General features: G+C 45.5%; 1 protein-coding gene across 1 annotated transcript; it reads right to left on the reverse strand.

The window, feature by feature from the left end:
- Window positions 1-48,992: 48,992 nt before the first annotated feature.
- On the reverse strand, window positions 48,993-110,890 carry LOC101073206 (homeobox protein Meis1). Its single transcript, XM_011603091.2, has 13 exons — window positions 110,173-110,890; window positions 108,483-108,703; window positions 107,342-107,483; window positions 107,068-107,118; window positions 106,592-106,642; window positions 105,430-105,576; window positions 97,583-97,694; window positions 81,578-81,723; window positions 68,502-68,578; window positions 57,930-57,988; window positions 56,005-56,094; window positions 55,229-55,326; window positions 48,993-50,761 (listed from the first exon to the last, which is right to left on the reverse strand). Exons 1-12 carry the CDS (start codon window positions 110,182-110,184, stop codon window positions 55,268-55,270), a joined length of 1,167 nt encoding a protein of 388 aa, XP_011601393.1. The 5' UTR covers window positions 110,185-110,890; the 3' UTR covers window positions 48,993-50,761; window positions 55,229-55,267.
- Between the last annotated feature and the right edge of the window lie 33,289 nt (window positions 110,891-144,179).

The raw sequence follows: 144,179 nt of genomic DNA on the forward strand, positions 1-144,179 counted from the left end.
GCGCCGCTCTCCAAGTTAAATCCTTCAGGCAAACATGCTCACCCCCAGTGATCTCACCTTAGACTGGGGAGGGGAAAGGGAGGGGGGGTTAAAGTCTTTTGATTGTGTTAGGAGCTTCACTGAGCCGGTGCCCGTCAGCCCCTCCATGTTCAGAGGGCTAATCCCAGGGGGAGCGCGGGCGTCCATGGAGGATACGTTGTCTCGTTGGCGTTAATGGGGGATTACACATGTTAACATCTATCTGTCAGTGTGCTTGGCCAAAGGGGCTCTGCTACAGGGGTTTAGCATATGAATAAGGAATAAGGGGATGATTGAATAGAGGCCGGGCTGAGATTGAGAGCTGCCATTCGAGACCGAGTGGTGGGGGTAGAGACATTACGAGATGGGCTGAAACGAAAAGAAAAGCTTAATCATTTTCTCTGACTTGGTTTGAGAATGTCAGTCTGGATGTGTATTATATTTCTAATCTCACTTATAAAACATATTTAAAGATCTTCAAACATTTTAAAAATGATGAATTTATTCGGATTACTTGATTAACTGGGGCCTATAATGACTTTGGGAATCCAAGATTTTCCTCACAAGCAGGGACTTAAAACTATCAAATCGATTCATCCGAACACATTTTGAACGTTTGTCTGAAAACCCTGCGCCCACATTAACATGCAGCACACACATCTGCGGAGCTCTGTGGGAGGCAGAGGTGTTTATTTCTTGAAGGTCAGGCCTTTTGTGTGGAGAAACTTCTTGCCAGATGAGATAGAGGAGTAAATTGCAGATCTATCATCCCCTCCCTCTCTCGCTCTCCCTCGTCTCCCTTTTCTCTTCTCGTTCACGCCATCTCTCATTCTTGGCACTCTCTTTTACCCTAATGTTCTCTTTCATCCATATGCTCACATTTTTATCCTCATCTCTGACCATCTACTGCTCATATTCTAAACTGCCGTTCCCTTGCTCTGCCTCTTTCTCTCTCTCTCTCTCACACACACACACAAACACACACACACACTCTGTGTCTCCTTCGGTGTGTGAAATCAGCAGAGTAACCGTTGGCACCATCTGTGATTTATGGCTCACTCCGTGCGCGCCCTTATCAGGTGCAGGCACGGCTCTGCCTGCGCCTGAATGACAATAGAGGACCAGTCGCATTATGCTTTGCAGCCGCGCTCCTTGCATTCTGGACACTGCAGATTACATCTCGCTTCTTGATTTATGGGCGCCATTTTGGCTCCTGAGAGGGACACGGAAGGGAGTGTGGGGCTGAGGGGGTAGAGGCTGTGGTTTCTAGGGCCAGTGTTGACACTCGTCCTGCAGTTTATAGTGTGTGTTAGAGTAAAAGCTTATATGTTTATTCAGGCACATATGTTGACTTGTTGATGAGACAGATTATCACTATTTATTGTCTCAATGACAAATAATGATATTTCATGAGAATACAAAACAGATACAAAGCCAGAGAGCAGAAATTCAACGTTGGTGCTTTATTTTCCTTTATATACGTCCCCTAATTAGAACATGTGTCTTTCCAGATCAATTGAGAATTTCTGGATGATAAAAATGTCTTGGGTAGCCTTGTGAAGGGGGGATGAACACAACAGCTTAGATATTGAATGCTGTGTCTGGGCGTGAATCCTAGTTAGCGTTAAAGCTAAGCTAAAAACTCCAGCCACATGTACCAGATCGGCCTATTGCATTCAGTGCAATACACAATCAGTAATTACACTATATGCACATGCGCACACACTCAAACATGCAAAGAGGCACAGGCAGGACTTGGAAATGTTGTGGGCCTACCCGTCAAATGAGCCAGGCAGCCAAACAACAACAAGAGGAATCAGAGCATGTGGGGCTCTGTACTAGCTGAGAAGGGCCACTGAGGTGTGTGTTTGGGGGGGTGGGGGGGTGGTGGTGGAGGATAAGCTTGGTGGAGAGATAAGAACAGTTTAACATGTGGTTGAGAAAGGGGTGACCAAACTAACTGTAAGATTCCCCCCCTCCAGATGTCCACAGTTGCAGTAGTTGTGTTGCATAACTCTTCCAATCTAAGATCTAAAGTCAGCCCAACCCATCCAATCACCAAACATCTGCTCGTGTTCCTCTAAGGATCTATCTGTCTCCTGACACATTTCAGTAAAGCTGTGTTTCATCCCGTTTTGATGGAATTGCTGCGTCAGCCTGGCTGTTTGCCTTTAATTTTATTTTGGTGATGCTTGATGCTCGGTTAGATTTGCAGCGGTTTGTTAAAATCTCTTCACTGTCCAGAAACAACATCAGGCAAAGGAGCGGGAGTTCTAAACCCTTGAGCGTAGACGGAGCAGAACTCAACTCTCCATGGCAGCAGATTAAGGAGGTGAAGAGCAGAGATTACCCGCTGTGAATAAAACAGCGCCCACTGAGTTAGCTTGTCTGCTTGTCTGCTCTGCACACCTCACAAAAGCCAGTCACTCTCAGTTGAACGCACAGAAACACTCATTCTGGGTTTGCTATCTTTGTGGGAGAAGCACAACAATTCTCATCAGAGCCGCCAGAACGATTTGCTCGAGACGACCTTTGACTGACATGTGCCAATCGCCAGCTGTGCTGCACGAGGTTTCAGTGATCGCACTAGCACGTTTGGCTGCAAATCTGGAAAGAAAATGATCAAGTCTGTCTGTGTCTAATGACGTGTTTCAATGGCTAAAAACCTCTGCAGATCTTTGGGACAAGCTAAACTTGAAAATAAGTTGTGCCAAAGGTCAGATCTAATAATAAGCTCAGCCCCAGTATCCACACATGTGCTGGTTGTGTGGTTTAACCTGATTAGAACACATTTGTGATAGCAGCAGGGGTGAAATCAGGGTTGCAGAAAGGTTAATAAGCTAAGGAGGCCTTTTATTTAAGCCGTATTATGTTGGAGTTGATTTTTACTGACTCTGGCCAACAAGAAAATGCACCTAAATGATTGGAGGAGATGAAATTGTCAATGAGAGACGGTAAATGCTGAATGGAACTTGACAACGTTCATCATTTGATCAATGATGATCAAATGCTGCTTTTGCTAAGCTGGTTCTCTCCGTTACAGAGAACAAAGAGAGATGGAAGTCTGACCTGGACACGAGCTGAGGTACAAGTCATAAAGTCACCGGTTTATTGTAGGCGGTTTTAATTTGCTCCTTTTTTTCAAACCTCACTCCCACTGCGTTGGGTTTCAGTGATAACTTGGGTCAAACATGTGCTGAAAGAACACGCACCCTTATGTCATCTGAACGACCCACTTGTAATGCTCTCACTCTCAAAGTCCATTTTTGCAGTTTTGCTGCTATAATCCCAATTACAGAGCTCATTCTAAATGATGGATAATACCTCTCGCGGTGCCTCACGAAAACAATTTGGCCACCGTACTTATGGAAACCTAAGAGGAGAGCAGCACTGCACACATTATTTTTCAGCTTGCGTTTACAGCTTCTAAGAGCTCCGGCTGTAAAATGACTCCTGGGTGAGTTGATTTTGGCCAAAATAGGCCCTCGTGTTCCCCACGAGTATGCGCCAATGCACGTACTCACACTGGCGGTGACGGACCTGAAAACAGAGTGGTGAGAGCAAATAAAATGATAAGAAATGAAGTGAACGGAAAATGAGCGCGAGCACTTCGGACGGGAATGTGGAAGAAAGAGAGCAACGGGAGGAACGTCCAGCAAACCCAGAGACAAAGTGGAACCACAACTGCGGAGTCCAGCCGTCATCAGCTTGACGGAAGCTATCAGCGCGTGGCTGCTGTGGTTGGGTCTCAAACCGGACCTGTTCGACCCGCTTCCTGATGACACCACTACACACTGTGTGTGTGTGCAGGAATTCCTACAGCCCACGGTGGACTATGGGTTTGGCAAACGCTGATGGTTCACATCACATATGTGTTATAAACGTACATCTGCTCATTGTTCACGTCATCGGTGACCTTGGAAATATGCCATTAATACCATTAATACATCCACAAAACAAGCTGTTCACATTCCTGTATAAAAGGGCGGCGATTTAGAACTAATAACCACGGTGATGCTTAATAAACACGCGTCAGTGCAAGAAGAGAGCTGGTGGATTTAGATAAAAACATAAGTAAATCCCCAACATTTAAACTGGCATGTATCTCAGACCCTTTAAAGTTACAGTAAGCTTTAGCGATCTGAACTAGAACGAGATTGTGATGTCGTTTTTTTTTAAGTGGGTCTTTAAAAATGTGGGATCGTAATGTGAAAAATGTCTTTCAGAGTTACTGTTGTTGCCTGGTTACAGGGTTGCAGAAATAAACAAACTCGGTCCGATGATGTGGTGGTGAAGGGACTCGCCTGGCGGCAGAGTAAACTCTGCGTTCACACACACCCTCCCGACATTTTCCCGCCCTTCGTTTCTTCCGTCCCTCGTCGCGTTTCGCTTCTTTCGTCATTAAATTCCTGAGTCAGGGCCTCGCTTCCCCATCCCGACCTTTCTTTTGAAACATTTTCATTCCGTTTCTCTTCTTTCTTCAATCAGGGAACGCCTCTTGCTGACCTCGTACCTTTTCTTCCGCCGCCCTCATTAGCCTGTCATTACCTGATCTTTCCCCATTTATCTTCCCCTTTCACCCGTATCCACGTCTCTCCTCCAGGCCGCCATCTTTCCATCTCCCCCCTGTCCATCTGTGCTTGGTTCCTCACCCTCTCCTTTTCCCTTCACCTCTACCACCCCTCTCCGTCCCCCTATACCCACAGATTTTACCCGGGCTCGTTCCCCATCCCCCCTGTCCCCGTGGCCATTCCCCAGGCTGTTGGGTGCGGAGGGCGCTGGCTGGCGGGGTGATGGATGACCATTAAGGCAGCTTATTGGAAACAGTCTGATTTATGGGCAAGCGCTGCCTCGGCCTAATGGCTTCATTTCTTTCTGCCGCCACATGATGTCACAGCCAAGGTCACCGCGGCAACGGCCCCCCTTTGTTGTGGTTTCAGTCGCTGATGACCTGAGAGAGATGGAGGGATAGAGAGAGAGATGAAGAAGGGAATGGAGAGGGGGCGGCGGGGTTTGTTTGTGAAATGGTAGAAGTGATGTATGAGGCTCTGTTCATGAAATGGTTTGCGTTTGCAGAAAAGCTTCAGTACAAATTTTGTTAGATATGGAAAACATGTTTTTGCTGCTTATCCTCCAGCCACTCAGAAAGTCCCCTTTTATTGGGCTCCATCTCAGGGACTCGCTCTCCTCTTTCCCCTTGCCCTCCTGTGCTCCGTAAATTAAGAACTCCATCCCTTCCCCTCTGTTTCTTCTCTTTCTCCTTCATCTCGGCCAATGACCAAGATAAAGATAAAGGGGGAAAAAAGCCGGTCGCTGCTTTACTGCCTTCCTTCAGACAGCTATTACTCACTACTACTTTTAATGAGTGCCGTCAAATATATGGGGCCTGCCATTAGGAAGCCGATCAATAAAAATGCCATTAGGGATGGAGTAAGAAACGCTGATATTAGTCAAGATCCAAACAAAATATTCGATTTTCCTTCCAATAGTTAGCGAGAGGTGTTGCTGGATCCGGGTTTGAAGGCGCAAGAGTTGCTCCCGACCCAGAGACGCTTGTTTAAAGCTCTGCCTAATAATCCCATCATCATCAGGAAGCCTGTGTGGCGTGACAGCGCGCGGTTTCTGGACGGGTCCCGTCGTTGGTTGTTTTCTTTCCGGAACCTCGATAAACTTCAGCACACCCTTTGTCAGAACACAAGACCCATTTACCTTTTCATCACCCCGTCACACGTGTTTGAGTTTCGCAGAAAACAGCACGAGATTAGAAGAAGACAGCTGGAATCACTCTTACGCTTTCCCCCATATTAAAGCTGAATTTACTGATTTAGCAAAACTTTGCTCCGCTTGTTGCATCAGCAGTTTTGCGTCTCAGCCTAGACAATGCTAAATGTGTAGCAAACCTACATCATGGTTCCAGTCTTCATTCATGTGGCTCAGGTCTCCTCCCTGTACGTGTGCATGTGTGTGGATAATCCGTGCAATCATTTATTTTGCTTGGGTTAGTTTAAGATCACTGTGTAAATACAGAACTCTGACTCGGTCTGACTTGGTTTATTCACTGATTGATGGACAGACCTGTGTGTGTTTGTGTTTGTGTGTGTGTGTGTGTGTGTGTTTTGTCCTTGGTTTGACCTTAAATGCACATCAAAAACTGTGACGAAAGCTAAGACAACGCATACTTAAAAGCAGAAAACATTTATTTTTTCGACCAACAGCCCCCAAAAGTATGAAGCACGTAAACAAACATCCGAGAACAACGGCCTTTCACGTTTCCTGTCGGCTGATTTGTGTTGAGGCTTACATGAAGCGTTGAACACATGAGAAAAGCTTCAGGCTCCAGAATCAGCAGCAACAGACTCCTAAATCTCTGGCTCCTGCCGACCAAGCAGTTCTCTCTGCAGGCAGGTTTGCATACTTATGATTTATGACAAATCCCTCCCTCAATTTGTCACTAATGGCAGCGATGTATAATTCAGAGCTTTTTGTGTTGGTTTCTGCGTGCGTGCGCTCACACTCAGCAATGCCAACATCTCCCTGACTTTATTAATCTGCCACATGTACAGCGCTGTGTCTTAAAGCTAATATGGAAAATTAGACATGGGCCCTCTTGGCTGTAGATGTGTTGTTCTGGAATGTGTTGAACGATTTCTCCTCCCATGTGTTACAAAGATCGTTTGTCTTTATAACACACAGGATTCTCGCTCGCGCATCTGTCTTCGGGATTTGTGCGTCCAAACAGAAGGTCACATCTCTGCTAATGCCTCTATAATGTTGGTATCAAAATGTTGGAGACAAAACTGTGAAAGAAATTTTGTTTTCTAACAAACTGCAATATATATTTTGAAAAAAAAGACTAAATTTACCAGCAGAACATCAACTATAAGCCTATGTACATGAGTATATGTGTGCTAGCTAGCCAGAGCTGCAGTAACCCCCCCTCCCTCCCCATTACGTTTCAAGGTGAGGGCTGATCTCATGCTGCTCTGCCCCTTCATTAACGCCGCACCCCCCCAAACGTACAACCTGGAACATTATCTGCTGGTGTTAAGTGTTCCTCTGACATCAGGCTTACAACATTAACGCGTCCTAATCTTCTCTATTTATGCTGTTTGCTGTGGTGTTTTGATCATATATTTGAAAGGAAAGAACATTTGCTTATGTATTTAAAAGTCTGGACATGCTGCCTCTCTGGTAAAACACTATTTTCAAAGGGTGAAAAAAAATCCAAAATGATAAGAAACACTTGGCATCCTACTTCTAAACAGCATCAGCTCCGTGAGCTGCTCCATATTTATGTTAACACCCACCTCCCCATCACCATAGAGACCAACATTAATGTCCAAGAATATTATATTACTACTACTGGGATGATGAGCACCAAGTTTACCATGATGAGTGTGAGAGAGGAAGTAACAGTAATTGCATCAACAGTTGTAGCAAATTATATTTGGCTGCTGCGCTGTAGAGCACAGCGAGACTGTAAATGGTCAAGATGGTAATGTGGTCAATACGTCCACCATCCCCTCTGGTCGTATGGGTGTCCCCCGTGGCTGGCTCACGGTCTGGAGGAGAATTAACATTTCGCAGGGTAAATGATGGATAGGTTTAGTAAGAGAGACAATATCCAGCGGTCTGTGTTGCGATTGCATGCCCAGTCTGCTTATTTCCCCTGGTGCCCTTGGTAGGTCAGCCACCACCGGAGCTCCAAGCATGTTCTCGCTCACAGACTAATTTTGCATCCTTTAATATTGCATGAAGCTCATTTAGAGGATGTGAGCGGCTGGCACAAAGAACACACACACACACACACACACACACACACACACACACACACACACACACACACACACACACACACACACACACACACGGGCACACAGAAGTATTCAAAGACGCTTTCTCGATCCTAATTTTCCCCACCACCAGCTCTCAAGGGTGTATTTAAGATGTTGCAGATGCTTTTAGATTGATGTGCTTACACATGGAAAATTGTGTGTAAACTGGTGTGTGTGTGTGTGTGTGTGTGTGTGTGTGTGAGTGAGAATGCAGTGTGTGTCTGGGTACACGGGCATGCCTGTTCTTTGGAGGACTTGCATATTTCCCAGCGCAACAAAACGGCGACGCGAACGCCACTTCTGATGTTCGCGGCACCATCAATCATGCTGCCACTTTTATTTATGGGCCACTTCTGGTGCCGTTGTTGTTTTTGTTGTTTATATCGCCACAACTGTGCAGATACAGGGCTGCTATTCGATGAATATTGCCTTAAACCCCTTGAGCTGAGGCAGATTTACCTGATTTACCAAAAACCTGATGGACAAATGTGTTAAAGCCCATATCAAACAAATCTGCTCATCAACAAATAATAAAAATCTAAATAAGTTATACTCCAAGCGTTTACTTCCTTCACTTATTTTATCCAATCTGACAAAGTAGGTCAAGGGTCATAGGTTGAGGGGGTCGGATGAGGTCAATGCGAGGTGGTTTCCGTTTGGGGATTCCAGACGCGTCACGTCCATCACCCGAGGTAACCTCGAAGACATCTTTCACCCAGATTCCCAAATCTCTGCTGTCAGAGTGATGCACGGCAGAAGGCGGCGCACCCCCGACCCCCCCAAACACACAGGTTTGACCCGTTTCAGGAAAATTAATTATTGCAGCTTCTGTCATCAACTTTGACCAGTAAACGAGCTTCACTCCACAACTCCCCTCCGGACTTCAACCTGCTCATCAACTTCACCAATTGGAGGTTTAGCATCTTGCTCAAGGACACTTTGGTTGACTGCAACAGCTGGGGAGCAACACTCAGATTAATGGCTGTTGTACCGCCCGAGCCACAGTTCCCCCAGAATAAATGATGCAAAAAGAGGACATCGGTTACAAATGATATTCATGATGTACCATTTACTACAACTATTGGGGAGAGAATTAATGCAGCCCAGCTGTTCTGGTAGTACAAGTGTTTCGCCAAACGCTCCCATTTTTAAAAAAAAAATCTGAACTAAAATAGATTTATTCTTTTTATAATAATAATAATTTCATCGTAAAGTTGTATTGTGATGTTTGTTTCTATGTCTGCCTATGCTGCGGGTGTGTTATCACAGAAAAGTAGCAGCTGATGACTTTTCCCTCCGAAGCGCTAAAACCCCGGGGATGTGTCAGACGTTATCACACGGACACAGTAAGTCCGTCCGGCCTGGAAGGCACTCTTTATGAAAGCATGTGTGCTATGTTGTGACACTTTAACCTACATGAACAGCGTGATGTAATAAGCCAACCTGTTTTATTGACTATATGTGATTCTCAGTCGGCCTTGATTCAGTGTAGCTAGCAGCTAAACAACATGCTACGTGCTAATCTCCAGAGCGTAACTTGATACAGGCTTAGCAGATCTCTCCACCGTGCTCTGGGGATCTTCAGCTTAGCTATGCGATTGAGTTATTCCCTCTTGCTCAGGTGGAGGAATTGAGTTACAGTTACAATAATGCACAACAACAGACTGCCTCTGTCACAGGTCTGTCTAAAGGAAGCCACAGCAACCTGGTGGGATGCTAATTTAGCAACAGGTGAGAAGCTACAGTCTCCTCTCTGAGGAAAATCCTTAATAAAACAAGTCACGAACAAAATGTAAAATATTCATTTTGTTGCAACAACGACATTATCACAATCCTCTGAAGTTAAGAGGATTTCTTGCAGCCTTATTGATTTTTTTTTTTTTTTTTTAGCAGTGTCCGAGAGATGGCGCCGAGAAAATGAGGTCTGGCTCGAAGGTTTATGTTCTGCCACAGTTAGGAGGAAACGTGAGCCGTGGATTCAGCTGGTCATTTATTGTAAATGTGCTCCCTCTAGATGGACTTAAAGTGTCTGTTTTCCTGGCTGTTGGGGGGGAATTAAATATGAAGGGTATCAGTAAATGGGCAGGAAGACTCCAAACGAGTGCTTAGGGACAGTTTCCCATTATTGTCATCTATTATCCCGGACAGATAGTGATGCCGGACACCGAGTCGTCGATTGCGATGCGCTGTGCCTCTGCGACGGGCAGACAGGTTATTGGTTATGTGAAAACAAAGTAGCGCAGGAAAGCGTAAAGGAGATGATGCAGCCCCACTTTTCACTGCAGGGAGAGTATCTAATAATTAAAGCAAGATGTGGGAGGATCCGGGACCTCACAGCACCCACGCGGGCTGCTTAAGTCAACCTGATGTTATGGGTCGGAGCGTTTTCTTGGTTAAAAGAGATATATTACAACTGGCATCATTTGGTGTTATTGAAAGGAAGCAGAAAACAATGACGGATTGTGCGGACATAAATTCACGTCCAAGGCGAAGAGATTATGTTACCGAGAGACTGGCCGAAACTGCGAGCGTGTTTTCTCATCAAACGCCTGCCACTTCGGCAGCTCGTCACGTTTTGCTGCAGGACTTCTTTATTTTATTTTTTTTTTGACATTTTTTACGCGAAGCTACGCCTGCGTCGGACACAAGCTCCGTTCTGGGCTCACCTCTGTGTAGCCGCTGTAAAACGCTGGTCTGTACACAGACAGTCACTCTGAATAATAGGCCTGCGAGCCGTAAATGTCAGGCCTTTAAATCACACACAGAGCAGTGCTGTGTCCCAGAGAGAGAATGCTTCATCACCGCTTAAACTGCAGCCACATTTATTATGTGTATGTTTATAAATCACTAAGGAGACCTCACATTCCTGAAGCTTGTAAAGAAAGAGGGGGGAGAGAGCGACAGGAAGCTGGGAGAGACGATGTAACAGAGGCTGGGGACCGACGTGAAGATGTGTGAAGAGCGGTCAGGAGGTGGACACGTCAACCGGGAGTCTCCTGGCTCTTTTATACCTGCAACAGGTGCTAAACCAATTTACTATTGTTGTTTTGGGTTTTTTTTGTTGAGGGCGTGTGAAAACATGTGTCAACTTAATATAATAACGCGTGTCAGTGTGAAACATTCTGTCAGGTGCCTGCACGGCGTCAAACTACACTGGTCCTCACAGCGACGCTCGCTTGATATGGACAGTTAATATTTACAATTGTCTGCGAGTGAATCCCCCCCCTCCCCCCCACCAGCGTGCAGGCCTTTTGTTCCCACCTTTTACGGTCCCACAGATTTATGAGTTACATAAATGTTTGTCCAACATGGACATTTCTTTTTAAATTTCCTTCTGCTTTCTGCGTTTGCTCTTATAAAAGTCTATGATTCTCAGACGCTGCCCCCCCCAGGATCCCCTCATATCAGTGGGTGTCGATCAGCGTGCGTGTCCCCCCTCCTACACACACCATCCTACCTTTGCTTTTCCCAGGCTGCCCTGTTTTCCTTGAGGTTCTCTGGGCAGTTTGACAGCAGACACGTAGGAAAGCACCACTCATCAGCTGCTTGGACACACTCCTCCCAGCGCCCCCCCCCCCCCCCTGCAGAGTCCAACATCCAGGTTTAGCAAGTCTATTTCAGTCTGGAGACAGTGACACTGACCCTTGAGCTCTGCACCCCTGGCTGATTGTGAGCCTACCGATATAGGACATTCCTGAAGGAGAGTCTGTAATTGAGTCTCCGGAGAAACGTTATTACGCTGTTATAGCTGAGGTGAAATACAGCGCAGAGAGATGCAGCGTAACCCACGGCAGAACTCACTGCTGCTCTCAGCTGCCTCCGTCACGAGGCTCCTCACATCTTCAAGACAGAGTTGCTTCCACCGTTTTGTCCTCCCTTTAATTCCTCCATTTCACTGGATTCCAGGTGATGTTCCAGCGCCGTTGTTGCGTTTTTGTTTCCGTCCTCATCCTTTGTTTTCTGCGTTGTCTTAACAGGGATATTGATCAGCCGGGAGCTTGACCTCTCCCAAATGAGGTCAGTTACAATACAGGGTTTGGGGAGGGGGATGGGCACATTTTCTTTTGCTTTTATATCTTTTTTTATAGCCATTTGTCTCAAAAGTTGCATAAAACTACTCTCTGTTAAATGACCGACAGTCAGAAATCCCGAACCCCCAGACAAGATGTTTCTGTGGGAAACTTTCAATGAATGGTGATTTCCTCATTTCAAATCTTCTTTGCATGCTCCCGTTTGAACGTGGGCGACTTTTGAAACTGTTACTTGCTGATTGGCCGGGGCAAACATCAATACAGACCTTTGTCTGGACTTAATTGAGATGTATATTTATTGATCCGCCAATCTACAAGTCAATCATTGAATATGAAAAATTGAGCACGGGGGGAGTGGAGGGACCAAAATCAATGTAAAGATCTGCAAGTGGGCAGAGCAAGAGTGTGTGTGTGTGTTTGGGGGGGGGGGGGGGGGGGGGGGGGGGTATTGCAGCATTATTGAAGTCCTGAATGAGTAATGATATCGTTCCAGACTGGACAATTACCTTTAACACTCATTTACTGAGGAGCAGATGGAGGGATGGAGAGAGCTTGATGGGGTTTCTGGTGCTGATGGGGGACTGAACACTTATTTAAATACAGTACATCAAAAAAAGCACAATTTTCATCAAAGATCAGAGGTACAGCAAAAATTAAAGAGAAGGAGCACTTCGGTACCTGGTTGCTGGTTTTCAGTTCTTCCGTTACCACCTGATGCTCTCAGCGTTGTACAACCTTCTCCCTCCTCTGTTGCCATTTTTCACCTCCCGCCTCGTCTAAAATGCTGCACAAACATTGTGGTTATGTCAGATATGCTGAGCATCAGTCAGCAGCTGTCTGGTGGGAAAGAAAACAATCACAGCCCAGAAAATTTGCTCTTTGAACTTCGCACATGCACGGAAGTGGTGCAGGAACCCATCTACCGATGGGTGATAGAGCAGACGATGCTCTCAGTGTGTACGCGTTCACCCCGGTTAGGAAGGCTCTTTCAGATGTGCATTCACACACTAAGCTGTACTTTCTCTTCCAAAAGCAGACGTGAATGGTAGGAAACTGCTAAGAGAAGTGCTGCATCAGCTTCTCTTTCAGGATTTGATTGTTTTTTTCGAGGAAAAGCTAGACTTCTCCAACACCGCTTTCATCCTTAGCCTTTGTAAGCCTCATCACAAGAGATCAATTCTACCCTAAATGCTCTAAATGTAGCTAGGCATCATCAACGTGTCCTTAAACCACATGGCCTGGACACACATTTATCAATATTCATCAAACACACACTCTTGGACAGAAGCTCCTTTCCCCGTACAGGATAGTCCCCACTTGGCTTTTCTGCTTCTTTTTCCTGAGCTCAATCATCATATCTGTGTAACCACCAGCGATGGTCCATCCCATGGTGCAACCCCTCTGCTATGTATACACACATTCATAATTTGGCCAGACGTGCTTGACTCATGACTCAACCCCAGACACCCGCCACAGACGCTTGTGTAGTTCTGGCGGTGCCGTACCGCTCGCAGCGCTCCCGTTCTCTCCCCGCGGTGTCACGAACTTGCACAGAGGGCATATTGTTCACCGAGCTTGGGAAAGACCAGAGTTCAAGGACATTAATAGTCACAATGTATAATTTCCCTCCTCCCCCTCTCTGGTTCACATCCTACTCATTCAGCGTTTATGAAATTTGGGCTTTTTAAAATGGGGATAATTCATCTGGGAAAGTACCCTTCAGAAGAGGTGAACAAAAATTCACTGTCCGATGATTCTTAAATACACATGAATGTTGAGGTAAATGATAACCTAATGTATTTTTCTAAAATGTCATTAAATACAGTTTTGTGCAATTTAGTTTACCTCAATGTGTAATGCATGGAAATGTAATATGTATAATCAGTAAAACTACGATTTTCTGTGGCATTTTCCTTCTATTAAAACAAATTAACATCAATTTCTCATTCATTTGTGTGTGTTTACAGAAGTGTGTGAGTTCTGAGTCAACTGTTGATACTTTGAAGATCACCACGAAGTCGCTATAGCCTAGGTTGTACAATGCTAACTTTGTGCGATGCTAACTGAATTAGCAGTGGCCGTGGCTGGATTTAAAACCGCTGATTATGAATCTGGATCAAATACCAACAGTAATATCCCTCTGTAATACTCTGCTAGTATTGTGGCTATGCTAGCTGCAGGATACAATAAATAACAATGAGACAACATAACTACTGGTAGTGAAAGCATCTGTTATGCACACGGCCTACAAACATGCACATGTGCAGCAACTCTCCAAATTAATGCACATAAAGAGGTACTACATTAATATTTTCCCTCTTCTCTGTCCTTTATATTCACGTAGAACACACTGTGAAAGGTCAGTGAAGAAAAGCACACGGGAAGCAGCGAGAGCACAAGAGGACACGTACGCAGAGATGTGTGCGGGTGTGCCCGTGATTATGGTCGCATCACTCCTCCGTGTGTGTCTGTGTGTCTCCTCTGCATGCTGTGCTCATTCAGAAGTAGTGTCTTGTGCCTGGGGGGGAGTCGGGGTGGGGGCTACCGGCATGAGGGCAGGCGGGCGGCCAGGCGCCAAAGAAAGAGGTCACATCCATATTCATCGTGTTGGACATGCACATGTTAACCATTTTTAATGTGCCGTGACAGGGAAAAGTTTTGTTGAGGCGGAAAGAAGATTGAGAAAGAGAGAACGAAGAGGCAGAAATGGTGTTGAATGAGGAGGGAACCATGGTGAGAAATGTCCATATGGGCACCTCTCAGGGCTCCTCGCTGATTTCGATTAATGTTAGACTGGCCGCTCGTGTCATTGTGGGGAAACCAGAGAGTTCCGCAGGAGATGCGCTCAAATATTTCCAACCTTTACGGGAATAAGTGGGGCGAAATAGATGAATGCAGAGACAAGCCGGCGTTCATAGAAAGAAGGTAAGATGAGACGAAGTAGAGCACTCGTTACAGCGGGCGCTCTGAGGCCACGGCAGGCGTCACATCATACAGGGGGCCCAGGTAGCCGGTTCTGACAATATGGCGGCCTCCGCTAGGCGTACACCTTGGCTTTGAAGTCAGGGATGTAAAAAGGAGAGATCCAGAGGGTCCTAGAGTGTCAAAACACAGCCCTCGGTGCTCCTGTAATCCAGGATCAAATGAAAGAGAAGGTCCGGTTTGATCCGTCTGATAACCTGCTGGAGGGTCTCGCTCAAAGACGACACTTCCCACTCGGCTGTCTGGTGTCTGCGCAGGCTAACACTGAGCCGTCTGAGCTGGAATGGGGTCACAGTCGGGTTTAGACTCCAGGGGAGGGATTTTCTAGTAACTCAACGCCTGACTTTTCAGACAACACAGGCCTCCTCTGGGCATCTCCACCCTCTGTGGGCTTTAATTCCAACAAAGGCCTGCTGGCGATGGGAGCTTCCCTAAGCGGACAAATTATGCTATCAGATTTCCCTGCATGTCTGGCTTCAACCTGGAGAATTTTCTCATCTGGAATTGCGTCTGGAGTCCATCAAATCAAAGTTGATCTGAATTTGTAAGCGTGTTTTTTTTCACTCTCCCCAGTATTTAAATGAATCTCCGTCCGCTGTGTTTAATGGAATAGAGTCAATTTCAATCCCATCACATAATACTGGTATTGTTTTGAGGGGAAAGCGGATTTATCCTGTCCAGCAGAGCCGAATGCAGCCTGTCGAACCCGAGCTGGACCCAAACGGCGGGGAATCCTCCTCAATCACTATAAGGAGACTCGCTCATATTTTAAGCCGCAGCCACGCACCGCAGGGTGCCGTGTAACGGCCTGCCAGTTGCTGTAACCTAAGTGCCAAAATGGCTTTTTGACGACCTGCCTCGTGTTGTTTTAAGAGCCGCCGTCTGTTCCGACTGTAGCCACCTTCCACAGAAAACACCATTTAATCATTTGTCTCCCGCCTTCTCTTCTCCCTGTGACCAAAGAAAAATGGGAACTTCGGAGATCCTGGAGGAGCTGAGACATTCCAGAGTGGTGAAGAAGAGGAACCCGTCTTCCAGCTCCGAACGGGATCTGGTTGGGCAAGACTATTAGAAAATCCGAGCGGGCTTTAAATCAAACACCGGCGGCTGATTCTGACGTCACGGTGAGACGCTCGGGCCTGTTTCCTATTACCCATCGTGCTTTCAGTGTCCGCTGCAGATCATTTATCATTTGTAGCTTAAACACGGTTCATTGACCTAAATCTGATATGTAAAGGATTTGATTTGGTCCGACTCTTTATTCAATAGCTGCCAAAACACCAACAGCGTTCTTCCACCATCTCCTCCAACTTTCTAGGTTATATAATGGGCACATTCACCGTTGGTAAAGGGAACGCCGGAATGGAAACAGGTCACAGTGGAACCTGTCAGGCTTCATCCTCAACCTAATCACGCTGGATGTGGACACCTAACCGCTAATCCCTTTAAGATGGCAGCTCGCCTCTCATCCTGGCTCGCATCCTCGCTCGTGTCCGCATCTCTCATCGCTCCTCCTCAGGAACAGAGAATCCCTCCGCCCTGCTGGCATAGATCTGGCCACGCAACAGCTGCCGTGGGATCACCTTATCCTTGTTGGTTAGTCGTGTAGCCGACATGTGGGTTAAGGGGTAACACATTGCTTTCACCATTTTCCCTCAGTTTTGAGTTTCTTTTGATGGATGTGCTGCACAGAGAGCACATATGCTTATATTTGTCGTATAACATAATATAAATCAGACGTGGGGGTTCCCGAATCCATTTCTGGCTCTTTTGGAGCAGAAAATTAGTCACAAAACTGCGGAGGACACCCAACTGGAAAAGCCTCCGTGTATTTGTCAGAAGTCAGTTTGACGGAACGGCGCTGTGATCGGGGCCGCGGGGTCCGTCTCTGTGCCCTCTTCGGGGGGTTCGAATGACATGTTTGCTCAAACCCATCACGGCACAGCGGGGTGGCGTTTCTCTTCAAACCAAAGGTGCTGCTACGTTATGCTGAGGCTGAACTTTCTCCACATGTCTGTGCTTGTGAACACCTCTGTTTTGTCACTAGCGCAGCATGGAACGTCCCGATCCTGGGTCGATTCCCCCAAACCCCCTCCTTTTTTAAATAATCATCGCTTTTTTTGGATTTTGGACTTCCGGTCCTAAATCTGATCTAAATGAAATCCAGTTTGTATATTTAACTGTGGCAATGATGCGGGTGTTAAATGCATAAATCTACCTATGTAATGTTGAGGGCTTGAATGAGCAGTTTTACATTATGGGACTTCCGGTCCTAAATGACGTGTATCCCTGAGCTCTAGTGTAACAATGATGAATGAACAACAGGTAAAGGTCAACTTGTAATAAACTCTACTGTCTTTATATGAGGTTTGCTTGACATTATCAAGATTTGATTGGATTTTTTTTCCATTGATCGGAGGGAATATGTCAGAGGCTCTGTCAGAGGTGAACTGTTGGTGCTTCGTCATTCATGTCAATGTTGCTGGAGCACAAACACTGCAGATCTTCTGCACTTTTGTGGTTTCCACGTGTCCTAGCACCGTCACAATGCCCCTCTGGTGACTTCTAATGATGAACATTATTTATGCAAATGTAATTAGGCTGGGAAACACGATAGCGGAGCTCAGGGTGCCAACGGAAATTTATCACCGAACACGGAGCGACTCTAAACCTTCAATTAAAATATTGGATTTCAGCAGATTGAATCTACACGTAATAAATAAAGCAGTAGAAGAAAGAGAGGTTTGTCGTACAACAAGCTGATCTTTGGTGTCTTGTGTCACACCTGGAAAAGGTCATGGACAGATTCTCAGGTGGAGAAGATGATGTCTAGATCTTTGTCCCACAGGAAACTTAAGGAAGTGACAGGAAGTGTAGCTTTGAAGCAAAGTTTCTGCTGTGCAAAAGTCCTGCTGCTTTAATTCCCAGTCTGATCCCAAACCGTTCCTGATGGCCACAGACATGTTCGGCCACACTGTTCCAAACTGACAAACAGCACTTTTGCGCTTTTTAGCTCTTTTGCTCAAGTCCAGTTTGTGGTCCACCTTCTCCACCTGTCAGTCATTGATGCTTTCTCTTATCTCCTGTTTGAAGGTGTGATTTCAGCCTGTGTGAATATGACCCAGCTAACAGGCTGTGCAGAGCCCTATAAATAATCAGGATCTGAGTTTGCCTCTCATCATGTCTCCCACTCTGCGTATGTTTACGCACTCAGCTTTGAACGCTCCCATTGTCCCAGTTTTCCCAGTATCACATTAAGATTTCACCTCATGGGGGATTCACTGAATGTGGGAACTTTATATGTCTGATGAATACAACTGAAACACGTTTAGATGCCTTCATGTTCTCTTTTGCTCTCCAGCCCTCTAAACAGGCAGTGCATAAATTCAAACATGACCTGATTCTTCCATCATTTCCATAACAGCCCTATAGCCCCTCGTGGTATTTTGTCCCGTTTTGTGGTACATTTGAACGTCGAGGACATTTTTAAATGAGGTCTGAGAACACGCGGGGAGGAAAGTGTGAATATTTGGCTAAATTCCCCTTCAAACTCACTCTTTATATCACATTATGTTGCTTAATAAGCCAGCCAATAGAAGACTTTTTTACTTTTATCTCCATAAATTTAGTGAATTCACTTAAAAAGAAACATGCCAATCTGATCTAAATGAAATCAAGTTTGTATATTTAGCTGTGGCAATGAAGAGGTGTTAAATGCATAAATATATCACATGTAAATGCTTCCCAACCATATATCTATGTAATGTGGAGGGCTTGAATAAGCAGTTTTACATTATTAAAGTTATTCTGGACCAAGTTTCAGATCGACACCAAACACCGGCCCCACAGCCAGAGAGGCCACATGATTAATTCATCTCTAATTACCTTTTTTTTAAATTAATGAAACTACAGACTAGTGTAGAAAGCAGTCAGCCACCTTATTTACACGTCGGAAAAGTTATGTTAAATTCATTTAACCAGTCTAACAATTTTGGGCTATTTCTGTTATACCCTTGTTTGTCTCAACTTTGTAGGTGTCACTAAAATCTAAAATATTTTCCATATTTCCCTGAAAGGTTGGAATTGCTTGAAAGCAGCTCCGCAGATGTTTGACCTCTCAGTGCACTCCATCAGTTCAAACAGGAGTGTTACACTTCAGCGTCGTCTCAGGTATGATTTAAATGCTACAGCCTATAATGGAAACATTTTCTCTTTGCTGGATTCCACGTTCCCCCGGAAATCTGGCAGAACTGATTGTCTTGGACAAACCTTCCTCATGTGAGCTCCATCTATCATCTTCTCTTCACCACCTTTTTTTTCAGCTTGTTTTTCATCAGAAATGAGAGAAAACTATAAATATGACTACACCTAACCGAGACAAACTGAAGCTAATGGGACCCAAACATGTAGCAACAACCTTGACTTTATATCATAGAAGGATTAAATCACATTTAGTGCTTCATTTACTGGATTCTTGCAGTGAGTGTCTGACATCCCTGCAGCTGTTTTCCAGAACTTTATGACTCAGTGTATAAATATTTTATCTGCACTATAAATATAGTCCAAGTCTATGATGTTAGCTTTGGTCAAGTGCTTATTTTGGACCATCAGGAGAGTTACACAGCCTGAATTAGTTTTGGCACATCTATCTTTTTCACCGTTCACCTCGGAGTATCTGTTACATCTCGGCTGTACAAGGACGGTGATACAATCTGTTTTTATTGGCAGCGAAGGTCATTATAAAAAATAAGGGGAAGCTTTTTTTCTTCTTTGCTCTGAGGACAGTTTTCTGTTGTTGATACCCCCCCTCCACACACACACACACACATATGCACTTTTCTTTTTATGGAAACCGCTGCCGTTAATGCCGTTGTAGCCTTGCACGGTTGAAGCGGTGCATTCATTTGGTCGGTTCCGATTCCTTTTCACCCCATGACTTCCTCCGCTCGCTCATAACGCACCATTGAATGTTTTATTCATCTGAAAGGCTTTAATCAGCTCCCAGATTTCCTGCGCCTTCACGCGTCTCCCTCTGCAACACGGCCTCCATACACCCTCTCTGTGACATCACCCACTGCGCATGCCAGCCACATGCCAACAGGAGAGCTGGAGGTGGCAGACGGCGCTGGATGGGGACGCGTTTGTATTTGCACGCTGGAGATGGAAGTGTGGTGATGGCACAATACTCATTTAGATGGGCACATCTGTATGTTTGCATGGAGGAGTGTTAATGTCTGTGACAGGTGTCGGCTCCTGTGTCAGGGGTGAGGTTACACGTCTCTTCCTCAGCAAAGGTGTCTGCAGAGGTTTGTATCAACTCCAACAACTGATAGGGCGAAAACCTCTTCCTTCTCTGCGCACACCTGTGTCAACAGTCGTGCTCGCACCCAGCCCCCTAGATATCATTAGCTTTTATGCTAACAGCAGGCAGCAAGACAATGTGGGAAAACGGGGAGGTCACGTTCATTTCCAAGCACGTTTTTAGCGACGCACACAGAAGTAAGTGTTGCGCATTTGTTGCTGTGATGTCAGCAATGCGAGGTGCCAATAAAGATGACTCTTGTTGGCAGAGATGGTTTAAGTGATAGATTTACGGCGCGCGCATCAGCTGCTTCCCGAACGTGTTGCTACTTCAGTTAATTAGCATTCGTAAAACCCGATGCAGCACTCACACTTGGAAGGCTGAGCCTTAGGAAAGTTTGAAGTTAGTTTTCAGTAAACGACGCTTCAACTTCGGCGAATGAGCGGAGGACCTACTTGCATCCCACACGTCCAGATATTGTTTATATATTCAAGTATCATTATCAGTTCTGACCAAGGAGCCGTTTATGTGCTGCAGATACAAAAACTGAGATTGTCATCTTTCTGTTTCTTTCTTTGACCCTAGAACGTCCATGACCAGAGTCTCCTCGGTGGTGTTGTACAGAGTATTTATTTAAACTGTCTTTCTCTCACACATTCCTTCCCAGTGAATGAGACCTTGGGCTGCCAGTGGAGGATGTGAAGTCGAACCCAGAGCCAAGGCCACTGTCAGCCCTCAGCGGTTAGGTTAGAGGGACCTGGGAAAAATCTCCAGGGGTCCAGATTTGGACCACAGCAGTGTAAGTAGAGGTGTGATGAAAGAGGGATGGTGGTGGCGGCGTAGATGGATCGAACGTGATTGTTTTCAAAAGATTTTTAGATCGTTTTTTAGACAATATGCAGTAAATCCCATCGTCCATATGTGCTCAGCAGCCCAATGTGGGCTGAGAAGTTCAATTTCCCCGCAGTATTTGAACGCTACCCTGTAGAAGTCTAATAATTTAAGAATGTTACACGGTTTCTCAACCCTCCGGCTAACGATACGATCATTCTGTCAGCACCAGCACAGACTTCTCCCTCCACTCGCTGAGTCATTTTATTATTTAGTGCTGGGATCACCACAGCTGTTTGCAGTGAGTTATGGCACCAACAACTGGACCCCTCACATTTATATTTTCCCTAATCCAAACATGTTGACCCGTGTTTGGTTCACAGAGCCCACCCCCCCATTTTTGCTTTGAATTTTCATATTATCTGGAAATCTGGTCCCCTAATGTGCATAAATTTACCTTTTTTTTTAAAGTTATTACACAGAGGAAAGAAACAACTGGAAACCAGCTGTGCATCACTCGCTTAATATATATTTTTATACACTTGCTCATTCCCTTGTGGGTCTGTGTCTTTGACACAGGTGGGGGTGGTGGGGGGGCAGTTTTTCTAATTACTAATTGGTCATCATCAATTAGTGACATTTTAGGGAACCAGGGTAACCTTGTACAAATACACTGGTGGAGTTCAACAACCATCATGGCTGACAATTAAATTGGGCTGTCACTGCTGCGCCCTTCATTAATCTCAACTTGTCATTCCTGTTTATGCTGGTTATAACGGTGGCATGTGTGTGTGTGTGTGTGTGTGTGTGTGTGTGCGTGTGTGTGGGAGGGGATGTCTGATCAGCTCAGAGCGGTGGGAGTTGGGAGCTGTGAGCCTGTACGTGTCATGTCCACATGTGTGTTTATTTGCATGGATCTACGTGTGTACGTGTGCGGCAAATGTATATTTTCGGTGTGTGCGAGCGAACGTGTGCGCGAGGAAATCTTTTTGATCACAACTGTCAGCCTGAAGCCACTTGGCACCCTGAAGTGATTACCTCATGTGTCCTTGAGTATTTTCTAAATTGCTCTGAGATGTTTAGAGCTCCTCCTAATGACTTTCATAATCATGCAGTAACGTGGTCGTCGAGGCCACGTGAGAAAGTTCCCTCCCGCTTCAAACCACCTCCGTGTCAACGCCGTGACACTAAAGCTTTTGTCTGGGACGCCCTCAGACCCGATTCCATAATTCCTTCATTTTAGGTCTTTTTTCCCCTCGTGGCTGATCTTTTAATCACTCTCATTTTAGGTCATTTCACTCTTGTTGGCACCGAGGGACGTCCACACATGCGTGCTCACACATGCGCGCGCTCGCACATGCTGGTGGGAAATCAGTTTGAAGCACAAAAAAACACCCTCTTTGGCTGATGCCCTTTGACCCCCTTCCACTGTCTGCTGACCTGATGAGCCTGACCCACCCCCCTCCAGCCCTATTCCTGCTCCACAGACTCACTCACACACCCTGGCAGGAGGCTGGGTTGGCACTACCCCCCCCCCCACCCACCCCCGCTGCATTGTTCCCGCCTGAGTGTGTCTGACTGGAGACGAACAAAGAAGCGTGCTGGCGCCTGCGGACACAGCTCGGCCTGCTTCATATTTACATATGAATGTCAACACCTTCCCCGTACCCCCCCGTCATAGATAAGTTTCAACAGCGAAATGAAGAGTTTACGCTGGGCGTGAATGAGCGCACGTGACGATGGCCACAAAAGCAACTTTGCCTCATTAAATCCAGTGACTACAGGAAACATTCATTAGTTAAAGGCTTCACTTTTTATTAGGAAAAAGGGTTAAAAATGGAGTTCAAAGCCAAAATTAATCGAAACACTGAGATTTAAGCTTTTGTGCAGTTTATATAATCATAGTGTAGAAATATCACCTGCATAGGCAATAGATGTCAAATATATTCAAAAGGTAAAATAATGATAACCAAACCACTTACAAAGTGTTTAAATATTTTAATGAAAATGTAAATGTTTCATTGAAATTATTCCTGGAATGCCAAAATAAAGCTGACTAAATAGAACACATGCTCATTGCTGTCTTATCCTTCTGTCTTAAATGCAGCCACGCGGCAGACAGACATGCGGACGGATGGACAAACAGATTTTAATGAATTGAGAACATTTGCACATGGCAGCACTGTAGTTCTCAGTGTCAGCCATCACATCACGTACCTTTAATTAGCAGCATGTTCAAGCTTGAGCGGATGCGTGTTGAGCAGCCGAGTGGACAGTGAGGAGGAGGAGGAGGAGGACCTGGACGAGGAGGAGGGAGGGTCACGTTAATGCAGACAGACACACGGATGACTGACGTGGGGGGCCGGAGAGGAGCTGACCTCCTCACTAATTAGGAATCTCTCATATTAAACGTGTGCATCGATGTCACAGTCCCTCAGTACATCCACGGGTTTCTCCACTTCCTTCTGACTGACCTTTCATCACGTATTAGAAGTTCATCTGTTTTCACAGCGAGGTTGTTTATGGAAATATCAGACATGTTTAATGAGGAGCTGGACATCTTTGACATATTGGGGACTTCATTCGCAGATTCAGCAAGACCCCCCCCCCCCCCCCCCCCCCGGGTGCATCGAAACCCCAAAAACTCCTGCAATGGAGAACAAAAAGATGAAACCATCAGAACCCTAAAATTTACAGGTAAAGATTCCTCACGGTTGCTTAAAATTCGGGTTAGACTGGAAACCTGGACTCTCTGCATGTTGGAAATGATTCAGTAACACATTTATGTTTGTGGAAACCCTGAACAAAGGACAGAGTTATTGTCCTTCCTTCCTTCCTTCCTTCCTTCCTTCCTTCCTTCCTTCCTTCCTTCCTTCCTTCCTTCCTTCCTTCCTTCCTTCCTTCCTTCCTTCTTTCCAACCGTCTGTCTGTCTGTCTGTCTGGTCCTCGTCATTGTCTGGGGTGGCTGGTAATTGGAAGCGGGAAGCTGCTGTGATTAAATCTTCTATTTTCTGCCGCTGTCACATTAGCATAGCCACAGGACAGGCCTGCAGCTGCTGGTATGTCCCTTTTATTAAGAATGTATGAACACTCACACATCAGTACGTGCTGAATAAACATAAACACGTACGCACACAGTGGTCCGACTGACATCGTCGCCTTGCTCCCTCCTCTCTGGCGTTCCGGCTGAGTAAAACCAGGCCTGCGTTGTTTCACCTCCGGGTGCCTGCGGTGGTCAGAGGTCATGTGTAATGGCCCTGTGCATCTCCCAGAACAGTGAGCCTACTCCATGACCTGACACACTCCGCTACTCCCCAACAACCACCTCCCAAAACAGGGACGAGGAGCTCGAATGCAAATGTGTGGGTCGGTCAGAGACCACATGAAGTCATCAGGAGGTCAGAAACACCAAAAACAAAGAAGTCGATATTGAATTAGAGTGTATTGGTGTGGGTTTTCGCTTCAGTAGCAGTCACTCTTATTTTATTTTAACCTCATTTGTGGTCATGACTGGTGCAAACATACTCAAATAATAGGTTGCTTTGGCAGTTTCTGAGGCTTTTGCTCATGCTGAGACAAAATAGAGTACACAAGCGTGTTTCCACACAGAAAGGAACCCGTCACATTCGCATGGTATCTGCAAAATATCAACTGATAGATCCGTTTTCCCCAAGAAATCTTACAAGCTCTACGATTAATCATGATGTATTCTATTAATGAAAATCTAAACTGAGCAGATTTTCCACATTTCTCCTACCACAATCTTTTGTTGGCCCGTTGAGATCACAGTGTGTGATCGGAACACTTTTCCTCATGTCATGAAACATTTTAAAGCTCCTGATGCCATAATGTTGGAACGCTTTCAGGGTGGTGCCTTTACCATCCAGTCATGGAATTTGGCAGATATTTGGGCACTTAAACAGACTCACGCGCTTCAGGCAGGGTTTGAGTGTGTGTGTGTGTGTGTGCGAGCAAGCGTGTGTGAGGTAGCTAGCGAGCTAAGTGATGTCATAGCTGCCATCCCTGTGTTTTCACATGGGAACCTGATAGCTCTGAACAATCCAAGACAAGCAATTTCTGGCTCAAGCACACTTGACATAACAGACAGATAATTACAGCCTGCGTGTCCGCGGACCCTCCAGGGACTCCAGAGGATCAAACGCTCCAGGATTTGGGACACTTTAATGACGCGTTAATGCCTGCGAAAACATTTACCGCCACAGAGATCACAGATGGAAGCGTGTAAATGTGATGCGGTTGAAGTTAAACGACCCTGATATCAGGAGATGATGTAAAGTTCAGGTGCAGATGTTTTGTCCGACTGGACCAGCACGTTCCAGGGTGCTGAATTCTACATTTACACATTTGATGATTTGAAGCTCGACATAAAAAAACACTTGTATTTAGCATAATACAGTGAATGTTGCTGCAGAGGTCAGGCAGGTATCATTAGACGCCAAATGACGGCAGATTTGAGCTGATTTTGGGTCGTGGCGTACATGAACGCAGCACAAAGTGCATTTACCATTTATCACATTGGTTTCAGCTCAGTCGATTTGAAAGTTGACCAAGATTTACACCCAGATTTCAATTCAAATCTTCAGTCTTTGACATGGACATAAAAAACAGATTTCTCTCTATTTCTCCTCAAAGGTGATAAATAAAGCATATTTACACATTTTGCCTGCATGTAAGAAGCAAAAAGGGCTTCCAGGAGACCCTGTTTTCACTTAGTGTTGACATATTTTATGAATGTATTCAATAAAACTTCTGTGTAAAAGATTAGGCAGAAGGCATTCTTAACCTCCCCGTGGCTCCACATTTCACCCCAGGAGACACGCAGAAAGAGTATTTATAAAGAGGCAGCTGCCTCCGAGCGATTCAAGTGTACCTCCTGGATCATAAAACGGCTCTGAAAGATGTGAGAATAGGAGAAGCTGAGTTTGAAGGCTGTGTTTAAAACTTAACAGTTTTCTTTATGGCCCCACACCTGGCATCAGCGACGAGCTCTGGCAGGTAACATTGACTGTAGGACGTTCCATCAGCGCCATCGTCCCGCCTCAACTACAGGGCGCAGGGTCACCGCCGGAGCGCTCTGTGGAAGCGTCCCGTCTGTATATCTGATTTGTGTTTTCAATCTGAATTAAGACAGAGCGAGGTGATGAGGACGCAAACATAAAGCTGTGAGGACAACTTTACCGCAGTGCCGTCCCATAAATCAGTGTTTATTAAGCTGTGAATATCTCTCAGTTACATTAGTCAGATGTGCAGATGCGGTGCTGCAGTGCAGACGCACGCACGCACAGCTGCAGCCGTGCATCTGGGGAAAAGAACGTATCATCCAGTGAGACAGGCACCTACAGGAAGCAGCAAGACAACACCTACTGTTAGCATTGTTAGCCTTGTTAGTGTTGCCTGCCGAGTCATCAGCATATACGCCTGTTTGAGGCCATTTTCCTCACTCTTCCCCTGTATCATCACGGATGATAAATCGTCTCGTGGATGATCTGTTCTGATTTCTTTGACTTTCGTTTCATCCTCTCGCAGCCGTTTGCTCAAATGCGTTCTTGCTCCGCTGGAGCCGCGCCAGGTTTTCTTTTCAGTGTCTCAATCTGCACAGATTCTTTCGGCATTACTGCGGAACGTTCCACCCCCATCTGCTCTATTTAGCCAAACGACGGCTTTAAAACTTTGCAACCCATCAAATCTTTATCACAACTTTCCAGGTTATGGTTACTCTGGTATGTGCTCCGCAGGGGGGAACTCCTATAGGTGACCAGGGGTGGATGTTTGTGTTTGTCTATATGTGTAAGAGAAGTAGTGTCCTGTGCGTTAATATGGTCTTTGTTGCTATCTCACTGTAAACTGTGAATATGTGCTGTTGTTCTTTATCCCTGCAGACGTACCATGTCTGCCTCGTGTTATCTCGGCGTGTAGGAGTTCAGGCTGCTCTCTGATTTATGGTTCTGGGGTCTAACTGTGTATATTTACAGTCTCATGACCTGAGGATGACACCCGCTGGGCTGAGTGAGGAGGCGAGGGGGGAAGAGAGGGAGGGTCGCGGCCTTTAACGTGCACAACACACATACACATACACACACGCACAGACACACACACGCACACTCACACTAAAACAAGCTGAATGTTCTGTCCCTGTGGAGAATACAGGATTAAAAACATCCAATGGTGTATATTTCATCTTCGGTTGGCCTGATGAGCGTTTGAACGCAGGCTGGCATCGATCAGGGCACATTCACGTGAGTGTGTGTGTGTGTGTGTGTGTGTGTGTGTGTGTGTGTGTGTGTGTGTGTGTGTGTGTGTGTGTGTGTGTGTGTGTGTGTGCCACCTACCAGTAGGCCCACAGCCAATCCTGGGATCCAGTGACAAAATGGCCGACTGTTGAATACGACTGTTTACACCCGGCAGATGTGGGGACACCCAGATGGTCACTGGTCACTTCTTCTCCATATTTTTATTGTGCACCACCCACTGATGGACATTCTCCTATTTTATTGATTTGATATTTAGTGATTGATGCAATATCAGCTACAAAGCAGGAAAAAACCCAGCATGTTCTACTGCTCATTAACCAGTAAGCTGTGTTTTATTTCTTCCATCCATATCCTGATTTTCTAGCGTTGCCAATTTGCTGCTACTGAGACTGAGCAGACACAGATCTTAATTTGCAGTTGTTTCTTTTATTATTCTGATATACAGGTTAAACAAAGAAAGAACATGTCTGCCAAGTATTCCCGGCTCTGGTAAAGTTGAACGTCTACTTCAAGCGATTTTCCACAATTCTCCTCCAGATGTTCTAGAATTACTGCATCAAATGGATAATGTTCCCCAGCTCAGAGGGCTGCTGCGCACATTGCTGCTGCATATTTATATGGCAGCCACAGACGCATCTCTGCATCTGTTGAGATGAGCAGGCAGGAGGCTCACTGAAACAGGAAGTGCGGCATACATTAGTGTCTTTCTGCAGCGCAGCTGACATTTTTTAATACGTAAGCGAACGAATTCATTTATCTTATTTAAAACTGTGTTTTTTCCCTTCTGTGTTCCGTGTTTGGACATGTGAGCGACATGATTGGCCGGCCCCAGCAGGAATAAACGCTCTGAAGCTGGGCTTGGATAAAGGGTCGCTGTGTTTTATGAGCCATTAAAGTTTTATTCATCCCTGCACCGAGGCTGCCTTCGGCCACGGGGTCACCATGCTTTAAATAAACTCTCATCGTTCCTCCACCCCCCTCTAAAATCTGCCTTCCCACACCCCTACTCCCCCCAAAACCCTTCCACCCACAGACTTAATGGACTGTTTATTGTTTGATGTTCTAGTCTGACTTCATCATTTTTTCCCTCCCTGGCTCGCTCTCAGTGTTTCGCCCTCCACTTGTGTTCAGTGGCGTGGAGGCTTGACTGATGTGGTTGCTACGCATGTTTGTGCTGTGCATTGCTTCATTTTGCATGTAAGTGTGTGCATGTGCTTCCCTGCTGCGCTCGTGTTTCAGTTAACTTTTAGATAGATTTTAGAGCTCGGGCTGAAACTATGAACATTTGCTCTCTTCATTTAGGCTTATTAGCTAAGTTACTGTTTATTTATTTACAGTTTTGCTCAATGGGAGCAACACTCGAGGTATCTGTAATGAATTTGTCCCGGCGGAAGGTAATTGGACCGTATCTGCTGACCTCTGACAAGTTATCTGAGCTCTGGCTCCACCCCCTTTAGGACAATCTGCATCAGGCTGTCACAGAGATTTTGCAGAGATTTTTTTTTTTTTTTTAAAAAAGCTTGACGGGTAAACAAATCAGCCACACTTTGATTTGTTTGCTGATGACGTTGTGGTTTTCTAAATTGAAAATTCAATCAAACCCGATGGCGTTGTCACACTTTTTTTTTTCTAATTATCTCATTGTCATGACGTTGTGAGCTACGTTTAGATTTTTGAAAAATGAGATAATAAACTGCAACGTTTTAAATGTAGTTAATGCTCAGATCCAAAAACTGGAATCCTTGGACGTGGAACAGCGCCCGCACACTTCAGCCCTGGGTTTGTTTCTTTCAGCCATGTTGTCGGACGCCTCTTGTGGATTGTTGACGGTTAGCTCAATCTTTTGCGAGATGCAATCGCTCTTTGGCCTGGAGCTGGGGAATCACTTCTCCAGCCAGAGCTGGAGGGATGAGGGCAGAGACGGTCGGGACGGGGGGACAGTTTGCAGAATCTCATTGCGTGTCGTACAGCTGACCCCGTACTCAACTTTGACCCCCAACCCCAGCAGAGATCTGTCATGAGAGGGAGCTGCTTAACACAAAATGGAGCCTGGTTCAGGAGTCAGAAGGACGGAGGGAGATGCACAGAAGTGGAGGGAGGGAGGGAGAGAGAGAGAGCTGCACACAGAGGGCTCATTTATCCTCTCTCAGATTTTTCTTCCCCTCCTTTGCGTTCTCTTTTGTTTTCCCTTCGCAGAAACTATTGCCCTTTCTCCCAATACATCTCTCTGTCCTCCCTGTCGTCATCTGGTTTCTTTGGAATGGCGGCGCGCCGCCATCAGCGGCCACCATCAACACTGCAGGTAGGGCTTCATGGCAGCCGGGACCAGCAGGATTCTGGGAGGGGAAAAATGCGGGACGAGCCTTTAATGAGAGCGAGGCCTCGTCACCCAGGGAGAAATGTATGCAAATGATATGCACACTCCAAAAGGACCCTGGGTAGATGAGGCTGGCGCCGGCCAAGCTCCTGCTGAGCTCAGAGGAAGATGAGCGGCTCAGGTCAGAAGCATGACAACCAAACGTCTCCTCCACTTTTTTAAATTTATGTAGCTTGTTTTTATTTTCTTCCATCAGATCAAAGCTGTAAACTGATGAACACGGTAGAATTTAGTGTGTCCTCTATGGTGCAGGAGATGTTTTAACCCCCAGACTGCTGTTGCTAGGCAGAGGTTTTTTTTTAATTCTTTATCTTCAATCTGAAATTTAGAAGTTCATTTAAAACACTCTCAGGTTTCAGTATTTCCTGATATTTTAATTTAACATGTTTTTATGGTTATGCAATCATTAAAGAGATATCTTTTATTATGACCTGTAAAAATGATTTTGTATTTAAATGAATCTGATAACTTTTGACTACTGATAAATTTAGAGTTATTTAGTCAATCATGCATATGGAAGGATGTAAGTTTAAAATGTTTTAATGGATTTGCTCAAAAATAATAAAATGACAAAGGCAATATTTATAGATTTAATGTTGATTTTTTTTCTTTAAATGTACAGTATTTGGCAGAATTTTCTGTGTATATTTTTTAATTAAAAGACAATAACACAGATGTATACGTTTATTATTATTATTATTATTATTATTATTATTATTATTATTATTATTATTATCATCGTTGTTGTTATTACTATTATTACTATTATTATTATTATTATTATTATATTTTTCAATCTCCAGAAAAACAGTATTTTTAACGGATCATTTTAAAGTATAAATAGCATCGGTATTAATGTAGAAAATTCCCACATTGTTCTAATATTTCCTTCACGACGCTGTTTTTATTTAGTTTGACGCCGATTTACATGTTTAGTATTTTCTGTTTTAAAAGACAAAATTAATATTTCTGCCGCTGCTCATTTTTAAAAATGTTGAACATTTTAAAACAGGTCCTAAAACATTATTTCTATCCGTCGGGGTTTTACAGCAGATTACGCACCGTGAACTGACCTCTCGGAATCGTCCGGCCGCTGCGCGCACACACGCATAAAACCCGCACAGAGAGACACGCGAGATGCGGGAAGTCTGCGTGTCCCGATACTGAGAGAAACGGGAGGAGGAAGCAAGCGGCAGCATCTTGGGAGTGTTGGGAGGAGGATGAGAGCCGCACCTGATGATGGCGACTCTGACACGTGCTAATTGCTGCTCAGCTCTCCTCATTAAGGACTCTCAAATTATTTTAGCTCCGGGCCACAGCGCCGCGTTTTCCTGCTGAGGAAAAAAGGAGCAATCTGGCCCCAAAGTTCAGACTCGAGCCCACCTCGGGTTTTCCCTGCTCATCTATTTACCATCAATTCAAATGAATTAAAATAAATTCGTATTTCTTTGAACGAAAGCATCCATCGATTTTTCAGGTAAAAATAGAATCGTGAAAAATGTATTAGAGGATCGTTAAAAATATCTCAAAATGTTAAAACTCACAACTATTTTGACAAGAACGTCAGAATTTAGTAATAATAATAATGTTTTGTGAAGTTTCTCATTAAGATCTATGTTTTCTTTTCAACATTCACGAGCGGATGACAATAATCCGATTTATCTTTTTCCTCTTTGGACAGTCAGAGATTTACTCTGAAATATTAGCTTCATGGCTAAATCAATCACGAGGAACAAAATCAATAAGCCTCTTGGATAAAATGGCCTCATCAATATCCTGACAGAAGTGTTTGGGTGCACGTGGACGCAGTCCAACACGACTAAAGGTGACTCGCACCAAATCAGATAGATTTGCGCCCTAACGGGGCTTTTCCTCGTGTGATTTTACTTTATTGAAATTTAAATTTGAGTGAGCACCCTCCGCCTCACTGTGTTCCTGAAGGCAACACACACACGCACATTGGACGGAAGCGTCTGCCGTGTCCACAGGCCCTCACCCTCTCTGTTAGATTTCTTGTTACCTGTTGGCATGTATTTATCTGGCCTTGCATGCTGGATTAGAAAGCCTTTGTTCCCGCCCTGGCTTGGGGTCGCCCACTTGTTTATGACACCAGTAATGGCCGTAATTGTTACTGTTGAGATTACCTGTCAAGAGGACTCGTGCAGCAGGCTCGGGGAAGGCGTCCCTCTCTTGACGAGGGGTGACAGGGGGACAGCGGAGAGGACAAGAGGAGGCCATAGAGAGATTGAAGAGAAGTTGGAGAGGTGGGGGTGAGTGTGGGAGGCCCTGATGACTTCTCTGCTGATAATCAGCCGCCGCGGCCTGTGGGATAATTCAGCTGTCAATGCCACCTAGCAGGGCGCAGCATCAGGCAGGCGACCCCAGCTGGCGTCATTCATTTGGACCCAAGATGGGGAAGGAGGGCGAGAGGAGGGGCGAGGTGACAGAGGAGCAGGAGACTCCATCTCGTGTCTCGGCCGGCCTTCACATTCGGCGGCTCAACGCCTCCATCAAACCTTTTATGCTTTCACAGAGAAATGGTGAAAGTTTGGACTCTTAGGGTTCTCCCGCCTGAAGGAGTTTGATATATTTGTCAGAGCCGTTGACGCTCCAGCATTTTCGGTGTGCGTTTTAAACAAGTCTGGGGAGCTCTTTGTTTAAGGACAATATTTCCACCATATTTCAACAGCAGGTGTAGCAGAGAAGAGAAAATGGGGTCTGACAGAGACGCAGCGGCGGCGTCCAGGCCTGCGGAAATGTCAACACATTAAATCAATCCCCTGGAAATTATTCAGAGTTGGTTCATTTAAAGGTTCATCTCAGCTGGTATTTCAAAAATTAAGGTTGGACCTATAATTCCTGCCGTGTCGGCCGTCTCGTTGTCTTCCGAGACACGCGTGCATCATAAAGAGGGCAGCAGCAGCTAAAATGGCAGGCAAATCACTTTTCCAATGGTTTTGGAACAGCTATCAGTGTCATCCCTGAATGGCCGACTTTATCAATGATTCTGTGTGTGTGTCAGGGATGGGGGCGGGGGGATTCCCTATCTGTGCTGGGATTTTTCTCAGATCACCAGACTGAAACTTCTAAGAAACCCTCAAAGGTCTGCACAGACCGGTTCCCCAGGTGACCGGTTGTTTTCTGGCTGTTTCTGCCGCGATAACAGGCTGCAACGCTGCCATTCCGCTGGGATGTGCTGCCGAGGGAAAAGCACCCGGAGATCATCTGGGCTGTGTTTTTGTTGTTTTGTTTTTTGTCCCTCTGATGGTTCCGTCACGCTGGTTCAGGAGATTCTCTCGTTTTTGAGTTGAGGTCATCAGGAGGGCTGCTAAAATAAAGTCTTTAAAGTTAAAGTTAGCAAAGATTGATGTTAATTCGGAAAGAGTTGCCTTGCAACTGTGCAGGATTTCAACTCCAACAAGGAAGATTTATATGTTTATGTATAGAAGCAGCAGACACAAACTGACTTTTTATTTGCGTTTAATGAAGATAAAGATTCATGTGATAGATTTACTAAATGAGTCAGAATGGAAAATAATCCCCTAAAGACTTTCTTCATGTATTTTATCCAACCCAGGAATGCTTTTTAGTGGAAGCAGAGGAATCTGTTTTGCAGTTTGATTATTATTTATCACGATTCTTGTGCAGATTTGTGACTCAGTAAATACTTTCTGCTTGAACTCAAATCCTCATGTAATCATTCCTGTTTAGAAGTGATGGTCACAGGCCGTGAATCACGCACAATCACCACGGTTGGCTGAAATCCTCCCCGTCATCGCCGTCATCCCAACTTCACCAAGAAATTTATATTAAGGCCATCTCGCCTCCATATTAAAATGAATCACAATCTCATTTCTTATTCAAATGATAGCATTAGCGCCACGCGCATTTATCACCCGATACACGAGTGAGGTTATAAACAACGCCATCCATTATCTGGCCCAGATGCAGTGGTTGTTGATTAAAGGGCTTCCAATGGAACCACACACACACACACACACACTCACACACCCACACAGATGGGTGGACATTAGGAAAAGAGAGAGGCCATCTGAATAGGCTGGAGGGACATTAACGGCAACAATGATTGATATTTGCCGCGCAGGCTTTTTAATGGTATTGTTATTCCTCAGAGTTATACCCCGTCCTCCCTTCGTCTCATCTCACAGATAAATGGAGGTGTAATAATGAATAGAAATTATCCTGATTATTTTGGTGGAGGTGGTGGGAGACAGAGGGGGGGTGGTCGGGATTCATAATCTGACATGAAGTGGAGTCAACCGCATCTTGTGCATTTCCTGTCGTTGTTTATTGAGCTGGAGAAAACACAGAATAATATAGAAGAATATCTATTTAAAGGCAGAGAGCTGTTAATGCTGACGTTCTGGAGCAAATAAAGAGATTCGAGGTGCATTTTAACGTTGAACATCTTGAACTGGCTGAAACAGAAGCTGCATTTATGTTAGAAAGTGAAACATAACGAGTTCACGCATTTCTACTCGCAGGTATTTTGGGCGACGTATTGTAAACTTTTAAAGCTTTGTCTTTTAAATGTTCGTTGGTACTTCACGGAAAATCTTTCATACACATTTATTAGAATTGTGTCTGGCAGTCATGTTTATTACACACTCCTCTGGCACCTGCTGCTACCAGTTAGCCTGCCAGGATACAAATACACACACACACATACACACAAAGGGAGAGTTCCAAAAATCTCCTCATTTAGCCACTTTCCGCTGAAATAATGCCCATTATCACTTTTCTATTGGCTGTGATGTGCTCAGCGGCCGCTCCACGCGGTGCTGTGGAAACATAATGTAATCAAACACAGCATGACTTAGCACCAACCAGCCGGCAATAAAGCTTCAATCAAATGTATTTAATTATACCAGATAATAATTTCATATAACCTAGCTTTACTACTGTTTTTTGCTGCTCCAAATAAAAGTGATCAATGCATGAAATGCGACAAACGAGCCCTCCCGCCTGCACATTTATTCTCGTCTTCTATACGTTGAACTCGACTGTTGCTTCGCTGCCTGTGTTGCTGCATTTTCTTCCTGCTTTAATTTTCCTCCTCCTTTTCTGTCCTCCATGTCAACATGCTGTGCGTCCTCCCGTTCCTCCTTCCCTCTTCTAGGGTGTAATGGTGTGATCCCTTCCTCCAACATCTCCCCCACCCCACCACCCCTCCACTATCTCGGTAATCAGGGCCAGATGGAGGCAGCGATGGTGAGATGGAGGGAGGGAGGATTGGGTTTGGTCCTAGCCGTGTCTTAGAACGTGGGGAGCTGTCAGTCCTGCAGAGAGAGAGGAATTCTCCAGCAATAAAATAGGGATTTATCACCACTCGACCATGGAGAGATGGAGCGAGAGAGTGGAAAGCAGAGAAAAGGAGCCGAGTGCTGATGGAAATGCACAGACAGTGAAGCAGAAACCTGCACAGTGCAGGGAGGAAAGGGAAAAACGGGAATCTCCAGCATCTCCAAGCTTCAGAATGATGAATCTGGCAAACGGCCGTACGTGTGGTTGTTTGTTTTCTGTGAGAAATGCCTGGAAAGAGGTCGAAACCATACACAGAAAGAGCCAAAATCGTGAGAAGCATGTGTGTGTGTGTGTGTGTGAAGACACCCGTGGCTCATCTGCCTCGTGCTTTTTCACTCACCATCTGTAACACGAAGAAAGGCCAGCATCTGTCCTGACACTTAATGCCCAGTTGTGTTCATGGGTGTTGGGGAAAAAAAGAGAGGGGGGGGGTGGCGCTCAACCTCCCTACTGGGCCAAATGAACCTGCTAAAATAACCGCTTTCTACAATCGGCTGTGTAATTGAAACCAGAATGTGCAGGACTTGATAAATTGCTTGACCCTGCAGGAATGTTAAGGTCGTAAATTTTTAGTGCGTTTTGGCCGTGCTGAGGTGTGCAGGGGTGTACGTAAAGAGCATGTGCACTGGCGTGTATGTTTAAGATTCACAGAGAAATGCTGTGTGGTTTACAATCACCGCCGTATGATCCGCGTCCACAAAGGTGCAGCGAGCACACACATGCACGTCAACGCTCAGGGGCGGAACATTCTCTACATGTCTGATTCTTATGTTTGATAGCTTTAATCTGAGAGGTTATCCACACGCTAATGTCATAATCGACCACATGTAACCGGCTCAGAAGCGCTCAGAAGCACCTTTAAAAGGGTTTGTTGAAAGCGCATCTTTCCTGATGAAGCTTTCATGTGTGTCTTTCTGCCTCTCCTGACAGCTGTTGAAGTGCGTCTCGAACCCTTTCAGACGCTCTGTTGCTGGCAAACGCTTTTACAGCCTCGGTAATCCAGTGTTCGTAAAGCAATTTGAAATGTTTTCTCAAAAATGTGTGTCGCATTACGACTAACGAAATCCAGAAACCCTCGATTTGATGACCTTGCTCGGATGGATTCTTCCACATCTGGAGCGTTCAAGGAATAAAACCAAAATAGGCAAACTTTTCGGTTCATCTGTAGGATTCTGCTCACATCATTGTTCCTCTTTAAATTAAACACAGAGTGAGAAACCTTTTAAAATCAGCGCTTTCGGGGGCAATTATTTACCCAAGTAACAAAGTGTGGGTTATTACACTAGTGTTTAAGGCCTGTAATTGCAAATTTATTACAACAAATAATTAGATTTGGCTGAATAGTGTTTATCTTGACTCCAAAAGTCTTCTGAGGACCCCGCCTGCCTCTCTGTAATGCTGTATAGATGTTGAGTGAATTATTATCCTGGCCTAAACCATCCCTTTCTATTCAGAGCAGAAGTCTGGATGTGGCCAGACCCTCTTTAAATGCAGAGAAATGACGAGTTGTTGATGAATATGTGTGAACACACATTCGCTCAGCCTGAACACACCCTTCTGACGGTGTCAGACAACCTCCGACACACACAAACCAGGAAGGCTGCAGCAATACTGACAGAAACAGCAGCGTTATTGACAGCCAACCCTGACCCAGTGCCCATGAGCAGGAGGAGCGGCCCACCTCTCATCTTTGCCGAAAAAGTCTCATTTTTTAGCAGAAAGCTGCCGCGGAACAAAGTCAAATCTGAAGATAAACAGAATAAATCCTCCAGAATAAATGTGATCCGCACACACTGTTGATGTACATGTTCCATATGTACATCAACAGCGCGGAGGGCACAGAGGACCCAGCCAGGACCTGGAGGGCAAACTGAGGTCAACCCAATGTAAACAGAGACCGCCACAGGATTTATGATGTTTGCTGGCTGCTAAGACGAGGGGCCTGCACATTCTCACTATCATAATTGCTTTTTGCAGCTTTTCAATCAACTTGACTTGTTCAACATTGTTTTTGGTAGTTTTGGTAGTTTTTTTGGGGGGTTCACGTTTTCTCATCCCTGCCGTCAGCGAGGTCGGTAGCGACCCGACCAAACCTGTGACCCGGGTCCAAACAAGCACTGAGAGCCCCACCTCTTTTTTAAAAAATATTTTCGTGATAATCAGGAGCAGACATTTCTGCCTCTGCAGGCCCGACACTGGCCACTCTTCCAGGGGAACCCCAGTCACACATGTGGACATCTGGTTGGTTGAGAGCAGCCCCGGCCACCCCCGCCCCCCCCCGACACACACACACACACAGACACAGACACCCCACTCCCCCTGTTGACAGTCGTTACCTGTGCCCCCACAGGTCCCTGCTACCTCAAGATAAAACACCTTCTATCCAGAACCAGACGCATAAATATTTCTGTTTCTATTTTACAAAATAGCTTTTAATTTTACAAGTTTTACGGCTGGAATATTAAGTGCATATGTTTTACAAGCCGGCGTCCCCCGACTCACCCCCACACTCACGGTCTGTTTTCTTTCTTTTCCTAAAAGAAGAGAGTTAAGGTATAAATGGGAGAAGATAGCACAGAGGAGTTTCCCTCGCATGTCTGGCTTTGTAGTGTTCCAGCTGGTTAAAGGTCAAAGGTCATTAATCCCAAAAAACAGAAAGTCCTTTTGCTCCTATAGAAGGAACAGATGATTTTAAGTTAGTCAGACAGGAAAATAACGTCCTGGTATCATGACAATGGGATGAAACTGTTTGGAAAGCATGTGTTTACATTTATCTGTCTTCAAAAGGATCCTTCAGTGTTTGGAGGGTGGGAGGGGGGTGATGGGGGGGGCGATGGTCTCCGGCGGGTTCTACCTGCTCCGGCCACGTTCTCAGCTTCCCCGTGACCTCGCTCTGACCCAGCCCCGTCTCCCAAGAGCACGTGCGCGAGCTCCGGCGTGCATTCGCAGCCGGGACCTCTGATGTAACACAAGCGATGCAAAGATTTTTTTCTTGAAGTTCACCAGAAAAACGTCTGGGAAATTTATGGGATTTCATTTAGTCAGGACGGGCTCAGGTCACCCAGGTTCTGACGCTCTTCTGACCTTTTACTTTCTGCTCCTTCTGACTTTCATTTAGCACATTGCTGATGCTAATCTTGTAGTTTCAAAGCTACAATTTGCATCATCATCATCATCGTCATCATCATCATTAACTTGAGACAGTTTTTTGCCCAAATTATAGATTTAAATCCCTATAATACATTACATTCATAAAGTCTTTTGGTGTTTAAGGATTTTGATTTTAATTTTATTTTACCCATGTTAAATCCATGTATGTTTAATTAGACCGGCCCTTTAAGGGCTAACACAATGGTTTAGCTGATTCTGAAAACTAGCAAGTTTGCAAACGGTTTCTGACTTTAAAGCCATAAAATTGTGATTTTAGTGTTTGGATTTAATTATTTAGTCTATTTATACCCCTTTGATGAAACCAGAGGAGCCACTGTTCCAGACTTGTCTGCAGGACTTTTTGGTTCACGAGGGCAAAATAAACATCAGAAGCGACGCAGCGAAGCCTCGGATGAATTATGCTGCAGTAAAAGCGGCCCGTTCGTATATCTGCAGCGTGTTTGCATCAGGCTGTCGGCTTGTGCTCAGACTCAGCTCCGGCTGAAAACTCCTCTGGATTTATAACTGCAACTTACAGCCGAAGAGGACAGGAATGTTCGGATGGAGGGAGAGAAGCAGAAGAAATTGATCCATATTGCTTTGGACTGAGGCCGAAGATTGCGTTGAAGGACAGCGGTGGAGAGGGGAAAAATGGTTTTCTTGTAAAAGGGCGATAAATTATTTGATGTGAGGTTGACAAAGGGATAAAGTTTAACAGCGCTGATCCTCCATATTTCTGATATATCTATTATTTATTTACCCAAACAGATGTTTTTGTATGTGTGCACCAAATGACTCAGATGAGGAAAATCCATTAATATGAGTTGATCCCCTCAGATGTTGCAGATAGCAAATGATGAATGAAGAAAGAGTCCTTTCATTCCTTCAAAAATTATTTGTCTCTGATTTTCCATGACCGAATGATACAATAAAAATTTACTCCAGATGTTTGTTGCTTTCTTAGATTTATGCAATTGCAAAAAAAAGAAAGAAAGAAAGGAAAAAAACAGTTTTGAGTGAGATAAAGATGCAACAAGCAACGTCGACAGAAATTTCATCAGAAGATCTGAGAAAAGTTGCGAGTGATTTTCTTTGGTGCTACATGAGTTCCTCAGAAAGATTTTAATCCCTTTATGATCTGTGGGACTTTTGCTGCGTTCTGACATGTTGATGGGACCAACCAGGGTCGAGTTTGTTCTTGGGAGTCAACGTCCTGGTCCTGAAAACCCCCAGTGACTGTGACGGACGCTTGTCAGGGGAAATTACTGGGAAAAGAAAAGAAGGACGGCCCTCGGTGGACTCTAACAACCTTTAATTCCTGATTCAGTCAGTTGTCTCAGTTGATTTAGGTGCAGAGGAGCCAGACGTTCATTAACCTGGACAAACTGTGTCTGTCACAGCTCATCACAAAACACGATCATCCATCTTGGATGTTAACGAGAGACCGTTCTCTCTCTTCGGGCCAGGACAGCATGGAAGGGACACAAGCTTCAGGACAAAGACCTGTGTGATGTTTATGACGGTGGACATTCAACAGGTTGGGTGGGGATGGCAGATGGACTTAAGTTTTAAGAGTGAGTAGAATTTGAGTAAAAACGGCGAAGACAATCCGTGTTCACGACATTAAGGCACCAACCAACGTGAGTCCGCGCTGCTTCTGCGTTGTCCCAAACGTCCCAATGACCCAAACTGCGACCTCGAACCTTGAAAAGAGTCGAAGTTCCACCCCCATTTTAGCTTCCATTTACTCCTCTTTCAATTTCTGGCACAAAACTGAGAGGAAAATCATGAGAGGGGATTAGCAAACATGACGAATCCTGAGGAAAAACAGCTCTCTCACGATTTAAGTGGTCCAACTCTTCTTCCTTTTGCACTTTCAAGTGTTTGTTTCATGAAAAAAGTCACTAATTCTAATAACAAAGTGGCTTATTATTGATCTGACATTCAAGAATCACACATATCACTTTACACACAGATTAACGCACAGACACACAGATTAGCCAGATGTTCTTCCCAGTGTACTTCCCATCAGGTAGGAGAGGACTGTTGTGTGTAGGTGTGGCCCTCGCTGTACGAGTCTGGCAGCTGATCCAGCTGGAGCCGCAGGAGACCTCCACTGGAGCCATCTTTGTAGTTCTGAATACCAGTTTGAGCCATTCCCACTGACAAACCAAGTCCAGATAGCGGTGGTAGGTCATTGTGAAATGGAATGCATGTAACAGAAGGATCCTCTAATCCCGCGTTTCATCCCCTTTCATCGTAGACGTTAAGCGTCACAACGACATGAGCTAAGCCTCCAGATGTTTTCCAAAACTTGTTTGTAAATGGCTGCTAAATGTCTCAAGTGGTGAGAATCTGAGAAAACAGCTGGAGGAAATAATGAGAGCTGATTTGGAACCGAAGCGGTTCTGGGGGCTTTCTCGTGCGCGCTGAGGCAGGCGCGCTTTAATGTGTCGACAGGCAGATTACTCACAGCCCGATTGCGTTTTATTCTCAGACAAGTGCTCGGCTATTAATGAATTCTGCGTAAGCAGAAGAAGTGCAAATGCCGCCGTCGCCATGGCAATGACCACAACAGATTATCACAAGGCGATTCAGCGGGCAGAGAAAGAGCCGGGCCGGACCTCGCCAACCGGAATGGATTTGTCCGCTGTTGCTGATTGGAGGAAATCTTCACCACGTGCACAGACACCACTGAGGACAAGAACACCTTTCCCACAACCACGGAGATGAGTTGTGGTCTGGTGTGCCAGGCCCAGCGGCCCCTCCCCTACAGGGACAAATTGGTGTCAAGTCCCTGTATCCAGGAGGATTAAGCTTGTTTGCTTTGCGTTCACAAGTGGAGCCGAGAACAAAACAGCTTCCACACGTCCCCACGGCTCACAAAGACCAGTGTTTAAAGCTCGGACGGGACGCAGATGACTAATCTGTTCGGCTAATCTGTGTTAACACACAAAAGCTCGGGGCGGATTCATTGGATTCCAGCAACAGCTCGAGTTGTCTGAGGGCATTTAAACACAACGCCAACGTTCAGAAATGCTAGCATGTGATGGGACGCTCGATGCGCGTGGAAACGTCAGCGCAGTTCAGAGCTAACACAGAGTGGAATATTATACTGATTGGGGGATTTTCTGCATCTGCACAGTTAAAGTTCTCTGAAGAGGAGAGATACACACACACCCACACATACACACACACACAACTGAATGTCGTGTCTAGATGGTCAAACACAAAAACACAAAAATAAAACCAGCCTCCCTTTTCAACCTTTCATCTCTGATACTTCATTCGTCTCAGATGTTCGTCCGACCGTAAAACCTTCATCTCGGACTCTCAGAGGGCCGCCGTGTCCATAATGCCCTATAACATAAACACATTGCGTTTTGATCGGGGGACGTAAACATTGACGGTGGCTGAGGCGCGGTTTAACACCGGGCCACAACTCACGGCCGCCGCTAACAGGCTCGCTGCCATCACGGAGGGACGCCAAGGCCGGATCCTTCGCCGCATTCTCGGGGTCAAAGAGGACGATGAAAGACAAATGCATAGATACACAGGAGTGTGCAGACATGCATGCTAAACACTTTAATGTCACTTTATTGTCACTGAGGTTAAACCGGTGCTGCTGTAAAATTCATAATTGCTAAATTCACATTTCAATGATCACATCCTCCAACTGTTCGAGCTTATGGAACACGGCGCTCTGCACTCATGAATACGAGTTCAGTTCTGATTCCTCTCTGCTCTCAGCACACTGGAGCAATTTGATGGTTGGATGCAACAGTTTCATACTCGTCCCGTGAGTTCACGTCAGACGAGTCAGTGTTAATAAAACCACAAGGACCCAGGTACTAAACGCCAACAGGTACTAAACACTTTATTGAGATTAAATCTTTAATCATGGAGCAAACAGGGTGTTGACAACCCCCACATGATTTTCACAACCATCTGACGAGGCCACTCACTTTTGCTCGACATTTCAATATTTGCTCGCATATTTTTGGAGTCGCCATATAAGCTCAGATGATTATCATATGTGAATGTTTTCTTTTTTAATGATGCAAAGAGGGTTTGAGTGGTAAAGCTAAATTTGACCTACATTGACTGTAAATAGCTCCTCAATTGTAATGTTTTCAACTCGCCCGTGCTCGCTAGCATGGTGCCTTCTCTCTTGTGTGTACTCGGTGACTGTGTTTGGTTTCCTGGGATTCCATCTGGAGGTTGTGACCTTGCTTATCTGGAGCCTAATAAATTCAGCTGCGTTTCAGTCAGCGCTAACACTAACATAGCTCCTTCATCCATCACAGAGACCAACAATAGCCACGTCTTCAGCCGCTCCTGCGCTGCTAAAAGCTTTTCACATGAAACCTGCTGACCTGCTGAGGCCGTGTTGGCCGCTGGGCTCGCCTGTGTCGGTGCTTTGTAGCTTAGCAGCATGTGTGTCTACGTGTTTGTGCAGCATGTCCCTGGGCCCGCACTCTCTCCAGCCTCTCATCAGATTCGTGTTTGATATCTCTGCGGTCAAGAAAACATAGAACTCAGAGTATAAACCGGCGGGCAAACTGACCTGACTGAAAAGCGAGCAGTGGATTCCCTGCTCCAGGAGGGAGCAACAGCAGGCTGCCCAGCTGAGGGAGCGATGGCGTCTTCCTGGATGTCAGGCTGCGTCTCAGGGGGCTGCGTTAGCCATTTGCATAACAAGCCTTCCCTGTGACACCGCCGCCTCGACAGATGTCAGGCATGTGAGGGAGGTTTGTTTCATCCTTCCATCATTTCTGAGCTTTTGCGTCGCTGTCCCTCCTGTTTACCTCTGCAGTAACGTTGTTGCTTTAAGGGAAGTCACGTCCGAGCGTTTGAGAGGTCACACGGCAGAAATAAACATCATGGGAGGACAATAAAACCGGGTCACTTCTTTTCCAGGGAAGATGTGTGTTACTGTGAGAAGTTTTATTGGGTTTAACAAATATAAAGTCTGGTTTCTGCTAACATGTCAGAGCGTGTATTATAAATGATATATAACATGTTAAGAAATACACCTATAGCCTATTGAGGTCAAAGAGAGCCCAAGTTTTTACCGTTAGAAGATTGGGAAAAGTCTGTATAGTTTGAGAACAAACATTTGCAATAAAAAAGAAAAACAACCTTGTAAAGTGATGCAATATAGGTTCACGCATGGAAGAAATCCTAGTCAGAATAGATTTCTTCCTTATTCTTTCAGAAGTTTGCACTGTTTCAAACGCTCCTGGAGGTTTTAAACTGTGTTTAAAACTGACCTGATGGATAAAAGTGTGAACATTCCACAGGAGGCAGATGAGAAAACGCTGTAATTATGACAGCTATCTCAGCCTCTCCTTTTTTGGTTGGAATATCAGTGGCCGTTGGTACTCCCCGCCATTTTACGTCACGGGGGAAACATCTTCATCATAGCACATATTATTCTAAAACTCAGCTTCCTGCTTTGAAATGACTCCCACCCGTCCTCCGTTCCCCGTTCTGATAGACTACATTGCTTCTTATAAACTGTCCATGGTCCATAAATTGTGCAGCTCTGAGCGTTACACTCCACAGCATCGGCCTGTAGCAACACGCACGTTGAGGTCCCCCCCGCCTCGGCTCCCTCTGCCTTGACAAGGATTTACTTAGTCAATTATGCGATCAGATCCCCGGGTTTAGAGAAAACATCGGGGGAAATTGGCGTGAAGAAAAAAAAAATTCAAAACACGCCGCATTTTCTGTGCCTGTGAGTCAAGCTTGCAGAGATGACACTGATTCCCAGTGAAAAACAGAGCAGATAACCCCGACTGACAGTGAACGCCTCACAGACCCCGTCGAAGCTGCGCGTTGTTGTATTTATGGAACTTTCTTAATGTTTTGCAAAGGTAAGAGTCGCAAGTTGCAGTTTACTAAAATAGAAGACAAAGTCCAACATAGCACCGGAAAAAGCGTGTACTTGTACTGATTGAAATGTACTGTATAATGTCTGAAAGCTAATATGAACTGTGGCACACAGCTAAATTCATTTGAAAAAAACAACACAAAAACATTCAAACATCCTCAATTAAGCAACATTAAAACAAACTAAAACGGGAGAACATGTGAAAGAATGATTGGATTAAAATAAATCACCTCGGAGAAACGATGATTCTATATTCAGAGTGCAACTGGTGTCTCCACAGCTGGAGCAGAATAGTCTGAAGTTGGTCCTGCAGTAATCAAAGCTTTACTTAATTAAAGGAAAGTGTAAAAAAGAAGAAGCAGAATCACAGGGGACAGACAGGGAAAATGGCCTGCTTACGTAAAAGGCAAACTATCGACTTAAATTATACAACAGAGCAGGTCAGAGCTCAGTTCCCAAGTCCTCTCTCTCTCTCTCTCTCTCTCTCTCTCTCTCACACACACACACACCCGCACAAACACCCACATGCAGGCAGAACAACAGCAGAGATGAAGACACACATTGTCACAGTTGGAGGGTGAAAAACCTCGGCTGACAGGGTGAGAGCGCGTGGAGCTGACATTTTTCTTGATGTGGAGCTGATGAATATGTGAGAGGGTGCAGCACGTTCACAGCCCCGCGCCCATCGCTTCCACGCACAAGTGTGGAAGAGGCGGCTCACTATTTCTGTCTCCGTAGATGCAGACTCCGATCCTGCTTTTCTGTCAATGAAAACTGTTACTCACATATCAGGATAAATGATTATTGTGCATGAAGAACAGCTTCTTCTGGAATGTGCATGTGATCAACGGCCTCTGGCAGCTGGAACTGAGGTAGAACTTTGGAAAATGTCGACTATTTCTTCTTTGCTCTGGCTCGAACTGTTCTAATATATTACAAGAAGATATTTTTATTTAGCTTTTATCACTTTATTGTAAGAAAATGTAGAAACTGTCCCAAATCCCCAGCGTCATCAATCAGAACACACTGGGAGATTAGGGCGTAGATTGGACGGGCTGACCGGTGAAGCAGCCTCAGCATATAAATAAACTAATGAAGGACGTGGCTCTGGGCCAGCACTTTATCAGTATTGTGTTGTGGCTGGAATTCAGCTGCTCTGTCCTGTCTCGACACGCTACCTCTCTGTTTACTTTCGGAGGCCAAGCAGGCAAAAAAAAAAAAAAAAAAAGTCTCAATGGCGCGATTGTGCGGCAGAAAGTGAAGGCGGCACTTTGGGTCCGGATGAAAACTATGCTAAAACACGGGAAAGGACCGGCCAGGGACACCCGTAGGACATCTAATAATAATAATAATAATAATAATAATAATAATAATATTAATAATAATAATAATAATATAGTCTCTGAGATTATTTCCTTTGCCCGAGCCTCTGTCTGATCAGGTAAAGACTGTGAGGAGGAAGGGGTATTTCTGTTGAAGCGCATGGCCAGGTGAGCGAGGAACCCCCACCCCCACCTCCGGTTGGCTCTACCACTTTCTCTGGAGCTGGCAAGGTGACCTTCCAAAGGTGGAGAGAACCGAAGGTGATGACAGGAACATCCCTGCTTATGAGCCAGCCGCGGTTTGCTTCTCTTCGCGGGGAACGGTGCGTTGCCAGTGGCGACTCCCTCCGCGCAGCGGGAGCAGCTACCTGGAAAAACACTGAGGCTAAAAGCTGTGTTATTCTAAGCATCGTGTGTTCTTGGTCGTGAGTTGGGAAGTGCAGGAATGAACCATGCGCCCCCAGATCATCCCGGGATGAAACATTTCCTGTGATCGAGCTGTGCGTAATTTCTCCAAAGCCCGAGTGTTTAGACTACCTGTTAACCGCCTGAATGTCTCGGAGCCAGGTTCCCCCACTGCCTGGCACACACTGGCGCGCATGTCCGAAATGGCCCAGACATACCCGCTGACAGGCCGCCGTGTGCGTCATGACGCACGGCTTTTGCGGTCGTTTGACAGTGTTGCAGGACTTTACGCAGGATCCGCTTCCATTTTATTAAAACATTACATTTGTGTCACGTGTTCATTTTAAGTCAATGGGAAAAAAACGTCAAAAAAAAATTAAGTGTATACTTTATACCACTACCTTTCCAACAAGCACGGGCGGTTTAGTATAGAATTTAACAAACTATCATGTACAATGTTGAAGTTTTGACTTAATGTCGCGTCACAGACATGTAGCCGATTGGAAATAGGAAACGTGGCATTTTTGTCCCAACAGTCTAAAGCTGCGCGCCTTAATCCATCATCTGTAATGGAACTAATAAGACAAATGGCTCTACTTTCACTTTCTCTCTCTTTTGCATTTCTGTTTTTTATCTGCAGCGACTCGGGGTTAAACAAATGAAACGAGCCGCCCCTCTTCTCTTTTTCTCCTCGCTCTTCTCTGTGGAAGCTCAGAGGGAAACAGACCGAACGTTACTTAGCCGGGACGCAGATAGGCTCCAGATAATGAGAGCCTGGCTGCATTAAATGGACAAACAGCGATGCGACATCTCCTGACCCCGCGATGCTCCTCTCGGCTCCATTGATCATCCCCCCTTATGAGATAATGCAATTACAAACATCAATAAGGAGCTGCGAGGGGAATCATTATGTGGTGACAGTGATAAATGATGCTGCAGAAAATAGCGGGCTCCTCTCGAACAATTCGTGCGCCCAAGGGGCTTTTGAGGGCCGGGGGCCCGTCGCCAAGGAGACAGATGAAATCCAAAATGGCCCCCGCGCAACAGTCCTCCTCTCTTCTCCCTTTTCTCTCTCTCTGACCAACAAACAGATTTTTTTTCTCCCCCTCTCTCAAAGTTTTCTCCCGTTGTTTTGAAACCAGCTGTCGCGCCGTTTTTTTTCTTCCGGGACTTTGAGAATGTTTATGTCCGCGTTGATTTAAAAAAAAAAAAAATAGACTCGCGTTGCCTGGGCATAAATGTCGAGAATTTAACTTTGATTGTCTGGAGAATAATAAAGAAATGTTGCCATTCGTGATGACGTAGATTTACGCGCGTTATTGTGGCCAAACAAACGAAATACATTTCCTTTCATTTCTTAAAATAGGAAGAATAAATTCACCTCGAATGTTTACGACATTAAACGTGAAAAATGAGTCAGAATATATGTCAATAATTTCCTAAAATGCACAACGGGAATTGCAAACTGGAATTAAAAACTTTTCAGGCAAAACAAACGAAACCAGTTTCGACATCAATTCCTACAGATTGCGCCGGTGATTAACCAACAGACACTCATTTAAATTAATCAGGCTACGCACATTATTCACGCCATGATTAGCTGGGACTCGCGGTGAGGCAGAGATCAGGAGCCTCAGTTTCCAGAGTTCCCCTTTTCAACCAAACAGGCGCATAAATATCTGCGTTGTTGTGGAAGGAAGACAGGCCTGTTCGGGCACCTCCGCGGCTCTGGAACACATTTCTGCTCCATTCATTACACTGACAGTTCACTCCGCGGTCAGCGTGTGTGTGTGTGTGTGTGTGTGTGTGTGTGTGTGTGTGTGTGTGTGTGTGTGCGTGTGTGTGTGTGTGTGTGTGTGTGTGTGCGTGCTACTAAGCTACTTTCAAACTATGTTTTTTGTCTTCTCCACTTCACAATCAACACAAAACACAATTCAAACTCAACGGAGTTTCTCCCGCAGAGGAAACACGCGTGAAACTCAGACGCGGGTCAAACACGCATGTTGGATTTCTTCTCTGCACAAATGTAGGTCAGTTGTGACACAATTATCGTAACACACAATCACAAAAGAGTTTCATTCCGCACATATCTACGTGGATAGAACATTTAGTCACGATTGGTTATTAACTAATGGAAGAAGATTCATTCAAACAGTTTGATTAAACAAAAGCTTTCCGTTGCGGCGTTACTTCATTTTTAATATGGTCTCACATTTATTTCACATTCGATTTTGTCCCCCCAAATTCAAACTTGTTCGTGTTTTGAAGTGATCTTTTTTTTTTATATCAAACCATCGATCCTGCAGCGAGTTTAATGTTGCGGGCGCCTCTGGTGTTTGCGTCCGGCCGGGCTGAGAAAGGACAGCCGGGAACCGTGCGCTCACACTGGCCCCGCCGCGGACAGTTACCCGGCCTCCCTAAAGAGGGCAGTCAAGCATGGGCTTTCTCCTCCTGTCTCCAGAGCTCCCAGCGGCCACGGGCTCAGGAATTCACATTTCACAGCCTCGGATTTTCCAGCTACGGTGAAGAGGCGAAGCAATTAAAACGTCGCCTTTTTTTTGTTTTTTGCTTTTTTTAAGAGCAAGTTTTTTTCTCCGTTTTGGTGTAATTAGCATTCATTTCGGGTAAAGGTAGTAAAACACAATAGTTACGCAGCGGAGAGATACACGGGGAGTGTATTGATTTACGCGCGGACCAAACAGAGCCTCTCTTGTTCACTGCTTGACGTGAAAAAAGAAGAAGATATTGGCTTTGAGATACGAGGCTGCTGCCTGAAATATATCAGTTACGTGAAAGTTCTCCTCTGGCGTCTCCTCTGTCTCCTGAAGTGGAGCCCGAGTCGGAGCTCTCCGTCGGCTGCGGCGCGCAGCGGAGCCCTTTGACTGCGGGCAACAAGGCGTGAGGGAGAACTAATCTTCCCATTTACATGTTTGTAGCAATTTTACTTAAATGAATTTTAATGCTAAATGAAGGATAATTCGCTTTCTCTCCCCTCGCCTCCTCCTCTCCACGTGAGAGAAAATTACAGCAGAACGCATGAATTAGCTGCACATTATCCACAGCAATGAGAGGAGCGGCTGCTGTAAGTGCGTGTTTCTTTAAGAATAAATGGACTTGTGCTTTTTTCAGTGGCCATTACGCGACGTGAAAACACGGTGGTACATAATTCAGCTCGTCAGATGCTTTTTGGTTGTCATAAACCGCGTCTGCGTGGAGAAGATATGGTGAGACTAGTTATTAATGGGGTTATTTGAACAAAAAGTATTTATTTACAGCACAGACGTACATATAAACCCTTCAAAGTAAAAGCATATGGAACATAACTCGCCTTCAAATGAAGTAAAATATGTGCGTAATACATGTTTGAAGCAATGGATAATGGAACGCATTGATACCCCACATGTGCAGACACACACGCGCACGCGCACGCATCTTTTACATTCTCTCCTGTCTGTTGATCAGCATGACATCATCTGTTCAAATCAGAGTGAATGAACCTGTGTAGATGGTGTTTTCCCATCCAGGCAGCCTCTTTCTGCTGTCAGGCCACATTCAACACTGTACTGAGGAGAATCCATTGGCTCTGCGAGTGCTCGGCCTTGTGACACAAAACACATCAACGGGACACTGGAATAGATCTTCAGAGCGCCTCCATCACACACACCCGTGGAGAAAAACAGGAAACGGCGTATTTGTAGGACGTCGGCTGGTGGATCCCCATCCAGTGGGAGATTTTTTTCATTGTTTTTGAACAACCACAGCTCTGTGTCTTGTTTGCTCTTCTGCCGCGATGTGAGCAGACCTCTGCTTGTCCTCTCGGGAACAGAGTACAAAATGGAAAATTAAAAAAAGACAAATTGATTAAAAATCTTGCGCATTTAAAAGGAGGCCATTATGTTAAGGTTAGCCATAAAGTCTTTTATGACTCCAGATGATGTTACAGTTTTAGCAACAAAACTTTTCTGCAAGTCACGAATTAAGAACCGATCTGACGATTAATCAAAGAGGAAATGGACATAAAACGTGCAAACATGTGGATGGTAAAGGAAATTAGCTTCCACCCGGCCCGTGCGTGGGTTCGGCTGTGAGTGCGTTTGTTGAAGAAAAGAGATTCAAATTAACATCATGCTCAAATGATCGAATTGTCCATTTATTCTGGTTTTTCTCTTTTTAAAAAAATGCATCGTGATTCAATGGAGGAGGGGGGGGGCAGAGGGTCAAATTTGATAGAGAAATGGCACACACATAGTGTGGAAAGAAATCAGAAAAAAAACAGGAAGAAAGTTCACATCCTTTTTAAAAAATCTATTAGAAACAACATAATATGCAGAACAATACAATAGCATTTACAATACTTAAATTCCCAGTTCTTGTGAGAGTCCAGCATAATTTTACAACAGTATACAGTATATTTCTCCGCTCGCCTCCCAAACTAGGGGCTGATATACTTTTATTTTCTCTTCCCAGACTTTCCCTCCTTCCACCTTTCAATTCGCTATATGTTTTAAAGGGCACCTATGTTGCTCGGTTAGCATCCTGACAGATACAGACATTCTCCTTGGTCCGTTTCCTTCGCTCCAAAGAGCCGAGTGCTCCTCACAGGAAGTCTCTTGTCTTTGAGTCTACAATATATCACAGGTGCTGCCTTCGCCAAAGGTACAGTGAAGTCCAAGGACACAGAGCGTCTTTTGTGTCATCCACACTCACAATCGCAATCACTTTCATCAGAGGAATCCGTTTGAACGCCGGCGGGCGGTGGCAGAGTCTAGCGCCCGCCGGAGAAGAAGCGAGCGTCTGTCAGGACTGGGGCCTAACTGGATTGAACCGAGTTCAATCTTGTGGCCAGGATTTGTTGGCAGTCACGGGAGGTTTCCCTGTTCCAGCCGAGGAAAATGCTGCTGGGTCTGGGTAGTGGTCCGAGGGGGTTAGCTGTCGGTGGTGGTTGCGTTAAAGTCCCGTAGCTGTGCTCCGGAGTCATCTGAGAGGCAGGTGATCCCCCGGTTTGTCCTGCAGTTCTGAGGAAAGAGGAGATCAACACGTGTAAACAAATTGGGCGTTTGATCTGAAACGGCAACTTTATCATTTTACAGTGCGAACAAAGTTAAATGGCGAAGCAAAGGTGGTGTTAGCGGTTGACAACAGTGCACAGAGTCTCCCGGCCCTGTACAGTAGGCGGCTGCTGCTGTGAATGCAGCTCGGCGCTAATCTGGGTCAAGATACAGACCCAAGACTGCCCTTCACCGAGACTGCGGGTGTATGAGAGCGCATTGGAGGGTTTAGTGAGTTAATCCTACACCCCCAGTAATGCTACTTAAACAGTAGGAGAGGACTTAGAGACCAAACACACACGATCGACTTGAAGTGATACAGAGGTCCACTACTTAACGTTTCCTGGATAATCTGTTTAACTGGACAACAAGAAAATTTGAAATTAGCCTTAGGTTTATGCTTTGACCGAGTCAGCCTTTTGGTTAGCGCCGCCACGCCGTGACCCGTTTAATCCCTAAGCCAATAATCACATTGCAATTCCGCATTTCCTCCCAAACTACATATCAAGCGTATCATCTATACCGGACACCTGCTGCATCAAATCTCCACACACAAAGAAAAACGCAGTAAAGAAGTCCATCCTCGCGCTCTCCCTAGATTCGTCTTTTTAAGGCTGACAATAACCGCCATCCATCACTGCTGATGGAGAGCCACCGCTCGCATTCTGCCGCCATTGTTGTCAGAAGCAAAGAGGAGAGGTGAGACTCCCAGCCAGCCGTCACCTGAGAGCGCCCAGGGCCCGTCCACGCGATCATCCTGCACATAAAAGGGCCACGATGGATGACACAAAAGGCAGCAGGGTGGGAAAGACAAAGGAGACAACAGAGGAGGGGAATGCAAAGGACCCTTGTTTGTCATTCCCGTCATCCATCAGTTTTCACCTGGGCTCCTGAAGAAACGGGGGGAAGTGTTATGTAAGCTTCAATTAGCTTCCTTTCAACCTGTGAGGTGGTCAGGGATGCATCCATCTTTTCTTCTGGACCTAATTGTGCCAAACCTGTGACCTTACTATTGTGGGACATAACTTGTGGGATACATATCATTATCGATGCTAGCTTAGATTGTGGAAAAGTGACACGGTCGGCCCCCGAACAATCATAGTCAATTTGTTTTGCTGAAAAATTGCCAGAGATGCTAATTCAACGGTAATTATTCTGAAATCAAAACAGTTAATGTGCCGTACATGGGCCTGAAAACGTCGAGCAGGACGAGCGTCCTGACAAATGAAGCAAATCCACATCAAGCAGGTAATGACGGCGATGTGTGCTTGAAAAATTCCATGCCGCTAATAAGGTTTTTTCACTTAATAAGCCAATCAATACATTGAGCCGCAGGCTTCCTTTGTAGACTCTGAACGGGATTCCAAAGGGACTAAATCAACAGGGACACACATTCACGTGGACAATACAGGGGCCACAAAATCCCCATTGGGACCTGCTTTATCCAATGTTCGTTAATAGTAAAAGTTCATCCACCAGAAAGAGAAGTTGAGAGTGGGGGCAGTGGGGACCGAGGGAAGCGATCTTGACCCCACAACAGAAGGTTAACAAATTTATTCTTAATGATTGGAGTAGTGAATCCCGGGACAAAGGGTCTCCAGCTGAGACTGGCTGCAGCAGGGTTATGGGCTGCATCCACTCAAGCGTTGTAGCCGGCATGTTGGAGAAACCGAAAGTGGGCTTGGGTGGAAGAAATTCCACATGCTCCGTGCCATGATTAATTCTTCCACACTGTGATAACTATTGTCCTGAAACGGAAAATTGCAGTTTTCTGGGGCCGCTCCTGGCTAATTTCATGGAAGAGGGGAAGCATGGGAGAGGCAGAAGGGAAAGGGCGATAGGGTCAGCCGGGAGTCATTCTCGGCACTATCAAAGGCTCGGCTCACTTCTGCTTCACTTGCTGGACTTCATCTCTGCTGACAGGTGTATTGTTTCACAAGGGGATATAAGCTCTGTAATCATCATTGGGTGGAGAGCACAACTCTCTTCACTAAGCAGCACTAATTGGCTGTAGTTTTAAATAACGTAGCGGTGTGACTGCGAAGCACGCCTTCTGAATCAAGCCTCGGCACAATAATCACTCAATTTAGCCCTGTGGTAACAAAACCTAACTCCGCTAATGAAAATTGCTTATAGAAGATGATGAACCTGTGCTCTCTTAATCAAATAAGATAGCCTGCCTCCCAGAAAATCTATTAATTTAATTGGTGGTGAAAGGATAACACACATCACGGACGTTTAATTGACCTAAAAAGGAAAGTTTTTTTTTTTCACAAAGATGAGCAAAGAACAGCTAGCAGCGGCTAGCTAATGAAGCTGTGAAGAAAGGACTTGTCGTGAGGAAGTGCAGACATATTTCCATTACAATTCTTCCCCCACTCACCCATCCCGCCCTCCTTCTTTACGCTTCTCTCGTTCATCTGCCCCTCCCTCATTCTGTCTGCCTGCCTCCGTTTTTTTTTCTTTCTTTTTTCCCCTCCACCATCTACTCGTCCTCTCTGTGCTTTGCCCGTCTCACCAAGGATTCCTCTGGTGGCCCAATTACGAGATTCAGCAGGCAAATTGAGGCTGTTTAAAGCAAGGTCTGCTGGGAAGGCTAGCAGCTGCTGGAAAGAAGCAGCTTGGACAGGGCGAACCAGTCCTCTCGTTTTGTTTACACACTCGCACACGTAAACACAGACGTGCGACTCGTTCACGCGAGCCTCTCTATCGCCGCGTCTACCTGCGTTTCAGACCTGAAAATGCCAACCGGCGCGTGGCCCACGGCCTCCTCTGGCAGTGGACATTTGGGGCTGAAACAAGGGCGGCATATTTTCACAGTAGCGTGCGCGAATGGGCACGCGCATTCTGTGGAGGGTTAATGGTCTCTATTTTTGTAAACCGAATAAGTCAAATCCATTGGTCACACCTCTGGTGATGGCATATTTAATTTGGATCTAGTCAATTAGGCCCAGCTAAGCTCCATACCCTGCTGGCTACCTCCTCCATTTTGCACTAGTTTGTGTCTCCTCCCTGTGCCAGCAGTAATCCTATTACCATACACACACATGCACATACATGCACAGTTATGCAGACATGTTCATACGCATGCACTCACCCACACATGTCCTAATGCATGCATTTCCTATGCTAAAATTTGTATACGATATACAGGGACCGACAAAAGAACAAACACATATACACGCACACACACAATGATGTTGCACAATGATTGGACCCATAGCTAGTTTCTACACACTGAGCACTGTGACAACACCAAGGCTGTATACATCCAGAATCATGTGGGAGTCTATTTGGCCCTGGGGCGAGAGGGAGAGAGGGAGGCAGAGAAAGGAGAGAGAGAGAGAGAGAGAGAGAGGAAATGAAAGAAAGAAGGAAGAAAGAATTAAAGAGAAATAAGAGCAAAAAAACAAAGGAGTGCAAATTTAAGAAAGAAAGATGGTGAGGGCTACTCTGGCTTGTTAGTGTGTGTATTAATTTGGCAACCCAGCAGATTTATGACACTTAAGGGCCCCTCTCTTCTCTCTAGCACTCTGTGCACCAATGACAACCGCTTGCATTTTTTGCCAATCAGTCTGTTACTATGGTAACATCCTACCTGCCCGCCCCCTTAGAATCCCTCCACCTTGCAGTTGTGAACGCCACCCTCTGTCCCATTCCAGCCCCACCTTTTTTTCCTTCTTTCCCACCATTTGCACTGAAACACCACTTGACTTTCTTTTCATTTTAACATTTTAAATTCGCAGTTATCCATTTAATATGCGACGTGATTCTAATGCGGCACATGAAGACACTTAAGTTCAAACTGGGGTTTGGTTTGTTGGCCTCTTGTCTGCTTCTTTGTCAGTTTTGTAGCCAGAAAATCATCCTGTCTTTATTTTTTATTTTTCCCTGGAATGAGTATTGGTGCACACAAACACTTGTATTCCTATCTTTGTGGGGACTTTTTTCTACATAAGACAAGTTACCCAGCTCCTAAACCTGAAGCTAAGTTGCTAACCATCCCAACGCATCCCTCAACCATAATCTGAACCCAGTTCCAACCTCAATCTTAAAACTGTCTTAACCCTCACACAGTCCTTCGATGTTGTGGGGACCAGAAAAACTGGCCCCACTTAAAAAAAATGCACCCACTTTCCATGTAGGATGAGCATTTTGATACTCAATATTTGTCAAATACAAGGACACACACACACACACACACACACACACACACAATCTAAAAAGAGTTACAAGGTTGTGATCAAAGGCTTTTATCACCAGGCTGAAAGTGTGAGCGAGAGATCAGCCCGAGAAATGAAGGAAAGTCTGACAAAAACTCGAGAGATGTGGGCAGATGAATAATTCCTCTATATATTAACTCGAAGACAAAAGTCCTCCGTGAAATCAGACACGGCACAAACATGGGGCGGAGGGGAGTGTTTGCATACTTACATCCCTGGTTGTGTTGCGATTGGTCAGGCTGCGGCGGGGCTACATGTAGTGCCACTGACCCTCCATCCCCATGTTCATGCCCATTCCACCCATGGGTCCTTGGAAACAGCGAGATCGAGTTAACATCTTAGCATCGTTACACGATTTCACAAGAGAAAAAAAAAAAAAAAGCTGAAAAGTCATTTTTCCTGTTTGTTTTTTTTTTCCAAAGAAACTTTATATTTCTGATGGAGGGAATTGGCTCAACTCTGGAGGAGAGGGACTTAAGTAGCCTGGAAGTTCATCCAAACCTGCTGACTTTGAGCAGAGGGTGAGATAGGGTTAGGGACTTGAGAGAATCCCAGAAAACAGGGGATAAAGGAGAAGGAGAGAAGCTTAAGGACAAACTCTGGGATTAGGCCTGATGGCGTGAGAGAGAGGGACTGAGAGGAAGGCAGAGGGAGCGAGGGAGGAGATGGTTGTGTAATGTGACTGACCACACCTGTTCTGCTGTGTGGAAGGAGGAGGGGTAGCTATGTGTGCGTTTGTGTGTCTGTCTGTGTCTGTTTATGCAGGTTTTATCTATGTGCCATGTTTAAGTTCCCTCACCGTCCAGGTTAAGCTTAATTAAAGCAGCATGACACCATCAGTACTGCTGCAAACACAGCAGCACCCTCAGACACACTGAGAAGATGAGGGAGAAGAGTGAGACGAGGCTCGAACAAAAGGGAAGAAAAGACGGCGCGAAGAAAAAAACAAGTGATGGAGGAAAAGAGGACACGCAGGGAGAGCCTTACCAGGTGGTCTGATTCCCATGTGCTGCTGGCCGTCCATGACGAAGCCCCCCATCGGCTGGCCATCTGGATTGTAGGGAGCTCCTTGACTTACTGTGGATTGAGGAGGAGACAGAGGGAGGGAGGGATAGAGGGAGGGGACGGAGTGGTCAATTAGTGCTTTTAATTAAGGCTCAGTGGCCGGAGAGGGCTCATCTGTTGGCCGGCGCACGCACAGGGAGCCATCGTTGCCTTCCATTGTACTTCTGTGGCGTCTCCGTGCACCCGGCTTTAGTTGAGAAGGTCTAACTACTCTCAGGCGGAGAGTTCAACACAGACGACACACACGGACTCCTTAAGAGGAATGGTGATACGTTTTTTAATGATGCTAATCAAGAAATAAGCTTTCCTGAAAGTTGGGTTTTATTGTTATTGTTTTTATTGAATTATAACTAGAGATACTTTGGGCCGATATTGGCATTTAAAGGCAATTGGTTGATATCGGAATTCCCGATTTAAGTTTGAAAATATCAGGATGTTGCTAAAAAAAAAAGCCGATATCAAACATCCCTGCTGACAACCGTCAAAACACTGAATCAGATGTGCCTTTAGAATGTTAACGATAAATAAGTTGTGGATTTAAGTATGGCTCCTATACTGTCCCGCACAAAGTCTAGCAGAAGAAAAAAAGCTCCGGAGCGAAGCCGTGATCACGTTTCCTCCGTGTCAATGATAAGTCGTCGTGTTGAGTGGCCTCAGAAGCTGCTCCTACCTAAATGCTTCATCTAATAAATACAGCCTATAACTGAGCAGCGACAATAAGTGAAACCTGATAGGGTTCCTGGTTTTTTGCTGGCCTCCATTGTTCTGCTCTCATAGAAATCCACTTACCTCCGATTCAGGCTGTTTGGGGGTCAGTCAAGCAAAAGCAAGAACTCAGCCCCCACTGAATGCCTTTGAACTTTACTGCGCCCCTAATGCCACCCTGACCTCTGACCCCTATTACAGGTAATAAAGTTTACGGCAGTCCAAGCTGAGCTATGCACCCGGAGGACTGCTCGCTCACTCCCCTCACTCCCTGTAACTGCCACAAATAGGCATGGGGGTTGCTTTAGAGGGGGTGGGTAAAACAGGTCTGGAGCCTAAAAGCCAAACAGCGGTCAATCCCAAAAAAGAACCGATAATAGTTCTTCTTATGTTTTGGTTTGGGACGGGGATGAAGAATTGAGTGTGTGTTTTAGGGGAGGTAGAGGGTGAGATTTGCTTTTTTGGTCATAGAATGTCAATTTAATTCATAGCGGTTGCTAATATTGCAATATTTGTTGATATGTTTGTTGTGACCTGTACATGACACCTAAAATATGAATTATTTCATTAGTCCAACTCACACTGGACTTTAAAAGTGTGCACAACATAATAGCCTAACTGAAATCAATTCACTCCTAGCACACCCAGATAAAGGCAAAGTTGATCTCCTCCTGCACGTCTGCAGACCTGTCGGACTAGATCTCCTTAGCATGTGTTACACCTCTGTCGTGACCCGGACAGCAAACACCATGTACAAATATGAACAGGGGAGTTTGAGCCGAAGTTTTTGGATAGAGACATGCTTCAGCTGCTAACGTGCTAGCTGGCTATTGACTATTGTTGTGGGCTGTGACGTTGTAGGTCAACCGGAAACAAGCTGGAGCAGCGTGAAACGCCACCTATCGTAGTGAAGGTGACATGATTTCAATAATGGATCGATCACGCTCCCCTTCGTGTATATTGGGACACAGACAATAGAATAATTGAACAGCTTAGTCGAGCTGCGGTTGTTGCGGTGCATGTAAATGAGCGATGAGGTTTCTGGGTATTTTGGGAAATCCTTTGTTTATCTGATGGAGCTCTGAGTGCATGGAGCAGCTCATGTCCGCACATCTTAAACGCAGTAATTACGAGAGACTTGCCTGCGCGGTTCGACTGATCGATCATCGGCTGGACTATTCTCCTTCTGGCATTGATGAACCTGCAGAACACAAAAGGAGACACAGGAAAGAAAATATCAGCGCGATCCTCCAAACAACACCAAGAGCTCGCAAAGTTGCTGACTCAGAAAATACCGAGAAAATACTGGCGCACCAAACAAAAACAAGCGTATTGCCGAAGCACCCTCTATTTCTCAGCAAAAGAAACCAAAACTGCAAACAGGAAATGATTTTTCTCCGAAGGGCCCTACAGCCACGGCCGACGTTACATCTCAACAGAATTAACAACCAATCGGTTGTCTGTCAAAACGTAAAAAGTCTCCGGCTTGTGCAAACTTGCGCCGCCTGGGCTTATACAGCCACATCAGGCTGAACAGTGGGGTCTTTGTGGGGGGAGGCTTAAGCGGGATTTTTCCCCCTCTCTCTGCCTGTTTCAAACACGTCAAGCCATCTCGCATTGTTGGAGACATTCCACCTCTCGAGGAGACTGCTGACTGTTTAACACACTTGGCTCGGAGTGGGAAGTGTTGCTGACAGAGACGTGTCGCCCTGCCACCGACGAGAGCCATTGTTTTGGGCGCTGCGCTGTTATGGCAGGTGACCGTGCGCTTCAATATCCGCAGGAGCTCTATGAAGTGTGTGTGTTTACATTGGGAGTGTGATTTAGTGCTTATAGCCTTGAACACCACATTTACCCTGCAACCGCCGATAAAAAAACACACCGGTCAGGCCATTAATTGTGCACAGAGACGCATCGTTAGTTAAATTTCAATGTACCGGATTTGAACAACAAGCTGCCGAGTCTGAACCTCCTCCTCTGCTCACATGCATTCAGGCCACTGCACACACCCTTGCAGGAGTGCTCTGGCCTTGCTCACACTAACCCCTGACGAAATGACCCTTTGACCTGTAATGACCCCAAGGAGCAGGGACTCTTGGGGCTTCTGACTTGATTTATGTGTTCCTGCTGTTGCCGCAGCAGAGACTTCTATTTCATCTTTGAAAGGATGAGCATTACCCCAACTTAAAGGAAACAATAGTTGTGCAGCTTCTGAGGCTGAAGAAAAGAAGAGGGGAGGAGGAACAGAAAACAAAAGGAGCCCAGCTTGGGCATCTGCTTGACCTCTGATTACTGAACAGAACCCTCTTGCTTTTTAACCCTTTAATATTTCCTCTCTTTCATGGCGGTTCCACTTTTGTTCTTTCTCTCAGGTGAAATGATCTGAGGAGAACAAATACGGCGGCCCTGTCAGCCTCTGAGTTGCTCAGACTATATCATTATCAGCTCAAGAAATTAAAACGTGTTCCGTTTGTGATTCAATTTAAAGATGGGACGGAGAGAGAAACACCAGAAGAGTTAGGGAGGAATGCACGAATGCAAAAATGCACTGACATGGCTGCACACAATCAAATGAGAGAACGTCTGGAGTTTTATCACCGACACCCACTCCCTTCCTCCCATACCCTGTTTTGCTAGGGTAGATATGAGAGGAGGCATGAGGGGTGGTGGTGGTGGGGGGGGGGGGGGGCATGGTGGGGGTGGTGGGGAGGCAAGGCCTGAGCATTCCTTTAACTCGCCTATCATCTCCTCTTCTCAGAGCCCTTTATAGAAGGACAAGGTCAGCTGGAGGCCAGCGATGACTAACTGTTGACCTCTCCTTCTCTTCACCTTCTCCGTTTCGTCTTTTTCTTCTCCTTGCCCCTTTGCTCCTTTAATTTTCCCTTTTGCAAAACGAGACTCCTTCTGCCGCCATTAGAGAAGCGCTGATGTAACACGGCAGCAACAGAACTGCGCTGTTGAGAAAGGGCGGCATTGGTTCCTGCTGCAGCTCCAAAATGGCGTGAGCTGAGCCTTCAGAAATCCCAAACAATATCAATCATGCAGAAAACTATAAAATAAAAACACTCCGGTCTAGTTTTGCACGTTATTTCCGTCATCACAGCTACGTGCGAGAGCGTTGTGGATCAGTGCACTGGTATGTTGCTCTATAACAGGTGAAACCTGAAGAGTGACAGCTAAAACCTGTCGGTGGCTCCTCTTTCTGGTCACTACGGTGCAGACTTGAGACCTGCTAGCTAGCTGATAGCAGGTCTGTTGAAAAGTGGGAGAGAAGAGTGAAGAGAGGAAGTCATGTCTGGTAAAGGTTCTGTTTTAGGAAAAGACAAAGACTGAATCTAGGCCTGATGGAAAATTCTCACCTACCACTGTATCAGTGAGGTAATAATCCCACTAACAGCGTGTACCACTGTGACTCTCAGTATCTCTTTCCTTCTCCTTCTTGCCCCCTTCTTATCTTATGGTGGAAACAGGCGATTCGGCTCCTAGGGACTAACCCGCCAACCTTCCCCCCTCCTCATTGCAAAAACTCTCACTGGCTTCCTGTCCCCGCTGTCCCCATATCTGAGGCCAGATGCACCACGGGGGCTGGAACAAAGGATAAAATGTCTCTCATAATAGCAGCCAGGGGAACAGAGCAATGGAGAGTGGGAGAATGTGGGAGTATGAGTGGTTAGGGGGGGGGCAAGGGGCTCTGGTCTGCAAACCAGAAACTCTTGCTGTGACTGTTAATAAGTTGACAGAAAGACTGGCGTCCAGAAAGAGGATATAAGAACGAGTGATGTAAAGACAGAGAGGGGAAAAAGCGGTGCACCCCATTCAGGGGTACAAGGCTTCACCTTTGCGCGACCCCTGGGTGCTATAGGGCCCGTGTTTATGGTCTGTCCATTCCCCGGCCTCCCATCACAACACAATGAGCCACACTATTCAGGTCTGCTCACTGCAACAATAGCTGGGCTATTTTGCCATGACACACTAAAGTCGGGCATAAAAACAGCAAGGCGAGCGTCAGGAAGGGAAAAAGTCGTGAAATAAAAATGCGTCGTTCTGAGAGGCGCGTATGGTGTGAACACCACCAGGGGTGAGAGCAGGAGTCCCACCGCGGGCACACATGTTGTGCATATGCACGCACTCGTGGTACGGCCCATCAGAAACGTCAGCCATATGTTCTACCACAACTGAAGGCGCTTGGAAGTCACATGATGCGACTGTGCGAGTTTCATTCTTTTGTTTTTCTCTCTCCGATCTATTCCTCCTTCTGAGATTGCTAATGTCTGGATTAATCCTCCCACCCTGCTCTCTCTCTCTCGAAAGAGTGGAACTGATTGCGACGGCGTCTGCCAAGCCCTTGCTAATGTCCTATTCTCATTACACGCACACACACACACGCACGCAGGAGGCAGCCGCACACAGGTGTACGCAAAGCACACGTGAAATGCCCAATTAAAAGCAAGAAATTGTCTTTTTCATCAGCTGCCTTTGTTGCGTGACCAATTAGGGGATAATTTAATAATGAGCAGTGGAAAGATGCAGATTGGATATACAAAAGGTTACCCTGCGAGCTCATTGATTTACATTCATGTGGAGTTCTCAATTTCTGCGGCGCACATTCTCACACACAGGCACATCTCCTGAGCCTTCACCAATATTACAGCAGTAACACGAGACAGAGTGAAACACACACACGTGCACATACAGCGGACACACATATCTGCTCCACTTACTTGTATTATTATATTAGTAACCTGAGAGGATGTGCAGGTCTATGCACAGACTGTATGCATACTGTACGCAGAGAGCGGTGGGCTTTAGTGCACGTGGTGCAGGTGGCTTTCCATGGATATTTAAATCTGAGAGCCTCCTAAAATAACTGTATAACCACACGGTCTTCCGGGTTGCCAATCAGTGTGATTTAAAAGCCTCGACAGAAAGCGACCACTGATAGAATCACGTAACTTATCATCAGGTTGTCACTGCGTGGCCAGCGTGGGCTGTCTGCTGCTTAACCACAATTAACGCCTGGACCATATCCTTCCTACTCCTGGTGAATACACACACACAGATACACACACAGCGTCACGTTTAGGCCATATATGTATGTTTAAACTTTGAGGTTTATTCTTTTTTTTTAACAGCAGAAAAAGCAACAAAACCTCAAAGTTGCACTTCAAATCCATGTAAACCGCATAATATCTGACACAACGTAATCCGTGAAACACTGATGCTCGGCAAATAAGTGGTTCATTTTTTTACGGAACCTACGTGCGAGCGCAGCAGAGGCGGCCGTGCATCTGAGCGTTGGTAGCGGCGTGTTCTCTGAGCGTATATGTGCGCATGGGTGTGTGAGGGAACACAGTTACGACCTTCTCCCCTTGTTCTCTTCAGTAAATTTAACTCATAAATCACCTCCTTTTTTCCCCCCTTCACATGTTCCTCCATTCCGTTCTCTCTTCCTCGGTGCTATTCTCGGGTCAGATGCTTGGATTAGATGCTTTAGATTAGTCCAAACTGATCCGACGCAGCTGTTCGAAGGCTCGATTTGCAGGGGGGGAAAAATGTCGAACTATGTAGGGAAAACCATTCAAAGCGCAGAAACAGCCTGACGTATACAAAGAGTTAATAAATGCACTCAGGAACTCATTCTGATGCATGCGCTCACTTGTCCAGCCTCATACTGAGTGTTTTTCCTAAATCTGGCCAGATCAACCAAATGGCCGCAAATAGCTTCAAGTTGTGGATCTACAAAACTCACAGTTAAGTCCCATGATCCTCTCCTCTCCCCCAGCTTATTCTACAGCGAAAGATGGTGTGAATTAGGTCTACAGAGAAGGTGTGGTGCCTCACTTATTACCACGGGGGTTAGCGGGGGCCTTGGGAGCGGGCGGCAGACATAAACGCGCATTCAAGCTTGCACATGCACAAACACAAAAAAATGAAACCCGCACAAAAAGAGCACATGTGACGCAAAGGCTAGTTTGCCATGAGGTCACACAGAAGTCACATGACCACCTGTGTGCTGCGGTGAGGCTGTTATTAGACACACAGCCTGTGGTTTAAGTCCAGCAATGCAGAGGCTTGTTCTGATAGTTCCTCAGCTGGACTCAGACAATCCATGGAGGCACAGGAAAAGCAGTGTGAATGGGCTCACTTAATGCCCATTACACTACAAAAGTGTGTGAGCACACGACACACAAACACACACACACACACACCGCATGGCTTCACGAGTCCAGCGTCCATTAACAGAGCCATGAAACTGCCACTAAAGCTGGTTTTACAGAGTGGAAAGACAGGATGAGTAACCACGCGGCCACACACAAACACACGTTTCCATGATGACCAGGTGCCTCTCGCCTGTCAGCTCCACATGAAATTTAGGCCATTTGAAAACATGAACTCATGTACTTAGTCTGAAGGAGCAAAATGGCCAAAAGGCAGGAGGGAAAAGAGTAAAAACAAGCAACCATGAATAATATTACTAATGCTGGTCATACTACTACTACTAATAATAAGACACGAGTGTTCCGCTGCCTTCTTGCTCTTGTTCTGCTTCTCAGACACTCTTGGACAGTGTTGGCCGTTTCTGCAGCAGTGCCAGACAGTTGGGTATGGCTGCAAGCCTGGATCTGCCCATATAAACATTGGACTCTGTCCTTTAGCCTTCTGGGCTTGGATCAAATGTGTGTAGATCTGCTCCCAACTGCAATATTCACAAACAAATAAACAAACTTAGCCACAAAAAAAGCATTCCTGCACACACACGGCACCACGCATGTCACACAATATCCGTACTGCTGACTGGGCTGTGGTTGACCTAAATCCCCCATGTCATATCCTGTCTCTGCCCGTGTCACTTCCCCTGCTGGCTCACAGTGGCAGAAGCCACTGGGATCTTTTCACTGACCAGAAAGTCACAAAGGCTTTAATACACAGTTGAAAGTGAGGAAAATCCGTTTTCTGTTATAGACAAAATAACAAAATAAGAAGGTGTTTGTTTTGAATGAAACCTCCACCTTTTTGTGTTGTTCTCTCAAATCAAAGGTCCTTTTTTCCCTTATCGGTACCTAATATTTGCACCAAAAACTCCCCATTAAAGCAAGATCTGAGTGCATGTGTATATGAGTGCAGACTCTGTTGGTCTCCCTCTGCGAAAGCAGGATGAATGAAGGGAAAAAAGGGTGAATAAAAGTAGAAAGATGGAAAAGAAGAGAAATGCCTCAGGCAGCCGGATGTGATGTCAAAGAAACAGGACGTGTGAGAGGAAGAAGAGGCGGAAGGAGAGAGGTGTTTGGCTTATGTGGACACGTATGTGCACAGAAACATGCACCTGTGTGTGGGTGTGGGTGTGCGTGTGTGTCTGTGTCAGTGTGTGTGCGCGTGTGTGTGCGTGAGTGAGTGTGTCTGTATAAGTGTGTTCGTGGGTGTGTATGTATGTGTGCATGTGTGTATGTGTGTGTGTGTGTGTGTGTGTGTGTGTGTGCGGGTGTGGTATTTCTTGTAATGTCAAGGAGTCTCGAGCCTAAGCAACATGACAGAGCTGCACTGTTTCAAACAGGCTTTAGGGCATGAACTGAAACTGGGCCGGCTAATTCCAAAACACACACACACACAGACACACACACACACACCTCAGCGGCCTTCTGCAAACAAGTTCTAGCATCTCTCTCTAGCCTGTCAACACAGAGAATCATGCAACACATCTCACTCGACCTGTTTCTCTCCCACACATGCTTTAAGGCCTAATTTTGAACTTTTATGGCATTAGAGCTAAGGTCTCCCTCATTCTCTTGCTTTGTCTGCTTTGATTGTCGAACCCTGATGTAACTGTTTGCATTTGTCAAATTGCAACGTGGCTAATGAGTCTTGGTGACGCAGGAAAACTTAAACACACAATCACATTACATTTGTGTGTTTGGCTGAAATCAAAGACACCACTTAGGCCTTTGGATCGTTTATGACCTTTAAAACATTTGTTTTTCCGTTTTTCAAGTCCCACAACAGACACAGGAAGCCACTTAGTGTGAAAGCAGCTACTGATCACCCTTTTAAAAGGATACAAAAAGTTGAGGAAAGGATCAGATCTGTGGGGAAATGTAACCTTTTTAGACTCTATTTGTAATAAATGGTGCGCAGCTACAAATAATCAGTTATTACTCAATTACAGGGGCTTTTTATGATGCACAGATGCCCAAAATAACCATATTATCCCAAAACTGAACATGCAAATTGGCCAGTTTATTGGATCTCTTGCAGAACATCCCCTCATCCTCCCCAAGTCTCCTTCCTCACCTCTTTGACTCTCCTTCTTCCCCTCTGCTCATCCCTCTGAAACCTGATAATCGGCCGGTACGTGCGTGCCACGCCGCTGCTTCCTAAGTAGCCTCAGCATCAGTCCATTCTGCCCTCTTAACTACTCGCCCTCTCCTTCCTCCCGTCTCTCTCCCTGTCTATGCTTTTAAGATGTTCGTAAAAGGAGGTCTTATTGACAAAACAATCGCTCGGCGAGGCTTAAACACTGCCTTTAAAGGGGCATTATTAAATTGCAGGCAGGAAGGGGAGGGGCGGCCAACAAGGGAAACCTGATGACCTTGCCATCGATTTTCACATCAGAGAAACGTTAGGAGAACTTAGCAAAGAGCTACTGGCTGCCGCCAGAGGAAGGTTTTATACGTAACTCTTCCAGATTCAGAGGAGCTTCGGCTAAATCTGGACCAAACCATGTTTTTCTGCACCTCAGATACTTCCAGGACATAAAATTCTGAGTTTATTCAATGTGGCTGGAATGTAGTTTATCATGAAAGACGTTACCTTAAAAAGCACTTCTTCTTCAGGATGTTTGCTGTACAGCAGGATTCCTGATAGCCAAACAACTGTTCACATTACGATCTTGGAGAAACTCCTCCAGGCTTATCTCCTTTCAGTTATTCAGGGTCATCAAAGATAATTTGCTGACATTGCTATGCTTTACGACAAAGTAAAGGGAACATTCATGCCCTTTCATTTAAAATAGTGCACCTATTTCTGTTGGGTGTTTACCATGTAGGTCCTAATTTGTTCCACCTCATTACCTCTGTGTAAATTTCAAAAAAGTAAACATTGGGAACGTGGTTTATCCTGTGTAACGGCCCATCACCGCACGGATGTACGAACACTCCAGATGCATTCATCCACTCATCCATTGTCACGTATGCATATTGTCTGTATTCTGCAGAGAACTTGCAGGTTATTATCCCGCATTCAGACACGTGCAAATTCTCCGTTCAAATTGAGATTCCCCAGTGCTGCGTATTTCTGCCAATAATTCATGAGTGATCTGCACCCCTTGCCGGCCTTTAGCATTTTTATTTAATCTGCTGGGCTCTGCTGTGTGCTCCTTCATCAATAATACACACCGACATGTGTGTTAACACTTCAATGGCGCATGAGTGAGTGTGTGTAAGAGAGAGAGAAGGGGAGGGTCAGAAACCCTCAGATAGACCTAATGGGAGTGCAGGAAAAGCATATATTTATGATTATCATATGTGGCTGCAGCTATTTTTAGATTTTTCTCTGTTGGGACAACAAATATGGATAACCTGCTGTTCAGCCTAAAGCCAGTGCTGATGTATGGTGACATAGCTGCAGACGTGATTTTTATGTGTGTGTATATGTGTGCATGTGTGTGTGTGTGTGCGTGTGTGTGTGTGTGTGTGTGTGTGTGTGTGTGTGTGTGTGTGTGTGCGTGTGTGTGTGTGTGTGTGTGTGACCAGACAAGCCGACTCACATCTAGGGAAATTGACTTCACCAAATCAGTGGGTCAGGAGGTAACATCAGCAAGGGTTGCCATGGAGACACCCAATGACAGGTCTTCCGAACCAGCGCAACAATGCGCCTGTGAAATGGCAGTTCCCCTCAAGTAACCTCTCTTTACCTCTGCAATTGTCTCTCCTTTTAGCGCTTCTTTTTCATTTTGTCACTGCAAATTATTTATTCATTTTTTTGGGGGGGTTTACTCAAAAACATGCCGACATATGCTTCTGGACACACACATACTGTACACACATACACACACAAAGTTGTAGAGCACAAAATGTGAGGGGGCAGCAGGATCCCAGCATGCAGGGTTTAGCAGCTAATACCCCTTAGATTAACCACCCCCGGTTCCCTCTTTTACACACATCTTCCACAAACCAAGATTAACCTCCCACGATTTACACAGTGTGTGTTGGTCATGCACAAATACCCACACACACACAGACACACACACCTTCGGGGTATGTTGGTATCGCCCTACCAATAAAAACAACAAACAGAGTGAAAGCACAGTCAGCCTTAAGTGACCAAGCAACTGTTCATATGACTCTCTGTGTGAAAGACTCTCTCTCTCATACACACACACACACACCGCACACACACAACTTGGCTTTATCTCAGCTGTAAGAATTGATCCCCCATGGATTTCAATGGGGTCACGTGATTTGATAACCTCTACAGGTTCCATGTGGGCCGAAGAGTTGTTTTTTTTTCAGTGTGCGTTTGTGTGTGTGCATGTGTGTGTGTGTGTGTACTATTTGTGGCCAAGTCTAAAATGAATTCTCCATTAACTGATGTGCCACAGTCTAATCTAACGTCTCTCCGTCTCTAAGGCCTGAGATTGAACAATGGCTGAGAATTATGTTAACATCATTAGCTGGCTAGTAATGGGGATTTACTCCGTCTCATCTCATTCGCTCCCCTTCTCCTTATCTTCTTATTCTCCCTCTTCATCTATTTTTCACTTCATCTGCCTCTTTAACTCCCTCTCCTTTTACTTCTCGCCTTTGTGCATTCCTCGCGATCGCACCATCACCTGTGGTGAATGATTGATACTGTCAGGGATTATTTTAAGGCCTCTGAAGATCAAACACCCTCTTTCTGGACCTGGCCTCCATTACCAGGATTCCAGCCCCTTTAATTAGACATGGCTAATAATACTAAGCATGCGCTGATAGCCATCGCTCTGATAAGACTCCCAGCACAAGGACACAGAAGCTCTTTCTACTACAACTGAGCTACCTCAGGTTAAAATAGTTAGTGAGCTTCATATAAGATGTGTGCCAGTCAGACATGTGGCTAATTAACGGACTCACCTACCCTTCCTTTGCTAGGCTATGATCGCAAATGCAAAGGCTAAAGTGCACATTTGAGTTTGGGATGAGCTCTCCATTTTATCCATCTTAAAACATCAATTAAGAAGAGAAAATCTGCATTTGTTTATATTCACAAAGAGTGAATGGACGTTAAAGAAGACGTCAGTCTGAAACCAAATGTGCACTGCATTAAAAAGGTGCTAAAAAGGCACAATATGTCAGAGCTAAGCCTTGTAATTAGTCTGAGAGGACCAGCTTTTCGTTAAACATTCTGGTATAACAGGGAGAACATCCAGTAAAATCATTTTACTTGAATGGTAAATGATGTTATTGGATGTTTAGTTTGATTCTTAATTAAAATACTGATGTTCAGGCTCAGTTAGGCTGTTGATTTGGAAAAGCACTTCGGGCCATATCTTGGATGGATTGATCTAGGTGAGGATTATTCAGCGAGTGTGTGAGTGTGTGTGTCTGTGTGTGTGTGTGTGTGTGTGTGTGTTGGGGGGATAGCAGGAGGAGCGGCGGCATTAATTCCGATCATTAAGAACTTGGATCGCCTGAGGTTACTAACTCCTGAAATTGACTGCGCGTAAACTCTGGAGGACTCACCAGTTGTTCACTTGCAGGATGGTGAGGCCCGTGTCTTGCGCCAGCTGCTTCTTCTGTTCCTCTGACGGGTACGGATGCTGGAGGAGAGAACGACAACATCCGTGAGAAAAGGCGGCCCGTCCCCTCTTCCAAACAAAGGCTTTAATGCGTCATTTCGGGACCAAACCCTGGTGTCAGAACACAGTTTACCCAGACGAAACCTGAGCGATGAGGGGCAGAAAATGAGATGTTCAGTGGTGCGTAGGTGTCACCGAGTGCCCGCCCGTCCCTCTGCCTGTCTGCACGTATGTATGAGCGTGTGCACGTTAACATGTCTCTCTCCCCATCGTTAATGAAATATGAAATCTTGTAATTAATGGCAGCCAAAAAGGCAAGCCAATTAGAAAGTTAAGTGAAGTGGAGAACCAGCTCTGGTAATTAGGCAGCCGCTTACACAAATGTATTCGCATTGATGCCCCGCCTTTCACCCCGCTGCATATGTAATCAGTGAGCTGGGAATATTGGTGTTAACCTGCTGGAATACACACAAGAGGATGTAAAAAGCTTTTGTTTTACTGCTGATTTTCTCTTTTCTGCATCTGGATAAAAGGGTTACGAGAGACGCTGCAGGAAGAGAGCAGCAGGATCATCAGTGCCTTCTAAAATCCCCGTTTTTCCTTTAAACACAGCCCTTTTTGACTTTATAATCAAAAAAATGAAGACCTGCATTTTAAGAAGATTCAGTTCTCATTTTATATGTTTCCTATAACGGTGTTTTTCAGCATTAAAAGTTCGTTAAATCTGCTTAATTTGGTCCCAAACATTTGAAATGTGTGACTCTGTGCAGCCGCTAAAGTAAAGACATGTTTAGATATATAGAATGAATAAAGCAGCCAAAACTTGGGGAGATTGTTGATTTGGTGGTGGGGGGGGGGTCGCTGTTGCACGGAGCCTTGTTCATGGAGGACAATATGCCGTTCATGACAGAGACAAGACATTGACTGTGCTGGATGGCCATAAAAAAAGGATGAGAGAAGAGATGTTGAAAGGATCTTTCTATCTGAAAGCAAATTTAAATTAGAGTTATTTAAAACATCATGCACTCAGAATGTAAGTCCACAAGAGTTTAAAAAAATGATAGATGATCTTATTTTCTATTTCTTTACCTCGTGATGACCTAATATGGGCAGTATAGAATACTTTCATGCGGATGACAAAAGTGCACATTTAATAGTCAATCAGACGTGTAAAATCAGTGCGGCGCCAGAGTTTTTTTTTTTTTACGCTGCAGTTTTTCCAGGGCATAATGAACGGGATTGTCTTTAAAGCTAAGCCAGGGAGGAGGCCGATGGTTTCCCAGCCTGCTCTCGTCCATGTGATTGGTTGTGGGGACTGAGGACACAAGATAGATGAATCCATGCACATAGTTATAATTGCATTGTCGCCTCTGGCCAAATATGTGTCTGCGCCTTTTTTGAGGGCGTGAGTGTGAACTGTCAGCCTTTTCCTGAGTTTGCGCGCGCACGAGCATCTACACCGGTAAACAGCATTAGCAAACAGCAATAGCCTTAAATCAAGACACCAGGAACAGAACATCTTTCTTCAGAGGCAGGATGTGGATGCGCAACCACTCTATGCTAACATGTTAGCCCTGCCCGCGTTAGCCTAATTCTTATCAAAGTTGATTGAAGATGAAAATTTGACTGTTTCCTTTTTGAACGCCACAGAGCTGTGGAGGCAGGAGTATCTGCCTTGTGATGCTGGAAGGCTGCGGCCACGCTAGCGGCCACGAAACAAGACAAATGCAGCCTGTTTCAGTGCTCAGAGAGACAGAGGCGTGAGAGAGTGAACAACTGGTCACAAGAGGACAGACATGCACATGTCTGTTACAGATACGCCGGTAGACAATAATAGAAACATGTAAAAAGGCTTTATAGCAATGAAAAATCCAAGAACATAAGAGAGAATGCATACAACTAGTAAAAACCATTATCATCATCACCACCGCCAATAATACATCAGTCGAATTGATTCAATTTGATAAACATAATATGAATTTTACAATACAGCAATGCTATTTTCAGTCATTCCGTTCCTTCTGTAGCATTTTACTGGTCCCAGAAATACAAAATTAACAGACATCAGAACGAGTTCTCCTATTTTTCAATTGACTAAATAAGCTCCCATATGTCAAAACACTGTGATTTAGCTTCTTTCCCAGCAACAAGTTACCCAATTTTAATATTATCTCGGCAGATTAAGAGTCTGCAAGGCTTTTGGCAGCGGGACAGTGGGTGGAGGGAGGGAAAGACACGGAGAGGAGAGCAATAACATGTTCTTTCAAAGAACAGATGGAAAGTTTCTGTGCATCCTTTCCTCCCTTCCCTCTTCCCTCCGCCTATCTTAATGATACGTCTTCGCCAAATATACAACTGCTTTCATGAGAATTTCCACTCTGCTCTCCGCCGAAGAGTCGGCGCTGAGCATGTGGGTGTGTGTGTGTTCGTGTTCGTGTGTGTGTGTGTTCGTGTTCGTGCGTGTGTTCGTGTGTGTGTTCCTTTTACTATGAGGCTTATCAGTCCTTTGTGTGTGTGTGTGTGTGTGTGTGTGTGCGTGCGTGCGTGCACGCGTGTGTTTCCAGATGTCTGTGTGGGTGTGGAAGAGAGCATCAGGAACATCCCCCTCCCTGTCTGACCATCTTCCTTTCTGACCCCCTAAGACAAGAACAAGAGCAGGATGGAGAGAAGAAGGGCTGAAAGGAGGAGAAGGGAAGAAGCCAGGAGTGTGTGTGTGTGTGTGTGTGTGTGTGTGTGTGTGTGTGGAGGGGGGGTAGATGGAAAATGATAGCAGGAGCTGCGGGGATTTAATGACGAGATAAGCACATACGTATTCCCGGGGACCCGCTGTTCCTCCCTACCTAACCCTACCAAACTCTATCAGGGCTTCTTCAAAGGAGGATTTGATAGTAAAGTAGAAACACGGACAGGACATTTTTCGGATCGTTGGCCTCTCTTGCAACTTTCTGTCTGTGTAATCTTATAAACAGCAACATGAAAGCGAAGTAAAGACGTTCAAAAGAGGCTCAAGTCAGACATTTTTGTCGCCACACACTCCAACATGGTCACGTTTCATGTGTTAATTAAGTGTATATGTAACCAGCCGAATGTCTTTATCACTTTATGTGATTAACCGCCATCTGTCGGCCCTTTAGATGTTACCATTATGGGGTTATCGCTGCATATACTGTTATTTAAAGCCGCACATTCTAGGCATTCTCGCATCCTAATAAAAGAGCTCGCCACGCCACATTAGCTTGATAAAATTGCTGCCATAAAACATGATAGAGGGGGAATCCAAGGAGAATCATATGTTGTCTCAGAAAAAAAGGGGCCGTGACTCTGCAGATTCTGTGGATCAAGCGCACGGGTGACTGTTTGAGTCAACTTACTGACTACAGATGGTTGAGGTTCGCCAGAAGGCGCAAACATGCAAGAGCGACGTGCAATTACTTTTTCCCTGGCTGGCTTCCTGTGATTTCCTTTAATTGGAATAAAACAGAAAAAGAATCAGAAGAAGTGCTCAGGTAAGAGGGCCATTAGGAATAGTCATTGACTTGCAAACCCAAGCGGAGGTACTAGTGAAAGGCCTTGACTAGCTGGTCCTCGTGCTAGTCTCAGGTCAATTCTCTCTGGAAAGCGAGGCGCTTATCAGGAATGCCTAACGGCTAATCCGCAGGCCTTTTTTGGCTGGAAGGGCAACAGAGTATCATCGTTAACACGCACACATGCACGCCCACAAACACACAGATTACTGGAAGTGCAGACTCGCCATTGCCAGACATGTATGAGATTGCAGATTTGGAGCAAAGCACAGATGCCCAGAACCGCTCATCCAGACTTTAAAACAAGAGTTCTGAACGACAAGCTTCCTGTTCCTCAAACAACCTTCCAATTTAAAAAAAAAGTTGTCGCTTGTTGAATGGAATTTTCATCTGTGCGTGTGTGTGTGTGTGCTCATGTTGCAGAGCCGCAGCATTTCAAATTCCTTTCTGTGTAGGTGGCATCGACTGACATCCCTTTGACTTCATTAGGGAGCAGGGACCCGGCAACAAAACTGGCTTTGGGAGGATGGGGGAATAGAAAAGAGAGTCGGTGCAAACAAAAACAAAACAACAGGAGCAAGAAAAAAAAAGGCACCTCTAACCTAATTTCCTCTGATTCTTCAAATTCAAAATGAGCCAACTATGGGAGGAGAGTTTTAGCGTGCCTTCTGTAATGCCTGCACAAAATAAACACCCCCCCCCATCCTTGAGACGTATGGTGTTGGACTATGGTTAACCAACTCAAAGCCTGTAGCATGAATAATTCACCACCGCTTGTTTGGATTTTTTTTTTTCTCTAAACCTTAATATACAGTATATGCACCAGAACGGAGAAGGCAACCCACTTTAAATCTCTGCATCGCTTCAGAATGTTAAGAAACATGAGTTTTGGCGCTTTTCCTTCATTAATGAGCATTTTCTCTCTCAAAAAAACAGCTTTTGTTGACTTAACGAAAGCTCGGCGCTCTTGCCTATGGCTGTAAGATCCGTCTAGTTAGCTGCCGAAGCCGTTGTGAAAAGCACGCCATTAAAGTTTTAGCACAAAGTGGATTAGCCAATGTCCTGGACTTCTCAGCTATGATAATTGATTATTAGCATCATTCATTGTGTTTCTAAACCTCTCGGGGCCCACATGCAGAATATGAGCTGGCAGCCGCTCCTGGTGTGGTGGAGGGTCTAAACAATGATCCGTGCTTCACATTTGGATGGGTGTTCCCATTTCTGGATGTGTTCTCCAGCTTTAAAGAGCGTGCGCTGTTGGCCCAGTCCTAACGAGGTGTCGTATGTTGCGTTTATATAGGCAGAATCAAAATAGCGAAGTCTTCTGATCCTGGTGGAACGCATCTTAAACTGTGTTGTGTCTGAGCACCAGCCCACTAACCGTGGAGGCGTGCCTCGCTAGCCCTCCTTATTTCAGCTCAGGGGAGGCTAAATTTATTAGGGGGGTTGATTTTGCCCAGCACCTGCTGTTGTGCTTCCCTCTGCACAATAAAAAGAAGGAGGTGCAGCGTGGTAGCTAGCCCTAACGGTAAGGGGTGCTCGTTGGACTGAGGCTGATGAGCTAGCGCTAATTCAGGGGGTTATTATGTAGTTTGCTGGACCACTAAACCTCTTTAAGCCCGTAATTACTGCCTATTTGAGTGAGGGGAGGCACTCCAAAGCAATTGGTATTGCACCAAGCAGCGCAATGAGCGGCAGCCACAGCTGGAGGAGGTGGGATGCCTCAGGGCTGCCAGGGATGGAGGGTGGGTAAATGGGGAGTAGGAGGGATCCACAAAAGCTCATCCCAGTCAGGTACCACAGACAGCTGAGAGAAAACAGCATGATGCCCCTCAGAGCAGCAGCTTGCTAGCGCTGTGAGCCACAGCGCTCGGAGCTAGTGTTCTGGCGGTGATCTATGGGCTTAAAAACAATTTTTCTCTAGTTGCGCACGATGATACAGAGAGCTTGTTACAGACGTCTGCAGAGAAGCAGCGTGGGAGAGCTGAGAGCAACTCAAAACTATTAGAGTGTGGGTCTGTGTGTGCGCGCGCGTGTGCGTGTGACAATGTGATGATGCTGTGTTACGAAAGGAAAGGGGCTTTTTCTGTGACACACAAGAGGGAATCGTACACTCCAAGAGCACCGTGACCTCATGGGAATCCGTTTCATTTCACCTGACTTCCAAGGAAATTTGTCTTTACATAGTGCTACTGAAATCTGATCACTTTGAGGAAGCAATTTGGGGACCACAGAATGTTCTAATAACCCTGGCGATATTATTATGTTATTATCATAATTACCCTTTTGCCCCCAACGTTTTAATTAGAAACTCCACCCTTGGCCCCTCTGGATTGGGGGGGTTGAAACTAGGTAAGGGTGTTTCACAATTGCTCCCTTATGCTTGAGAATGACATGCATGAAAGGGAAGGAGGACAGTTTGTGCTATTAGATGATAAAAAGTATCACTCCACGCTGTTATTCAAAGCGCTGCTCAGAATCCCTGCCCCCTTCCTCTCATTCCTCCATCTTCATATCTTTGTCACCCGTCTCCACCTCCGCCGACCCTCTGTTCTATATTTAGAATTTTTCTTAACTATCTTCACTGCTGCCTTTACTCCCCTCTTTCCTTCCACCTCCACTTAGCTCCTGTCTTTCCTGTTGCCTCTTGTCTGCAGTTTTAACCCGCTCCTCTTTCTTCCCTCCAGCTTCCTCCTCCTTCTCTCTCTGTCTCATTGTCTTCGGCGGTGCGGGGTCTTCTCCATCAGTGCACCCCGTTTACAAATCAATGACCTAATCTGTCGAAACAAACAAGTGAGCAGCGCTCTCGGCCTCATCCCCTTCCTCTCTTGTCCTGAAGATGTCACACAGAGAGCAGAGTGAGAGAAAAAGCATGTGAAAAGTGAGAAAAAGGAAGGTGTGTGTGCACTGGTGTGGGTTTTCCCACCACAGCTTCTTTGCAAGTCCTCAGTTCAGTCCGAGTCCTCTTGATCTATTGCCTCTGCATTCACCACGTGGTTGACTAGCTATGATTAATTCACCTCACTGGACACACACACACACACAACGTGCAAGCAGACATGTGTGTTTCTATGCGTCATAGTTGCACACACACCTGTCTACGCTGTTCCGCAGGGGCACTTTGGGTCAGCTCACCAGTCCGTGCCTCCGATAGCTGCTGCCTCTGTGAGTCTCACACAGTGCGGTGCAGAAAAGCCCCAATTACGACATTATGTGAGAGGGACACGCAACGTCATGAGTTATGGGTGGATGTTTCATCTATAAATCATAGCTCTCTTCATTTGCAACCGCCAAAGTGCACCAATATTGCTGCCGTATCATGGTTCGAGGCCATTAACGTGTACGGCAACACAGCTGTGCTCGAGAGAGGAAAAAGGGAGAGTTATGGAGATTGGGTGGGTGGAGGGGGGGTGTTAGAAAGGCAGAGGGCATTAACTCTTAGAGGATAGTCAACCTTTATGGAGTGTTTTGTCTGGGAGGGAGACAGAGTGTAAGAAAAAGGGAGACGGTTCATGCATAAAGAGCATACGGTGGGCGGGGGGGGGACTGAACTGATAAATTAGTTCAGCCAATGTGCAGACTGATTACCAGAATGGCAAAGCCACAAGACCCACACACACGCGCGCGCACACACGCTAAATGTACACTATCTAGGGCAGCCTGCTGCAGTTGCTGTAAGTAAAAGGTATCGAGCTGCTGACTCCAGCCCAAAAATGATCCCACAATCCTCTGGATCACCAAATACAGCCTAATGGATAATGGCTAACAGCTAGTGCTAATGTGATTTCACACTTAACAGATTTAATATATCACTGGCTGAACAAACTCATGCTATGCAAAGAATCTCTGCTCAAGTCTGTTTCTTAGACGATGCTCTGATGCTCCACTTGTAAAACTAAAAGGGGGGACATTTAAAGTTATAGCACTTGAAATGCATGAAATGAAGGCTGGCGTAGCAAACATTGCTAATCTTTATAGGCTGGATGGAATTATTCCATCAACACGACCACAGACATATGACAGTATTTCTCCTCCAAGACCTGCCACACACTCCTCAGTAAATACCACAGGGATGGTGGGAAACTCCACACCCCACCCAAGCACTGACGTGACGACTGTGGCCTCCTCAATGTGCGCGGGTGTGCGCGCACATAGGTATACGTGTTTACATCTGATTGCATTTGCATGTGTCCTAAGCTTCAGAGAGGGCCCCTTCTTTGGATTTGCAAATCATCATAAACTGATTATAGAGAGCCAAACCATGAATGATTTCACATTATTTATAGTTATTTGGCTTCTGACTATGTATAAGGCAAACGCCACAGCACGTGCACACTCACACACATAAGTGTACTTATCACACACAGCTGATAATGAGAAATAGAACTTGTGTGTAACGCTCTTTTGGTATGAAACCATCAATCATAACGTACAACAGTGAAGCCAGACGCTGATAGTTTCCCAAATATGAAATTATATTAGGGTTGGGGGAGGGGACAAGGACAGAGGAAGGACAGCAAAGCAATAAAAAGCGGACGACGCGGGGATGTGATGATTAAAAATCCTCACAAGTCAACGCTAAATCTGTGGTATAGTTACATATAAAAACGCTCTGGCTAGGCTAGTACAGATATGAGACATGTAGGTATAAGGGTGAGGTATATTACCGGGCTACTGGCTGACTTTAAGGGTCTGTAAAGTTCTCACTTTCTCAAGTAAATGCACAGACAACCCCGTTAGCAAGCCAAGATCAACACTATAACACACACGTACACAGGCTACCACCACAGCAGACATCTTAGAGAGGTTCAAAGGTTGCATGAATTAAATGTTTACTGGCCTGGAGGGATTTTAAAATCAGGAGTAAAACAATACAAGGAGAGAAGAGAAATAGGAGAAAAGCTAACAGGGATGAATTGATATTTAGGCATTAAACAGGTCACAAGAGTCATTTTCTTAGGGTGTACGTCCACCTTTGTGAGTTCCTGCCACAACGGCCTCTGAAGTGGAGTCTCCAAGCAACAAATACAACATTTCTTTACTAAAGTTGGACCTTCTGACAGCTCCCAATGTGTTTTCTCCATCTACTGTAGCCCTCTACCCATCTATTCACCTCCTCCTCCATCCATCACCTCACACATCAATCATGAAACAGATGGCCTTTCAGGAGTCTGGACTGATGGCTTCCCTGTGCCCCAGCCATACTCCCCCCACAGCTCCCCCTTTCCATCAACACCTGCAGAAACCCACATAGCACACATATTAAGAAACACCCCCACCACGTGGTCCAGTCTTCTGCCATCTCCTACAACTGCCCCGGACCACTATTAACTCCCATCAACTCTTCCCGGGACGTCCTTTTCCGATCTGTCCTCATGAGAAGGTCAGAAAGTAGAAGGTCTCCATATCAGTGAGGTTCCATTCACAAAGAGAAGACCCCCAAACAGAGCTGTCTGCCATTGGTCCCTGGGGCCTGTCAAGAGGGATAATTGATGATGTTTTCATTACAAGGTGTGGGGTAACGTGGGGGTTGGGGCACAGTATGAGTGTGTGTGCATGTGTGTGTGTGTGTGTGTGTGTGGGTGTTGTGGGGGTGGGCAGGTTGACTCAGCTGCCTCCTCTTTGACCACTTCAGCAACGCTCTGGACAAACCTTTTCTTAGACTAACACAAAGGCACAAAAGGAGTCAAAAACAAATCCCGGCCTGTCAGGACAGAATAAAATCCATCTCCAAAGGCAAAACTGTTGGAACCTGTCACCGAAGACGCTTATCCCAAATCAGTGTCACGCCGTCCCTTTGGCAGATCCGACCGTCGTCTCTTATGACTTCTTTGAAATCATGACGCAGTGGCGCCGGAGATTCTGACCATCGCTCAGATTGAATTAGGACCTAATAGGAGACACCAGGCCACAAGGACCACGACATTACCACAGCGTCTGAACCGACAATGCACCCTTTTTATGAATAAACTAATAAAAGCATAAAAATTCAAAGATGTTTCCCAAAAAAGGCCTGACTCCTCGCAACAGAATTATTGACAGGCGCCCCGGCGACTTGAACAATCAACAGAAATTAGCTTTCATGAGAAACTTCATTTGTGCAGTGGATAGCTAAGACAAACAAGTGTGACAACAATCACAGGACGCCCATAGATAAAGGCCAGAAACCCGTTCAGCCGCGAGAGCCGCGGTTCGGGGCTACATCCAACCTCTTCTTACAGATTACAGAGCAAATAAACTGTAATTTCAGTCAGATCCACCATGCGATGAGCGACGCTTGACACATGCTAGCCCTGTTATCAATTAATTGGGTTATTAATTAGGAAAGTCCCCACATTTCTTCCTTAAGCAAGAGTGGAAAAAGGCCAACATTGTTGATCAAATGGAGGACAGACAGTGTTTGAGGAGGCCTCATAAATTCTTTGAGTCAAACATGTCATGTGAGAAGAAGCTCTGGATCGCTGCCATTTTACCTCAGCTTTTGCTGCTAGCATCAGGCTAAGTGCTAGCTGTCTACCCATCTGAGTTGTCTGGGTCAAGCAGTTTCTAATTAGCATTTTTTTACAATTGCTGGATAAAAATGACCAGACATTCAGATTCAAGTGCAACAAAAATCTTGACTTTCATTATTGAAGAGTGTTTGAATTTCATGCCATCCGTCATAATATACCCCCCCACAAACCCACTCTGGATCCCCCAAACCTTTGGGTTTACTACAGTCATGTCACCAGGCCTCCTTCCCCAGCGTAGAAATGAATTATACTGCCTCTTCACACCTGTTTCTGTTCAAAAATCCTGCTGAAAGCTGTTGCGTTGCACAAAAGAGGTAAAAGAAAAACCTGAAAAGTGTGGCTGTGCTCCCCCAGCTAGGCTACATCTGCGAATACAAGCGGTTAAATTAGCCTCTAATTGTATTAACAGGGGATTATGCCTGCCAGTTGGTTTTATAGTCGGTCTCTCTCACTGTACATTTTATACGTTTTAAGAGCAGAAAAGAAGGGGAAAGCAGTTCATTGAGGGTTTGCGGGTTGGTTTCTTTTACGAGCTGTGATCACGGCTGCCCCTCGTTACGCCGAGCCTGTGTACAAATAGGTGGGGAGGAGCGTCAGAACGAGAGAGTAGGTGATAATGTGCATGAGGGTGTGTGTCCCCGTCTGCCAGTGTTAGCATTCCAAGTGCCAAAAGTCCTTTTTTTCGACGCCCGTGCCACAGTTTGGCGAGGCAACGATCTATACGGGAAAGGGTGCATAGACGCGAGGAGGTGGGGGTGAGTTGTAATTACTCCATCACATAATTTCACAAATTGCCTTTTCATAGGAGATTGAAGAGCGGTGCGCAGGGCGCTTTGGGTATTTCAGGCCTGAGCTTTCATTTACCACTCATTTCTTGTTAAATTAAAGAAGAAAATACCACTTTTGCTTTGGGAGGGGCAGGTAGGATGGCGAAACGCAGGAGGTCAGGCAAATAACTGTTTATTTCCCCCCACACACACACACACACTCACACTCACGCATGTTTTTAGTATGATATTTGCGTCCCTCAGTGATGCGACAGCCACAGTTCTGATGGGACCGGGCCCTAAAGGCACCGCTGGGTGTCGTTCTCAGTCATTTGCGACCTGTCATCAAACCATTGTTCCCTCCGTGGCAGCGCCGAGCTCTGACCCCGGCGACCGCCGGGTCGGCGGTCTATTGGGAAAACAAACGGCGGTGACCGCGGTAAACACGACGGCGTCCGCTTCAGATTCAGCCCCGCGCGAGCAGCCTTAATTTGACGGAGATGCAGAAATGTCGTCAAAACAGCCCTTAAAATCCATGTGAATGCCACGTAGCAAATGCAGCCTGCTGAAGCACTCGCAGCCTCGGTTCACCACCCACCTTCCCCTTCCGCTTCGGTACAATGGGAGCTCCCCTGAGGGTACAAGTGTGAGGGCGAACTGCAGACAATGCACAAAGGTGGGCAGCCACAGCTTTCATTCTCCATTTTTTTACCCATTTTCTGTCCCGCTATCCTGAATCCTTATCGTCAGTGAATCACAGAGAATCTGTGCTCGTATACGTTTGAGCGCATACGTTTCCGTGCCTAATCAGCACGTTTGTGCTCCACCTGCTGATGATGACGGTGCAGCTGAGCCTTCATCAGCTGGTCATGTGACCACCAACCTGCCGCCGGTGGGAGAGATGCTGTAAATGTATAAACACGCAGATGCTGAACGTTTCTATATAAATAGAGAAACTATATTTCTGTGCTGCTAATCTGAATTTGATTATAATTGATCTAATATTCCAGTGTTTTTCAGATCTGCTGCCCTCCTTTAGACAGGGTTAGCTTAATAGTGTGATTACAGATGTGCTGGGTCTCAGTTGCTTTTCTTTTCCTCTGATAGAGGGAGCTCCTTCATCTCATTCTTCACCTCCTCACCCTCTCTTTCTTGTCTTATCCCTCACCCCCTCCACACTCACCTACATCCTCCCCTCTGTCTGAGAGCTAAAAGAGCAGAAACCTCAAATAAGAACAACTTCACGGTGTAATATGACACAATGTGTGTGTGTGTGTGTGCGCGCGCGTCTGAGACAGGATGAGTGTATGTTTCAAACACCTTTCCTCTGTACCCCTGAAGGTTTCAGAGGGTGTATGTGTTGAGGTCAGGGAGTTGGAAGAGAGGCTATAGTGGGCGTGCTTGCTAGCGCACGTGTGTGTGTGTGTGTGTGTGTGTGTGTCGTGGGGGTGTTTCGTTTGGTTGATCAGGGTCAGATGGAAGGAGGAAAGAATAAAGAGAAAGTGGAAGAAAGCTCTGGGGAATAATACCCCATGTATCTACATTCTGCACTTTTGTACACGCAATAAAAGAAGTTAATGCAGTTGGAATTCCGTTTCAACACATGCTGGAATCCAGACCCTACGAGGTCTTTTCCATAGGAAGGCTCCAGCAAACGAATCCCAGCGAAAACAACAAGAGTCTTAAACGCCGTTTGCTAACTAAAAAAAATCCCGAAGCTGCCGGAGCTTTAAGCAGAGTCGCATTTAAACCTGTAAGGAACCTCACGTCCTTGTACATCACAAACAATTCAATTTACGGCCACTCAGATGAGCAAAAAAAGAAGAAATCTGAGTTAAATCATCTCATATGGCGCCTCGGCGTCTTCCATTCTCCCCCCATCTTATTTCCCACCAAACACTTGGAGATGCATTGAATTGAAGAGACGTACAGCCAAACCACAAGCCTCCGCAGCATTCTAGGAATCTGTTAAATAATGACAGGTTTGTTCTTAATAAGGTTCATCTGTGCATCTGCAGCCATGGCCAGAGGCAGCAGATTACACTGTTGCTTTGAAGTCTCCCTCGTATGAAGATGGATGCATTGTGTAAGGGTGGGGGGGTGCATGAGTGTCACTGGATGTGTCAGCGCGGCACAATGTGTGTAAATACACACCAACATTGTGTGTGGAGCAGGAGAGCAGAAGCCTGTGGCTGCACATGTGATATAAAGACTCACTGTTAGGTGCTGGAAGAGCCATGCCCTCATGATGTTGGTGGCCACCTTTGGAAAGATCCCTCGCTTCTTGTTGTGCTTCTTCTCTTTTTCTGGGTCATCGTCGTCCCCCGTGCTCGGCGAGGCCACGCTGTTGTCCAGGCCGTCGCCTGTCACATGACGATAAACAGGAAGAGACAGCGGCGATCAGACTCACAGTTTGTTTGCTTCCTGCATTCGCTGCGCTCCGGCAATCAAAGGGAATAAATGCGATTTTCGGAGGAGTTCTGGGGGCTTTGTATGCAAAGACGGAGGGGTATAGAGTGGCAACAATGGCGAGCGGAGAATGGCTGGAAAACAGCACCTCATAAATGCATTCATTTTTAATATATTTATAAATAACCCTGCCTTTCATTTCCCCCATCCCCGCCACCCCGCCACTGGAAAACACAGCAAGGCGCTTGCGTCTCTCTACCAGGAAAATGCGGGAGAACGGGAGCACAAAGGACTTGTAAGGTCGCATTTCCCCTCTATCCCATCCGAGCTGGCGCAGAATTGAAAATGACAGAGAGATTTAGTCTTTATTATCCTGAGGGGAAAATAGTTATTGAAGCATCGCCCCGGCGCATTCTGCCATTTTACCTGAGGTGGAAAGAGTAACACGGCACTACAAAAGGGGAGGCTGCGAGGGGGGGCTAGGCGGAAAATAAAAGCAAAATAGGTGGAAAAGGGGAAGTCAGAGGCACAAACAGCGCTAACAAAGCTAGCTGCTTTTCATAACAATGGCGTCATGGCTGCTTACAGCAACCTGTAGGGCTTTGATAAGACTCTATTAAGGCCAGTTAACCTCACCTGAGGGGAACACTGGGACAGCTTAGAGTACTGGAGCAGCGAGAGGAAAAGTGAAAAGAGGGATTCAGAATCAATGCGAAGCCACACACACGCGAGCGCATACACACACGCCTTGCAAGCGTTCAAAAATACCCAATTACTGTATGCATTCTATACCGATGAGTGAAAGGGGCCCTTTCCGTCTGCGAACAGCTTAATTGTTATTATTCAAAAGTGCGATCCACTCTCAATGAAGATGATCATAAAAGAAACATGAGGCGCAATAAACAAGTAGCACCCTCGCTAGTTAAAATTTCAGCTGCTGACGCCTGACTTTCGTCCCGGCGCTGAGCGGCTGGCTGAAAACGGGGAAAAGGAAAATGGGAAAACAAGGAAAAATGCCAGAGCACTGCGCAGAATTGAGCCCAGTTATTTATTGATAACACACAAAGCGCGTCTGAAGCTCCTCAGTCTATTCACCACAGCGGGAGAAGATAACCGCCTTCAAACAGGCTGGTAGTGCTCTAACTTGCAGGGGGTGACAACCAGCACCTAGCTAAACCCTGAGCCCCGATTCATCGATAATTAATGGGGATATTGGCGCTAATCCGGTTGGAGATGACTTTTTTCCAGGCTGCCACATCAATGGAATAATCAAGGGCCTAAAACCCAGGCCTTTGCTCCCCATTACCTCAGGCAAAAGAATTCCTGAAAGTATGCCTGGAGGGCACCTGAATTATATACACCATTAGGAGAGAGAGGCTCGCAATGATCCATACGAAACAACACTGTTGGCTACCTCTCACTCCGCCTCCACTCGCTCTTTCTCTCTCTCTCTTTCGCCGACTGTTCTGGCAGACGGCGATACATATGCACATGTAGCAAAGGCTTTCTAATGAACCTCCCTGGAAGTAGAGGTGATAGTCTTGCAGGGTGGGGGAGGGACAGAACAAGGGCTTATCCTTTCATAGGGACTAATGTAAATACCCCCCCTGCGCACGGTGACATCACTGAGGGAGTAGCAACCTTCTATAAGTCACTAGCCATCGCCGATTTCTTCCACAACAAAGTCCCTTGATGAATCTGCTCTTTCTTTTGTCAAGAGACGCCACATCTGCAGCATCCAGGCCTGAGCCTGTGTAAATACACCCTCTTGTTACCAGCTTCAGTTCCATCATTAGCCCGAGACAGCGCAGTCTGGGCTTAACGAGCGAGATTTTGCTGTTTCGGGGGCTAAACTACGCCCACCGCTCCTCGTCTCCCTCCCTCGTTCCCGTCTGCACATCTCTGCTGGAACAGAGGAGGTGAGCCGAGCCGAGACCCTGTAATCTAAGACCAGATTTTCATTGGAAGCAAATGCTTTCAATCCGTGGTAAAGACCGGCTCATGTTCAGCAAAGCCTACAATAACAAACCCAGGGGCTCGTCCCATGCGAGTTCGTGAAAGAGAAGCAAATGGCCAAAGCATGGGCTCAGATGTGGCGTGAGCGAGGGAGCAAGAAGGAAAGAGAAGAAAGAAAAGAACTGGTAATGATTTGGTATTATTGAATGAATGAATAATTTGGTCATTTTCCCGTCTGCTCATTTTTCATGATGTTGTACTGTTCATTTTTAGAATAATAGAAGGAAAAAGAATTGCTTTGATCCCGATCTAACAAGGTTTGTCCAGTCTTTTCTCCTCTCCCAGTACATTTGAGCAGGTCTGACCCATAGGCACCCGAGTTTACCTGAAGGGTGAAAAGGAAGGAGAGCTGCAGACGGGCTGTCAATTTTATTGGCATTTCCATTTTCACTGCAATTTGATGCCAATTGCCCCTGTGAGGTCTGGGGCTAATTTCTGCATTTGTTCTAGCCCAAGAGATGGTGCAAGAGATGGGAGGAGATGACAGAGAAGCTGTCTGGCTGAGGAAGAGCGAGCCGGGAAAGGTGTCAGAGCCACGTCTGGCATCCATGTTAGGGATAAAGTGAAACAGCCTGAGAGAGGGATGCTGGGAAAAAGAACAAAGTATATAAAAGAGAAAAAAATCAGAAATGTTCGAGGGCACAGAGAGAGAGAGGGGGGATGAATATTCAGTGAGGCCACGAAGGAGGAAATGGAGGAAAAGAAAATAATAGAGTGAGTTAATCAGTTGAAAGAACTCAGACACAGTATAGCCAGTCAGACCAAATAAGTGGGAGGGGCCTTAGCTGTGGCTATTTTCATGTACAAGATTTAGCCAACAGGTACTCTGGACTCTGTGCACCAGCTAAGCTACAGAGCCACTACAACACGTATATATTAATCACATCTGTCACTAGGCCTTTCATTCAGCCAGTACACAGTCGGTAGCAAGGCAGCACGTAGGTTAGTCAACCAATGATCCAGCCACAGACCACCAGGTTCATTAACAGCATTAGCGGGCCTACAGCAGCTAAGCTAGCAAGCTTCAGTTTCCCTGCCAGCGAGAGCTACAGGAACAACTTTAGGCCTGGTCCGCTGATTAGCCATGACAACATTTCTGCAGCTACTAGTTAGTGGCTGGGGGGTGGGGGCTGAATCAATACAAGACGGTGGGGGTGCATGTTCGTATAGGAGGGAAGCATGCATGCATGGGTGTGCATTCGTCTGTATGTGTCTGTCTCTGCCTTTCTTTATGCATGTGTGTTTCCAGCCAGCGAAGCTCTGAATGTCGTACGCCTTTGTGCATGTGTGTGTGTCTGTGTGAGTGTGTGTTGCAATTAGGGAGCAGGCCAGTGACTGGAAGGAGCCAGGGGCAGTTGAAATGCCCCGGGGCCAACCAAGGGAAGGAATATTTTATCAGTCCCCACACACGCTGTACACAAAATACACACTCCTGCACCAACACACACATACATTTAAGCAAACAGATAATGATGTAAAAACTAGGTTAGCTTTCTTTATGCATTTGGAGTAGACTGGCTAGCATTAGCCAAATAGAAATGCTCATTCAGCTTCAATAGTCTTTTTAAAGCTACTCGAACGTCGACTTCCTTGTTACTTCATTATTTTGCCCTCGTTCCCTCTGACTGCTGAAGTGTGTGGTTAGAGTTGTACATTGCTTAATTTTCTTCCCATTGCTTGCCTGTTCTTTTCTTTGCTCTTCCTCTAAACATAAATCCACAAGTCATCGTGAAATGCAACCTCAGTATTTTTATATACTACCCCTTGGTTCAGTTGTAACAATGATCTTTCCCTTGGATCTCTTTCTCACAGCTGTACGTTCGTGTCTTGAGGCATACCTTGACATTATCAAGCCGTATCTAGGCTAATCTGTTACGATCTGATTAAACCATCTCTGGGTGTAACGCGGAGATTGGTGTGACCCGGCCCCTCCAAGCAGGCAAATGTGCCACGCTAAGGTGTCAGCCATTTTTCTGCCGCCTGGCAAATTAGCAGCCAGAGATTCCGAATCAGTCATCTGCACACAGCAGTCGGACACCACCGTTCTAACGCACGGCCAAAGAATAACCGCATTCAGTTCCCGAAGAATATCATCACAGGAACACAGCAGGAATAAGGCTTCTGAATATTAGCTTTGTGCCAGATGTCACGAGCAGCATCATGTGTGAGGAATCATGATGGGTTTTTTTTCTTTTTTTGAAGGATACTGTAAGGTTTCTTTAAGCTTTCCTGGGTCACAAATTGCCTGGGAAGCAGTTTATGACACCACATGTATTCCATGAGCTATTTTGTTATTGTCAAAGAAAGAGTATGTCTTTCATTGTGAGTGCGACCCGGAGCTGATCTCTCATGGGCCACTCCTAGTGTTTCACACCCCAGAAAGCTCACATGACCCCGTGTTGGCTGCCGAGGCCAGTCCCAGGCCTCCGGGAGCTGCTATCCTCTTCCACACGGAACACATAGACCTGATATTGGCCGGGAAATGAAAAAAAAAAACATACCTTCACATATAGTACATCAAAACATGATATAGATGGCACGCACATCCACCAAAGTGCCCTCCTGGTCACACTTCAAAAACTCACACACACACACACACACATTCTTTGCACACATGCACATACATCACATTCCCAGAAATCCTTAGAGAGGTAAAGGCAGGCTCACAAGAGGGGGGAGAGGAGAAAAAAGCAGCACTTATTGTATTCAAGCCATTCATACACACCAGATTCTGAGAGGGGGTTGCAGGCAGTAGGGGGTTCCCTTTGCATGGCACTGGAGGCCCCTCCCACCTGCAAATATTTTGGACATCCAGGAATTCTTTGCACGTTCCCGACCAGAGGGGAGACATTTCCAAAACATCTGAACTTTTGCTGTATCAAAATCAGATTCCCACTCGAACACGATCACTAGCGAGGCGTCTTACTCTAAAGGAACGTGCGCGCACACGCGCACTCGCCTCAGTACAAGCCCCTCTCTGTGGCCGGTGCTGTTTCTCCTCCCTTTATTTGGAGCGACACAGAGAAATCCCCTCAACTATTCGGCGGATAATGACATGCGCTGTCGACAAAACAAAACGACCAGTCTAGACGTCCCTTCCTGTCTTTGCCAGAGACACATTTTCCTATTTCCAGATCTTTGCTCACAACTGCAGCGTATGCACTCGGATCACCGAAAGAGCAGATTAATCTCGGCAAAACACCGAAAACAACAAGCAAAATGGATCCGATGGCGGGAAAAAGTTGAAGGAAAAGAAGTCTTTCAAGTACAGCAAACAGGAGAGCAAAGTAAAGGCTTCCGCGTGATCAAACACTTCTATTGGAGTAATTACCATAAATAAGAAATACGTTTTTAATAAGAAAGATATGGGATGATGACAGTTTTGTGGATCTGCCCTGACAGATTCAATAATTATAGTCACGGCTGAGGTTCCTGCACAGGTTATTTGTAATTAAGGCACGCTGGAGTCTTCTTGTTATGAGGATCCCAGCAAAGTTTGGAGTCATTATTTCATTTACGGTGATTTGATGAGGAGGAAATCAGGAAGCTGGAGACAAAGGGCGTGTTTAGCTAATAACAAAAGATTAAAAACACAGAGACAGGGCAAAATATTTAGGAGTTAATTAAAAGCCAAAGCGAGGGGTTTTTGAGCTTCAGCTGGATTTTGCTGGAGGGTTTGGAGCACACTGTGCCAACACGCACGGCTTTTCCAGGTGTGATGTCAAGTCAAACCAGTGAATTACTCAGACGCGCAATAAACAACATGACAACATCATCACAGACGCGCAGACTTCTCTCAGCGGTGGGATGGAGTCCTTTAGAAAACATTGACTTTTGTTAGCGGCCATTGTGGAGAGTTCTTAGGGGTGAGGCCCATCCACTGCTGAGAGAGGGTGGGGGCGGGGGGGGGGGGGGAGGGGGGTGGAAACAGGCCTGTTGACATAGCCATAGGTGATGGCAAAAATGTCAGTGTAAATGTGACTGCTCTCTCTGTGCCATTTTCCCATAAAGGGTCATCACCACAGGCTGCCTGACACGCTGGAAAGCGCCTCCAGCGTGGGGCACCGTCACGACATTACACTCCAGTATGCTTCGGCGCGGAGACACACACACACACACGCACGCACGCACAGTCGTGCACACTCGCAGCAGCCGCCTTTTAATCCCACTTCCAGATCAGTCAGAAGAAAAAGAACGAGGGGAAAGAGACAGAGCGGACAGACTGCAATGAAAGTGTGGGTCCTTTCATGTTGAGCACTTTTGCTGTGTGACTATTGATTTTTCCCCTCTTGCTTTTGCGCTGTTGTTTTCTTTTTTCTAACCTGAATACAGAAGGCCAGGCTCAGTTCAAACGGGTGCAGTCATGAGGCGGCCTACACACACACACACACACACACACACAGGCAGGGGCGTGTGCGTGCTAAAATCCTGCTTCTTCTGCTGCTTCATCACTCTCAGCTCCAACTTTCTCAGTTCGTTTCAACACTTTTTATTGGTGGGGTTTCCGTAAAACTCAGCACTTGCGCGGAGAGTAAGAGTCACACCAACTGGAAGATGAGCGAAAGAGGGGGGAGGGACGGCAGAGAGGACAAGGACTATCACAAAAGCGAAGAGCACTTAACAGCACAATAGCACGGCGGCCCTTTCCAAAAGTCAGCTGATGGGCTGAGGGGTGTTCAGAAATCCTTCAGAGCAGAAACGAGACAAAGACTCGGGACTTTCCACCAAACCAAAAGGAAAACACATCCCATTTGAACTTTGTCACAAATTCACACTGTAGCAAATAAGATAAAACAGAAATCTCTGCTGGCAGTACAATTATTGGATGTTTTCTTTTAAGAGGAGGGGGAAAAAATATCTCATGTCCAGCTTTACGGAGATCCAAGTATTGCGTCACTTTCAGGTAACTATAGCGTTTTTCCTCCGAGCTAAATTTGGTGAAATTCCTTTGCATCTTTTGGAGCCACCACATTCAATTCAACAGAATTGATCAAAGCAACCGCTTCAATCGACCTTTAGCAAGATCCATGCCTGAGAGCGAGTCCTTCATGTTTGGATTGTAGATCCACTAACCAAACTTCTGCATGTGTGTTTAGCTCCACACCCCCTGATAAACACATTTAATGTTTCCCACTCATACGAACCTATCAGGCAGCAGTCACACAGCGGTGTGGAGTTAGATAATGCAGGCACACTAACCCTGCGGTGGCACATGCTAAAAATAGCAGATTAGCTTCCTCTTTTTGGGGGAATAACAGAAGATTTTAGCTGTGGAGGGAAGCACGGTCTGCACCCACATGCTCCGGTTCCTGAAGAGGTGGTTAGAAAAACAGGATCAGTCATAATCAGAGCGACAACACACATATTTAAGGGATTTTGTAGCAAGTAAACAAGGTCTCAACTGTTGTGAAGAGTTTTGTTTTAGTGCGACTGACGCTGATAGATAAACAAACCTGTAATATTCTCCTGGCTTCCTCCACCCTGTGAATAGGCACAGGATGTGGTGATATAGGGTTGTGGGGTGTTTGTAGTCCTATCACACTCCCCGACCCTGATAAGGCTTCGGGGGGTATGGGCAGAGGAAGGGGAAGCGAGTGGCTTTACAGCAGGCTCACTTCCTGTGGAGAATGTCCATGTGGACGGCAATGATATGCCTCCTGTGGACACTGGTGCTCATGCCGCATAGTCCCATCGAGCCACTTCCTGAGGGAGGCAGCCATGTCTGAGGGTGACTTCCTCTAAATCTATGACCTCTCTGCTAAAAGTGAATATCAGTGGGGACCTGAGAATGCCCTAATATTATTCTGTGTGTGTGTGTGTGTGTGTGTGTGTGTGTGTGTGTGTGTGTGTTTAAGGTTATCATTTAGGAGCATCTCGGCTCTCGGCCCCGAATCCCTGCTCTTCTTTTTTAATCTCGCTGGTTTGGAGGGCGAAGAGGCGATCGGGTTACACCCAACTGTGTGTTGGGGAATGTGTGTACATTTAGCGGCCTGCCTTATGTTGTTCTGCAAACATACAGAGTAAACAGTGACGCTGCCCTCCGGCTCAACCTGCTCTTCTTGAATCCACCTACAGGTATTTGTTATCTCCCTTCTCTTTCTCCTTTTCCTTTCCAAATAGAATCTCAGCTGAGGTCTTATCTCCCAGCAGGGTCCCTAAAGCAGGTATCCATGTCAGTTGGTTGGTGCAGCCTCGGGGGGATGCTGCATGTTTTGTGCAGGTCAACCTTGGGTCAAACATTTGCCCAGTTGACACACACCCTGCCTTCAGCCTCCAGGGTCACCAGTCATATTAGCTTAAAATACACGCTGGTATTCAAAATAGACTCTTTTTTTGGAAACCATGGCCATCTTCACAAGCATCCCAGAATGATTTTCCAGCAACACTGTAGAACCCAGAGTTCCGTCCTTCAGCTATGGTGTCACTGGTGCATGTTGTGTTCATTCTGAAAGGAGTAATGAGCCATAATGAGCGCTCACCTATGTAGACGACATACTTCAATTAATGTTCAATTTCCAGTCAAAGAAATGTCCACGGGAATGTTGGTCACTTCTGCTGGTGCTTTCCTGGCATGAAATTGGCTTTGTGTGAGTGTTGTTGGGAGAGCCAACTGGTAAAGTCTCCTTTTCTTTTGTTGGAAAAGACTGTGTATGTGTGTGTGTATGTATGTGTATGTGTATGTGTGTGTGTGTGTGGGGGGGGGGGGTGCTCCATGCATAATAGTCTTAGCCAGGGAGGTCTGGAACTGTGTCCATAAATTGAATTATTTCAATTTGAGGGGAAGAGAGAGGGAGAATAATGGAGAGTGGCTGTGCGAGTGTGTGATGCATTTACATGTGAAACACATGTGTGTGTGTTGATGGAGGGTGAGAAAGAGACTCATTTTTATTCTTTGACGGGGCTCACATTTACAAGTGGGAATATAAACCAGTTGCAGGAGATTACAGTAGAGGCCAAGTGTTACCTTGCAGCTGGGAGCTATAGTGGATAAAAGACGAGTGCTACTGCTGTACCAGCGTGGCATGTGTTTCTCTCCTTTCAAAGAGCTCCGCTTCAGAAAATATAAACAAATTGTCGCTTTTTTTAGGGACCTTTAAACGCTTTTACAGACGTGTCAGTTTGTCGTGTTCATCTGTTTCTAGTCTGCGTCCGTGTGCATGTGGGGTGAAAATATTCCTGACACAATACAATCACCAGGGGACCATATGGCAAACTGGCGGCAAGCTATTTATCCTTATCCTCTTTGTGGGCTAAAATTAGCACTTCGCTGTTTGCAGCCTTAAGCTGGACTCTGACTACTGTGATAGGCCTAATAATGAAGAAAAAACAGTCCAGCTGGCATGATCACTCTGCCCCTTTGTTCCAGTTTGCTCCCTCACCAGTGAATCCACCTGACCCTTTCTCCTTTAATGCTCTCAGAACCCCAAAAACTCTGCACCCACCAGAAACTCTTGCTAACCTGACCAAGAGGAACTGCACTAATATCATGTATGTGTTGCCTGAGCCAGGTTTGACTGTGTTTCAGGAAAGCCAGGATTTCCTGAACAGGGACCCCCTCAGATAGCTTAGGAGCGTAGGATGATGGGGCTAATCTCTTCATCAAAAGCTTAAATAAACGTGTGTGTGTGTGACTTGCTTATTTGTGTGTGTTCTCATGCGTGCCAAGAGGCCAAACAATGCTTCTCCACTAAACAAAGTGTTAATACCCCCTCTCTTTTCTCACCCCCATTCCTCCTCTCTCTCTCCTTCCATTCTCCCTCCACATGCCCAAACTACATTTAAAATAAATAAAGGGTTTCGTGGCAGGGTTCTGTTGCTCCAGAGAAAAGCTCATGTGATCCTCACATCCACCGTCAGATCTGATCGCCTGAACCATCCAGCCTGCTATCAGCCTTTTCCCTGAAAAGTTAACATCAATCTGATCTCGGGCCTCCTGGGCCCTGAGCTCAGCTCCTCTTCAAGGAGAAAGGAGGAAGGAGGGAGGGAGGGAGGGAAGGAGGCGATGGTGAGAAAATGAGGAGGGAGGACGTGTGGAGAGTTCAAGGTTTTTCAACCAGATGTAATGTCCTGCGACACATTGCTGTGATTCCCCGTGAAAGTGTTCCGGCCATGATGAGGAACCACAACAGCTTCTGCTTGTTTGTGAGTTTTGTACACGCGTCGCTAAATAAGGTCCGATGAATCAGAGACAAAAAAAAAAACAAGGTCTCATTTGATACCAGGAATTTGTCGCCATCACTATCTATACTATTTTTTTCTTTACTCTATATAAAAACCTTGTCTTTGGCGCTCCACATCTCCCCACCCCATCACACAAGAGACCTATATGAGGCAAAAGTGTGTGTAAATAGTATCTTTTAACAAACACCAGTAATTAGATGGAGGCATCTGGCTTCATGTCAGTCACAAATTAAAGAAGAGCGCTTCCTGTAAACAGAGAGTGAGAATGTGTCTACATCATTAGCGCGCCACAATTATAACATGGGAGCTAAAGATACATCTCCCTCCCTCCCTTCCTCTCCCCTCGCTGAAGCAAATGATGTAGAACCTCAGCTTTTTCTCCCAATACAACAGCTGTTGTGCTCCTTCATGCACAGCAGCACGCTTGATATGTTTCAGGTGCGTTTGTGGATCAAAACGGGAAAAAGCAATAAAGCTAATTATGGTTGAATCGAATGACAGCAATCAAACAAGGACACGTCGACAAAATGTACAAGTGTCAAGCTCACACAATAATGTGTAAACAACAGTCAGCACTAGGAGGGACAGAAATCCCAAAGTCAAACAATCAAATAAGGTTTGACACCTCATCCTGCTTGTGTTATGACAGCTCCCTTCTTATGGAGGATATGTTCACAGAGAGGAGAGGAGAGGAGAGGAGAGGAGAGGAGAGGAGAGGAGAGGAGAGGAGAGGAGAGGAGAGGAGAGGAGAGGAGAGGAGAGGAGAGGAGAGGAGAGGAGAGGAGGAAGTCACTTTGTTTACTTAAGTTTCTGATTCTTTCTTCCTCATGACCCCAGACACCCAGTGACACCAGCCTTAATCCTAAAAGCAAACTGGCCCCTCACTGTGGGAACCTGATACAATTTCCTCTTTTCAAGAGGGGCAAACTCAGGCCACTCTGCATCCTTATTGCCCGTGAGGCAATAAAAGGGGCTATCGTTTTCTGCAGGATGAGTCGCTGCGTGTTCGGGCAACGCCTCCAGTTCTGTGATGGAGCGACATCATAAAGATGTGAGTGAATCCCAGCCATGGCACTGACAAGTCAAACATCTCTTTTCCCAGGTAACCACAGGTAGACGTGTTTGAGATGCAATAAATCCAGCTGAAGCTGAAGCCGAAGCCGAAGCTGAAGCTGAATAAACATTCCTTCTGGGTTGCCATGAGAAGTCTCCCCAGCTGTTTTAAGATGCATTTCCTCTTTGCACCTCTCAAACACTGATTCTCATTAACAGCCTGCAAACATTCAATGGTTTTAATAAAACACACAAACTAACACTCAGAATTGGGCTGGCAAAAAAAAAACAGGAAGGAAGATTCTGTTGGGCTTTTGAACAACACTCAGCAGCACTTTACGCTCTTAACTGTTTGTCTTTAGATATTTTCAGTCCCGTTCTTGCATTTTCTGCCCTTTAGTTGCCATTTCCTTGTCTTTTTATTCACATTTCTGATATCAAAGAGATATGTGCATCTGCAGCCTTGTCCACTCTCGCTCTATCTCTTATACACACACACATGCACACACACCTCCAGTAATACAGACTGCAGACTAAGGGAACCACATACCTTTTATCTAGCCATCAAGCTTCACATTTAAAGAGATTACCAGGAAAGCTGGACACCATAAGACAATTACTGGACCGAGGATCCTTCCTCTGTGACGTCTAGACAATGTCTAGACAACCTACATATGAAATTAATTACTGCTTCTATATTTTCCTCTGCAGTCATTTAAATGGAATGAAATTACAGGATGAATTAAAACGTGTATAAAAAACATGTATAGGACTTCGGAGCGTGCTCATTAAGTGACTGTGTTCATGCATGGGAATGCACACGAAGCGCACAGACACTCGCAGTTCTCCCTTCCAGTCTACTGGACAATCGGACCAATTAATTGGTGACTTTGAGGGGGCCACGTGATGCCGAATGATTGGCTGAGCCGGCTTTAACAACTGATTGCCTGGCACTCTCGCACATGTCCCCGTTTGCTCGCCCCAGCGCTGGAAACTGGCCAATGAGGAGGCAGGAAGCAACAGTCCCTCTGTGGCCTGACCTTATTGGAGGGCATAGAGGTCGAAGAGAGGATGGAGGCATGAAAACAGGAATCGGGAGTATTTCGATGATGAGCTTCGATACAGTCATTTATAAAGGCTGGATTGACCCTAAACACATGGAAACATCGCATTTATTGAGAAAGAAGCAGCAGTGACACAGAACATTCCATTACTAACAGCCTTCTCTTCATTCAGCACCTTTAAAGGTGTGTTTAACGAAGGGCATCCCTCCTCCAGCAACAGCCGAAAGGATAAAAACTCTCAGTGTTAGATATCAATCCCACCACCAGAAATCACAGGCCACCACTCAGACATTAGAAATTTATGCAGACGCTAACACATAGCCTTACAGGGAGCTATTTGCCTTGGCGCAGCACACCGGGCTCTTTACAAACGGTCTGGGTAATTGGTGATACATATCTAATCGCACCAGTCATCGCCTCACTCCCTGGATGTTTCTGACAAGCAGAAAGGGAAACCCTGTATTTTTCCAAAACATAGCAAACACTCTGTTCTGCATCCCCTGCTCAGCTCACATGCATCCACAAGGCTGCAGCTGCCCAACTCAGTGCCTGAACGTTATTCGCTGACCCTCGGAAAAGCCAAGGATGTCCTTTGTAAATTCACACAGCCAAAGAGGAGTGTCTTATGCTGGGGGAAAGACCCTCGCTTAAAAACACGGCTCCTCTTCCTCAGCCCTTCGAGCATTGCTCTTTACAGAAACGCATGTTCCAAGGCAACAACAGCTACATGAGGCTTCTCCAGAGAACCTCTGGGTACAAAACAAAGGAGCCTGTTGGTTGGACCTAGCAAGGAAACAGCTTGGCTAATGGAGTGGGACTAATTAACTATAGGGAGTCTCTGTGATTCTCCCCATTACAGCTAGTGGATGTTTACAAAGACATCCCAGAGAAATAAGAATAAATAAACAAAAATCTGTCTTATGTGTTCTCTTAGAGAAAGACTGAAACACGCAGGACTGTTTTAAATGACGTGTGTGGCAAATACAAATCCTTTCTCGCTTTTTTCTGTGAATGGAATTCAGCGCTAAAAAATACCATCGGTATTGTGGTCAAAAGCATAAGCAGCCATAACCCACAGCCCAGCAGGGGAGAACTGTCACCACAGGCAAAAATAAAGGCAGCATGTTCTGTTTGGACAGCATTTACGCTTTAATTTCTCATTGTCAGATCACCTCCGGTGTCTCAACAAATGTTAGCTTATCGATCAACTCAGAAAGATGCTGAGTGAACGATGGGAGAGCAAGATGTTATAATCCACTGAGGAGAAAGAGCAAAGGGGGCAGAATAAAGGTTAGATGAAATAAAGAAGGGGGGAATGGCTGAAGGAGAGAAAGGTGGCCTGTAGCTGTGCAGATGGAGAGGAAAATGAAGAAAGCAGAGGAGGGACATGAGAGGGAAAGGTCAGTCCGAGAGTAATCTGTAAAAGGTAAAGAAGGAGGTTGGGGGATGAAAAGTTGAAATAAGAAAAGAGGGCTGGATGGAAAGAATGTAGAATGCAAGAAGGTTAAAGAGAGAAAGAGAACGACGATGAGGATAAAGTGAGAGGAGAGAGTGTGAAAGGGAAACAGCAATAAAACTAAAGAAGAAAGGACAGAGGAAAACAGACAAGATTTTTAAAAAACGCAAGAGAGAGAGAGAGACGGGGAAGACAAAGAGCGAAAAGAACAAAGACAGGTGGGAAAAGAAGAAGGATAAACAAAGATAGAGTTTTTAGAGTGAGTGGGAGGTATGGAGCAAAGCAAAGAGGGAGGAGAGTGAAAGAGAAGCATCGGGGATCACAAGGAAAGAGAAACCGACCGAGAGCAAAATAAAAGAGGGAGACGAGAGAGTAGGAGGGAGACAAGGGAAAACTGGAGAAGAGAGGGAGGATGCAGAGATGAAAGAGAGAACGAGGGAGGAGACAGTCTGGGAGAGAGCGAGCAAAGTGCCAAACAGATAAATAACCAGCTTACTGGGATTACAGAGTGACTGACACACAGTTTACCAGAGTCAACGTGACGTGGCACATATCTTAACCCAAATGAAGCTGAAAGCAATCCAAGATGGCCTCCCGGGTGTGTGTGTGTGTGTGTGTGTGTGTGTGTGTGTGTGTGTGTGTGTGTGTGTGTGTAGACTGTAATGTCTCCTGTTACTGTGCAATAGTACCCGCTTCTAAAATCTAAAACAATAATCTAAATTCCTACATCATATGAATCTCTGTAGTTCACCAATAGGACCTTAAACGCACCATTTTAGAGGCAAACACTTCAAAGAATCCCGTTCAATACGATGACCCTAACCCTAAAACACAAAAAACAGACAAGCCTAAATTTTCCTCTCTGATCAACTTCAGCAACAAAGAGATACTTAAAATGTACTATGACAGTGAGGAGGTCCGGATAGAGGAAGGGGGGGCCCTATATTTGTCAAAGATGTGAAAAATGAAGCACTGTTTTGGTCAATGTAAGACAAAGGTCACAGCAGGAAAGAACCCAATGAAGAGCACGCTCATTAGCACAGCCAATCGGCTCCTCCCTCAGATGATTAGTCATCGTTGTGAGCGGATACACACATGTAGAAACACACTCAGCATCGCTTTGTGTTGTCCTGTGATGTCTCCTTTTTCTATCAGTGTTCTCCTCTTCCACGTCATGCGTCTATTTCCTTGTTTTTACCACCACACGTGTCTCTCAGAGACCTCTCAGTCTCTCAGCTTCAATGTTCAGAAAGAGACAGAACGTGTGGGAAAGACACAAAAAGACAGGATGAGAGACAGACAAAGAGAGGCAGAGAGACCGTGTGTGTGTGTGTGTGTGTGTGTGTGTGTGTGTGTGGGTTGACTATATAAATGGCTGCTCATTGGAGTGGAAGGCATGGCGGCGCTCTCTGCTCCCACCCAGGCTCTGCCTCCTGGCACTGGCAACCCTGCAAACTGTTTGCCTTGACATCGCCTTCAATAATATATGAAGTTGCTTTTTTGCCTACAGTTTGTTCGCAGCGCTGCCCCCAATAACAGCCCATTCTCCCTCTGCTGCCTCTGCTTTTCCTCCTCTCTCTCTCTCTCTCTCTCTCACACACACACATGCTAATTCTTAGAATGCAAAGCTCTGAACAAACCTTAATTATGTCACACGCAACGTTTATATGTTGCAAATTGAGACATTAAATCCACTTGTAGACAAAGTTGCAAGCTGTCGCTTGGGTGTGAATCCTTGTAATCAGATCGACTCCTGCAAGTCAACCCAACAGCACGTAAAATCGAAACCGAGTCTTGAATATTGAGACCGCAAACACAGACGTTTGCTCTGATGTGATGTGACTGGATGCCAAAGAACTGAAAACAGAAACAGCTAATTCAATTTAGCTTTCCAGCACACCGAGTCTGCTCTGCCAAAGCACCCACGAGCCGTACAGTGACAGGGTTTCCCTGGTTACGACCTCTGACCTCTCTCTGAGCCAAAACATAACAGCCCTATATCTCCTGGTGTATTCCTCCGGGGTGGGGGGGGGAGTATCTTACCCTGTTCGCTGCTGTTGTCACCGCTGTGTGACGTGTGTCCGCCGCTGGACGGGCCCGGCGTCCCTCCAGAGCGCGTGGACGCCGTGTCGTCGTGATCTCTGTTCCAGGACGTCTGTTGGAGACGGAAGAAATCAGTCGGCGTTGAACGTGTGAAACGGTTTCAGAGGTTAATAAAGAGAAGAGCCTGGATGAAACAGCAAGCAAACATGCTGCATTGTTTCCCCTGGATTTCAAAGGCATGCAACCCACGGCTGCCTCCATTTGGCTCAAACCGCTAGCAGATGAAAATACAAAACAGCTACAACTTCAGATAGACTGCAGCCAGAGCCAGAGAGTGATGTCATCCGAGCAGAACTGAGCAGAACCAGAAAGAGATAAATAAGTATTGCTACACACGTCTGTAAAAGCGCTCTGAGCTGACCAGAAGGACACAAAAAAGATGGATGGCCCACGTTTGGACACAACATAGCAGTCTAGTGGGGACCAGGTGGTCCAGACAAGACATACACACATACAGAGAGAGGGAGGGCGGGAGAGAGAGATAAACAATGTATAAAACACAAACTAAAGCAGATGTAACATCTTATCTTTGTGATTCAGAGAAGCAACATTAATGCAAGATGGGAGAGAAGAGGATTTCACAATACAAGGAAACATCTTACAAACAAACACACACACTTTGAGCCTCCTCTGCCACAAGCATGTGCCTATCTGTGTTTTATACTAAGCAAATGAAACTGATATTAAAGGGCAACGGGATGTTTGAGTTACATGTGAGGGTCCAAGAAACCTCAGGCGGAGCAACTGGTTTTAATCGGATTATGATGCCAGGGTGAGAAAGACTTCTTTCTGTTTGATTTTGGAGGAAAGGCGCGTGCTTTAAACTAAATGTAAGTGTAGTAGAATAAGAGAAAATTCATTTTGGGGTGCATTAGGGCCCGTTGGATGTTCCTGGCCTGTGAGATTATCCTCGCGCTTACATGGATGATAAAATCATTGTTTTCTAAAGTGAGCTCTGAGGCTTTGCAATAAAGAGGAAAGTCACAGAACAAGCCATGACTGGGATTGTGATCAGGGAGATAAACTGTGATTTTCACGGGGATAAGATAAGAAATTCTTTTTTTTTTATATTCAGCTCTCACAGACTTTTTTTTCATACTGCGGGACGCTAAAAATGAAACACCCGTGCATGAGCGCGAACCTTCAGAGAACCTCAGAAGTGAGGTAATCCAGACCACATGCTCGGCAAGCAAACGGTTAACCTCGGCTTCTGCCAGCTCCTCCAAATGTGGAGCTGTTAAAAATGAGCAGAGCTTGTTTATTCAGAGCTCTGCGAAACAGAATAGCACAGCACCCCGGGGACCGGACAGTAAGTATTCAAGAACCCAAGAGCCCCGGCTCGCGAAAACGATATGTTTTTTCTTTTTTTTTTTTCTTTTTGTTTTAATTCTGTAACAAATTCCACTTGAAAATATAATTACAACGTGGAGGAGAGATGGCAAACTACCGCGTTTGCTGTAATTGAACAAAAGAGAGCTGAGCCTGCCGGGAGCTGGCCGCTGAGGCCCCACGGGGAAAGGGGGTGGGGCCGAGACAGGACCTGGTGGCATCTCCGTGGGGACAGGAAGTTTATTTATAATCACAGGCCACCCCTTGGTCAGAGCGGGCCCAGGCGCTGATCTAACCCGCAATTAATACGCACACGGCTGAGATCACACAAAACCGCACCAGGCGCACATCACACGTGCACACACCCGTGCACACACCCGTGCACAAATAAAATACCCCTTTTTTTCCCCTCACCTGCACAGAGCCTAAGACTACCTTTAGCAAACAGAACAGCAAACAGAACATCACACAACTGCTGTAGTCAAAGCCCTATTTAACAACAGCACACTGTGTTTAAAGCACACACACTCACAGACACACACACTCACACACACACGCACCATGTGCCAACAAAACTAGTGCTCACGGTGCTGATGGAACAAAATGGTCTGTGATAGATGGGAATACAGAAAGATGGAGGAAACAGAGGACAAACACACACCTCATTTATTCTGTCCCCTTAATGAGCCACCATGGTCTCTCTCTTGCTCTCTCTACCTCCCTCCATCTCTCTCTCTCTCTCGCTCTCTCTACCTCCCTCCATCCCTCTCTCTCTCTCGCTCTCTCTCTCTTTCTCCTGTGCAGGATGTAGATTAATTCAATGCCTAATTGTTTAGTAAATTCAATTTTCCACATTCTATTCTGTCTAGCTTTAGCTAAAGTTCTTAAATCTGCCGCGCCAAGCAGAGGGAACCCTGTTTGTGAGCCACACATGCCTCCCCCCCCCACCCCTCTTTTTTCATTACCGTTTTTCTTCTCTCCACCACCCTAATTCGCCGTGAAAAGATTTTCCTTGCTGGAAATTCTGATTCCGCTATGATCGGTGAGGCATTCCAATCCAGTGCCTTCTCATTGTGCTGCGTCTAAGATGCAGAGGGGGGGGGGGGGGAGGTTCGTGCTGTGCCAGGCCCCATATCATACAAGCACTCATGCAAAAAATGTTGCCTTGCCAATTCATTTGCCATAATAAAGAAAATGGCTAAGGTTGTTGTTGTGCCCCCTCCACCACCACCCTCTGCTCTTTCCCCCCCTCTGAAATATCTTTTGTGGTGATATGGATATTTACTCGGTGCCAGCAAGCGTGCAGGAATAATCGTATGTGCATACTTAACGGTGCAGACATAAATATCCAAATAACCCCCCACACGGCAACACTCTTCAGTGGTGGTACATCTGAATCAAAGATGACAGTTGGGCTACTCCATTCCCCAGAATGCTTTGGTGCATCTGTTCTCTGTAGTTGTTTTCTTTAACACCGTTTTTGACCTTTGCGGTCCAAAGCTGCGGGAATGCCATGCGCTACAGCGGCAGCGAGATGGCTCGCGCTCACTCCGAACACATTCCCGCACTCAGCTGCATGTTGGCGGGGAAGCTGTCAGTGAAAGGCCAGCTATTGTACATTCCTGTTTACTTTGCTTTCGCTGTGACTAGATAAAGCAGGATCTGCCTCTCTGATAACCAGCCAGACGAGTGCTTGCCCAACTGGGCCGACTTCTTCTTCCTTCTCCGCTTTCTCCGCCCCTTCTCTCCCCTCGCCGCAATATTAGCGCTTTCCAAAATGAAAAGAGGGTTTGATAATGGTATGCACGGGTCAAAAAAAAAGAGCGAGAAAGCAAAAGACACCCCTCCCTTCTCTTCTGCTCGGTGCTCCCTTCCTCCCCAACTCTTCACAATAGACAAAGAAGAAGAAATAACCTTATAATTGCTGAAGGGGGTGAGGGAGAAAACTGGATTTGGTCTCTTGAGTAAGTAAAGTATGCTACGTTGAATAGCCTTCAGGTATTCTTCAATCGGCTTTTGAAAACCAGTACGTTAACCTCATAGAGACAACTAAAGATAATTACATGTTTAAGATAATTACCCAAGCTTTTAAATTTAGATGACACTTGCAAAAACTCACAAACTGATTTTTTTTTCCCTCTGAGGCCTCTTCCGCCTCAGTTCTCACTACAGGCTCCTTGTTTAGCTGCTGTGAGCTGAAATCCAAACAGAAACATTAACTCGAGTGCTCTCTGTGCTACCTAACCCCAAACAAAGCACTTTTTTTCCCTTTCTTTCAGCTGTTGGTGAAAAGGCAGCCGTAATTTCTTAATGACATGTTTTACTGCGGCTTCTTCATTAGCCTAGCTTAGCCCGAGCCGCAGCCAGGGCCACGGGATGTTCTCGCCGGATCCCTTGGAGACGGGCTGTTTGTGACGGCAGCCATTGTCAGAAGCTTGCAGGGGGTTAAGGGGGAGAGGAACTTTCCATTAGCTAAATACACACGTGTTAAGCCAGGTTATTGTTTACTTAACCAAAGAAACCGCAGCAGGCCTCTCGGACATACGTGGCCACCCCATCATAAGTGTCTGGATACACAAGCCGAGGACTTTTTGGTGGGCTGTGTTCATTTATAAGATGACAACTTCTACATTTGCCAAGAGCAGAATTCTGACACTCCATATAGAAGTAGAGACTTAGCTCCTCATATTCATGTTCTTTGAACTCACACTGGCCCTGATTTGCTTAATCAGAATCACCCCTACTTGCTATTCCACCGCAATAATAAAGAGGCTAAGGAACACACAAGTCACGTGGTCGCCTCTTTGTATCACTTGTTGAATCCTTAACAGCCGCCCCGCATTCACTCTCCAGTAGGAGAAAAAAGGGGGTAGTTCATGGGAGGGAAGAGGAGAAAGGGGTGCAGAGGAGGGAGGGGGTTCAAACCTCTCCTCTATTCAACGACAAAAGCTGCTATTACCGACAATTGCCGCGACGATTCAACTTTGTATGAAGAGCAGCAGCGTGCCACTGTAGGAGAGGGATGGAATGTGTGCGAGCCCGTGAAGCTGACTGAAACTCGATCCATACTTAAACGAGAGGCGGATAGATTAGCGATAGCGGTGTACTGATTAGGAAAAGAGTGGCTGACCCCAGCGGTCAGGGTTTCTATTGAATTGTTGGGGGAGGTAGTAGGGGTCACCCTTTGACTACCAAAGTTACCTAAACTAACACTGCTGGGTCTCACTGACCTGGAAACCAGCACTTGTATGGAATAACAGTGACAATTGTTTGTAAAAAGATGCCAAAACAGCGTTATCAAGCGTAAATTCTTACACCCTGACCGCAACGCTAAAGCTAACCAACAAATGAGCATCACCTGCTTAGATTTCAACAGCATTCTTTTGATGATTTCAACAAAATCGTTCAAATCAGCACCTCTCTTGTGAAAAAAAAAACCTCTCAACAAAATGAACTCAACAAATCAACTGCTGAGCACTCGCTGACGACTCTGGCGCCCACAAAAAAGGCAGGCAGAGAATATTTTGAAGAGAAATTTCAATTATTTCCACCCCACTTCAGGCTGCACGGCTCAATCAGGAAGAGGAGCTCTTGAGACTTGGAGTGAGTCCTCAACACTATTAGTGGTGTTCTGCTCTACAGCAGAGAGCCAGGGCCCTTGGAGTTCATTAGCAAATTGCAGTCCCTCCCCATGTGCGTTGTGCAATTAAAGACAACTGTGCAAACGATGTGCAGCCTTGCTGTTCCTCTGCACTTCCGTGGGATCAAGTGAACCCGTGTTCCCGGTAGAAGGAGACACAATCACCAGTGATGCCACATTTCCACAGCAAGGAGCAATATGTTTTGGTCATTAAATGCCTCTGTGAGATTCACTTACAATAGTAGAAATTGTGCTGTTTTTTTTTCATTTACATGCAGCCGGATTCGAATTAATGCTCGTACCAATAATGGGACAACTGGAAATATGCAGCTGGAGCTGAGGAAGGGGAGGATTGGTAGAGAGCAGCAAGGAAAGAGTTAAAGAAGTCCAACTGGTGCTAGCAGTCACTCCACTCACATAGCACCTGAGGGGGGTGCTGCATTTATCAAGCCAGTCTGAATACACACACACGCACGCATGCACACACACACACACACACGCTTGCAGACAGATGCATGCACACAGCTTGAGCATATTTGCACACATACACACCTACACAGAAAAAAGAAACACACAAACAGAGGAGGGTGAGCCCAAACTGGCTGAGCTACATTCACAAGCCAGTGCAGAGCCTCCTTGACTTCTTCACCTCTCAGCTATGCTGCTTTCCCTCCTCCATATGCGCAGGGGCGGACTCGAAAAACAATGTAAAGACGAGAATTTTTGGAAAATTACCCTTATGACGCAAGGGTGTATAATGCAGCGCGAGACTCACCGTTGTTGGATTGTTGAGTTTAATAAATTCAAAGTATTTTTTTTTTCTGGGCTGCCGCAGTCGCCTTACTGGAATAAATTGGTTTATGAATAAATGAGCCTGCTGTCTCCCTCTTGTTAACATTGTTCTTTTGTGCAAATTTTCAGCATTTTTTTCCAGTCCACTTCAACTTTATGCCCGAGGGCATATATTAAAAATACATATGGGAAGAGATAATGCACACACAAAAACGCAAATTCGTTAAGGATGTCGCTGCCTAACAACAGCAGATAAGATGTCACGCAAAAATAGCCCACAACACTGGAAATATATATATTCAAACCCCTAGTAAGTTCTGAAGTGTGCTTCCATTACACTGACAATGTAAGTATTCAGAGTGAGAGGCACGCACCCTCTGCCTGTTTGGATATGCCCATTACACACAGCCTGCTTCTGTGGACGCTCCCCATGTTATCCTATTGGAACATGAGCCCATCTCTCAATTTGACATATCTGTCAGAAAGTTTTCTTTGCATTTATGATGCAAACTCTGCCTGTAGGTCATTTTTATTACCCTGACATAGCGGCATTAATACGAGCTTACGTGGATTTGCCCTGAATGGGCCATACGTGGGGACTGTCGTGTATTAAAATAGGCCATGTCTCCATCTTACAGACAATTAAAGATCTGGATAAGTGCCCCGAGCACAACATAATTTTCTTCATATACCTAGAAACCCAAGGGCTTTAAGAGACTCTATTTCCATATCTATATATCATAAAGCCTATGCCTTGACCTATCTATTAAAAAAGAAAAAAAAAAACTTTTGACAACTGAAATCTCCCAGTGAGAACAATAAACCCTTCAAAGAGACACTTAAATGCACAAGTGGCGTCTGTGTTATTTAATTCTGCTTCTGGATTAAATGAAGTATTATCTTCCGGGTGATCTTTCTCATTTACATAATCAGCCATAAGGGCCTGGGATGGAAGAGTGCATGCGCGGCGGGGTGGGGGTCTTCCCACACGGGCTCCCAGTCCAACCATTCAGCACAGAACATAAAAGCCAGTGGCTGATTCTCTCAGACCAGCCACTCAACCATATGGAAGTCCACGGATTTAAATTATTTAGTCTAATCGCTTCATTACTTTTTATGTCGGACAATCCGACTAATCCCTTTAATTTGGACACTTGATTTCTTTTCCCTCGTCGGGATCCATAGCCGACGCTCTCCGCGCGACTCTGACTGGGAGAGTTTAACTTGGTGAAAAGTCGTCTCATAGCCCGCAACCCTGTCAGTGCAGCACAAATGGCTGCAGCTATTAATGGCTGAAAACCCAGATTTGCATAATTCTAATCATTGGTTTCTGTTATCATTATTTAACGGCAGTGTATGGGCCATTAGGGTCATGCCTGCGCGCACACTACAATGTCCCCGGAGTGCCAACAGTCAGTGGAGCACATAATGAAGACTGTGGTTATCTCTGAAATCGGCACAAAAGGAAACACTCCCTAATCTACCTTTAATGTCCGCCGTTTCTATAGCTTTCAAATATAAACCTTTTGATTGCTGCTAAATCTGTGCGCCCTGAGCGAAATAAAGGAGGAGGAGACGCGGGGGTCTCGATAAGCAATGTGCACTCATGTCTAAGAAAAAAATACTGACAAGACGCCTAATGAACCGTGAACTCAGCAGTGGCGGAACCGAAGCACCTCAAACTCTGCAGCCCAGCCTGCTGCTGCTCTCTCCTGGGCCGCACAGGACTGACGAGCCGGCAGCGCTCCGTTTGGGTCCAGGAAGGGAGAGAAGAGGGGCCAGAAAAGTGGAGAGTGGCACTAAATTAAAATCGACACGAAGCGGGTCAGCTTTGTGGCGGCGATTTTTCCAGCTAATCTCCCCGGGTCGGTCCTGGGTTCAGGTCTTAATGGGCCAATAATGGCGACATTATTCCCAATTTCTTCATTCCGATGGATGGAATGTAAAAGGCCGTAATCATTATGCAAATAGGAGTGACCCAGAATGAGTGAATAGCCAGCAAGGGAGGGGGAGGGGGTGGGTGTACCTGATCGAGGGCCACCGATGATCTCGTGATCTCCTCACTGTCTGATTTGGAGCCGCACTCCCGCTCGTCTATGACCAAGTCGATGGGCATCTTTCCTTTCAAGCAGCTGATGTACCGATGACAGAAATTATCACACAGCTCGTGTACCTACAGGGGGTGGGGGGGTGGAGAGAGAGAGAGTGGCAGACCGTCACACACACCCTAAACAGAGCATCACACACATACACGCACACGCTGAGGCAAACGGGTAATTTCACAGGTGTGATCTCTCTACCACCTTCCAAAGTCCGTGTTTTTCTCCCGTTTTTCCAAAAATGTTTCCATTTAAAATCCTGCGCGCGGAGATCAGAGCTTTGCGCTCCGCAGAAACCTTTTAATAACTTTTTTTTGTTTTCTTACTGCACTCAAAATAGAGATATCGTTGAAAATTGACAGTGACAAGAGGGCTCAGGGGCGACAACGCACTCAACATCCGTGTTAAATCCGCCATTGGTGCCCCGGGTAGTGGCCATTAGAGGACTGTGACCCGCTTGACTGACATTTAAGGTAAACTGTGTAATTTCTGCTGCTTATTACATTATCACTGCCAACGCGGCGCATCCTGGCGCCCAGGAAAGGTCAGCCGTGGGGAGAAACGCGCAGGGCAAGTTCATTTGGAGTTTCTTTTGCTCCAGACATTTCCAAAGAGGAGCGAGTGCGCGAGAACACGCTTAGGGGAAAGAAAAAAAAACCGTTTAAACTGCTTTGATGATGGTTCACATCACGGTTAGACTGACGGCACATGCTACTGGAGTCCATCTGATACGCAGCCCTTCAGACAGTGCCCCCCCGTCCCCCCTCCCACACAAGGCTGCCCGGGGCCTTTTCACCCTCTGCGAAGACTTGTTTCTAAAACCTACAAAGTTCGCATGTATGGTTCACCTTGCGTGCAATTTCTGCCGACATAAAATTTCATTAAAACGCGCGGAGAGGTTCGGGCTGGGAGCTCTGCGCTGGCCGTTCCACTTGTAACAGCTTGCGTCGTGATTAAACGCGGAGGAGAAATGGCCCCGTGATTGATTTTGACGCTAATTACAAGCGACGAGCAAAAATGCATTTCTGCAAGTGCGGCCCATGTAGGTTTGACGAGGCACGTTGGAAAGAGATGATGAGAGAATATTACCTTCTCCAGCTCCAGAAGATGAAATCGTAAAACTTGAATGGCTTGAATCATCTGAAAAATTTCAAATAACAATAACACAATGGAATAAATAAGCCACTCGCATCTTTGGGTGATAAACAGTTTTATGCTCGACACAAATTTGACGTGATGGGTTTTATATAGAACTGATACAGTTTGGACGTATTGTAATATGGTCAGCAGACCGTGGAAACCGGTGCTGGAGCTTTTCTCTCAGCCACCAACTGTACCAAACCGGACAGTAGGACCAGGAATTGACTGTTTTTCCAGGCAGCTGAAAGGTTTCTGACAGCTGTCCAACAGCCGCCCTTCATTTGCACATTCAACCGGGGGTGATATCAAAGAGCCCCAAACAGAGAACACCACCTCCAGTTCTGCCTTACTTTACAGCCCCACGCGTCTCTGACACACGCGTAATTAACATGCAGATACGATCTGAATTATTGAACCAATCTTACCAGATTATCCAATTCTGGATTTGATGAAAATAAAGGTTTTTCCGCCCGAATCTAAAAGTAAAAAAAAAAAACATTTCAGTAAAACATGTGAATACAAATTAAGGTAAAATGTAAATTGGTGAATTAAATCGTCTTTTACGCACAGCGAGTATAAAAAAATCTACATTTAAACTCACGCTTTGTTCTCAGAAACCATAATTAACTTTACGCAGTCAGTGTCAGATAAAGATTCCACCACGCAGGCTTTTTTTTTTTAAAGTCAAACTTTCCTGACCTGTTTTGCAAACACTGCTATGTCTTCATTGAAAGATTCCGATGAACAGACGTCTCCTCCCGCCACCCCGGGCTCTCTGGGGGTGCAAGTCGCTAATTCACATTTCTCAAAAATCAGTGCAAGCAAGGGGAACAGGGGGTGCCTGGGAACACACACAATAGCAAATGTCACCAGAGAGAACAGCGCCGGGGTCAAGACTACTCCAGGCTAGATTTAGCCAGCCATGCTACTCCTCAACAACTCGCCCATGGGGACTGTTGCTGCAGCAGCCCTGCTATTATATTATGCAGACGCTCGGAGAAAGGCTGCAAACAGCCAGCAGACTCTGTGATTAAATCTAGTTGCACCTAATAGTATAAAAGCTTTAGAGTCAGTCAAACACTTTCTTCCTCAAGTCTCCATTTGGATCCAGTAGGCGCGCGTATGTGTTTGGGGGCTGCAGGCGCCCTAATGCGCGCACATTTGATGAGTGTTTGTTGTTGAACACATAAGAGTAAATATGGAGCTCTTGACGAGGGGATCCAAACTTTACGACGGTCAAACTAGCACTATTAGCTTTGATAGCAGTGAACATGCTCGGATTTAAAATAAACTGTAATAAATTAAAGGTGACACGTAAACCTTTTATGTGGTAATTTTAATTAAAACGGATTAACCCCGTTGCTTAAATGTGTGTTATTCTAAGAGTTAACGGGCGATACTTGGATCCGATACATTTTTTGGGGGGGAAGTTTTAATTCCCTACACCGTGACAAGGTCATTCTAAAATTTAATTTAATATATTGCATGGGCTCCTAAACAATTCTCACCAAAATGGAAAAAAAAATATCTCAACATTTTCTTTATCACTTTAATTTGTCTAATTGTTACTTCAATAGAAACGCGATTAAAAAACCGAATAGTAATCCCAAAAAAAAATCCCCCAGATTAAAGTTAGAACCAAAGTTTTCTTCTCCAGCGCTGCAGCTCCAGCTCTGCTCTGCAGTCCCAGGCGCGATCCGGCCATGATTATCCTTCTTTTCTCCTGCACGGCAGTCACTCTGCATCTGCAGCACTCACGACTGTCCCACGTCTGGCTGGATCACGCACGTCAGCCCCGCCAGACAGTCCGTTTGCCCGCGGACTGCAGCCTCGCACTTACCCGTATATCGCGTCTTTATCTCTCTTGAGCGCGTCGTTAACCGATGAGCCCATACTGGGAGGCATGGTGTTGGTGTGGGCGGTGTGCGGGTACTGGTGAGAGTGCAGCTGGGGCCCATGGTTGAGGTGCACCGCCTGCATGGACCGGGCGCCGTGCGGGTCTCCGTACATGGTGGTCGGGATGCCCACCCCGTCCATCCCGTAGTGGGGCAAGTCTTCGTACTGCACAAACACACAGGAGGCAAATAAGTCAAACATGCCCAGAACTTTACTGAAAAACTAAAGTTGTGTGTGTGTGTGTGTGTGTGTGTGTGTGTGCGTGTGTGTGTGTGTGTGTGTGTGTGTGTGCTATATTCTCAAAGTTTTTAGGTTGGCGAGTTGAGGTTTGAATTATAGTTCCTCACTTTAAAAATAAGTAAAACGACGGTAACTTTTTATTTGCATGCTTCAATATTTGTCGTAATTTTTTAGAGGAGTTAATAGAGCTTTGGGTTTAAAAAAAAATAGTTCTGCAAGTTCTGCTATCAAGACTTCAGGCTGAGCAGACGAAGGAGGCATTTCTTTTAAAATAAAAGAACTTATTTGCAAGAACGTGCTTGGATATTTATGGGATGAAATATGAATTGTTGAATTTGTTCAAAATATTATGGCTGTTGTTTGTGTAAGAGTAAACGCCTGAAATCTCGGTCCTTGCAAGTGTTTTCTAATTTTGAAAGACGCGTAGTTGTGCAGCGTGTTATTACGGATCAGAAACACTGTGATTAGTGGAAGCAACAGGAGCTTATAAACGTGTTATTCACTTAATCTGAATTTTCCCTTTCGAGCTGATTGCCTTTATCACCTCCGCGCTGTTGTTCTATAGATTTTAAATACTTTAATATGGTGGACAAGCAAGAGGAATTCCTCAAAGAAAATCTTCACGGAATTTTAAAAGCGTGAATTATTGATAAAGCTTTCGAGCTGTGCCAAACGCAATGAGGGGACAGAGTAAAAGGCATTATCACTCAAAGCATTTTCACCCTGAAGGCAAAGGTGCAAACCCCAGCGTGATGCAGCCTCAGTGCAAACTGGAAAGTCTCTGACGTCCCTGCGTTTGCACTCTTTGCTCCCCGTGTGAAGATCCCAGCCTCTGTTCTCAGGCAGTCCTGGGGTGTATGAATCAAAGCGTTTGTCATCACCTCATTACCAAAAAATTACCTCATTGGCTTTATGATGGTGATTGGGAAGGTTTGTTGGAGTAAATCTGAGTGATGGAGCAGAGGCGATGGCGGAATAAGGTGAATTTGGTTTAATTCTAAACGCTCCCCTCGATATAAAATCTTGATGGAACTGTCTGAAAAGAATAGTGGAGGTTTGTTTTGCCTCCATACCCTCCCCCAGTTCGCTTCCAGTAACTGGCCTGTCATAACTAATCTAAAAAACACAGTCGACGTGAGGTATGATCGCGCTTCCAGTGTCCCTCGGCGGGCCGGATCGGAGAGCAAACGAGTCCGGCCGTGCGTAATACCCGTGCCAAAACACGCCAAAAATGACACGGTGTCTCCGTGCGTGTCGAAGACGGCAAAAACTTTGGCCGCGAGTGTGAATCCGTGCGGAAATGTGTGCCATTGAGCCACGGCACGGTGAATAATCGCGTACACATCGCCCAGCGGACTTGGAGAAACTTTTTGCGGGGGGATTGCCCTACGTACCCGTTGCGCCATAACCCTCCTCACTCCCTGGTCGTCCTTTCAGTTTAGATAAATCCCCTCTGGTGCCAGGGTGGAGACGAAGGGAAGAAAGAAAATCCAAATGAACGTGGAGGATGTTTCAGTCAAAATCCCGTAGCCTGCTCTTTCCCAAAGAACGGTGAAACCAAGACCCCGCTTTCTGTGCAAGTTTAGCCCAGGCGCGGCGAATAGGTCCTCGGCTATCCTCGGGGCAGCGGCGTCAGGCTCCTTCTCAAAAACCAGGAGGGAAATAAAATAAGCCCTCAAACAAAACTGGAGACTCTCATGTTTTTTGCCACTCCGCCTGTCAGTCAAAACGCGAGGGCTTGTCAAAAGTACCGGATGAATGATGGTCCGACGCGCGTCTCCACGGAATCGGCACCACCTAAATGTTAATGGTCACAATCACGGTTAAAAAATGAAGCAGCTCTCCTCTCGTTTTCTTTGATCACTCTCAGATCCCGGCTTGATTTTCTTATGCAAAAGCGTCTACAGGAGATCAAGAGGAGGTGGGGTGATAATTCTGGCTTAGGCTTTCTTAAAGGAGCCACGATCGATGCTGAGCGTGTGTGCGTATGCGTCTGTATGTGCGAGTGCGTGTGTATGCATGAGCCGCCTGTCCGTTTCTGTACAATGGATGTGTGTGTTGAGATGAGGAGGAGCGGAGGATCGCGTCCAGACTGCCGAAACCCGGAAGTAGTGGTGGCCATAACAGGTCGCGTCTTACACAACGCACCGGGCTGCAGCAAGTCGCGCGGAGAGGACGGGGGGGTGAGAGGACCCTGCGAGGCGAGCCCGGCCAGCCTCACTGCGAGCTGCAACAACACGGGGAGGAAGAGCAACGTTTAAGTTTGTTCTCCCACTCCTCTCAACCTCTCAACTCCTAGAAACTGCTCATGATTAGGGCAGATTGGCGCGTCTGGGATCAGGCGGTGATCACTTTATTATCACCTTATTGATCCATCTTTCCACTCTGATCTGGTTGGGGATGTTTCCAACTGCCAATACAGTTTCAGTAGTTTCTGCAGTGTGGTACTGGCTTTAAATTCTATATGCACTGTGGTCTACACCACTGGCCAAGTGCGTCACAACTAGAAAAAAAGAACTTTTTCATTGGAATTAATGTAAAGAAATATCACTTTTGCCGTTTCTACGTGACTATTGGCTGCCTGTAATTTAGGGAAATTACGTTTGCTGTGGGTGAAAGCAACATAAGTGTTTTGGTCCGAGGATCAGAGTTTATTCTGCGTCTCTTGGAAATAAGTCGCTGTTGGAGCATCTTCTGAGTCCTCCGTCCTTCTCCCCCACAGCAGCGCGGAATGGGTCGCTCCAGTCAGCCCGCGCTGTCCAATGGCAGACAGGCTAAGGAATGGGAGCCCCCTATTGGCTGCCCATATGATCGATCCGGGTCTGATTGATCGGTTTGAGGCCACATTCGCGAGGAGGCTCAAAGCAAAACATCGTTGGCGGATTGAAAACTCGATCTACGTTAAAGTGAACTTTTACAGGCTATAAACTCCACAAAACATGGAATATTTGGGAGAGACTTGACGGAGCCCACATCCTCTCTTCTATTAATCTTTCCCTCTATCACGCACACACACACACGCAAGCACACACACACACACACACACACACACACATTACTTATTAATCCTCACCCCCAACTTAAACAGAGTTACTCTAAAAATATTATATCGGCTCGTTCGTTGCGTTGCCGTAAAGAAAGTGCAGGAAAAAAATATCAATATATAAAAAGTTTTCATAAACGACTGCAGGGAATTCAAGGTAAAGTAATGATATCATTTAAAATAAATGTGTTGCTAATTACTATACATTTACGCAGTGTATTCGGTTGATTGCTCACCTGAATAAAAGTGAGTGTTAAACAATAATTAATTTAGTATATATATATATATATAAACCCTTAAATGTCTCAAAAATATATAGGATGCATTTCACGAGCCGCAAAGTAATTTAATTTAAAATAAGAGTAAGTTTTCTTCGAATTCTAACTCCTGCTCGTGTGAAGGATCTCAAACTTTAATTGTTAAAGGTTTGCAGCATGTGTAAAAGAGACGCGCTCTCCTCCGGTCACGCTAATAAAGTCTTGCCGCTCGGTGACAGCCTGCGTTAAGTTTTTTCTTTCCGATGCGGCGCGTCCGGTCATCGATCATGTGCCCCCAGTGCCAGAGACGTTGTCATAACACGAGAATGCGGCTTCACACATTAAGAGGCGATTCCTGCGGTCAGACCTGAGCGCTGCCAACGGATCAGACAAATTTAGAGGCATGGGAGAACGATCAAAGCGCCCTGCTGCACTTCCCGGCGCGGACGAGCCACGGCAACGCGCGGACCTTTACGCACAGAGGGTTTGGAGCAAATAATGAACTGTACAGCTTTGGTAAAGTAAATAACTTAACGGTGAGTAGAAGCTCTCATACACTATTGCTATAATTGCAGGCGAATTTAATCATTTATAACGTTTTATTCCGCAATTATTGTTTTTTTTAATCAAGGGCAATGCGCCGTTTAAATCCACTGTCATGGCTTTTGTGAAAGGACTCTGGATTGCACAGCTCACTGCCCCCCAAGGTACCTCAGGACTCTACATTTCAGAGGGTCACAGAAGAAAAGTCACGATAATTTACATAAAAGTACCTCGACTCCGCGCTGGGCCGCCTTAAATAATGACAAATATAATATTCGATAATTCAGCCACTTCAGTAATCTGAGGTTTACGCTTAAAAACGGGACTTTACTTTTGTAAGTCAACCCCTCTTGTCTCTGTCGTGCAGTTTCCTGAGGGGTCAGCGCGTTTTGCCTTCGTCAATGAGAGGGGGGCGTCTTTTTCTGTTTAATCCCCTTTGCAGTGACGGTAATGCTGTAGGTCGTTTCAATAAAAGCAGCAGGTATTGCTTTCACATCACTGGATGTAAACTGACAGAACATGTGAATGGCCAAACAAATGGAAGCGTCATCAGAAGGTCTGGGAGCCACGACCTGCTGCAGTCTGGAAACAAAAAAGAAGTCACAGCCTTTATGTTGCTTTTTGGAAACACACAGACAGAAATCGGTGAAATAAATGCGCTCTTCCACTTATCTTCACTGTTCAATTCAAAGAAAAACACTTTAAACGAATTATTTGAATCTATTCTGTCGCCGTTTACGACGAGTAGCTGCAACCCAGGGAGTCAAAGTGAGGTCAAACTTTTTCGCAGCCCCGCAGCTCTGCGCCCAAACGTGTCGGGATCTGCAAGCGCAGTTTGGCTCTGCTTCGTGTCACTGCTGCTGCGGCACAGTTGCGCGCAGAGCCCTGGAACATTTCACAGCTTATCTGAGCTGTAACCAGCAACACCCACGACACAAGACTGAGGAGACCCCTTGTTGTAATTAGGAATTATTTATTCAAGAATTACAAGATCGTCTTTGTGAAAGCAAATAATCTTTTTAACTTTTTTTTTTTCCAGGCACGAAAGGTCCACACTTTGTCTAAATAATTAGAAAGTTTGAGTTTGGAATTAATACAAGGTGGGCGATAACCATTATTCTATTAAAGATTTAAATTTCACGGCGCTACAAATATCATGGTAAATACTTTGCCTCGTGGTCAGTGAAGTAAAACCATATTTTTGTACAATAGCAATAATATAACGTGTCGCCGTATTAATTTCAAAGCATGAAATCGGTTACAGCCTTTGCTAAGTGTGACTCTTTCCTCTGGGAGTATTCACTCCTGCTGGATTCTCCACTTTTGGCCCAAATGTTAATTCCTGAGCTGCTCTTGCGTCTCACACACATTAATGCTTAATCATTTGCGCCTCCTACCGGGCGTGTGGGAAATTACAGGACCGGCGGAGCGAAAACTGCTTAAACCATTTTTAATTGATATTATTTGCTTTCTTTATTCATCGCACAACCTGATCCTGTAGGTAAGGTAGATATAATTCTATTTATTCCTATGAACCATTAAACATCACTAAAATGCACTAGTTGTTATTCTGTGTTTGTTTGTTTTTTTCTTTTTGTTCCAAATCTTTATGGGACTGTTTGAGTTAAATGTACACTTTAATTATCATATTTTATCATATTTTAACACACCAAGTCATTCAATACTTTACAACAAAAACAATGAGAATAGCTTTCTCTGCGTAGGTGGACCGTGGGCTGCGGGTAAAGAACTACAAAGAATAGATCTGAAACTTATAGAGCTGCTGCTCAGATGTGACAGTGAGCGTGACATCAACACATCACACCTACAGATACATATGTGGAGAACAGCTGCTTTACTATATGGTGAGGGAAATGTGTGAAGTTAGATGCAAACACATACAGAATTATGTATGTACACACACACACACACACATACACACACTCGCACGCGCACTGAGGTCTGTGATTATAGCTGTGCTGAATACTGCCAAATCAATTTTCACATTGTGCCACCGGCCACCAGGTCACCGGCTCCACTTTTACTCTGAAAGGCTGCTGGGTCTGAATTAACCCCACAGATAGATTGAGAGCTCATCACTCCATCACACCCCCCTCCCTCTTTCTTCCCCCTTTCTGCAGCATTTGTCGCCGCGGCTATTATTCCAGGTGTGCTAATGGTGTCGCAGACACTTTTGGTGCGGGAGGAAGAGGAGGGACAGAGTGAAAAGAGCAGGACAAAAGGAGACATGGAAGAGTAGAAGAGAAGTTCACCCCCCCCCCCCCCTCCCATGAACTTGGCCTCCACATCTAAAATACAATCCATGGATGAGTGATTCGGCTGACCGAAGGCGTGAGAGAGATTGCGCTGGGCAGCCAGTTGCACGGTTAAGGGTGGCAGTGGGTGTATGGGTGAGGAGGGTGGGGGTTCTCACACCTCCCAGGAATACTGTGAATTGATCAGCACCTTGGAGAGGGGGGTGGATGGAGGAAGGGGAAGTGAGAAAAAGGAGAGCGGCAAAGCAGTGTGCTGGAGGATGAGGATGAAGAGCGAGCCAGTGGAGAAGGCTGGCTGTTGTGGTTGGGCTTTAAAACGGAGGGGGGGGGCAGAGGTGTGAAGACTCATCTTTTCCTGGATGGGTGTGAGTTAGGAATGGAGTGGAGAGTGGCCTGGGAGCACCGCCCAAGCAGAGGGCCAGAAACATCAGCTACAAGTGAATTACACGACGAAGGTCGACACGAACAGTGGTGAGCAAACCTTCACTGCAGGATCCAAACCCTCCAAATCAGAGCTCAGTGTTTTGTTCTCCTTTTTATTAATATTCCAGGTAATGTTCCAGGTAACAGCCGATTTCATTCAGAATTCCTTATTATTCTATATAGAAATGATGAAATCTCAGGTACAGAAGTGGCACCAAACCCTGATTGGTGAGATTAAAGAAGGTTTTCTGCATTTAAAACTGAGATCTTAAAGGCAGCAGCAGATTTTCCTCCCTAAAAACTGCCAGGCTGAGGTCTTTGGGCACGTCTCTGAAAAATCTCCTGCCTGTGAGGTGAAGGTCCAACATCTAACGAGCAAACCGGGAGGGAGGGTATTTATTCTGTTAAAAAGCCCGTAACCTCCATGTGTTACCAGTTTAAATGACCTGCAGTCAAGCTGCACATTGCCGATTTCAGAAAAAAATAAATTTCACCTTGACAACGCACTGATGAAGGCAGGTTTGATGGCGTTGCTGTGGCAACCTGAAATAAATAAATAAAAGAATAAATAAATATGAGGCCACATACTTGAATACCGGTTCAGAAAAGGGGCACCCATCCATTTGGGTAGCATGAATCAGATTACCAAACAGCCTGATTGACTGCAGTGCTGAACCCGCAGCCATCTCTCCAAATAAACTGATCTCCAGTCAAGATCATAAAGAGGTCAGGGGTCACGCCGCACGACCCCGCGCCGTCGCAATAAAGGAGCTTTCAAAGCACAAATTCCTGTCATAACAATGAGGGCCAGAAGTAAGTGAAAGTACAGAAGGCTGGTGCTGCCGCACACAAACCGCTGCAGCAGTAAATGGAAGCAATTATTCAGCACGCACACACACACACACACACACACACACGCACGATAACAGATATCCCTGTTGTCTGTGGAAAAGTTCCTCTGAATCCGCAGTCCGACAGTCACGTTGTTGTAAATTTATTCCACTTAGCTTCTGTTAATTATCACGTGTCAGAACCGTCAAAAGACAAGAAACGACCTCGCATCCGTGTTGCAGACTCCCCGCCTTTGTTCTGTCACTCTTGCTGTTCTCCTTTGTTGATCACACGCTCCGACACACCTGCTTCAGGTAATTATTCGTCGCCTTGCCTGCTTCATCCTTGATTTTCTAAAAGCAGGAAGAAACGCTAAATTCAGACATTGTTTACCCAAACGGTCGTAACTTTGAGCCAGGCAGGATGAAGCTGTAATTATACGTCCTCTCCAGGACGGATGAATTACAGAGAACCACTATCACAAATTGACTTATTATTCATTAGATTATTACTCATAGAAGGCCGGTCTTCATCTACGCTAATAAACATTCCATCCCTCTTCTATATTTAAAGCTGATTATACTGGTGTTTTTATTCACTTACACATTTTTAGAGAAATCAGGCAAAACACACTTTGGATACAGCAAAAGTTGATTTCTGCAACTTTATTTAAAAACCCACAAATTTAAAATTTAAAAATTTATTTAAAACACCTTCACAGCAGCAAATCCAGGAGTGACGCCTCTAATTTACTTCAAATATTTGCTCATAATCTCACCTGTACCTGATATCTGCTCTCACCTATTAATAACAAAATAATGTGAGTTTCTAATCACACCCATAATGAAATTAGAAATCTGTTATGTTGTACTTTTCTTTTACTATGTAACATCAGCACCAGTATCTAAAATGCTCTTTTATCCATTGTAATTTATTCAAGTTTGTCCTCACAAATATCTACAGGAAAATAAAATCCGATACTCCACACACATCAGAATAATAAATTTCATGATTTTTACTGAATTTTCTGTTGTTGCTTCACATTTGTGACAAATATGAAAGCAGGAATAAGTTTGCACTCTTTGCAGCCGGCGGTAATCTAAAACCTGGCGGTGATTGGGGTTGCCTCTGCGACATCAGAGTGATTTCCAAACATTTTAGTGGGCTGACCTTTGGTGTCACCCATCAGAAACGGGGCACAACCAGCCTGATGGGCTGACGTTTCCAAACCATTACAGACCAGGTCAGCTCCTCACACAGTCAGACACAGAAACTCAAACTGTTGGTCCAACAACCTCAACGCTCCTAAAAGTAAAGCCGATCGGTCCCTTTTATTCACAGGCTGCATATTTATCATGAAAAACATATCATACATGACTGCATGTGCCATTATGCCCGTCCACTAACACACACTCACACACACACACACACACACGCTCTTAAACACACTTGGTGCACCTGAAAGCCACTCTGTGCCTGGCAACATCAGTGCAACCTGATCCGGCTGAATAAAGACCCTTACCTGCATTTGTGGTCCGTTAAAATGTTCTCTTGTTGTTCTACCAATTCTCCACACTGTATTTGTGCTGCATCTGGTCCTCATCTACTGCCCGGCGATAAAAGCCAACACTCGCAGCCGAGTGTTCAACGCAGGAGAGGAGAGAGAGAGTGTGTGTGTGTGTGTGTGTGTGTGTGTGTGTGTGTGTGTGTGTGTGTGTGTGTGTGTTTAGGGCAAATTGGACTGAACAGAACTCCCGGGGTAGTTAAGGAAAACTGTATGATGTCACCGTTATTACTCCGTAAACGCTTTTGATTTGGCTTTGAGGGCTCGGGCCTCTCAGACATGTGCAGCGAGGCTGTCTGGCAGAGCCCTCGTCCACGTCCAGCCTTTGAACCTCGCCCCGAAAAATCAAAAATGAAGCATTAACACAATCGCAGCCCACTAATTATTCCCTTTTTCTGTGTTTTAGTTTCACTCCAAAGTCAGAAGTAACTTGTTTTTTACACAGTTACATTCTTACTTAAATATGCTTTATAGGGCCCTATGTATTGAAAATAGAAAGTCTAAAATATTAACTTAAAGCCATGGCACTTTGGCAGGAAGCTAAATAAACAGCTGAGTAACAGGATTAGGAGTGACAGCAGATTGGCTGGTGGACAACCTCACATCGCTGCCTCCATGCTAATGCCAGTGCTTTCGTCTGCTCTGCCCACTCAGATTTATGAAAGTCAGTCAGATTAGAGCCCAGCTGGAGCTCAGTAAACCAACACTCGAGCCTTCGGACTCACACCAACATACTTGACTTCCCAAACCAGTCTTGATGTCCGCCCATAGCCTCCTTTATTACAGGCTTAGTGTTCTCCCCTCACTTCTTCGCTCTTCACACTGCCAGTCACACACATGCTCTGTGCTAAATTAAAGAACCAGAGCTTGTTGAGCAACGCTCTTCTAATGGCTCCATCCACCAATGGTTTTATATTTGCAGTCATAAACACACATGCAGCCCCTCAGCTGCCGCCAAAAGGAGCTGCTCCTCTTACATAAGCTGGCATAAAATCTCTTAAATCCCTCTCTTTTGCCGTTGTTGTTTTGCGTCTCGGCTGGTGCTCGCCCTCAGACAGCATCTGAGACCGGGGCAATTAGAACCTGAGCGGGGCCTCTGGGCATCAGACCAGTTAGCATAGACGCTAATAAGGCCGCTATCAGAAAAGGGGAGAAGGACGCGCTGGTGCTGCGGAGCTGAAATCAAATCAATGGCACCGAGCCGTATCAGAGGGCTTAAAGATGCTTGAGAGCTCAAATTTGGATCATTTTTCCAGAGCAAAAGTAAGAAGTCTCATGGCAACAGTCGTCTGCTGCTCTTGTTCGTTCCTTTCCGTCGCAAATGAAAAGAGATAATGTTTGAGAAGAATGGAAGTGAAGTGAAAGCAACAGAACCGGCGGGAGAGAGTAATGTTGTTTCAGGACAAAGCCCGTTTTGTTACGTAATAAACTTTGATATAACAATAAAAGTTTTAGAGCTCAGAGTTGAGGAGCAAATCTAAATCCAATTTACACGTCAAACGTAGCGCGCACGTTGTTCACACCAGAAAAGATGACCTCAGATGACCTCCAGGTAGAACAGGGCGGCAGAGGCGGCCTCGCTCTGTTGAGACTCTTTAACATTATAAGACATATTTAAACAGTTGGGCCTGAAACAGGAACAGGACAAAGCAGCGGAGTTGGTGCACGAGACAATGAGAGGAAAGGTCATGAGGAGAGGAGAATAGGGACAGAGAGGGTGAACAAGGCAGGAAAAAAGTTAAAAAAAAACAGAGCTAGAAAGAGCAATGGAAGGTTGCTGCTAATTCTTCCATATCTAAGCCTCTTTGCAGAAACTCCCTTTGTCTTCCAAGTCCCAGTCATTAGAGCCTAATCCTATCAACCAGGGGCTAATCTGAGGGCATGGGGTTCAGCCCCCTCAGATCCACAGGCCAACATGCACACAGGGACACACACATGAACATGCACACACGTGCGCACACATGCATTGGTGCACAGGTGCAAAAGTCAAAAGACTCGTAAACACGCACACAGGTACAGCTCGTCCACTGCACACGTCTGCGCAAGGAAAGATGCTTGACTGAGCAGCACACACGCACACAGCGCACGAGCAATGCACTGTGGAATCACAAGGAATTCATTTTCATTCAGTAAATTCAATCTGAATGATAATAATATTACACAAATCAACAATTCGCCTACATAGAGGGCAAACTTTTGAGGTTCTCTTATAGTCAGCAGAGTGTGTGTGTGTGTGTGAGAGAGAGAGAGTGTGTGTGTGTGAGAGAGAGGGGCATCAGTTTCCCACATATTCCAGCAGAGCCTCTCCTCCTGCTGTCATCATTTTCCTCTTTATTTCAGTGCTGACTATGCCCAAGATTAGTTATTGATCAGCACAGTTATAAATTAGTCTAAAGTGAAAGCCCGACAACACAGTCATTATAGATCGACTATTGACCAGCTCCAATACATCATTCCATGTCCACGGTGCTGCAGCCCTGCTGGAGAAATGCTCAAATAATGAGATGGTGGATTTTTATGACTCAAACACACTCTGCCTGACCTTTCCTGGGAGTTGGATGAATGATATTGGCATTGGGTTCTCTGGCGTGATGGCATTTAGAGACTTTGGCCTGATGGAGCTGGTAAATTAAGACAGAGCTGGGTTCAGAAGGAGATTAACAGATAATGAGCGAGCGGCTGCCCAAAGTTAGCAAATTAAAGATTGTCCTGGAACATCGGAATCTTCCGGAATCACAACAGCGAAGGAAAAACATGTTGATTTCTTTAGAAAGGAGTTAGAATTAAATACTAAGATATTTGTATGAAATATAGATGGAATATTTTATGATTGAAAGGACATGCTGGGATCATTTTTCAGTTTGGACATAACCAGGGTTCAGAGGTCTCCAGTGGTCTCGGTGTTAATATTAAATTATTCGAAGGAGCATCAGTCTGCCCAGTTTTCTCCTGTGGATCCTCACTTTTCAAAACATGCCTCACTTCCTTCTCACCTGCCAAGAACCTGGCATTACTACACCGCTGCCGCAGGTCACTTTAATGAGAAACACTCATCATCATTGATCTCGTTTTCTTCTTGTCAGAGAAGAGTCTCTCGTTAGGTAGTTCCTCTTGGCAGCGGCAGTTTTCGGGCCGCCTCTCACCATCACGCCGGCGTCGTCACGCCGACTGTGTTGCTTTGTACAGATGGCGCTGATACAACTGTGAGATTTTATCCACCGAGGTGTCAGAGAGCTTAGCAAAGTGTAAAATGCTTAAAGCACCAATGCAGCACCATCCCCTGCTGGTCACAGTATAAATCACCATATATTCTGATTGGCCTAAGCCCTTGTTATGAGTAAATACATCCACAGGCAGGGCGGGCTGGCAAGGTTCAGGGGAGATTCATCCAGCGTGTGTGTGTGTGTGTGTGTGTGTGTGTGTGTGTGTGTGTGTGTGTGTGTGTGTGTGTGTGTGTGCGATTTAGTCTTTTGCTTAGGGAGACTAAGGAGAGGATAAGGAGATCAGCAGAGGGAGAATATCATGCCTCTTAAGCATGTATACACTTTCTAACTTTTACTTTCTTCGCTCAGAATCTGAATAAATCCCCACTCATCTGAGCACGACGCCCCAGCATCCCCCCGCCTCCCCCCTTAGTTTTCCTTATTTACAGACTTTGGCAATAGCCAGCTGCCCTGAGACTGCTGGCTTTCAAAGAAAAACCACCCGCATTAATCGACTGCGACGTTCAATCAGCGTTGCTTGTTTACAAGGCTTCCTCCTCATTCTGCTGGAAAACCTGTAAATTAAGTGAAAACCACAAAGCATCAGGTCATTTTCCATCCCAGGCCCCGATTCTTCCTGACTTTGGGTTCCTTGTCTGTTTAATGGATGAACCGGGCTAATGGACAGATGAGAGGGATGCTGAGGGGGAGCGGGAAGGGAAGGAGGGAGCAAAATAGTTTCATATTTCTGTAAGCCTCAAACTTTTGGCGAACAGAAGAAAAAAGAACTTGGCCCTAATTCCATCTCACACTGGCGTTTGTGCATTTTAAGTTCTCGGGGGCTGCTCTGGCACAGGGCCTGAGCCCGTAAATTGGATATTAGTGGGTGATATAAAGGAGCCTGTGTGTGCTCTCGTCCCGGGGAATTATTGCCTCCAATATCCCTGCATATGCGTCTGGGGCTTCCGAAGCCAGGCCAGATAGATCCTCATCTCATAAGGGGGCCAAGACTATATCCATCGCTCCTTAACTTTTATGAAGCTCCCAAGCCCTACAATGGGATTTGCCAGGGTGTCTTTTCCCCTTATCCAAGCAGGGGGGATGTGACAATGCAGATATAGCTGCATTCTTTGGGCTGCAAAGCTCCGACCTCCTATTTGAATACAAGCATTCCAAATTGTAAAGTGGCATTCTTCCTTTTCCGTGTCGCCAGATTTCTCCTCGGTTTTAGAGGTGCTTTATTCCCCTCACATATTCTTTATTTTTTCTTCCCGACTCCCAAATTTTGCATCCTTTCCCGCTTTCATTGTTGCTCTTATTTAGCTCTTTATTGTCTTGCTCTCCCTCTGATTTTAGGCCTTGTTCTCTGCGACCAAGGGCTTCAGTGACCACCCCCTCTTCTCCCGCCATGCCCTCGTGCCCTCATCCCCACCCCCTGCTTCCCCTGGGTAATCCTAAAAAGGGGGCAACACCATCAGAGGGTGTGAAATTAAATACATTACACCATTTCGGATTAAAGCGTTTCTTAGGCAGTTGCTCATCCACATCACACTTTAGCTTTTTAAAGCCTAACATTTGATCTAGGTTAGAAACAGGCCAGAGGAAGGGATTGTGACACTTAAGGGCCTCCGAGAGCAGAGAGAGCCATATTCAGTAGCGGTGGATGTTGAAGAACCAGACTCAGAACTTATATAGTTGCTGGTGCAGGAAAATATGTACCTCTAAATGAAGGAAGTCGCAATAAAAAGAGGACTTACTGCACTTATTGAAAGTGCCAGCAAACTGGGAAATAAAGCAGCCGTGTGTTCTGTTATAAAAGGCATAGGCCATATACACTACACGAGGATACTGTAATCTGGGAATTAAGGAGAGCCCGGCCACAGAACGGGCTGCAGGTAATCACGGCTTTTTGGAAAGCAATAAACGTTAAGGTGCCATTTCCCAGTTAATGAGAATTACTCACATCATCCATCACATCATCACAATCTGGACCACACACGGCTGCCAACATTGGACCGCTGCTGCAAACGTGACGGAGGGACGAGGACCTCGCGTGCACAGGTTTCTTGAGTTCGCAGGATTAAACGTGGAAATGTGCGAAATGCGCAATCGACCTTTTAAAAACAGGCAGTGTCTATTGAATTTGATCAAAACATTCAGTGTGACTCTTATGGGGCCAAATCTACTCAATTAGCATGTAACCAGCTAGCCCCGTCACTGTCACCACGGGTTTTCTCTCTTGAGCTCCAAATTCGAGTCACCAGCAGACACTCATATGTTAGCAGATCACTATTCAGGATCTACACTGTCACCAAATACTGCTCAGGTATGCATTGAAGAAAGTTTGTCTAAAATGTACATGTCAAACCAACCAACATTTGAATGCATCACTATTAGTTAAGTGTAACATGTTCAGACCTCTCAGAGGTGGGTGGTTGAGGTTCTGGTTACCAGCCCCAATTATGTGTTGACACCATAGAGAGCCCAAAACATCAGGGAAATGTTTGGAGTGAACTTTGCAGGCAGAATTCTTCTGTCTGCTGTGGGTACCTGACAGCATGAACATCCGCCAAATCTGTTTTATCTGGTGATGAGGTCAGATGTGAAGTCAGTCCAGCTGGGGTTGGCCCTTCCCTCCCTTTCTCCTTATTGCTCTCCTATTCTAATGAGTCTCCAGAGACACCGGCTGTCTCTTAAGCCATTCATCTATTTTGACTTCCTCCGCTTGAGAACAGTAACCTCAGAACGCCGGTAAAGGTCATGTTCTGTCATCTTTGCTCAATGACGTCCATTGAAGGTTCGCCAACACCCTGAGTTTGAGTTACACGGCTTCAATGAATCACCGGAGAAAAGACACATTCCAGGGAGAGGAGGCTTCCACATCAAAGATTTCAAAATAAATGAAGATGTGTCATTATATAAGCAGCGAGAAGTACAAGAGGAGCTGGATCATAGCTGTATAATGTTATTCACTCAAACAAGTGCCGGGATCTTCTGTCGCAACGACCAGCTGCCTTTTAGACTTAACACAACAATTACTTAAAGATCCAACAGACAAAACAGAAACATCTGCCCCTGTCTTGATATGGCAACGTGTTCGGAAAGTCACAGAAGGCTGTGGTGTCTACGCTGGCCCGAGACTAACTTTAATGATTCACTCAACAGCTTCAAGTTCAGAGCAACACAACAGCAACACAGCAGAGTCGATCGACTGAGGTTCAACCCGGTCAAACCTCCAGGATCATCTGTATCAAAACGGCCACCACCACTACTGTTCCGAACGCTGCAAATTGCCAAGTAGGCTCCAAGTGCGCACATTTGTACTTCCTCTGCCCGTTTCAAGATCGGATGTGATTTGTGTGGACTTGGGACCGCTAGGTATCCCACATTGCATTTCACATCAGCCAGAGACACCAGCAGCAATGGCGGGTCGTGCACACTTCAATATAGACCTCAAGATATGTGCTCTAGATTTCTGCACTTGTGTACTTAGTGTTGACAGTAAGAACGGCAGTAAGAACGATTAGCATGTTAGCTTTTGTCTTTATTTTGCGGTCTGCGACTACTGCCCCCTGCTGTTCTGGAAACATTTGGTGTGTAAGCGGAAGCGGGGGGTGTCTTTTCGGTACGCTCCAGTGCAACTTAAAAGAGAAAAATAGGTTGTAAGGAATAATCTTGAACTAATTAAAGGATTTAGCTTTACATCTGTATGTTTTTGGGCACTTACTCTTTTTCTTGCTATCGGAATATTGTGGTGCGTTCATGGGTTTTTAGATCTTGACTGACAGATCTAGTTAACTGCAAATCTATCCAGGTGGGGATCACATTGATTGAGTATCTGCATAAGGGCTCATCCAGAGATATTTAGTTCTGACTGAAGGATTTGAGGTCACAACATTTTCAGTATAATAACTGGAGGGGGGGAAATCCTCAATGTGCGTTGCAATGGTGTCGATTGATAAAGGCATTAAATATGCAGTAAAATGGATGCAATTAACCACATTTGCTGCTGATCTGAGCATGAATGACCAAACTGACATATGCTAAGTTCCCTAGTCAAGCTCACCTGACAAGTGTCTTCAGATCTCCACCTCCAGTAGCGAAAGCTTCCCGGGCCTTTTGTGCACTGAGTGACTGAAACATCTCGGTTTATGCTCCGTGCATCATACATCCACTGTATGAACACGCTTTCACCGGCAGAGAGCCAATCATCCTCAACCTTCTTCTGGTAAACAAGCAGCGCTTAAAGAGCTGCCACGTGCTAACCAGCTGACATGCCAGGACACTCGCTGACAATAGCAGCGTTTGAAAAAACAGATTAATGAAGAGAGAAAGGGGAGTAAAATAAAGATAAACACAAACAGAAAAGGAGAGCAGTCAGAGGTGGAAGGAGGGGAGGGAATAGTGGGTTTAAGAATGCTGGCTGGCTGTTTCTCTTTGGTGAAATCTAAATGAGAGTGTATAATATGGGCCCTTCATAGGATTGATCCAGAACATCCCCCCTTTACTGGGCTTTTCTTCCTGCTCAAATTGAGGGATTACCCCAGGAGGAAGTGCTTTGATTAGGCACAATAGGCATCTATCCTCTGTTGATTTGTGGGACTGGGGAGGTAAATCCCTGGAAAAAAAAAAAAAAGCTGATACAGAGAGCGGGGATCGCTGGATGATGCCTGGCTGAAGGGGGGTTGAGGAGAGGTAAGGATAATTCCACAGAAGAACGGCCAGGGATGGCCTCTTCCAAAAAATGTTTGGAACAGCGAAAATGGAAGAATGAAGGATGGGTCTGAGGTCGGGAGGGGGGGGGGGGGGTTACAGCAAAGGATGGTGAAATAGAGATAAAGGTTCTTGACTCAGCTGTCTCTGTGGTCTCCTGGAAAGATCTGCATATGTTCAGTCACAAAACCTAACCCTGTGCACTTGAATGTGGTCCAGTTTGCCTATTGTGAGCTTCGCTTTATCCCAGCAACACAAGGTTTTCCGACACCTTTTGGGGAGATGTTTTCTTTACTCAATGTTTTGGAAAAGATGTCTCAACATCCGGCATCCACAAAATCCTGGAGGGACTGAGGAATCCAAAAATCAAGATGACCCAAGATTTATGCTGGGAAACAGGACATTTCAGTCTACGATGATTGTGGAGACAGCTGAAATCTGTCCGTGGACACTATAAAAGAAATATTCTCCCAGAAAAACAGATTCCTCTCAAATTTGGGTTGGGTTCAGAATATTTCTGAGATTGTCAGACGGGAGCAGGTTTCTGTGACCCAGAGGTTGAGGAATTCCCCTACGGCAAACTAAAGCATGTGCGTTCTTCAGAGTTGGGGTAGCGTCAACCAGCTAAAGAAGAGGATCACTTTTTCAAAACAGTCACTTCAACTGCTCCCACCGAAAGTCTAATCTGCTCTCACTTTCAGCCCCTGCAAGAAACCCTGGACAGTCCCTCGGAACGTCAGCCGAGCCCTGTTATCCACACTCAATCCAAAGCTCCTCTAAAAACTGCTGTTATCCAGTTGGGGTCCGCTACAAGACACGGACCCAAGTGGGCTGGGTGGGAGTGTGGGGCGGGGGATTTTTGTCGGATTTACACTTATATACAATTTCAAGGTTTAAAACTAGGTTCCCCCTCCCCAAGGTTACAGCTTAGGCTAAAAAGGACATCAGTGGATCCAGTTGTTGGCTCAAGCTACCAGTATGATGCCAAAAGCTCTGAAGAAGCCAGGTGGACTGTCGATTGAAGAAGCAAATGGGCTTTTTCACCTGCAGCTGATAGAAGTTGCACAGTTCCGAGACTATTTCAGGAGGTGCCTCTTCTGTAAGCCTTTGCAATATATTGGGAAGTCCGTTGCCTGCAGCACAGCAAGCTAGCAGTTTGTCTTCATAGCCATCAGATTGACACCGTAGAATAAAAATGAACACAAATTTTGCCGCCAAGAGATGGGATGTTGCCTTCAGGACAAAACCTGCAACAAACTGGCTTCCTTTGTTTTCCATTTTTTGATTATATTTGATGTTTTCGATAATGTTCTTTGCCGCTAGAATAACCGTTCTGCATAAAAAAAACATTTTTTTGGAGGGTGGGGGGGGCTCTCTGTGTGGCTTGTTTGTATAACTGTGATCCTGTAACTACTTGGTGCCAAAGTGCCTCATGGCTACTGTGAACTAAAGGGAATAAAACTTCAAAAGGGGGATGGGGCGTCCTCATTTAAATTGTTCAGTCCAGTCCCCCGGATTTGGTTTAATGAGCTGAGAAGCAGCAGTCGACAGCTGACTCCTGACTGTGTGAATGCCCGTGTGTGTGTGTGTGTGTATGTGTGTGTGTGTGCACGTGCAAGACAAGTTTTCCCACCACTGAATCAATATGGATGCATGTTGGTTTTGCCAGGCTACCGTAGCCATGCAGTGATACACACAAATACACACGTTTCTCTTTCCTCTGAAGCCCATCCAGAGCTAGAGACTCTGCACACAGCAGCCAGCAGACTCTATAAAGGTCCAGAGGTTTGCCAAACTGCTGCACACTGGCTCTCTATGCTCACAGCTCTCTCACTCTGTCACCACTTCCACTGAAAGTGGTCAAAGCTAGCCATTTTACTGGCTTCAGAACTGTTGGCAGCATGTGCTGGCAGCCTTGTATCATCAGATTTTTTTTAAAAATGTTCCTTCATGTAAGAATGTATGGAAGTTTGTGCACGTGCATGTGCATGTATTTTTTTGTCCTCTCATTTCCAGAGCAGGCTGCTCCGTCCTGTGGGTTCAGACATTCGACCGTGTCGTTTCTCTCGGCGTTTTCTTCCCCTTTGTTTCTGTTTTTTCCACAACTGTCATCGGCAAAGAGGAAATAATGATGGATACAGATGTAGAAAAGTAAGACCTAGCGGGGGGGCTTTTGGATACAGTTCTTAATGTCTTTCATGGCTATCGTCCCATAACTATGATGACTTTATTCATTAAATTAGTTTATATTTGCTATCTGGCATATTCTGAGCAAATCTATTGCAAGTTAGCATAAATTAGGCCTCTTTTTTGTTTGAAGACTTGACATATTATAATCTGCAGTAATCTTAGCAGATATTTGATCTGAAGACTGTGAAATGTTCCAGCTTGTTAGGGAGTGTGACAGAGAGGTCCACCCCTGGCAGACAGAGCTGAATATGACACTAGTGTTAATCTCTAACCCTGCAGGGGGAGCAGGCATACAGAGGGATCCTATTACATCTTTCATTGGGCCCCAGCGGGCCCCATCCCGAACAGAGGGATTACTGGGGGCTCTCACAGTCACTTAGCCGTACGCAGCCTCCAAGAAAAACCCCGAACCAGTCTACCGCTGACATCATCAGATGGGGACACAGCAGAGGAATGTACATGTTTACGAGAAAACAGCATCACAACTTTGTTGAAAAATGAAATGCCAGTGGCACGGCGCCCAGATGTAGGCCGCTGAAGTTGATGCAGGCATCACAGCAAAGACAGCAAATGAGAGCTCAACTTGGGCAAAACGGGTGAAAACACACACACACACAAAGAACGAAAGAGTGGATGCGGGTGGAGAGCCATTCAAGAACGTGTAGGTTTCTTTCTTGGGAATAAAGCCAGAAGGAGAAAGAGAAAACGCTGCTGGCGCTCGCAGCTGTTCCCTCCTCAGCGCAGGAGAATCACATTGAACTTGAGTCCTGGACTGTGGGACGATGTGTATGCCGGTCATGGTCCGTTGTGTCCAGGATAGACGGTGCAGATGAAATGACAGCCATGTTGAGAGGTCCTGTCATGCACCTGTCCAACAAAATATGGTTTCATGGCTTCATTCTCCTGGTTTTCCTGAGATGATCGGGAACATGTTGCTCCACTGTGACATTTGCCTGTAATTTACATTCAAATTCGAATCACTGAGTAAGGAGTTTTTCTTTTTTTAGACTTTCCTCTCCCCCCTCTCATCCCTCACTTCTGTCTTTTCTTTTTCTTCTGTATTGATGCCAAGTTAGCGCAAATGTGACCTGACTTTCATTGAGAACAGGATGGATGTCTCTGTAAAGCTCTCTGAAATGGATGAGTGGCGTCAGTCTGGAAGGAGTTCTGGAGAGAAGTCTTTTATCTGACTCATCATCAGAGGTCCTCGGAGACCAATAAACTCAAGTATACAATAACGGCGGAGATCAAACCGAAAATTAAAAACTGAGTCACAGTAAAACAAAAAGGGTTTAGGAGCATTTATTGACCATGTGTCAGGAAGTCAAGGAGCGTTCCAACTCCCCTAGCCCCCTCTTGTGGCAAACTGTTCACACGTTCAAGCTTTAAAATCTGCCCTCCGTCTCCCCGCTTGGCCCTTGAAGTTTGCAGGCAGTTATATTATAATGATATCCATAACCACAAATGTTGTGGGAAATAACCCCCAACGGGTAGTTACTGATGCTCCCGTCTCTGCAGGAACTGATGTGGATTTAGGAGGAAACGTCCACATTTCGGTGAGACGACGGAGAGTCTGGCATGAAAACTCTAGCAGCAACATTAGATTATGTAGTACCAGTGGTTCAGACGCCACATGTGGCGTCCCACAGTGTGTCTGGCTCCACTCACAGGATGGAACCTCTGGCTGATTAAGCTGAATTAAGTTACATATTAATATTTAGAATAATATATGATAATATCCCAGATAGATGTTCCTGAATGGGTCAGGTCCATCACAACATTTGAGTTACAGTTTGGACTTCAAGCATCCATCCCCCAAGTATATGCTCTCTCTCTCTCTCTCTCTCTCTCTCTCTCTGCCTCTGTGTGTCTCTTGCTCGTCCTCGCTCTGACGCCACATTAGCATGTTTGCTCTCCTGGCAGTGATGCAGTCTGAGGGGACACACACTGTGAGTCTGTCTGACTAGTGGCCAGTAGATCACAGAAGCAAACATATGTTCGCTGGCAAACTGGAGCGCGGAGGGAGACGAGTGCCGACCTTTTAACCTTTTCCACACTCCCCCCCACCTTTTTCTCTCACGCATCAGCGCAAATAAGCAAAAAGTTAAAGGCGAGATCCTTATGATCTCACACAATTACAGTCTTGGTGTCATCTTTGAGCACAGGTGTGCAGGAGCGCGCATGCCAACGCACACACACACACACACACACACAACACCCTTTTCAGCGAGCAGTATTTTTAATTATTCATAAGGGAGAAAATATTTAAATAATTATGAGCTTCTGCTTCTGTGCCAAACACTTTCAGTGCTTCATATTCTCACAGAAAAACAGCCAGAAAGGGAGGGAATTTTGAACCACCCACTATTTTTTGCATTATTTCCTTATATTTAAACAATAAACCACAGCACATCTGTGCTTGGCTCCTGTAATGCAAAAGGACGCAGCAATTCGTTATATTTTCGGCTAAAAACCCCATCGTTTACGCATTTGGTAAAGCACTGACCACAGCGAGCCCACGGACGGCGCCTTTGTTTCCCCCTTACGTTAGCTGTCCGTCACTTTGATTGGCAGACAAATGTCGGAGCGGGGGAATGTCGCGGGAAGATGGGAAGAGAGCAAAAGACACGACGGCAATCTCAATATTTCATCTCGACCCCTGAAGAAGGTCTGGTAGTTTAAATTCTAATCGTGTTAGGCCATAGGGGCATGTCATTTAGAAAGCCGGTCTCCGACTCTCCGTCCCTTTACGTTCCACCTTGGCCAAAACAAATTACTGGGAGATCACATTATTTCTCCATTATGCATATGTGTTTGTGTGTGGATGGAGCAGCATAGGCAAATAGTCCCGGCCAATATGTCTGGACACAGCTGGAGCTCTTCTGGGTCCTCAAATTGGTGATCATCAAGGCCATAATTGTGTTGCTGTGTCTCCGATGCCGCATATTCTATATATGAAAAGGATCTTAATGTTACCGCGCTTCAACGTTATTCAGATAATTAATGAATGGCCCTTCATCCATTGTAAAACTCATTTAAGGATCCGATTACGTTTGCACTGAACCCCTTTTAAAGAGGTGACGGGTGGCCATAAACATTTTTAAGGGAGTGAATTTGTCCTTCCAATTTACTTCCTCTACTTCTTTACTTCCAATTTCGAACTACAGCCGCCATTTTCATGTTTACTCCCTCTCCTCATGGTGGGGGAGTTTGGATGCCCCGATGACTCAACGAGCTGGACTTTCAGGGCAGTTTGGCCCTGGTAGGATATTCTGATGTATGGATGTCTTATCAGGCTGAGTATGTTAATCTTATCAATGCACCTTCAAACCAGAACTTGTGAGAGGCACCTCAAAATGGCCCCAATTCGTAGTTTTGTATATTCTTATTCGAACAGATTTTTCTCCGACGAGTGGCCATAAACATGGTCAGGTGTGACACATGTGATGCATTTTAAGGTCAGCATAGCACAGCTGCAGCCTAGAATCAATGTTCTATGTTTCATCCAAAAACAAAGTGAAGGACATTGTGAGACAACAAATTTACAAAAAAATTTTTTTGGTTCAACACTTTTCATTTCGGTGGTTATTTGTTGCGACAAGTGCTCAAAGCCAACATTGTAATGCATGCGCGACCGGCAATTAATGCTGCCAAGAAATTTCAAATATTAGCGGCCCTAACGGCGCCCACACCACCTGACCAGGATTAGCAGGAGATCCATTAAGTCAGAAATTGCAGAGCTCGGAGCAGTTTTGGCCCCTCCATTGAGCCCCCTCATTTTGCAGACTGCTCTGTCCACACCGGTTACAATGTGAAGACCCCTGTCAGTAAATCAACTCAGAAGGGATCATTTAGTCCTAATGGGTCTACTACAACTGGATCCCCTGTCTATCCAACAATGGGCCCTTCAGCGTTACAGTCCAATGTGGCAAAATGTCACCTCTGAAAATTAGCCATCAAGCGGGGGCAATTTCACCCCTAGCTAAATTGCTAAATAAGTAGTGAGGCTGTAATAGGTAGCAATCTTGGGCTAATCTGATGAGATCATTGGAAAATGTGGGACTTGAAAGGGGCGCGCGTGTGTATCTGTGTGCGTGTGTGTGTGTGTGTGTGTGAGTGAGAGTGAGAGAGAGAGAGAGAGAGAGAGAGTGCAGTGTATCATGACTGAGTAATCATATGGACACAGCTGGAGGGTCATGTGATCATGTACAGTACATAGCAATGTGTGTGTGTGTGTGTGTGTGTGTGTGCGCGTGTGTGTGTGTGTGTGTGTGTGTGTGTGTGTGTGTGTGTGTGTGTGTGTGTGTGTGTGTGTGTGAGCGAGAGAGCGAGAGGGGACATGATGGCAAGGCGGAGGCTGAATATTACATTTGACAGGCACCAGATGCCAGCTGGCACAGGCACAAAGGGAATAGAAGGGGAGTGGGCTGAACAATTCCTGTTATTCATTGCTGAGCCAACACAGAAGATCTTTGGCATTAGGAGGCACACAGGAGACACATGTGGACTTAGGGCCATACAAACAGCAGCAAAAAGCTGTCCTTGCACCACACACTTGCTAAGACCTGTTGGTAAACACACACCCTCCATCATCATCTCATCTTAACAGATCTTAACACATATCTGGTATAAACAGCATCAGCTCTTTGCCGTTGCCCTAGAACCATGGTGAAATAACCTGCCTGGTCATCATTCTGATCAGTCGGAACGGCTTAAATGTGACTTCATTCACAGAGGACAACAGCGCCAATCCCAGATCCTTTGTTTTAGTTGGGCTGCTCGCCACAACGCAGCCTCATTTTCACATAACCCAATTTTTCACGGAACTACAGTAATTGTTATTAAGTTTAATCATAATGGGGTCAAAACTGAAAGTCAGTCAGCCCTGTGTTTAGTGAATTATCATGAATATCTCATTACCAGAGACAGATTAATAAAAAGGATCAACCGGCAACTTAATGTCTCTTTGCCAGATACTGTTGCCCTGTAAAGAATCTGAATTATTTTATTTTTTTATCTAAAGAACCCTTTGAAGCCAAAGTCTGCATAGTAGCACCAAGAAGTGGAGCATTGGTGTCAAGTTCCAGTTCATGAGCCCAACTTGAGCACATCGCAGATGGAAATCATCAGGTTTCAGCTCTTTTTATGGCATCAAATTAACAAACAAGCTGAACACCATACATGAGCATGATGACAGAATCTATCTTATAAAAAAGGTATAAAATATTGATGTTCCTGTTACTGTTAGCATATTACAAGTCTAACACATATAACAATGTCTCATTGGTCAGTGAGTGCCTATGACAACAGTAATAATGATGCTAACCATTCTACTAGCATGATGGTAGCTAAAATTGGGCAATCAATGTGTGATTTGGCCCCAAACCTGGCAGGAAGTGCCTTCAGGAGTTTAAGATGTACTCCAGGAGTCACTGACTCATGTCTCCTCCTCTCAAGAGGAGCTTTGCCTGATGTTGAAGGCATTGCTTTGAGATCACTCCTCTGGAGGATTACTTTTTGTGGAAACTGTCATTGATGACAGCTTTGGTGTTTCCTTTGACCCCATAGTGGAACCGGGACTAAAGACCTGCGACTTCTTTATCCTCAAAGAACTTAAAGAGCTCCTTTTGGTCAGTGGTTATTCAATGGCATGAATGGTTCCCTCCTCTGCATCTTGTGAATGTGCAGCCTCCTTCAGACATGCTGACTTTTCTATTGAGAGACACAGATGTGTAGATGATGTTTTACATCCACTTTCACAGCCAAATTCACAAATCAGATATTTGGCCATTGTTGTAATACCTGTGTGATGTCTATAGGAGAAATAAAAAGCCCCCTTCCCTCCTGTCCCTCCACCTCATTGAGGTTTCATCTCTCCTGATAAAAGGAGGAAGCGAATAAACGTGTTGATGGTGTCAGACGGTGCTGGAATTCTGGGCGAATGTGTCAAATTAGCTTTCACGTCTAGTCCTCGTTCTCCTCCACCTCATCTTTTTGCTTCCTTCTAGCCGCCTCTCTTTACACCAGTCCTCCCGTCCCCTGTCTTTTTTTCAGACGGCGCTCTTGTTTCATTCTCTCTCTCATGATCTGTCCCCACAGACAGGAAGTCAAGACATGAGGTTAAAGTCGCAGGCTAACTAGCGTTGTAAGGCCCTCACGTACAGATCTCTCTGTGCACCACAGTAGCTCTTTGTGGACCACAGGAACATTTGAACATCAGTGTTCTGTTGGACTGGATTTGATCATCTTCTCTATGATTGCTGGATGTTCTGAGGATCAAAGCTCTGCTACGCATGGCTTCACCCATGCTGTTGATGCTAGATATTGCGCAATAAAGTTGGGTATGCTTCGTTTGCACAAAACGGATGGATAATAAACACTATTGTGTAGATTAATGGATTTATTCCAAAGCTGTACATGTGGCACCAATTTGCTGTTCTGTCCTCTCATTTGTAGCACTTGAAGCTATCAACTCCGTCAAGTCCTCTCTGATAACTACAGCAGTATCCAATCAACAATAATCTGCCGTGATCCTAAAACAACCTAATCCTAATCCACTGTAGCCGGGTCCCGTGGGACTTGTGGGATCCTGATCCAAGAGCAGTCCTCAGGTTCTCTGCAATTTATGCCAAAGCCTGGGCATGCAACTTGTGGAAATTTAGCGTGACACTGATGGAAGCAATTAGCCCCCACCCCAGCCAACCCCCCACCCCCCCACAGCTCCAACTCATGGTTATTTACAATCCAGCTGAAGTTACCGTGGGCTTCCTTAGGTTTTGACTTGCTTTGTTGTGTCGCAGGTGCAGAAAATCCAGGAAGGGTAAAGTTTTTCCCGTAGACACGTCCACGTGATCCAAAAGGCAACGTGCACTCGATGCTACTCGGAAATAAGAAAAGGGTAAAGAATTGACTTTGTAAAGATAGAGAGGCCGACAATTTTTTTAATCACATCAAGCATCAAGGTTGTTTCATAGTGTTAAGTGCCGCTAAGTGTCATTATTCTCCTTCCAAAATATCTCTTTTCTAGAATACGTTCCCAGAGGAGATGCTGCCAGCTTGCTTCCTATGAATCTAAAGCCAGACTGTGCGGGCGTGCATCACCCAGAGACCCTCTCCTGCGTGTCTTTCCAGGTCCCAGCACTCCACCTAAGGCCCTGTTACAGCACGCGGGCTCAAAGCCTTCATATGATACCACATAAACCCTCTCAGTAATGTGCTGTGTGCAAAGAGCAAAACCCCTGAGCAAGGTTATAGTGCTAACATGTACTGTATGCTTTATTAATGCATGAGCCACCCCTCTTCTATCTGGGGAATTCTGATTCTTTTCCTGCGATAAAAGTTGCATGGACCAACCCACTCCAAAGAGACTAAATGATTTAGCAACGAGACCTACAGCATGGTAAGTATGCACCTAATGTTAATTCAGCCCTTTTTTCCTGATAGGGAATCAAGCCGGAGTCACTTTTGCATTTACCCTCCTGTCCCCTTTTAATGCATGGAGGAAGCTGTTCTGATTAGCTTTTCATCTTATACCAGTGAGGAAGCTGAAGCCAGAGAGTGCAATCAATTTTATTTAAGCTTATTTTTCTAGGTTACAGACAAAACTTGTTCAGAACTTATAACCTTAAAGTGTTTATTTATCAATGAATGGGAGAAATTGTGGAGCTTTTTTTTTTTTGCGCAGCTATGACTGAAAATGTATTTATTTACAACCTTTCCGGTGAGCTAATGGCTTTATGAGCCAACCCATCCTCGGGTCTGATCGGGTTTGGGGAGGAGGAGGCCGCATAAAGACCAACAGAAAGCCTCAAAAATTCAAATCAACATTAAAACAGTTTTATGTGTAAGTAAGATCTGGTGAACTCCATTATTTTCCCCACTATTTGCCTGAATAATTCAGGGAAGATGGCTGAATTATGGATAAAGTGTACAGTTTGAAGAACGGGTTCATGTGCAGCCCGGGGCTATAGCCTGGCTTTAATGATGTCTGGAGATGGTGGACGGGCGGAGGGAGAAGTCGTTAGCTTCACAGTCATTTTCTGCAGGATTAAAAAGACGCTCTTAAAGCAGCAGACTGGGCTGCTGAACTCAAGGTGAGCAAAAAATAAATAAAAAAAATCAAATTCAGAGTTTTTTACTGACTCAGCGCTTTCAGGAGGAATACAATTCAAAGGCATTACATTTTCTATATGAAAAAAATATATATGTACATATCTAAAAACTTAAAGACACATTGCCACTGCTGCTTGTTTGGGGTCAGGCCCTGGGATTCTGTAAAGCGCCTAGAAACAATTTTGATTGTAAAAGACGCTATATAAATAAAGATCGATTGATTGTCTGTGGTAAAAGTTTGAAGAATTGAAACTGCTAGCCTAGCAATGACACGCAACAACACACACTCGGCCCCTGACACACATAAACACCCTTCAACAGCCAGCAGGGAGTCTTCCTGTTCCCACTCACTCCAACGCCGACGCCGAGCTGACTGCTCCCCTAATTACACACCTTCCCCTAATTATCCAATCATAAAGACATTAGCAGTCTCACACCATATTAACTGGGTCCCGCCTTTATGCCAATTTGTGTGGAGCCAAAGTGCAACTGGGGTTTGCTTTTGGTTTATTTTAGGCTTTTTTTCAGCCAGTATGATCTCACATACTGGATCAGACCGTCGAGGCTTTTTGAGCGCCTTAAACGAATAAATGATTTCCAAAGCTTAATACCTTATATAAAATAATCTGAAATTCCATTTTCAGATTCCAAAAGCGGAGTTTTTTTCCTGCACCCCCTTACGTAAATGTCCCGATAATTCTCAGATTTCAGCTCTTATTTAACATCACTTTCATACTTCAATTGAAAATCCTTTACCCACAAAAGCGTCACAAGCTTCTACAAACCAGAACACAAAACGCTTTTTATAGATATAATTATATTATTCGCTTCATAATCCAATTATATTATTAAAGATTAAGTCAAATACAAGTTAAATGCATGTATAAAACAGTATGTAAACCATTTTAAAAACTACATTTCGTTTAAAACATGCAGTTTTGCAGTAAACTAGTAAACTTTCCACTCAAAGTTGGAACAAATGAAAGATTTTATTTTACTTTACAGCTGGAATACCTGGTGGGTTTTATATGCACCGCTGTATATTTTATATTTTTGTCCCCATTGACAAAATAACAGAAAAAAAAAGAAACACATAAGGCAAAGGTGAATATATTATTGATGTGTGTTCAGTCCCTGCAGCATGTTGTGCAACAGAGTATCCAGATTATTCCCTCCTTTATTCATGGCCATCAGAGGGACGGTGGGTTATAGGAGGGAATGGAGCGGATGGAGAATACACAGGGCACAGATGTTAGCACAGCTGCAGTGCTGAGGAGATACTCGGGTTAAAGGCTTCAGGTAGACGTGCACAGACTGGGTGAGAGGGATACTGGCGCTGCAGCTGTGAGGAGAGCTCATCCACCTGACTGATCCAGAGGTCAGAGCAGAGGTCAAGCCAGACGACCTAAAAGGGAAGTTAAGGACACTCAGAAAGGTCGTTTCAGACTCACTGTGCTGCTCATCGTCAGCAGAAACAAACGTTCACCCCGGTACCCTTTTGTTTTCCTGGTTAGCGTTTTGAATCTCCTAACGAGTCCAGAAATATCTAAAGCGGCTAAAGCTGGACGGCAGCTCCGACAGACTTTAACGGACTCCGGCGGGAGTTTTGGCAGAACCGGAGCCGAGGCTGGGGGGCAAACTGAGAATGTCAACATTGGCAAAGGCACAAACAAATCCATTGAGTTTGGCTTCCCACTGCCGAGGCACCCGACAGCGGCGCCGCGGTCACATTGTTTTATCTGATGACTTTTTCACTCTGTTTGTCTGCGAAAACAACCACGCAAGCAAGGTGACGCATATAATATAATGGCGCTTTTGTCGGGGCTGATCGGCCCATAATATGAACAGACAATGGAGAACTTCAGCACCTCAGTTTTATGAAGCCAAACAGCTGCCCCTCCCCACACACACACATGCACACACACACACACAATCGAAGCTTTGTCCTTCAGTACTGCGAACCAACAAAACTGTTTCACCTTGACACTATTATTTATTCTTTAATTGAGTTCCTCTTCTTTTGGCACAGACGTTTTTTTTTTGTTTAGGGTTTCATTCAAGCGGCACATTTTCCTTTCGGCTTTTTAAGCAGGGATGTTGACGCTTTGATGTTCAAGCTCACAATTTCATACGTATCACGTATCAGTGGTGCGACTGAGCAGCAATCACACACACACACACACACACACACAGGCTGCACGTTGGCAGTTGTTGCTATCCTGTCATCTGATTTCCTTTTTCCTTGAAAAGTTGTTTTTTCTGGACGACGTGCAGCCGACAGCAAACACTCCAAACTGACCTCAAAACCATATTAGCAATACACACAGGAGGAGAAAGCAGATCTAAAAAGGCATTTAAATGGCTCCAGGTGCTTAATAACTGCTACAATATTTGCTGCATTGAAACGCCTCCAAAGTTCGGTTGAAATCCCCCAACTGCTCTGCAGCGCCCCCTGTCGACGCCACACGTATTATATTTCTTTTTTCGCAGCAAAGTCTAGTGGCGTCAACTTTAACCACGCTAGATTCGCTCACATAGAGCAGACTCAACAACTGTAGCCAAGTATCAGCTAACTTTAATTAAAATCTGCTCCTAAATAATGAATAGTCAAACATGTTGAACATCCTGGATATGGGTGCGTGACCTCAGCCAGGCTGCAGGACGTTTCATCTCTCCTCGCCTGCGTGTCCTCCTCTTCTCCTCTCTCCCTCCTGTTTTGGAGTGCCGGCGTCCCCTGTCATCTTTAGGTCATAATACAACATGACACCGGCGGTTGCAACAAGGCCGGCCAGCCAACTCGAGCGTTTTAGACCAATGAATATCATTTGCTCCCCGTAGGTTCCCTGGCGCTCTCCTGACACACCACCGCCAGACCGAATCAGCGTTTGCGCCTGTCACGTCTCCGATGTGATAGAACACACACCGGGCTGAACACACACTCCGCAGCTCCATCTTGGTGTGTGTCGTGCACAAACACTCAGGATACACACACGAGCCCACACAGGACACTGTCAGCCTCCGGAGACCACTTTGTTGTTTTGGAGGCTTCTGTCATCCTCAATATGCTTCATGCAGTTCCTTTAAATCCAGACTCTTCTCATACTTCTGCCCTTAAAGACCAAAACAATCTCATCACACAGAGCACATCAGGGACATTCACAGGTGAAGGCAGCTGTGCTGAGATCTTCTGTTCCGCCTTCCCGCAGCTATGGTTTCCAGGTTACCCTGCTGTTTAAATCATCCCCCCCACCCTCTGAAAATGTCCTCCCCAGGGATCCTCAGGGCTTTGATCAGCCCTTGCACCAGTCCACCGCACCTAACCACCTATACGGCACTGGGGAATGGGGGGAGGGAGTAAAAAGGCTCAAGGGTTAAAGAGAAACACTGGTGGAGATTAGAAAGAAGGCACAGAATGAAATGGGAGGGGGTGGTCTTTCAGTTAAGGGATGGATAAGTGAAGGGGGTGGGCTAATGAACCCCACTAATACCCCAGTCCACACACATACATTTAAGAGCCTAATTACCTGCCTGATCTGCTGTAATGACGGCACCTGCAAGGAAGAGCCGAAGCACATGGTTGGGATGTGCTAACAACCTTGTTAAGAGATACCTCATGCTAATGAGAGCTAATAATGCTGCATACTTAGTTTCATGCTAATGGGGCTGCATACGATCTTAAAAGAGCTCTGGTAATGCACACACTGGGTTCCATCCTTTCATCTTGAAAGCAGTCATATGTAGAAGCTGACTTTATAAGTCAACTTGTAGGATTTTAGGGGATTTAATGTATATTGCATGTATGCAGGCATGCCAATTATGATAAGCATTAGCATGCAAAACATGGCAACATTGGCAGAACATGAGCTGGTTTGAGGTACAGTAACAAGCTGCAATTATTTTGCAATTTTGAAGGGTTCAGAGGTCGTTTTCTTAAAAAAAATACACCGGTTTGAAATACGCGTCATGTATCATAAATTGCTAAATTTGCCCTGCGCGTGCAGAAAATCCATTTCCAGATACTAGTGGCATAGAGGCAGATCGTAGATAGAGTAGCTCCTAAACTATCTCATCAAATTAATATTTATTAAGATAAAATGATGCACACTTGGAGCAGAGAAAATCCTCATCTCACTTCAAGAAAGAAAGGCAGAACAGCCTCAGGGCCGAAGCATGACCAAATACAAAGTTTTCAGAGGACGAGATGAAGTGAATCTGGGAAAGTGAGGCCAAAACCGAACGTGTCACATGACCCAATTCCTTCAGTGTACAATGCTGGCGGCTTTAGTTTGTATATTTGTGAGCAACAATAAAAAGAGTAGGTTTGCATTAAACAGGAAAATGAGAACGTTTTGAGGTTGGTTCTGAGTTCCAGCTCAGAGCCACGGAGGAACGATGCTGAACGGTGAAATCGCAACATTTATGCCGACATGGGCAGAATCGAACCCATGTTGGTTTAATTGAAACCATCCGCAAAACACTGCAGCTAACAGCCTGTTCTAAAAGTGCCATCGCATCATAAAGACAGTCGAGTGCATCTGTCCGTCTGACGCATCCCCAGCGCGGCCTCTCAAGTAAGTGGGCACTTGGGCATGGCTGAATATTAGCATTCTGCCTCCGATGCTAAGTGCTCGTTAAGGTCCTTGAGGTCAGCTCATTGTCAAACGCCATCACTGCATTCAAACGCAGAAACATTTACCATCGAGAGCCGACTTAAGTCATCTCATCTCTGCAGCTTTGACGACGATGCCTCACTAAACAGCTCTAAACAAACTCTCTGAAAGTTCTGATGAATAAGTTAAGGGATAAAAGCTACATCGATACCATTCTGACGCATTAACGTGCCAAATAAATAAATAAATAAGTGGTGATGTGTGGGAGGGGAAGTGGGGGAGGGGGGGGCTGCACATTCTTTTGTACACTGAGTCTATCTTATCGGAGCGTGTAAAAATAGCTTGACAAAGGCTAATTGTGCTTGTTGCTGAATAATGGATCACAGCAGAGAGGGCCTTCCTGGAACTGGGGCGGGCCCGGCTGTTCCCCACTGAACCTGTGGGTTCCTCTGCTGCTTCTGCCTCCAGGTGAAAAATCTGCCACATCTCCCCTACGTTCCCCCGCTCTCTGGCTTCCGCACCCACCCCAGCAATCATCCTCCCCGCTGCGGTTCATCTTCCTCATCTCCCCTTTTTGCTTTTCTTCTTTAGATTCATCAAAAAGTTTCAAATACTCTGGAACAAGTTGCTGAAATGAGATCGATATTTATTATTAACCCCTTGTTGAACGTTAAAAGTGCTGAGCATGTTCGTCGCCCGCTCAATAAAAACATTTTGAAAAGCTTAAAAGAACTTAAAATCACCCGTTTTACCTGATGTGTAGCAAGACATATTTTTTTAATAAAGTCTAAACTTACTTGAACATTTAAATTAGTAACTTCAACACAGGTACTTTTTAAAAGCGGCCTCAAAATCGACAAAATCTAAAAACTAACCTCTCCACTTAATGAGAGGTCACGATCAGTCTTTTTTTTTTAAAGATCCATCTTCAAATCCTTTCGGCGGCAACGAGCCCACAATTAAAAGTGAAAGTTGTAGATTTCTCCGAAAAAGAAAGAAAAGACTAATCCTCTTACTCTGCACAGCCCACGAGTGGGAACCCGGCTTTGTTGGTAAATACCCGTGTCAAGTTTGCTGCGTTACATCTGCCGCGGCATCAGAGTTGTCACCCGTTTGACTGAGAAAGTTGAAAGTGCATTTTTGCATAAATGTCTGCCGCTGTTGTCTCATCAGAGGAACGTGTGCAGTTGATGGAAGAACGCCTGCACTCATTCCCTTCAACAACTGAAGGCTTGTTAAAAAAAAAAAAAAAAAGAGGGGGACTCTGTTTAAAACACGCGTGCGGCTAATGAATCGCTCTCTGTGGGGAGTTCAAATTGCCGTTTCCGTGGAAGGAGAATCTAGCTGCTCTGGTGCTTTGATTCTGACAGCTTTATTGCTATCAAAGAGGAGATTCTTGTGTGTGAACGACTAAAAACATGCAGACTGAACAGCTTGATGACAAACAAGATGTTTCGTGGGAAATGGCAGCAAAAGCGAGGGCAGATTTTTACAATAATCACGTCAGAAGTTTCACGTCGAAGCGCTTTTCAATCTGAACGTTTTTGTTGTTGAAGAAAAGTCGACCGTTTTTTTGGGGGGGGGTTTGAGAGCCGCTCCAGCTCGCGTTAAGCTGCAGATAACAGCTGTGATAATCGATTTGACAGACATAACGCAGCTTGGACAGATAACTTTATCTCTTCTTACTCAGATTTTACAGTTTTTGCGGGGCGGATCTCGATAAACATCTCTGATAAGCTTTGCTGAATATTGTGCATCAGTGTCTTTTTAGATTGGGACAAAACTCAAAAAGGAGCCACGAAAGTGAGTTTCAGACGGATGAACTGAGTGCGCACACAGTGTCACCTGTCTTCTTTGCTCTCCATCTTCCTCAGTTCTGTTTATTTAACAGCAGGGTAATATTTGAGCTTTGTTCAAACCTAAAGGATTATTTTTAAAAATTTAAAAAAAGGCAAAATTTGCAGCAGTAATTCCTCCCGTCGGCTGCTGAAGTTGAGCCCAGGCTGGTCAGTTGCCCATTTGTTTGTCCATAAGCCCTGATGAGACAGGAGACCACTCTTATCAATATTTTATACAATCACATGCTGCTGCGTTTGGACAAACTGCCTTTTATGGGCCGGTGCTATCTTAAGCTGAAGCCGTCAGTACTCAAGGCCACAGAGGAAATCGATGGGCTGGATAAGATCAGGGGCCTGCTGGTTACTGTAAGTTCCAGCATGACTGTGTTAACGTTTCCTGTAACGTTGACATCACAATGTTGTTAAAGAATTGTACACACACTAATATGTATTTCCCTGCAGGCTGCTGTCTCATATCTTGCTTTTTCAAATTTTAAAAGAGCTATTTTAGGTTTATAAAATATCGTTTGTGCTGCTCGGCTCGCTAATGCTACCTGACAGTCCTGGTCTCCTTTAATATTCCAGTATTATGATAAGCAGCTCATAATGCAGGTCGCATGAATAATTCCGCTGCAGTTCGGATGGTCTGAAACAAGTCCTGCTCCCGGCTTGCAGGTAGCCAGTAGATCCAAAAACACCATTAGCCAGGTGGTATCCCATGAATTAAAAATAGTCCCCCCAACGTTCCTCCACCCAACAGTGTTCTGTGACAGAAGACCACCACCCACATATCCTGTAGCTGGCCCCGCCCACCTCCCGCCACTCTACGGCTGTCATCCGAGGATGTTTTCACAATGTTTTACTACCTTTTTTTTATCTTGGAGTGTACTTCAGGGATGTGTGAATTAGATGGCAAATGGGGAGAAAATGTGAGAGAGACACCTCAGTGGGGCTACGTTAGCGCGCTGTCAGGAAGCTGAGAGACGGTGTCCATATCCCCCACCGCCAGAGCCCCCCATAAAAGGTTGAATTAACAGTGCGGTTAGCCTCCACTCGATTCATATTCCTTCCTGCCACCAAAGACCTGCCCGTCCAGAGCGACTCCATTTATTCTGATTGAGTACCATCTCGATGCGGAGCATTCTGGAGAGAAGGCACGAAGAAGAAACCCCCCAAAAAGATTCAAGCTAACATAAGAGGTTTCAAAATAAGTATAACATTGGACAAAAAGGAGAAAATAAAGAAAGAAAGTTTTTTCCAGAAACTGTCTGCAAGCTGTTACTAAAATAAGAAAGAAAAAGATGCAGGGATGGAGCCCTGACGCGTGGCCGTAATGCAGACGCCCGACAACACGCTGCATGTTGTATATTTAATAGCCACTCCATCATTCCGCCTCTTTTCCTCCCGCTCCATCCCTCCATTCCTCCATCATTCCCTACCTCGTCCACGGCCTGCCCGAGCAGATGGGGATTGTAAGGCTCGGTGGCGCATTCCGACATCGCAATCTGTCTCAGCGTGCTTCTCTGCGGATCGGGGGGGGGGGGGGGAATGATGTTTCCCATACGGAGCTTCACATATGCAAACCACATGTCCGTCAGACAGACAGACAGACAGACAGACAGACAGACAGACAGACAGACAGACAGACAGACAGACAGACAGCTTTCAGTGTTTGAATGTTATCAAAGGTCACAAAGATTCAAATTTTACAAATGCACTTTAGGGACTTTTAAAATGCTGCACATTGTGATATTTTATCATTAGCATTATTATTTTAACTTTAAAAACCACCATCCGT

The sequence above is a fragment of the Takifugu rubripes genome, chromosome 4 (assembly GCF_901000725.2).
Source record: "Takifugu rubripes chromosome 4, fTakRub1.2, whole genome shotgun sequence".
Lineage (NCBI taxonomy): Eukaryota > Metazoa > Chordata > Actinopteri > Tetraodontiformes > Tetraodontidae > Takifugu > Takifugu rubripes.

Bases quoted from the DNA above. Each gene is read 5' to 3' on its own strand.
- LOC101073206 (XM_011603091.2), bottom strand. The intron at 81,724-97,582 runs GTAAGATACTCC...GTCATGTGACAG, and splicing joins TGACAACAGCAGCGAACAGG to GCGACGGCCTGGACAACAGC. The intron at 68,579-81,577 runs GTGAGTCTTTAT...TCTCTCCTCCAG, and splicing joins GGCTCTTCCAGCACCTAACA to CATCCGTACCCGTCAGAGGA.